The sequence below is a fragment of the Rhinichthys klamathensis genome, unplaced genomic scaffold (assembly GCF_029890125.1).
Source record: "Rhinichthys klamathensis goyatoka isolate OS25496 unplaced genomic scaffold, OSU_Roscu_1.1 h1tg000303l_1, whole genome shotgun sequence".
Taxonomy (NCBI): domain Eukaryota; kingdom Metazoa; phylum Chordata; class Actinopteri; order Cypriniformes; family Leuciscidae; genus Rhinichthys; species Rhinichthys klamathensis.
This window is the reverse complement of record NW_026606822.1, coordinates 2,847,335-2,991,513: the sequence shown is the minus strand read 5'-3', so window position 1 is coordinate 2,991,513 and position 144,179 is coordinate 2,847,335. Positions and strand designations below refer to the sequence as shown.

Sequence of the window (144,179 nt, the reverse complement as noted above, 5' to 3'; positions counted from 1 at the left end):
TCTAAACAAATACATTTCAAAATCTTACAAAGTCAAAATTTTGTTTTTAATTTATTTAGATTGATTAATAAAAACAAACACTACAAAAAATATGTATTTTCCTAAAGTCTTTTCTTACCCAATTTCGTACACATTTATTTTGTTGTCAGGATGTTTAAATATTTTAAACGGACAATGAGACAAAAATACTGTGTATGGAAATGATGATTTTCGCAGAAGTGAACCAATGCGGACTGACCTGGCCGATCACATCTTTGTCTCGATTCATGAAGGACGAGGATGCGTTTTTCACACACACGCTGAGCTCTCGTCTCTGAGCCTCCTCTGCACTCATATCAAATTCAAACCTACAGAACAACATTCCAGATGATGACACACTGGTTCAAGGACTCCTAAAACACACTTCAAACCACTTCACATCTAAGATAGAACATGCAAACACATTTGAGGACATAAAACCAAAACACTTACACAACAGAATGCTTTAAAGATTAACCAGACACACCATACTTAAAGTATTCTAATGTATGGAACTAAAGAATGATCATATTTATACACCATGGTATTTAAATGGTAAAAATCAAGCTATTACCATGGTAAATAGTTTGAAGAACAGATTACAATTCACTTAAATGTCGTTCTCTCTTACTCATGAACGACAAAGACACACACACACACACACACACACACACACACACACACACACACACACACACGTCTCCAAACCTTTCATTGAACTCTGGGTTCAGGCTTTTCTTCTTCACACTCGTCTTTCTTTTCGTGGCCTTGCTTTTATCCGGCAGCAGAATGAGGGAGACGTAGGTGTCTAAACTGTCCTTAGATGATGTAACCAGACCCCTGAAAACACACAAACACAGAGCGTCCTCACTTTACCTCAAACTTTAGACTTACACAGGCAACTTATAACCTTGAAAAAACATTTCTTGGTTGCTCAAACAGGTTAATAATCATGCCAACACTATACACCATACAATATACGCACGAATACAATCCACAAGTAAGCAGACCTGCATGCATGGACGGTCACTGTGAGCTGTTTCTGGAAGGACAGGGAGATTTTGATCTGTCCAGTGGTGGCCGTCTGCTTATTACTCAAAACTGGACCTGAACCCATGGCTACTAAGGCCGCCATTTTTGAATCCAAAATCTGGATAAAACAGAACATGTGGGTTTATATGTTGAGCTAGTGTTGTCTTCATGTATACTCTTATTTCTTAACTCCCTGAGAAGTTTAAACAAAACAAATCTTGTGCTCAAAACATTGACGATAACGTTGTCTAACCTTCAGCTGTGCCCTGAGTAGAACCTGGCTCTGTGGTAAAGCTCCATCCAGATCCAGCCATTGGTCCATCAGTAGATCTGCTTTTGAAAGCAGCTCTCTGATTGGTAGAATCAACGAGCCGGTGGGTTGATCAAAGGCACTTGAGAACTGCATAAAATGACAATAAATGAAAAGTGAGTATGAAATCATCATAATTTATGGCCTGAAACAAAAAGCAAACACAGTTCTAGTTAAAATCACTATCCACTTCGTAATGCAACAACTGATTCAATACATTCTCCTTGTTGCCACGAGGGGCGCTAGAGCTGCATTTACAAAAACCATCTTCTTCTAGACAGATTTCTTTTTCATGTCATGCTGAGCAAGTTAGTTATTTATAGTTAGTGAAACTGTTGATGTATTTTTTAGCATGTTCTTGTTTTTCGTGGAATATTGCAGTATTTAAAATAAATTATTTATCCGTGGACATCATTTTTTAAATTCATGTGCCCTCAAAATCTTGAATCAAAATAACTACCCTCCCTCTTGCAGCAACATGTGACTCACAATGAGATCCACCAATAGCAAACCACAACCATCCAATCAAGCGGTTTCACTCAGATATACATCACAATAGGGAAGACGATCACAACTTCCATTTCATGCCGACTTTAACAAGACAGACATTGAGGAATAATTTTATTGCATGTAATCCTCACAAAATAGTATTAACTCTTTCCGTTATAATTGATGGATTTTTGTGTCATTTAGGACACAATTGCTTCCCCACCATCTATGCAAATTTTCGCCAATCTATGTTTTCACTGATATACGGTAGGGGGCGCTATTACGCATCTTCTGAAAGAGTACTGAATCTCCTCATCAAATCACAGGCGAAAAAGAAGCAGAAACAAGCGATAGCCTATGTAAGCAGATGCTCATGTAAAATAACGCAATCATCAACATTAAACAGCATATAAATCAAAACTGCCTAACATTAATTAATGAAAAGTAAACCCAGAATGAGCTTTAGGACTGTGAAGCTTTGGGGGTGTTGATCTACTCCATCTGCTTTCCAGACATACACGATTTTCTCAGCTTTTGTTCAAAATGTTGCTTTTTTATGAAACTTGAGCACATTCAAGTGTTGATTAAAAAAAGAATGAATGAATTTAGAATAGTTTTTTGTTTGTTTGATCAAAACTGGCGGTGATGACTCGCAACTTAAAAAAAAAAAATGCTGTTGAGGAAAGAGTTAATTGCAATTCTGGCTACAATACCCTCACCTTAATGACAAGTATGTCCTTTTTGGGATCATGAACCAGAAAGTCAAAAGCTTCATTCCAGTGAGGAGAGGTTGAACGATCACACACCTTTATATTAGAGAGGACAGAAACAGGAATTTAAATATATTACAAATATTTAAAAAAAGATTGTCATTATTGATAAAAATCTCCTGCCTTGGTTTTGTACGATGTTCCTCCAAGTACAAGTTCAGCGGCAGCTTTGGGTTCCTTTCCGCTTTTCTTCAACTAGACACCAATATAACCATCATTACTTACCAAGCTTTATTAACAGGTTTTAATTATTATTAACAGAGCTTACGTTACTCTTCCGGTCCAAATGTAATAATTCCATTAAAACAGTTTTATCGAGATTGCTTTAATAAAGACAAATTTATACTGAAAAATATGATTTGTGTGAATGACTCACAGGCAGTTCATGAGCTCTGTCTAAAAGAATAAACAGCATCGCTGCTGACGGCACAGATTTGTTCTGGTAGGACTGAGTGCTTTGCATCTGCATTACCTGATAAAGAAAAAACTCTTTTAGTATTAAGTCATTTTTTGTATAAACAAAGAATTAACAGACTCCATGTGTCTTCATTTAAAACTGACTTGTTCCAATCTATCCCGCTGTGTTGCGGTGGGCAGCCATTCCAGAACCAAATGGACTCGACCGTGTTTTATATCATTCAAAGTAAACCACTGAAAAAGAAAAGCCAACAGGGAAAGATTAATGTGCTTATTGTGTTGTGATCTTATGAATCTGAGCCAAATGGGTTGATTGATACTCACTTCATCATTGTACTGGGACCTGATGATGCCTCCAAGTTTGAGCTTGAACCTGAGCACACATGGAGACAAAAGTAAAGTGTCATTTATGTAGATTATAGTATCGGAAATAATATGTAAAAAAAAAAAAAAGTTAGTTCTTATTACTATAATAGTGTGTGTGTGTATATATATATATATATATACACAGTATATATACATATTTGAAGACTTCAGATACAAAAGCCTCTAAGTCCGTCTAAAGTTTTTGTTTAATATTAACATTTGTATCAGGCTCCTATGTATAGGTTTCTACCCAAGTGCCGGCATTTCTGAATGGGCTGAGGCTGGGATTTAGTGAGTTTGAAGTGAAAGTATTAGATGAACATATACTATGTGCAGAGAGCATTCACTAAATATTATTATCTCACTTTTGACAGAGGTGTCTTTTAGAGGCTTTTGCATCGGAGGTCTTCATATATATATATATATATATATATATATATATATACTGTATGTGTATACAGTACTGGTCCAAAGTTTAAAAACAGTACTATTACTATTTTTGATACTTTTTCCAGGATTCTTTGATGAACAAAAAGTTAAAAAACAGCAACAAAAAACAGCACTTATTTAAAATAGAAATCTTTTGAAACAATATGCACTACCGTTCAAAAGTTTGGGGTCAGTCATTTTTTTCTTTATTTGAAAGAAATGAGTAATTTTTTTTCATTAAGGAATCGGGATGTGGTTACTTCAACCAAAAATGAAAATTCTGTCAGTAATTACTCACCCTCATGTTGTTCAACCCCGTAAGACTTTCGTTCATCTTCAGAACACAAATTAAGATATATTTTTTTATTAAATCTGAGAGCTGGATCACTCCTCCATAGGCTTCTTAAGGGATCGAAACTGGCCGGCCCAAAAATTATGAAAGACATCGTTAAAATAGTCCAAAGCTTCTAGGTTGCACGTCACACGCAGGCTTACTATTGGCCGACGCTGGTCATGTGTTTGATGTGTGACGTACAACCTAGAAGCTTTGCGTAGTTTCACTATGTGAAATATCACAGCCGTACAGAGAAGGATATGATTAGTTGAATAAAGTCGTTATTTTTGTTTGTTGCGCACAAAAAGTATTCTCGTCGCTTGATAAACTTAAGGTTGAGCCACTGTAGTCACTCGGACTATTTTAACGATGTCTTTCATAACTTTTGGGCCGGTCAGTTTCGATCACTTAAGAAGCCTATGGAGGAGTGATCCAGCTCTCAGATTTAATCAAAAATATATCTTAATTTGTGTTCTGAAGATGAACGAAAGTCTTACGGGGTTGAACAACTTGAGGGCGAGTAATTACTGACAGAATTTTCATTTTTGGGTGAACTATCCCTTTAAATTTATAAAACGTGTTTTAAACACACACATATATATTACAGTAATGAGACATGAAGGGAAAATGTGCCTAGTTGTTCAATAAAATTAGTTTAATGATAAAAAAAAAAAAAAATTTACACATAGTAAAAGAGATAATAAATATACTAACCTTCCAAGGAAATCATCAGAGTCAACATCCTTGTCATAGACCTCAAACTTCACATCTAGATTATGATCAGGACTCAGAATCACCTAGTAAATAAAAAAGAGTAACAATTAAGCCCTTTTAATGTTTTTTATTTTATTTACTGATAATAATTTAAAATATATAGAAATATTACAGAGTTGAGCATAACTAGAGAAAAAACATAGTTACTACATAAACATCCAAAACCCATCTATGATATCTTGACATTTTTCAAAACTACATTCTCTTATTCCCACCTCATACATCTCATTCCAGGTGGGATTGAGGTTCTCCTTGATCACATGACTCTTAAAGGTTGTTTCACCGATATGGATCTTGACATACGGGTCACTCTTCCCCTTCACCATCCCACCCATCATGTTGTCCTTTGCAACCAGATCTTGAGCCTCCAGAAGATGGATACGCAGCACCCCCTGTGGGACAGATATTAAACAACAACAACAATGCTAATGTGATTCCAACATCCTTAAACCTAATACTAAAAGCAGAGGGCATGTTGATCCAGGAAACTAAAAGGTCAATAAAATAACAGACTCACCTTGGTGCCAAAGCTGGGGTCATGGCTAGTCTTCTGGGGTCGTACGTCTGTTGAACTAGAGACTTTAGACTCTTCTGCAGAAACACTGGGAGAAACCTTCTTGTGAGACCTGTTTAACATGAACAAACACACACAGACATAAACTAATCTTTGTATGATCATAACCCACTAAAATAGGATTATCAAAACCATAAAAAAAACTCACTGTTCTCCTGGTTTATCCACATGTTGTTGCTCTTCATGGGATGATCCAAATGTTTTTACTGGTTCCATATATCCAGCCACATTAGAAGTGGAATCAGGAAGTTTGCTGAGATCCTGTAAATGAAAAGCAACAAGTGAGCAAATCATTTTTTAAATAAATAAATAAAATAATAGCTGTGGTCACCATTCACTTTCGACAAAACAATGTTTATTGTAAAAAATGTTTATATAAAAATGTAAAATTAATTAAAAATGTATTTTTAAAATAAACATTAAACCGAGATGTATGATAAACACAAATACATGATATATACATAATGTATCTGAAATACATCTGATGGAAATGTTTATTTGACTCATTTTAATATAATATAAAAATAAATCAAATTAAACATTAACATTAAAATACAGTGATTAATAGGGATGCACGATGATATCGGGACAACATCGGTATCGGCCGATAAAAGCTTAAAATGACCATCATCGGCATCGGCCGATATGAATATTTCTGCCGATGAGCCTTGCCGATAGGGTGGCGTGTTTCCTATGCGCACGTGACGACCGTGAACGAAGCATGAGCGCCAGCAACTTAAACTTCCAACTAGGGGTGTGCCGTGCGTCTCACGGTTTTTGATCGTGGACGATTAAAATGTCTCCACTATCTGCTTTTGAAGAAAAATCATAGTATCGTGCATTCTATCAGTTCAATTCTGGCGCCTTCATCTCAACATACTGTACAACGCAACGTACATTCACATCACATCACATGTAAACGCAGAGGTAGAGTTACACTCACGGGACACCGCAATTCACAAAAGTTCATAGTTTGCATGTGCGTCAAAGTCTTGCTAGGTAAACATGTCATTCACGTGCTGATGCGCTGTTCTAACATCCGCTTTTCTGAGCGCGTTACACCCGACGCTCACAGGAACTAAAAGCCTGTCACAGCGCCTGCATACTGGACTAATCTTTCCAGTCTTATTGCGCTGATACTGTCAAATACACACAAGGTTTACATAAACAAAGTTGGTTATGTCTAAAGTGAAAGCAAACAGAAAATCTGCTTGTCAAATGCGTGTATATTAGACGCGTCGCGTTACTCGCGTGCAGTTCTTAAAGAGACAGTAATAATATTCTGCCGCTTGTCTTTAAAGAGATACTGCACCCAGAAATAAAAATTCTGTCTATCTAATGTTGTTTCAAACCTGGATTCATTTCTTTCTTGTGCTTAAATATACTATGGAAGTCACTGGAGTACAGCAACTGTTTGGTTAGCCACATTCTTCCAAATAACTTTTATAATTTCAACAGAAGAAAGAAACTTGAGAGAGTAAATGATGACAATTTAAATTTTTGGGAGAACTATCCCGTTAATGTTAATAAAACAACAAAACACAGAGGAAATCACTCACTGCTCTTGACTGAGAACATTAATAGAAGCTTTAATAAGCTTTTTTTGCACTTAAAAAAAATACAAATATATCGGTATCGGTATCGGCATCGGGCAAAATGAGTTTGAAAATATCGGCATATCGAATATCGGCCAAAATCCTATATGGTGCATCCCTAGTGATTAATAAATATATAAATAAATTAATAAACAAAACATAAAATTAAATCAATCTATTAATTCATCTAAAATAAAATCAAATAAAACACACACAAACTAACCTCAGTTATCTGTGTTTTTGGTGCAGACGGCGTGTGATGCTCATCCATGACATGGGCGGCTGTTTGTTTCTGAGGTTCTTCAGGCCGTGGTGTAGGTACTGGTAGAGTAAAGGCTGCTAGGTTACTGATCCTGTTGGTCATGAGCACAAAATAATCTGGTTTAGCTCTCAAGATAAAATGATGTGATTTAAATGAAATCAGTAATCATGACAAAATAAATCAAACCCTTTAGCTGGCAGCTTCTTCCTCTCAGACTCCTTACTGACTGCAGCTTGTGAATGTTCAGCAGTGACTGGTGCTTTTTCTACATGCTGTTCACCCACTGAATGCTGTTCTTGGACAACAGGCTTTTTACGATGAAGGACACTTGAATCCATTCTCGAGTCCAAAATCTGATAATAAAGTAGAGCAATTAGGCATTTAAAAATGTGTTATGGTCATGATTTGACACACCGATTACAAGAGATTCATGTAAAATAAAAATAAACTTTTTTTGACTGTAGTTTCTAGAAAAAGTAATCATAATAATTCTTTCACCTTAAGTTGTGCTCTCAGCAGAATTTGACTGCCAGGACTGGCTCCATCCAAACTCAACCATTGGTCCACCAGTAGATCTGGTTTTGAAAGCAACTCTCTGATTGGTAGAACCACACAGCCCAAGGGCTGCTCAAAGGCACTTGAAAGCTACAGCAGTGAAATGAGAGAAAAATATGAACAAAGATAAAAAAATCCATTATCAATGTTTAAATTATCCATTTAAATGTAAAATAAATTACATAATAAATGTACATGTATTATACTTTTAATAATAATAATACTTATTATTATTGCTATTATAAATAATACTAATTAGATAATTAAACATTCTACTTAATATAAACAATAGACAATGAATAATATTTAATTTAGATAAAATATCATGTCAAACACCAGGACACGTTGACTACCCCAATATAGACATTTAAACTTTTATTTTTAATTTCCCCATTCAGATTTTTCCAGATATTACTTTTCATTAGGGGTGCACGATTCAGAAAATGTCACGATTCGATACCGATTTTTAGACTCAAGATTCGATTAAAAAGAGATTTTCGATTAAAAAAACAATTCGCAGTATATAAATGTAGTTTACTTTTTTTTTTTTTGATTGATTGCAGTAGACACAATTTAAAAGAAAAGAAACACAACAAATTAAATGTAGTTTGATATTACTTTATACGTCTTCATACAAAAATAAAAAACTTTTGCAACTAAAAAGTGCAAAGTGCCAAGCTTTGCCCAGCTTTCAAATACATTTAATTCAAGTTTAAAATAAAACTTAAATAAAAAGCTTTTACATTTAGCTTTAAAGTGCTGTAGTCAGATCAAACAAATATGCTAAATGTGGTTTAAGTAGTAGCTACCAGGTTGACTGTTGAAATGTGAACTGGACTGGGCACATATTGAACTTCCTAAAATTCCTAAAAATATATACTAATGTCATAGTCATAGAACCCTTGCAAAATTATTTTAAATAGATTAAAAAAGCCACCGTTACTGGTAACATCTTTGGTTAGATTGATTTGTTTAGATCCAGTGAAGTCGTTCATAGGCGTAATTTGCGGGTATCTCCAGTTAACTAGCAGGGCATTCATTTAGTTCGTTATTAAATAAGAGATCTGTTATTTTTTAAATCAAGCTGCGCGCTCGTGTCCGCTGCTATCAGTGTCATGGATACAGTGTTCTCTGTGGCTCGCGCAGTCTTCACTCGGACGCGCTCTTCAATCTATCGCCGTTGTGGAGACTCCGGTGCAATCACAAAATAAAATGCACACAAACGTGTCCCTGACTGTCTGTAACCACTGATGAACATATTCGGTTTTGATGAGAAAAAAAACTATACGAGTGCGGTTTAGAATCCGTAACCTCTTGACACGCTTGGCAAAAGATCTACAGACCATTTAAGAACTGAAACATAATCTGCGGATCGATGCATTTATTTACGGGTTGAGCAGAGAGGCTGCACAGTTTGACTAGCGGTCGGCAAGAACTTGCAATGTATAACTATTTATCAGACCGGCCCTCGCGGCCTCGAAACACTTACCAGACCACAGGGAAAAGTCCCGACTCACCCGATTGCCAATCCGCCCGTGCACGCCATTAAAAAAAATATATATATGAATCGATTTTTGGAATTCTATGAATCGATTCTGAATCGGTAAAGATTGAATCGCGATTCAAATGTGAATCGATTTTTTTTGCACACCCCTACTTTTCATGTAGTGTTTGTGAATGTAAAAGGTCTGCAAAGTTTCAAAAATCAAAGAGTTATTGTCTCCCAAAAGAAAGAACCGATTCTGAAATGAGTCGTCAGTAATTCCAGTCTCACGTCCTGCTCGATCCTACATACAGTAGCAGACTTGTAACAGATGTGAAAAATGCCCGCCTATAGTCTTCATTGGCTGCCAATGAAAGACATCTACTTTTCCCCGCCCTCAAACACTGTAGTTGCACCTGAAGCCTGGAGGAGTTTGGTTCGTGTTGTCGACGTGTCAGGAAGATGGTAAAACCGACGCCATCGCTACTGTTACTATTGCTGAGGAAGATCCAGAGGTGAAATTCAGATATGGCAATGAGTGTTTCGTTTCCGACACGCGCTATACGCGATAGACCAATCACTTACAGACTGTGCCATCTGACCAATCAGAGCAGAGCAGGCTCTCAGAAAGGAGGGGTTTAGAGAGACTGAGGGCCCTATTTTAACGATCTGAAACGCAAGTAACTTTGTGGGCGGATCTCGGGCGGTGTTGCTATTATACCGGCGGGATAAATGACTCTTGCACCCGACGCAAATCTAAAATGGGTTGGTCTGAAGTAGCTGCATTACTCATAGGTGTGGTTTGGCCGTAACATGCAATAAACCAATCAGAGCGTCATCTCACATTCCCTTTAAGAGCAGGCGCGCTTGTTCCATGGCGGATTGCTATTATAATGGCGGATTTGCAGGCGCACACCAGGAGCGGTTCACAGCCGAGGAGACCGACGTTCTCGTCAGGGCCGTAAAAGACAGAGAAGTGACATTGTATGGGGATGGGAGAAACCAACCCAAATTAGCTTCAGTTAAACAGGCATATAATAATTTTGGTAAATGTGTAAGCTATATTATGCCTATTTTTTCACATCTTCATGGACACCACAATGATTTCCCCCATGTGGTAATATTTTTCCTTGTAATTATGTATGGTTTGCAAAAATGTGAACTGCTGTTTGTGTAGATGAGAGAAGCAAAGAGTATGCGCGTTGTGCACACACTACATTATGGCCAAGCATGCGCCCTTAAAATAGCATCTGAATAACGCGCCACTGACTTTAGACTACTTTTTTCCTGGTCTGTGGCAGAATTGTTTTCTGGAACTGCAAAATAGCACTAGGGAATGTTTGTGCCGGAACATGCCTCCTCTTTTCGCTGAACCGCCCCCGGGAGCAAAGTCAGCATATTTATTAGTTGCGCTGGGTGCAAGATAGGGCCCTGAATCCTTTATCGTTTCAGACACTGTGAGAAAAGAGGTGATGCTACAATGCGAGAAAATTAACGTGGTTTTTGATCATGGATGAATGTAAACCTGTAAACCTCCAAAACAAAATTAGGAACCTAATCTACTTCACCTTTATAATAAGAATCTCCTCTCTTGGGTTGTGGACCAGGAAGTTAAAATCTTCACTCCACTGAGGAGACGTGGCGCGGTCACACACCTTTAAAGAGACCAGCAAAGAAGTTGCTTACATTAAGGCCCAGAAATTGACACACAACTTTATCTTTACATAAGGCACAAGTTCCACCTTGGTTTTATGAGAAATGTCACCGAAAATCAGCTCTGCAGCAGCTTTAGGTTCCTTTCCACTCTTCTTCAGCTGCACACATGAACACAAATTAAAGTGATCATAGCAGTTGATCCAATACAGCTGAACTGTATTTGTGTGAAAATGCTTGTAAGTGCATGTGTGTAAGACGTACCGGCAGGTCATGAGCTCTCTCCAAGAGGACGTAGAACAGAGCTGCCGACGGCACGGATTTGTTCTGGAATGAATGTTCTGACTGTAACTGCAGAGCCTGGACATGAAGAAAACAAGTAAACAATTCAAAATGCAGGTTGAGATTGAGACAGAAATTCTAATGCCAAATTAAATCCTAAAAAGTATATTCACATTAAATATACTTCATAATAATACTACACAATAAACAAATATATTTAAAAAAAATGTATTTTATATTAAAATAAACACTTAACTCTGATCTAATTTTTATTGAAAGGTTCGAGCCTCACTTAATTTTAGGAGGCGTTTGAAGTAAATCAATTAAATAAATAACAAAAAGGTTTATAAAAAGGTCTAGAATAGATGCATTTCACATGGATCGAATTACTATTATTGATACTCAAAAACATCATATGAACTAATATAATATATGTCAGCTTTAATAATGACCTTTTGCAGTCGGTCGGGTTGTGTTACTGTGGGCAGCCACTCCAGAATCATATGAACACGGCCATGTTTGACATCACTCAGAGAAAACCACTGACACAGAGAAAGAAAACACAACGGAATTAATATATTGCAATACTTTCTCACCTTACCAGTAAACTTACGACCAAATTGAATCCTCTCTAAATGCAAATATAAGACAATTTGTCTAAACTGTTCAAAATCCAATCCCTAGAGAATGAGAAATGAGGAAAGATGCTAGTGATGATACACTCACTTCATCAGTCAACTGGGACTGAATGATCTCCTGTAAGCTGATCTTCAGCCTGTGGACACATACAGGATCAGTAAAATGACACGGACAAGCATCATGTCAACATGCCAATGCGTGTTTGACTTTCATCCACATTCCAGTGTTATTTTACTATTATTTATATACCATTATAGCATCTATCACAGTAAAGTTACTTTAAAACAATCTGTGTTGTATAAAGCGCTAAAGGTGACTTGACTATTTATAAATAGCTTGAATTTATATATTTCCAATTTTCATTTTAGTTTTCATTTTAATTTAAGTTTTAGCAATTTGTTGTCTGCTTTTGCATTTTTATTTCATTTGTAATATTTCTATTTACAGGGTTCCCACTCTTTTTCAGCGAGCATTTTCCAGGTCTTTTTCAGGACATTTTCAATTTTACTATGACGGGAAAAAAAGACAAGGATCACGTCCTAAAGTAATATATTGCTCTCTAAATCTTCAAAAGGCGTACAGTTTATTGCCATGACTTAACTATAAAATCACTTTTTAATATGAGCTCTAAAATCATACATTATGACTATGGAAGCTAGGACTGTGCGATTTGAGGAAAATATCTAATTGCGATTTTTCAGACAGATATTGCGATTTGATTTGCGATTACATTTTTGTGAAGTCAAGCTTCAGCTCAATATTCTCAATAGTCTGCAGCACACACTCTAAATTAAAGTAGTACAACATGCCTTTAACTGTAGACCCCTCCACTACCGCAGATGCAGAGTGCCTTTCTATTAGTGTTAGTGTCATGCATTTTGTAAAAAATTTTTTATTATTATTTAGTCATAGTGTCCAATGTACTTTTTAGTTTTTATCCGGCGTTTTAGGATCCCAAAACTCCGGATCTGTTTGTATCGAAACGCTGATGATACAAAGTTTTTCGGTATACAGCTAAACTCGTCTTCGTGTGGACGAGCATTTACACATGCACACATCTATTTTGACATCAGAATTTTTTGTCCCAGCCAATGCTGGTTATTCACCATGTCAATCAATAAAATTTTGGATTCAATCCCGCATTTAAATAAGTTAGTCATTCCCAAAACTTTGCAGTGTGTATATACATAGCAGCATGAAAAATAGAACTTTTTTCAAACTGCGAATGGGTTATATGCAGATAGCAAACAAAGAGCGTTCCTTTTTTAATCACTACAGCTGTCAATCACTTCAGCGCTAGCACTGTTGTGAAAAATCCTGTTATACTCAATGAAGCTGGATACAGTGCACAATTAATATCTTATTGACCTTATAATCACATCAGAATTATTAATTATTAGAACACTGTACTTTCTGCAACTAATGGTAATTGTTTTTGGCCAGTGAAAAACTCTATTCTCACCTAAATAAAAAACGAATAACTTAAAAAAAAAAAAAATATTCCAGGACTACAACAAGATTTTCCAGGACATTAGACACTTTCTCTAATTTTCCATGTTTTCCATGACGGGAAAGTTTGTCACTGATCCAGGTTTTCCAGGACGAGTGGGAACCCTGATTTAGCTTTATTTTTTATTTCAGCTTTAGTTTTAGCACTTTTTGTTTTAGTTACATTTAAAAGAAAAATTAAGTTAGTAAACACATTTTAGAACTAATATTTATCTTATATTATATTAATACATTTATTTTTAATATTTTTAGTTTTATTTAACAATTACAACGCTGCCACATACCTCCCCAAAAAGTCGTCTTTGTCCATGTCCTTGTCAAAAACCTCTACAAGGACATCAGAAGTCGTGCTGGAGCCCAGAAACAGCTGGGAAAAGCATTGATCACATGATTTTATATTTAAAACCATTTTAACATCAACTAAAACAGCATCTGAGGACCTAAACCCACCTCATACATCTCATTCCAGGTGGGATTGAGATTCTCCTTGATCACAAGACTCTTAAAGGTCGTGTCCCCGATATGGATCTTGACATACGGGTCGCTCTTCCCCTTCATCATCCCACCCATCATGTTGTCCTTTGCAACCAGATCTTGAGCCTCCAGCAGGTAGAGGCGGAGCACGCCCTAAAAAACATCAAATGTTCTCACTCTGTTGGTGTGTTTGGATTTATAAGCCATATCAACAATGCCATCATCTGTCAGCCTAATATTTCTCACCTCGGTACCAAAGCCGGGGTCAGGGCTGGTGTGTAGGGGTCGAAGGTCATCTGAGCTGGACACTTCCGTGACCTCTGGGAATTCCTCCTCTTCTGGGACTGACACAGAGGAAGTCCTGCTGACAGGAGACGGTGGGACCTCTTCAATACTAGACCTAAACCCCCCCAAACAAACACAGACACGCACGTCAAAGTCAAAGTAAGTTTATTGTATATGTGGTCAAAGAAGTTACATAACATGTAACAATATGAATATGAAACATTATTGCTTTTAAACAAAGTATCAATAAACACACATACTTAACAGTCGAGTATAATCATTAAATACACACTTAAATACAGTTTTCTATAGAACATAACTATTACATTAACCAGCGATGGATTTATAGAGTTAATATTTCATTTTTAAGAGAAATTACGAGTGAAATATCAGGTGTTCTGCAAAACTGTTCATTTGAATTAAATAAAAGATCTTCAGTTTAAGGCACTGTTTATTAAATGTCATCCAGATTGTTAGGGCATATGTTTGAGGGCTCTATGACATGTGAAATTGTCCTCCTCTCACTTTTGCACTAATTCCTCCTCTCGTTTTCTTCTAATGCTGGATGCTTCAGGACGTTTCAGCTCCTCATGCTGGTTATCAGAGCTCTCCGATGCTTTAGGGCAAAGAATCTACAACACAAGGTAACGACATATCACGCCATCTCAGAGTCAGACAGCTGCCTTCTAAAAATCTGCATCCTTGTAAATATCCAATATCCTTGAAATAATGATAGGAAAAGCCTCGCCCCACACGTTGACGGGATTGGTTACTTGTTTGTGACCAGGGCTTGACATTAATACCTGCCAACCTAACAAATGCGGGTGTATTTCAGCAGTGGCGTGTAACGCAGTCACTCCTACTAGCCACTTTGGCGGGTTAAATTTGATATAATATATCCATTTTTCAATTGTAGTCTTTTAAAAAGGCATCAGAAATAATAAACTTAGTGCAATGTAGTGTTGTCAAAAATATAAAATTTTCGCTACATATCGATACTGAAATGCTTCCAATACCAATTTTCCACAGAATAGATACAATACCAGCTGCACTTTCTCGCTCTCTCATCTCTCCGACAGCGAGTGACACACAAACCCGTTTCTCCTCACCCACTCGTTGCATTTGCTCCGGATGAATATTGTTGGTGTAACAGGGCTTGAATTTCGCCGTGGGATTTCACGTGTTGCACATCATTTTACTATAATTTTGTGCTCACACACAAAGTGCCCGAGCATAAAGCCTCAGTACTAAATTGAGTTCTTTTTCGCTGCTTATTGCACTCAAACAGTCAAATACACACAAAATAATGTCAAAATGCCAGTCTTGGTGAGTATTCTCGTAAACAGTCAGTTATGTTTTAAGTGAACGTAAACAGTTGAGAAAGAAAACGCATCTGTAACAGTATAATGGATCCGTGCGTCAGGTCTTAAAGTGATAGCAGCCTAATATACCTGCTGCCAAATTATGAGATAATGTTAAAAATATCTATATGGCTGTTTTTCCCGATGTCAAAATTGTGGCCAGTGAAAATGCTGAGTGGCTAGTGAACAAAAAAGTTAATGTCAAGCCCTGTTTATGACGGTAGGAATTAGGGGGTGTGTTTTTGAGGTTGTCTTTTGTACACTATAGTTTTAAGGAGAAAATACTCAGCAATGGTATTGACTGACTTTGCACATGGTTTGTCTTAAAGCATGCTAAAAACACCACATAGTCATATAAACAACATTAAAAACTTGATTTTCACCACGGGGGTCTCAATATTTAAATAGAAACAAGTTATTTTAAATTGCAATAATATTTCATAGTATTACTGTTTTTAGAGTATTTTGATCAATTAAATGCAGCCTTAATGAAGATGGAATACGCATCCGTGTGTGTTTTACCTTCAGTTGAGCTCTGAGCAGAATCTGACTCTGAGGTGACGCTCCATCCAGATTGAGCCACTGGTCCAACAGCAGATCTGGTTCAGAGAGAAGCTCTTTAATGGGAATCACCACAGATCCCAGAGAGAAATCCCAATTGTGGGATAACTGGTGAGAAAAAGTGAGGATAAAGGGTTAAGGTCAGATGGTAAAGTGTGTTGCAAGTCAAATACTGCATAAAAATGTGCTGAAGTTCTAACCTTCACAACAAGGTCTTCATTAAAAGGGTTTCGAACCAGGAAGTGAAACGCTTCGTCCCATTGGGGAGAGCTGTTGCGGTCACAGACCTACATCACACAGAGTCAAGTCAAGGAAAATGAATTTTAGCCACACATTCTTGACCAAACATTTAAACAGTATCTGTGGTAAAGCAGTTTCTCACCGTGGTTTTATGAGAAGTTCCTCTCAAAATCAGCTCCGCTCCAACTTTAGGTTCCTTCCCACTCTTCTTCAACTAAACACATAGAGAAAAAATAAGACTTAGAGAACCATTTGTAAAGCACTGTGGGTAAATGTTTCAGACATGTTTCATTAAAGTATCAACTTTGTTTCAGATTCTTCTCCTAAAATATTTCTAAAACAAATCAGTTGTTGAAATACAGTACTGTTCATTTTTTGAAGATGTTGTTTTTGAAAGAAGTCTCCTCTACTCACCAGGGCTGCATTTATTTGTTTAAAAATACAGTAAAAACAGTAATATTGTGAATTATCATCAGAATTTAAAATAACTGTTTTCTATTTTAATATATTTTAAAATGTAATTTATTCCGGTGATCAAAGCTGCATTCTCAGCATCATTACTCCAGTCTTCAGTGTCACATGATCCTTCAGAAATCATTCTAATATGATGATTTGCTGCTCAAGAAACATGTCTGCTTATTATTAATGTTGAAAACAGTTGTACTGCTACATATTTTTGTGGAAACTGTACTTTTTTTTTAAGGATTCTTTGATGAATAGAAAATTTAAAAGAACAGCATTTGAAATTTAAATCTTTTTTTAACATTATAAACGTCTTTACTGGCACATTTGATAAATTTAATGCATCCTTGCTGCTGAATAAAAATCTTTTCTCCAGAAAATAGCAGCTAAAAGATCATTTGAATAATGTTCGAGTTGATATTGAGATCTCTGACTTCTGATTGCTCACTTTGTTTCCTGGCAAATCTGAGCACAGTTTGAGATATTGTTGAGGTCTTTTCTGAAACTCTAGAGGGGAACATGCAAGATCACTGGGGTCTTTTTCACAGGAGAAAAATCTGAAAAACAGGAGGATCTCAGTCTCTCCATTAATGTCATTACTGTCTAGGAGAACAAATGAGATATTTAAGAAATGTCACTTGTGTCATACTCACAGGAAGCTCATGTGCGCGCTCCACATACACAAACAGAAGAGCGGCAGTCGGCACTGTCTTATTCATGTATGAGGTCTTTGATTGGTACAGCAACACCTGATTAATAAATCATACAGTTAACCAGTTAGTTTCCTCAATGTATTTTCAACACAGACAGAGATTGATGGAGGATGAGAGATGGTTCTGCCCACCTGCTGGAGTTTCTCTGGTTGTGTTACAGTGGGAAGCCATTCCAGACCGAGATGAACACGGCCACGCTTCACATCACTCAGAGAAAACCACTGCCACACACAGTCACAAGAGGATATATGTATGAGTATCTTTATATAATATATATCTTATTTTATACTTATTACTACTGATGCATATATATAAACTCAACCTCATTAATGTATTGGGAGCTGATTATGTCACTCAGATTCATCTTCAGCCTAAAAGAAAAACAATATGAATATATGCTTAAATAATGCTAAAACTAAATAATGCGTAAGAGTTATACTGGATTACATTGACAGCAACCTTCTTACCTGCCCATAAAGTCATCTTTCATGTCCATGTCCTTATCAAAAACTTCCAATGTCAAATCCTGACCAGGAAGCTGCGTCAAAACCACCTTAAAAATAATAACGGGAAATGGCAAGTTAAAACACTTCATCATACTGCCAATCACTCACAGCTTAAATTAAGAAAAAGTCCTGCTGATAAATATTTCGAAGACTAGCATACTTCACAATTTGCAGTACATACTGTGTACTGTTCTTTAAAAAAAAAAAAAAAAAAAAAAAAAAAAATGTATGGCGTGTGAAACAGCATGCAACAATAAATATGTCAAACATTGTTATAGTATAGTATAGTATATTAGAATGGCAGTTTGTCATTCTGGACATAGCGTCAAGGTTTGATTTATAAATGCATTTGCAAGTATTCCCACCTCATACATCTCATTCCAGGTGGGGTTGAGATTCTCCTTGATCACTTGACTTTTAAAGGTTTCACCTCCAATTTGTATCTTGACATACGGATCGCTCTTTCCCTTCACCATCCCACCCATCATGTTGTCCTTCGCAACCAGATTTTGAGCCTCCACGAGGTGGATCCGCAGCAGCCCCTGCAGGAACGAAGGGAAGATCATTTTACTTTGATTTCAGGGGTTGGTTATGATCGATCGGACCATCAAAGAGTGTATATTCAAGAATAAATCATACGTGTGTGGGTAATAATGTTATAAAATATGAATAGCATAACGACATTAATAGATTAGATCCGCACACCTCAGTAGCGAAGCTGGAATGGGGCGTCGACTTCTGTGGACGCGAGGCAGAGCTCTTCGAAAGAGGGCCACTGGAAAGGAGGGAGGACGTTACTGCAGCTTCATCCAAACAGAGAACCTGCAGGAAATGACATCAACATAAGCTATGTTTCCAACCAAAGTTGTGAATTTAACTTGTGTGCAAAACTGGAATATCGCAAAAAAAAACATTTGCGAATAAAGCAGTTTCCATCTGTGTTCACGGGAGCACCACAACGCATGCGTGGAGCAGACATTGTTGGAGATTAATATTTTGTAAATAAAGTGGAAAATTATGTTGTTGTTTTTGCATGGTAGAGTATATGTATATATGTGTACTAAAGCTTGTGTATTGTGTGTCAGATGAATTTACCCTAAGAACTGTGTTGATGTGGATGCGGCTCTCTGAGCCAGAATTCTCAAGATTAAACCACTGATCTAAAGTCAGATCTGGACTTGAGAGGAGATTGGAAACAGGAATAGACAGACTTCCCAAAACCTGAACACGGTCATTATCCTTCACCTGAAAAAGAGAGTGAGTAAATGTAAAAATGGCTTAAGTAACATGAATGTCAACCAGGAAAAATAATCCTGGAAGTCATCACATCTGAACCCTGTTTACACCTGTATTGAGAGCTTGTGTATGTTCCTAACAGGGCAGATGATGCAAGCATACCTGTACACTTATGTTCTCTTTGCTTGGGTCTCTGATGAAAAAAGTGAACGCGTCCTCCCACTGAGGGTTCACGGTATTCCAGCAAATCTAAGAGGGGAAATAAGTGAGTGAGAAGAGCGGGTCACATGGGAAAGTTTGGTTGGCACAGGTGGTAATTGTGTGTCTTACCCGGCTGTCACGAGTAACATCCTGCACTGAGATTTGAGCAATTGGGTTGGGATCCTTATTACCTTTTTTCATCTAAAAACAGAAGAAACGGATACAAACACACTTAAAAACAAACATAAAATAGCATATGAGTGACAGGTCATTTACCATTTTGTCATTAATATGATTAAGTTTCCAGTTTAAACCAATAAAAAAAATAACTATTTCATTTAAATTAGGTTAGTAAGCGATTCTTTTGTCACATGATCCTTCAGAAATCATTCTTATATGATGATTTGCTGCTCAAGAAACATTTCTAATTATTATCAATGTTGAAAACAGTTTTGCTGCTTAATATGGACAAACATTTACGTAAGGGAATAAAAAACAAAAAAGGTAATTGCGTTTTTTTAATCTCAAAATTTGGAACTTTTTTTGTACTGAGTTTATATGACGCAATTTTGAGTTTATAACTCACAATTAGGGCTGCAACTAACGATTATTTTGATAATTGATTAATCGGGCGATTATTTTTTCGATTAATCGGATAAAAAGATTTAATTAGATTTTTTGTTTATTGTGACTAAATAAAACCCGGTTACACTTTATTTTAAGGTGTCCTTGTTACAGTGTAATTATATATTTAAGTACAGAGTAATATTAAGTAACTACATGTACTTACTATATGAATAGGGTAGGATTAGGTTGAGGGTTAGTTGCATGTAATTATGCATAATTTACTGTTATTACTACAGTAAGGATATGTAACATATGTAACAAGGACACATAAAATAAAATAAAGTGTTACCTAAAACCCTAAATTAGGATATTTATGTGTAAAAGTGTACTTTAAAAAGTGCAAAAGCCACACATTGAGTTTTACAAATATCAATATTTGCATTGTTTTTAATGATAATTGCTGATGGCAAGTTGACAACCATGATTAATGTAAAAAAAAACAACAACATTTATATCCAACATATTGTTTTAACACAATTTTTGTTAAAACAAATTTACAGACATGTTGATCAGATGTGAAGATATAAACTAAAAACATCTAAAAATATATAATTCATTTAATTTTTATTTAAAACGTATTTAATAATTTTTGTAAAAAATAAATATAGAAAGACTGAAAACAAGCGTGTGAACAGAGCCGCAGTAGATCGCGTTTGAAAAACAATTAAAACTTAATAGTAGACAAATGCTATATAAAGAGAACGTAATGGAGGTACGCAGCAAGCTAACAGGCTTGATTAAAAAGATAGGAAAAATGATGCATTAGTGCACAAACATTCGCTGAAACCCACTGAGTACAGTGACTAAAAAACAATATTTTACTGCTGCTGTTATTAACTGCCTTTATATTTAGTGCTTCGCTTTGTAAAGACCATTTTAATTTAATATTTCTGCGGTAGCACTATTTTAATCCATCACTTATGTTGCGAGCGAACTGATTGCGCAACCTGATGCTCGAGACGCAAAATACAGACATCCCAAGTCTCCCGGAAGTTCTGGAAGTCACCCGCATATTGATAGCGGCTCGCAAATTAGTTCAAACTCCCGGGATTTGAACGTGCAAGCAAGAGCGCGCATGCGAGACAGAAGAGACTGTGCTCCAAACCGTGTAGCGCGAGCGCGCGGCAGAGCAACGGAGGGAGAGAGACCTTGCGTGTGTGTGCCTCATGAAGCGCGTGTAAGACAGAGAGCATCCTGATTGGCCTGTTTCAACCAATCACCAGTAAACGCTCCCCGTGACGTAAGCAGACCAACTAATCGATAATGACATTCGTTGACAACGATTTTCATAATCGATTATAATCGATTTTATCGATTAGTTGTTGCAGCCCTACTCACAATTCTGGAATTGCGAGAAAAAACATCACAAGTTTATATACGATATTCAGTCTGAATTGTGAGGGAAAAAAAGTCCGAATTGTGAGATAAAAAGTCGCATTTTTTTTATTCCATGGCGAAAACAAGCTTGCACAGCTTAATGTTTTTGTGGAAACTTTTGTGGATTTTACTTTTATCACAGAGCAAAGCACTATAGACTTAAAGTAAGTGCTTTATTGTAAACACAATTTATGCTTTAGAACCGAGAAAGGAGTTTTATTATCTGTCTAATATCAATTATTATCTGTGGTCAACCATATTTCCCAAAATGTGCATAAAAATAGGTGGATGGAAACATGAAGCTAATGAAGCCAGGACATTCTTTTTAAATCCTCCAGACCGCAGCGCTGTAAGCTTGAGCACTCTGGCATATTCACTTGATGCAAGTGTGTACTTGTTTCAAGAGTTTTAAGTATCAGTGTGTGCCTCTTAAGTGAACTCTTTTTGCATTGCACTTCTAGTAAAATATTCTGGATGCGGGAAACGGTGCGAGTGCTTTCACAGAGTGCTCTCTCAAGACCATGAGCTGAATAAGATATATCTAATGTTTCATTTAATAGTTTCTCTAGAAATGGCTGCAATCCTCCTTTAAGTCTGCTTCAGAGTGGGCGGCAGCCAGTCTGCTGCCGAGCAAAAAAGGGTAACGGCATGTTGTGGGTAACCAGGAGCATTCACACACACACACACACGTTTGTTTGGTTTCTCTACCATGGTGGGACCTTCCATTGACTTCTGTTTTTATACTGAGCTAATGATGTTTTTTTATCCCCTAATCTTAAATTGAACCCAAACAGAAACCTTTTAGCAGTTTTAAATGTTGATTGAGACATTATTTAGTATGTTTATTAACCATTTTCATTGAAGGCATTGTTGGCTCGTCCCCACATTAGGGTGATTTCAGGTTTCACTTCCTTTTTAAAGACAAAGCGGAAAAACCTTTCTCACATACAGTACCGTTCAAAAGTTTGGGGCTAGTACGATTTTTTTGAAAGAAATGTTTGCGTTTATTCAGCAAAGATGCATTAAATTGATCATAATTAAAGTTAAGACATTTACACTGCTGCAAAAGATTTCTATTTCAAATAAATGGTTTTCTTTTGAACTTTCTATTCAGTATAGAATTCTTTACACAAGAGTTTCCACAAAAATATTAAGCAGCACAACTGTTTTCAACATTAGCTGCGTTTACATGGACACTTATAATCGGATTGACGGCTCAATCGGACTAAAAAACCTTCATGTAAACACCTTAATCGATCCGATTGAGCTCGATCCGATTGAAATTTCGATCGGATTGAAAGGGGTGGTTTACTCCTTTTGTAATCCGATCGAGAGAACATGCAAACACTTGATCGGATTGAAAACCGAAACTAAAAGGACTGCGCATGTGCAATGACGTTGAAATAGCGTAATGACGTATGACGCACGGAACGAGCTGTTCTTCCTGTTGAATAAAGTGAATATAAATGAGTGTTCCGTTATTAAAAAATTCTCATTTCACTCAGCGTCTGTGAAGTGGAGCAGGACAACGTCCCAGCAGTGCTTGTTTCAGACTCTCATCCATGGACGACTGGTTTTGGGCGCAGGGTTTTACTGCGTGATCAATATAAGCAGCACGGCAAAACGGTTCATGCTCATCGTCTCCAAATCATGACCAGAGACGGATAAATATATTAAGTCTGCTGTTTAAAACAAATAAAGCACCAAAAAAGAGGAGAATAGTTATGCGCGAACAGCAGCATATTCGTGCAGTGCGCATGTCAAAAAATCAATTCCGATTTGAATCTTGTGACATATAAACGCGCACATCAACCCGATTACTTTATTTATCGTTCATGTAAACACCGTGTCGAATTCATGGATTGATTTCATTCCGATTGAACCATGTAAACGCAGCTACTGATAATAATAGGAAATGTTTCTTGAGCAGCAAATCATCATATTAGTATGATTTCTGAAGGATCATGTGACACTGAAGACTGGAGTAATGATGCTGAGAATTCAGCTTTGATCACAGGAATAAATTACATTTTAAAATATATTCAAATTAGAAAATTGCAATAGTATTCCACAATATTTCTGTTTTCCTGTGTACTTGATTAAATAAATGCAGGGTTGGTAGGCATAACTACTGTGTCTGTGTGTGTGTTTTCTGTGATGGGTAGGTATAGGGGATAGAATATACAGTTTGTACTGTATAAAAATCATTGTCAATGGAATGTGCTCATTAAACATAACATGTGTGTTAGAACAAAGGAGTGCAGCAGGAAGATGACGTGAGAGTATTACTCACAGGAAGTGCCTCAGCCTTGTCCAAATACAATGCCATGATGGCTGCTGAGGGTGGCTTTGCTGTTTTACTCACCACACTTTCATTTCTCTTCAGAACCTGAGAGAAAAAGAGAAAAAAAATGAGGGCAAAGTAGGGCGGAGCGAAGCTACTGTAAAAACTCCTGTTTGCAGTTGCTCTGTTTGACAAGTGTGCAAAGTAAGCTTTCTGTCTCGTTTAAAGATTATTGGGTTTTGTTAAAAGGTGGAGTACATGAACACACTGTTTGCATGTGTGGAAAACATAGCACACCCATTTCCTAGAAACCCCCCTGTGCTGTGTTCTGTGTTTGTACGGTGTTATAAGACCTCTTTCAGTCTTCCTGTGTCGGCTTCTAGTGTCAGCCACTCCAGTCTGAGGTGAACCCGCCCGGTAGGGGTGTCCTTCAAAGTGAACCACTAAGAAGGGGACATTAAAACAGCAAATAATCACCCATGCAAAATTCTACAATAAACCTATGAGACTGACATAATGAAATACATAATAAAAGACACAAATATTCCACAAATAAGCTGGTCATTATTGCAAGATAAACCCTTTCAGAGTGATACAAGACTGAATTGAGGCACAGATCACCTTGTCAGAGGTTTATTTTGCAGCTCAGTGTACAGTGGTATGACATCAGTGTTATTTATCTATTAATATAATATTATAATACATATATGACACGCTGCTGTAAGCAAATAAGACATGCTGCTGCTGTACAATACAGCATACATGTTCTACCCATAGCATATCTATACAGGTGGAGCTGGGGAAGGTGGAGGGTTTCTGAAAGTGCACTGCAAACTGCTACAGAAAATGCTGACCAAGTATTTTAAAGTTGAGCAGCGAGCTCATTGGCTACTGATGTGACAGGAACCAATCAGCTGTGCCCTGAATGATGTGATTGCGAACAGGTTAAGGACCTTTCAGCATGCGCCATCTAGAGTTTCATGACAGAACTTTGTATTTATTTCAGTCATTTACAAGGGCAAAATTTCTTTTTTTCTTAAGTTTTTCGACTAATATTTCTATAATACTGAAAAAGTTTTAGTGAATGACAAGAGATATGTAACTAGAAAGAAAATTAGAAAAATAAGGTTTTGCATCATTAGAATATTTGACTGCAGAATGCCTTGATGAACCAAACAGATTCAAGCATTCAGCCATGTGATCATTTTATTTATAAATAATAATAATTGCAATATACAATGGTTTTAGTGGTCTGTAGCTAATTGTTGCATCGATATAGATTTCGTGTCACTTGTGGTTAAAGTTATGCACACACTTGCAAACCAAATCAAGTTAACCACACACATATGGGATTAATATCCTGCCATGATTCAAAACTGAAAATAAAGTTCTGAAAGGTTGAAACTAAGTGTTCGAAAACTCAAAATCTTACAAAAAAAGTTTTGCAAGATCGAAAAATAAGATTTGCAAAATCTTTTGATAAAAATGATCTGGCGCCGGCCCTGTTGAAAGGCCTTTGGTTGTAGATAGTAAAACATTTCTGCAACATTAATCAAGTTCATTGATAATTGTGCTTGCATGTGTTAATCATTTTGATACTATATTTTGATACAGCACTTTGGCCAACAACTGTTGTTTTTAAATGTGCTCTATAAATAAATATGACTGACTGACTAACTATATTCATCCCATACGCTTTCGTCATTGGGGGAGCAGTCGGTCAATCCCACCTTTCCAGTAAATACGACTTGTGATTGGACTGTACGTCAGCAGACAGCAAAGCATTGGCCAAGAGCAGAAGGCCCTCCCTCCAGGCTTTTTTTTTTAAGTTGCGAGGTTGCGAAGCTTCATTTTCACTCAGTCTGAGTTTCAGAGTTTCAGAGCAGAGCTGTGTGACAACGCTGCCACAAATCACGTGAGTCGCAAGCTCGCAACTGTGTGGGCGTATCTCCGCAAAGTGGGTGTTGTAAACTCAGCTCTGAAAAAATAGTCTGCAATAGGAGTGCACATGTAATGTAACGTAATAAGTTTCGCCCTTTCGAACCTCAGTTTTCAGAGTTTCAAAACTTTTTTTCACCTATTCGCACACCAGTTTTCAGATCACCATTTACAAGGTTTCAAATCTGGAAAACAAACTATACACTGGGAGAACAGTGACAAATTCGAAACTCTGAAAAAATGATTGCACAACACCGTAAAAAAGAGTGTTGCACTTCCGAAGAAGGAAAACTCAAAAACAAAATTATGTTTGCAGAGATTTCATTTTTTTTTACCACTTTGCAAGCCTGCAAAAGTCTGTTTTCAGAGTTTCAAAACTTTTTTTTACACATTCGCACACCAGTTTTCAGATCACCATTTACAAGGTTTCAAACCTGGAAAACAAACTAATACAGTGGGAGAACAATGACAAATTTGAAACTGAAAAATTATTTGCGCAACATCGTAATTTTTTTTTTTCAGTTCTGAAGGAAATCTCAAAAACAACAATGTTTGCAGAGATATTTTTAATTTTTTTTACATTTTGCAAGCTTGCAAATCTTATTTTTCGATCTTGCAAGACTTTTTTTTGTAAGATTTTGAGTTTTCAAACACTTACTTTCAACCTTTCAGAACTTTATTTTCAGTTTTGAATCATGGCAGGATATTAATCCCATACACACACACACACACACACACACACACACAGAGAAAACAGTGTGCTGGAATATTATCTAAATGTTCTCACCTCATCAACTATTTTAAATTTCTTCACAATCCCCAAGTCTAATTTTGTCCTGAACACAAGTGAGATAAAGAGAATCAACACAAGGATGAGAATAGAGATCAGCAAACAATTCATGAGTTTATGGTAATGGTGGCTTATGGTAGGACACTATAACTGATGTTCAGAAGACGAAAATCTGGAACAGATCTATATCAAAGAGGTCATATTATAAGAAAAAGTAAATTTTTAAGAAACTTCTGGAATAAAAGAGTTTAATGCACTATGGAAACACTCTCAAAAAACAAGATATCCTCAATGTAAATTGTTTTAGTGCAAGAAATCTTGACTAACATTATAAGGATTATTCGCTTATAATGTTAAAACATCATATTAAAGATATGACTCCTTTGTAGTGTTGTCACGATACTAGAATTTCTAACTTCGATACGATACCTTGAAAAATATCGATATTCGATACCATTTTCGATACCACGGAGAAAAAACTGCCACAATATTAAGGGGGTATTTTTTTAATTTAAAGCTAAATATAACAAGTCTAGAACATGACAATGAGGTATATTTTACATGAACAAAAATGTCCTGAGTTCTATTTGTTTATATTTTTTAATTGGACCAGAGCTAACATGATGTATTTTTATTACCTACTGTTATCAAAGATTAAAATATACTGTAACAAAAAAGCACTTAACAGTATCAAATTGGAGGATAGAGAGTCAGTAATGATAAGATTAAACATTCAATTTTCAGTTAAAGGCATGTCATTATTGAATTCAGATGCCATTGTCTAGCTGTTTAGTTTAATTAATATCTGTGTAATCAATTTGATGATAATCGCTAATGAAGGAAAATTGCAGAATTAAATAATAATTTTTGAATAAAGTTAAATAGGCACCAGTTAATTTACATTTGACCACAGTTACAATATTTACTTGTCTAAGATTCCAGTCAGATTATGTTAACTTTAAGAATTAAAACGAGACAACACAGACTCTTATCAACAACAATACTAGGCCATCTTGGTTAATGTTTCAGAAAAGTTCAAATGAGAAGAGTTACAGTGTTTCCTTGAGGATTTTTTTAGCAGTGGGGGCAGGTCTGTCCAAACAACAAACACCCCTGATGCTGAGCATATAATGCTAAATAGTAGCCTACCCCTGGAGCCTGTTCCTTAAGTCTGTTTTCACCTATACAACAATTAAAAAAAATGAGTGATGTGAGGGGTTATTGATAGTCAAACAATCTGTTGGGTGCCCGCAGCCCGCTCGCGTGTCCGCGCTATTCTCCGACATGCCCGCTCGCGGTGTGTAGCGCGTGTCCACGCTATTCTCCGACTCCGACATGCCCGCTCGCGGTGTGTTTTTTACGCGTGTCCGCGCTATTCTCCGACATGCCCGCTCGCGGTGTTCTTTATCAATCAACCAAAGCCGGTCGCGGGGGCGCCGCCCTCGCCATCTTTCCATTCACTTCACTTTTGCTATTTAACCAGAGCGAATGAGACGAGTGCGTCACGTGTGGTGTTTGTCAACGCGCCTTTTGAGAGAAGTGAAAGTGACTGCTCGGCTAGTATCGATACTTCGGGAAATTAGTATTGGTACCGTTCAGATATTTCAGTATCGATATTTATCGAAATATCGATATTTTTGACAACACTACTCCTTTGAGAGAAAAAATGAGAAACGGAAAGACGGGAGATGAAATGCAGTGATATGGTACCTGCCCAGGAAATCATCTTGATTAGGATCTTTATCAAACACTTCCACCTCTAGCTCCTGACCAGGCACCTCATGAACGATGACCTGACAGACAGACACACACTCATGCATGAAACACCAAAGACACACCTACATTAACAGCATGGGATATCAATGACAAAAAGCGGCGTAAATGATTAGACATTTAAACACACACAGATACATATGACCTTATCACATTTACATCATATATCAATATTATGATATCAAATGGCTTATACAGTACACCTCTTAAAACTTGAAATCAGTCTTTAAAGAGTTACTTCTTTTGTTGTGGTGTCATTTTAACACCCACCTCATACATTTCACCCCATTTGGGATTGAGTGTATTGTCCAGATGCTGGGATTTGAAGGTTTGCGGCCCGACTCTGAGCAGGGCGTACGGGTCAGACACACCAGACACAATAGTGTCCTTCGCAGCCAGACTGTCAGCCTCTACCAGGTGAATACGCACAACTCCCTTGAAGAAATAAAGAAAGATGCACAGAATTTGAAAGACTGCAGTGCAGGGAACTGTTTCATTACAGCATTACTCCTAAATGAAAATAACTAATTACATGGTACCATTATGTTTTATGGAAAGCGATGCTTCAGAAACATGTATGCTACTTCTGCATTAAAACTATGGAAAAATATTTCAAATTACACTGCAAAAGTGGCACAGAACACAACCTTTCAAAAGTTTGAAATCAGCGAGATTTAGATATTTTTTTCTTTCTTTTTGAAATAAATGAATACTCTTATTCACCAAGGACACATTAAATTTAACAAAGGTGGCAATAAAGACACTTATAATGTCATAAAATAATTATATTTTTAAAAAATGCTGTTCTTTTGAACGTTCTATTAAAAACTCTAATCTATCATGGTTTCCACAAAAATATTAATCAGCAGAACTGTTTTCAACATTGATAATAATAAGAAATTTTTCTTGAGCAGCAAATCAGCATATTAGAATGATTTCTGAAGGATCATGTGACACTGAAAACTGGAGTAATGGTGCTGAAAATTCAGCGTTGCATCACAGGAATAAATTACTAGGGGTGTATCGATTTTCATTAAAAAAATCAAACCGTGATATTCTCCACCCACGGTTCGGCACGCGATTGCTGATTCATCTAAAATATAATGACACATACACATCTACAATATGTGATAAAAACCGAACCGTGAGCAATTTGAACTGTTACATTGAACTGTTAATTTCGTTAATAACGACATTTTTTACCAGACGAAAACGAGACGAGAACTAAATAAAAAACAGTTTTTAATGACAAAAACTATGACGACAATCAATTGACATTTTCGTCAACGAATAAAAACTAGACGAAAATCTTAGGGAGGGACGATTTAAGAAGAGAGCCAGTCAGAACTGATGTCCTGTGTTTGTGTGGTAGATGCTGATCTACCCAGCGGGACACGAGTCGGTACGGTTTTCTGTGCACACACACCCGAAGCGTGTGCCCTGCACATAGACAGCTATACAGCGTGCGAGTACTGAATTGAGCTCTCTTTCACGTCTGAATGGACAAATACACACAACATTATGTCTAGTGTCCGTTTTGGAGAGTATTCATGTAAACAGTCGTCTATGTCTTTACAGAACGTAAACAGTTGTGAGAATATCGGATGTGCATTTGGATCCGCACATTTGGTCTTAAAGTGACAGTGCGTAATAAACCTAATGCCGTCTGTGTCCTTAATATTAATCAAACAATAAAATAAAAAGAGAAAAGCATTCACTGCTCTTTAATAATTTTTATTAAGGATTAATTATATTTAATTTCTACAAATAAATATGTCTGCTTGAAATAATAACGAATGATGTATGCAAGTTGTAATAAAGAATGCATATATCTTTCATTGAAAATAACTTTAGGAGAAGTGGTTTTATTTAATTTTAAGATTTGTTTTATGTCACAGCAGTTAAATCTGTGTCTGTATTGCATGTTCAAACTTTAAAATCATTCACATTAACAGGTTAATAGATGTTTTAACCGGGAGTATATATAATGGGTTTGGAAATTTACCTAAACCCATTAGATTTTAGTTGACTAAATCTTATTGTATTTCTTCGACTAAAACAATTCAGATGACTAAAACTAAATGGAATTTTTGTCAAAAGACTATGACTAAAACTCAATCAAAATTTGCTGTCAAAATTAACACTGTTACACCCCTATGAATTACATTTTAAAATGTATTCATGTATTCAGTTATTTTAAATTTTAATAATATTTCACAATATTTCTGTTTTTACTGTAGTTTTGATCAAATAAATGCAGTTTTGGTGAGATACTTCTTTCATAACATAAAATTTTTGAACTGAGCCCAAACTTTTTAACTGAAGAGTAAATGTCAATTGCAAAAACCAAAGTATCATGTATTTGAGTGATTTGGGCATTGTATGTTGATTGTATGTGTGTGTGTGTGCGTGTGTTACCCTGGGCAGGGGGCTCCTCAACTGTGCCACATGCAGGTCTGCCACCAGAGGAACAGTGAGACGATTGGGCAAAACCAAGAACGAGGCAATCGCGTCCATGATCATAGTGTCTGACATCATACTGAGAAAAGGAACAGGGACAGAAAGTGTGAAATCGATTTTTCAGTGAGTGTACTGAACTGAATAAAATGTTATTGTGTATGTGTAGTGACTGAAACTCACTTGACCCCTGGGATGTCCAGCAGGTTGGTCAAACCGGTCCAGTTAATGGTCAGTTTCTAACAACAAAGAGGAAAAAGGAGAAGATTACATGATTCTATTAAAAGTAATATTCTAATTCAAGCACCAATGAAAGAATAAAGACAGTAAGAATCAGTACACACTTGCAAGAAGACTAATGCAGAACATTTTAAAGTTCAATGGAGCTTCAGAGAACCCAGGAGGGTTTCAACTTCCTCAGTTAATGGATGTTACCAAGAAGTAATAATGTATTTGATCTGAACCTATAGACTTAGATTAAGGCAGGATTAGGCCTTAGTTCAATTAGGACATTTAAGTAGCTTTTATAAACGTGCCTTAGAAAAAGACATCATTGGTGTGCCTCTCGAGACAAAACAATGACACTGACATATTTCAAGATATGTCAGTGCAAGGTGCTTTCAGTTAAAACATGTTCAGTTCAAACATGCATTTTAGTCTGGGACTAGGCTTAAGACTTGTCTGTAAAACTGGGGGATAGTGTAATGTCAAAAATGTTTTAAGCTCCAAAGAATCCTCTAGTCAACCATAGAAGAACCCTTATTTTTCATCTAATAGGTCCTTTATTGGCATCCATGAAGAACCTTTAACATACATGGAATCTTTCCAGTCCACAAAAGGTTCTTTATAGTGGTGAAGTACGTGTTTAGAGACACTCACGGGTCTTTGGATGAAGAACATGGTCACAGCACCCACGATTGGGACGTCACCGATCAATGGCTCCAAAATCACACGCATCATTCCATGAAGCTGAAAGAATGCAAGTGGAATTATCTCTCAAGATTTCATTTCTACAGTGGGACCATGTATCAAATGTACTGTCACAACTAGCAAAACACAATCTCACCTGTATTCCCTTCACACCAGCCTTGCAGAAATACCTCTTCACCTCCACGTTTATCTCGACATCCCCCACGTAACTGAGAAAATATGGCGGAGAGGAAACATTAGGTTGCTTTTAACGCTTTACAAATAAATTTAAGCATTCTGCTGAATTTGTTCCAAACAACTAAAACTTGATGTAAAACTAAACAAAAATGAAGTCTTTAAATAGGATATACACTCATGTTATTCTCTGGATAAACAAATCTGAGTTGGCTGCATTTTGACGGTCTTGTTTTGTCAGCTTGTGAAATACAGACACAATATCGATTACACAAGACTTTTAAATCACTCCCTGAGAGACAATAGACAAATCACTCATGATTGCATGAGAATCTCAAATATATCTCAATCTCAAGTCAGTAAATAGATGTATGCGTCACCTGATGTAAACGTCAAGCAGAATTTGACCTTTTTCATTTTCTGAATGAGCCTTCACTCCAACCACCTTCATCGGCTGTAAAATAAAGAAAAGTTCTGTTGTAGAAGATAAAAATGTGCAGCCAAACCTCTAATATAGGGCAAATCAGTTGTTTCTTTATGCATATATTATTATTCCATAGCACTGTAATATAGTAGTTTTTTAGGGCAGTAGATTTTAGGTTAATATTAAAGTAATTTAACAACATATTTGCTTCATGGTTCTATGATGTCAGCTAATGGTCACATGACAAATTATCTTTTTAGTGCTTTAATTTGATTGTTTAGATTTTTAAATTATTTATTTATTTAAATTTGACATTTTATGATTTCATTATTAGCTTTTCATTATCAGCTCACAAACACCCTGCAGTAATAATTCAATAGCTATTTTTAAACATCAGAAGTCTATAACTGTGTTAATGAGCAAGATTTTCACAGCCTTATGTCCTTTAAATCACATTAACAAAACAATGTCACTCTTGCCTGGACAGGAATGTTTGCCATGAGACATCAGATGTGTTTATTCTAACAGAATGCTTGTTCAGACGTGTTTGAAGGGCAGTGGAGCCTCTTTTAATCTCCTACTGTAGTGGAATGAGATCTGCAGGGATGTTACTGGAATATTATTTATTGTGTAGCAGTGTGTGTATGTGTGTGTGTGTTTCCATGTATGACCTTGCCACCAAAGTCTATCTTGGTGAAGCTGAGAGTCTGTAGATGAGTGCTGGAGCCGCGGATGGATGGAGCAATGGTTTCCGTAAGCAGCTTCTCCAAATACTGACCAATATACGGCCAGGCCTGATGGATAACCTTGAGAAATAGACAGGAAGAGAAAGAGAGTGTCATATTTTTATTTGATATTAAAGTCACCATGAAATCAAAAATGGACTATTCTTGAATATTGTAGTATTTATTATAAATAGTTAATTCGTGCGTGCACACAGGGGTTAAAGTGATAAAAAAAAATTGGGGTGGGGCGGGGGGCAGACGGACTTATCTTCAATGGCACCATTTATTTTCAAGTATTAAAGCTGTATCTTAATGCCATCTTCTTATGAATGAAAGCCAGTATCACTAATATTATAGCTACTGATGTCTCGATGAAAAGGATTTCCCCCCAAATTTTAAACATTAGGCTTCAAAAAATATAAAAAACTTTTAATTTAAGTGAACTTAAAACAATCCTCACTTAAACCCATAATAAATGTAATTTACCTGTACCATACAGAAATTGAATATGAAATTGAAATTATAAATGAAATATAGATTAATCCTCATCAAAGCTACAAGGGTTCTTTAGTCAAGAGCAGTCAGTAATTTTCTGTTCCCTTTGTTCTTTAGGTTAACTTTACTGACAGACAGAATTAATGGCTCCTGTCACTTTAAGGTCTGTCGCTGCTGACAGGATCTCATGCATCTCATTCTCTCACTACTATTTACTTCCATTTAAGATTTTATTTAACTCATTTAAGACTGTTCTTGTGAGGATGCTCGACAAAACTGACATTTTGGCATAAATGTGTGTTATTGTTCGTTCAAGCGCGAAAGAGAACTCGATACTGGCACGCGTCTTTCTGTGCGTCGTGTGTGCGCGCGCACGTGTGTCAGGAGGACATTCACTGACAGCGTGTTCTCTTTTGTCTTGTCGCGCATGAGTTGTTTAAAGCATTTACGTGAATAAGAACATGGTCATAACCCTAGCTAAAGGATGACAGAAAGAACGGATGCTGCGTTAATTGCGTTAAATATTTTAACACGTTAAAGCTGGACAAAAATGAATCGCATGCGAAAATAATAATTTTTTCCTCACGGCCGCACGCCGGAGATCCGGCACGGTGCCGGAATACTTTAAGCCCTGTGCACATCTCTTTTTTTTTTTTTATTCATGTGCCCTCGTAATCTTTAATCAAAACAACTTCCCCTCCCACTTTCATTCACATCTCATCTCTTCTCTGATGACGTGTTTACTGGCGTGAGGGCGGGGCAACCTGTCACTCACATGAGATCCACCAATAGGAAGCCACAACCATCCAATCAATTCCCCATTATCAAAATCAAGCCCCGCTCTACATTTTTTCTTGTTCGAGAATCCGTTTCTCTTTATATACATCACAATTAGGGATGGGACAAATAGTGCGATACGAGAATATATACGCTGGTGCCAAATACTGATATTTTAATTAATAAAATAAGGCGCTCTAAAGAGATTTTCCTGCTCCCAGCGTCGCTACTTCATGTCTCCTCGAGTTGGCGCTCAACACATGAATAAGGAAAACGTGAACGTAAGTTAACTTACACTGCTGTCCGCCATCTCGTTAAAAACCTCTTTTTCTTAGGCTAGTAAATTAATAGATGCCCAGCCACATTTAAGTCCAAAGTCTGGAAAACCTGCACATAACCTTTTCACGGGCATTATACCATTGTATTAACCATAATTCCATGTACAACCCCTAAGCTAATAATGATAACACAACAGCATTTTTGTATTGATACTGTATATGAGTGCATAAAAATAATGTATAAAAAAATGTATGTTGTAGATTGGGGGACTGGAGATCTGACCCAGTTCCTTCTGTTTAATGCCCATGTTTGTTCTCTGCTCTCCTTGACGCTGTTTACACCGTGCCATTTGTGTTTGCCTAGTTGCTATAGTGACTTCTTGTTTGCGGATGTTAAGAGGTGATAACAGAAGCTAAAGCGCCAGATGCCGGGGCATTTTTCAGATTGTTTCATTACATGTGCAAACCACAGATTTTAGAAATAGCAATGTGACTCATGCAGAGACCACATGACCACAGGATACGAAGAGGGGAGAGTCTCCGCTGGAATAACTGCCAGCATAAAATGTCTGCCTCGTGAATCACAGATAAAGCCAGGCCTAAATATTTCTGTTCTAATGATAAGCCGCAGCACTGTTATAATCTACTACTACTGAAACGAAAAGAAGGAAAAATGGTGTCAGGAAGGATATATCTCTATCTGCTCGTCCTTTTTCTGTCTCTCAGTGAGTGAATCTCATGAAGAAAGTTCATTTCATCCCAAAATAAAAAAAATATACAGTATATTTTGAATAAAGAATATTTTAGTACCATTAATACTAAATATTTGTAAAAGAAAGCTAATAACTAATTTTTTTTTTAAGCATTCAATGTATTATGTTGTCTTTTATTATTACTTCATTTTAATTCCCATTTTTTTGTTATGCATATTATGTATACTAACTGTATTTTCTTTTAACAGGTTTCATGTTATATTATAGCATTTTGGTGCTTATTGTGTAACGCATTTGGACTGTTATAAATAAGTTTTGTTTTGTTTGTTTTTTGCTTTAGACGCTTGAGATGCAAAAATACATAAAAGATTTAATTTCCTGGAAAAGCATGTATTGCAACTGATCTAATAATTCAAAGGCAAGGAACATATGTTGGTTGAATTAGTGTTTGGTTGAGAATGGATGTGTAATAATAGTATATAAAGCTTTTGTTCAGCAGGCGTGTGGGTGGTCACATGGCAGCTGTTGTGACATGAGGGAGGGGTCATTCATTTGATGGGTGGATCAGGAACACATGGGATTACAGGCTTGATGTTAATAAACAAATGTAAACCGAAACTGTTTGCTGAATTACCTTGTTTAGCCATTCAACCTTCTCCACATCTGGGAAGTTGACCTGAAATTATAAAGAAAAAACAATAACAGACTTCTAAGGGCAAAGACTGTCTATGCTTATGAGCTGTACAACAAACTTCAGAGGATGTGGTTAAAAAGAAGAAGAAAACAGCACATGATGCAACCACCTCAGTCTATCATGAATGTTTTTTTTTCTCCATTTACATTATTTCCTTCTTAAATAATACATACTATATGCAGTGTAGAATTTGATTTGTCTTGGATAATTTGTCCCCCCATTAATAACATGCATAGCTTATTTTACCACATGAAAGCCATGAGACATGACCAAATATAGTATAAACTCTTTTATGGAAGCATACTGTGCACTTGGGGAGGAGATGACAAAGCAACAATGTATTCAGAATGATTTGGATGATGGGGATTTGGCCAAGTACGCAGTACACCACCGATACAGCGCCACCAACAGGTCTAAAAATGTCCTCTAAATCTGCAGACCACTCCTACTGTTTAGCAGCATTAGAGAATCAGATTCATTCATTTTCGAATCGATTCGTTCAAACAATGAACTGTTTAAAAAATGATTGGTTCCAAAGATAAGTAATCGCGATGCTTTTTTTTTTTAGGTTTATCTGTAAAATACTGCTGTTTTCACTATGTTGTCGATTAGGTTGCGTCAAATATTGTGGTCGTTTATGAATCTTAAATTTAACCCTCCTCAGTTTGACTTCTATGCGAAGAGATTTCAAAAGCCGCACGACTCTGATTGATTCAAATGAACCGATTGGAAAAACAAATCGGAATCGAATCAGACATCGTTTTACGTTACTCTTTTTTTTTTTTTTTTTGTAGCGATCCAAATGTGTTTTACATAAAAACACTGAATTTCTCTCTTAGTATTACTAATGATTTATTCGGACGTTATGCATTAATAACAGTCCCGGAGTGATTATTTTTATTTACCTATCAAAAGACGCACTTTTATGCATTCTTACCCAAGAAGGCAGGTCTCCACGACTTCTAAATGATTTGGAGGATATGTATTCTTGCTCGTCGTTGAGTAACTGTATAGCGGACCTCAGTCTCGCCTCCTTCGCCTCACGAGAATGTTTCCATCCTGCGTAAACCATCATCCCAAACACCACCAAACTAGTGCTCATGCGATAGTAACCAGCCAGGTAAACAGGCAACATGGCAGTGAGACATTTGCCGAAAGTCCATAAGATTGCCTTGGCGTCCAGTAATTTCGTTTTAGGGACGTCCATTTCTCCCGATGAACTATCCCGGGCTGGTTCAGTCTTCTGTTCCGAGTCCGAGTCATTTTTCGGCCCTGAATCAACGTGCGACATTGTAGTCTGTTGGTTTGTAGGCAAATGTTTTCAAAGTCAAGATTCGATTACAAACGCAACGATTTGCAACTCAAATTCAACATGTGCTGTTGATTGAAAATCACGTTGCATTGGCGCATGGACTAGTGAAAATCTGCAGATGAGTCGGATGCCTGATCACTGCAGATCAATAAGTCAGTCAGCCCGAGAAAGAGAAATCGCCCACCTCACAGCTTTTACCCTTCTGGCATGACACTCTTTTTCCTTCTTGCAGTTCGTCTGTCTGAAATCCCTGGCCTGCACCGTTAGAGGCAGATCACGCCCACAGAAAACGACGCAGTTGTAAAAAGGGGCGAAAACTTTTAGTTGGAAGCTGCAGTAGGCAGTTTGTTCTTTGAAAGCTTCACAAGTCTATTGGGTCAATTCTGACTAGCCACAATTTAATTTTAAATTACATGTGTTCGTGTTCGTGTTCGAGTTCGGGGTGGGGGGGGGGGGGGGGTTTACTGGTTTACTGGTGTCACAACTATTTCGACTGGTGACGTCACTCTCCATTTGGAGGTTAAATTTCTTTTCTTTTTTCTCTGATACGTGCATTTCACGACGTTTGAAGGCCCAAAAAAGAATAAGAAACAGCTTTAAAACCATGTTAGAGGGCAGTAGATTGTCAATACCCGTTTTCTCCATCACCCTTTCTTTTTCTCTCAGATCTTGCCCTGTCTCTTCCACTCCTAAAGATGATTTATTAATTTACTTAAGGCTACAAATTGTATTATATTAATTCTCAATATGTACAAATTCATTATTAATCTCGTGCCTAAAATGATGAAAACGGCTTTGTGAATGTGTCTTGTCCCCTCACAATAGCGGTAAACTAATTAACCGTTACACGAGTCACGTTGTAGCCCTATTTTCAGTTAAAATTGGCGAAATTAGACAAAAGCTTATAAGTTAGCCTGATTATTTTTGTCATTCGTTTAACATTTATGACCTAAAAAACGGTCAATTATGAAATGTTTAGTTTAGCTAAGTTACTTACATCTTATCTCGCACTTGAATGAAGCGTCGAGTATGGTCGAGTCGTCGCTCTGCTAAAATTTCGCGCTCTCATCAGCTTATGTGAACATTAAGCCCGCCTACTTTGATTTGATTGGTCATTTCAAATATTCTGACATTGACGAGCAGTGACAGACCAATGAGACTCAGATGAACACACACACAAACACTGTCCTGTTTCTGACGTGCGCTGCTCTGCGCTGCTGCGGATTGAAGTTGAAGAGCGCGATGAAATTACACGACTGAAGTGAACACGAATTTCTGTAGCCTACACAATTACTTATTATTATTTTTCAGTACCCCCCAAATTATTATTTTCACCCCTTTTGGGAGGGTCCAAATCTCATCTAGTATCCTCAGAAATACTGAAATACTCAGACCGGCCCGTCTGGCACCAACAACCATGCCACGCTCAAAATAGCTTAAATCACCTTTCTTTCCCATTCTGACATTCAGTTTGGAGTTCAGGAGATTGTCTTGATTGACCAGGACCACACCCATAAATGCATAGAGGGAATGCATTAAAGGTTCTCTAAGCGATCCTGGGTGATGTCACTTCTTGTTGACGTTCGAACTATTGTCAAACAAAACGGAGGCTAGCTAGACCCTCCCTCCTCCTCATCCGCACACTAGCCCCCCAAACCACACCCCCAAACCCTTCTTGTCGGTCATTGGCTGGAACAGTTTGTTATGTTTCGGGGAGCGGGTCGCCGCAGTTTGTTTTTGTTGCTGTTTGTGGAGCCTGGGCTGTCTACAGAGATCGCGTTTCTTTACAGTGTGTTCAGGGGACAGGCAGCCAGTGGTTAGTGAGGAGATGTTTGCTGTGTGTGACAACAAATGTTTTGGCCTAAAAAACGCGTGACATCGCTTAGAGCACCTTTAACGTCACTTCCCCGCCGGAACACGCCCCCCTCAGCGGGACTGAGTGGCAGAAGAGCTGCTGCGTGACTGGAGTTAATGGGGAAACTGCGTTAACGCGAGTAAAACAAACTATTATCAGTTTAAACTAAAAGTTGGACTCGATATAGTGTTCCTTACAACTTATCAAAGATCCAGTGATCCATGGATATTGACATGCAGCCAGGAATCGTGTTTCCTGACATTTATATGTGCCTGATTTCGACGCCGGGGAAATAAATTAAGAAAATTTGCCTGTAAACGTTTTATATAAATACAATATAGATAGGTCTAAATCCAAGTGATCACTTACATTAATGTTATACTGTATATCATCATATCGTCCAGCCCTAAAACTTGTATAGTTTTTTGTCAGTGTTTATTTAAAAACATCCAATTATGCAGAATATAGTCTGTTCTGTAGCTTTTTGCAGTCTGTAAAAATATACAGTACCTCAGATTTCTGGTCAAATCTAGTTGTACAGTCAATCGCAAAGCTCTTTCCCGTTTTAGATGTGTTTTGTGTGATTTTCACGGCGTTCACGCTGAAAACAAATGCTGCCCCACAGTCTTTTTGCCACTTGTGGGCGTGACCGCATTCACTCCGGCCGACGCTGACGTCATGCGCATACCCTCTATTGAAGCAACTGCCATGTGATTGGTTGATTAGATAATTGCATTAATGAGAAATTGAACAGGTGTTCCTAATAATCCTTTAGGTGAGTGTATGTATTACACAGTAACAGGGACAAATTAAAATAAAGTGTAATAGTAATAATTTGCACACAAGGTATCTAATGACATTTTTACTAGTTATAATTCAGGGTGACTATAGCCATGATGAAATTGTTTTACCAAAAATATATATCCGAATGCAATCAAACAAGAGTTTAACTAGTTGCTTGTGACTGTCTAAAACTAACATAAGATATCTGGAATGCATATCGGACTGGTGATAATTTACTTATCTGCAATGCAATTTTGACAAGTCATAATTCCAGGTGAAAATGTCCATAGTGCCATTTTGACCAGTTCATCAATAAAAAATCCTAACAAAATAAAAAAAATAACAACCTAGGAAATATTTTAATAATTAAACTGAAAATCTGTAATAAATATTGCCAATTGCGGTATATGGCAATTGGCAACATATCCAGAGTACACCACAGTCATGGTGCAACACTATTTTCTACTAGTACGAGTTTTAACTAGTAAAATGTGCTCAAGAATAGTCATAGCTACATTACAGATGTCCTAAATACTAACTGAAACATTTTACTAACAAAACTGACTTGTAAAAAGGCAATAAATGCAAAAAAGTACTTGCCATAGTAGGTGCTCTCATGTCGGGTCGAGGTCTATATTCATGGTCATGTGACTGACATTAGATTTCAGATAATGTTAATCTGAGACCTGCCAAATTAAACATACTTCTGATGCAGCTAACAATACTGTGAACAATGGTTCTTTTTGCATGATAACTCTATAATAAATCCCCCTATACTCTAAATCCGAGAGATCCCAAACCTTATTAATTTGTTAGCTTAAAAACAAACAAACACTGAAGGATGACAGTTCAATTATGAGAACTGATTATGAGCAATATTTCAATGTGACTGTTTGTAGGGTTTTCTAGATATAAAACATAAATTGGTAAAAAAAATCAAATCAATTTTAAAAATAAATAAGAAGGGGAAAAATTATTTATACGATAATATTTACACATACAGCAAAGGGAGTTGCTAAGATCCCATTCAGCCCAGGTCATCTGTCTCTGGTGGTCTTATCATCAGTGGACAGGCCACGAGAGAGCAAACAACTAGGATATACTATACTCTCAACAGAATGAGAAAGCAATCAAACTAATAACAGAAGTCTGGTTTGATAAGAAATATAATTTTTCATTAACATTTCAGAAAGATACTCACTCAAGATGAAAGAAACAAGACCAATATTCTGACAGAAAAATGCAGTTATTTAGTTTCCAACAGAAAGAAATAAAACACTTTTTTTAGCAAGACATGACAAGAATTAATAACGGAGCATAATGTGTCTGATTCATTTTTTTGTGCAGAATCCAAATAATCAGTTCACACAAAAACAATTCACAAAACAAACTATTAAAAAAGGAGTCAAACTAAAACTGACAGCTAACAAGTAAGTTCACAATTCTTCCTTAGTTATTTAGTAGAATAGTTACATCTTTCAAAATGAGTTCATAAATGTCCTGTGAAGTCAATGAGGATTTCAAAAGAGTCTTTCCATGGCAATCATCTGCTAAAGCATGGCAAGCAAAACTGAAATAAGTTCCATAATTTCACAAGAGAATATACAGAAATCTGTATGTTCATTCAGTCAAAACCGACCCTTCACCTGAGAAACTTCCCATGGTTTACTGGTGTCAGCAGAGTTGCTTTGATTTGCAGTTTGTTATTTGTTTCATGTATATATTGCTGAAGTGTGCCCTCATTAATGAGGCATGGTGGTGATCCTCATACTCTGACTGGCGATGGGGTACGTCACCATCGGTGTGGTCGCGTGGCTCATCGTGATGCCCGGCAAAGGTTGTGCCATGGACACGGCCACCGGCGCCACCGAAACAGCAACAGGGGCCATTGAAACAGGAGGGGCCAATCCCTGGGCGATAGTCTGAGCGAGGGCGGCAGAGATGGGGTCGGGGTTCAGATGTGGAGGGGGTGCGGAGGGGGGCGCAGCATTAGAAGGAGGGGCGGTCGGTGCACCGGTCGAGGCCACCAGATCTTGTTGAGTGACGGGACGGGGCTGCAGACCAGCACTGCTCAGAGTGGTGTGTGTCTGGGCAATGCCATGGTTGTAGGAACTCACAGAACCAACAGGGGGCGCCAGACTCTGTTCAGACGGAGCAGGGGTGGAGGACAGCGTCATTACTTTAGCCTGGCTTCGAAACTGAGCGTTCTGCTCCAGAAGCACCTCGTTGGTGGCTATCAGGTTGGATACCTTGAAAACAAATAAAGGAAAGGAAGGAATTTTGAGACATTTGGGATGTGGTTACAGTTGTTTTACATTTTTAAAATAACTGATTCTGTCACCGATCTTAAAGGTAGGGTAGGCAATTACGGACAGGCTAGCAATATCAAGCTAGCTTTGAAAACATGAGATCCCACCCTCCCCTTCAGAGCGTCTCCAAAGCCACGTCTTCTTCGAAACACTTGAACGTGCACAGCAGAGTCTGCAAAGCGTCACGAGATGAGAGACTGTGTTAAACTACCTCATGTCTCAAAGCACATAACATTAAAATAATAATGAACATAAATAACACTGACTTTTATCACCTGACTGCTGCAGTTTATTTCGGCATTAATAGTGTTGACACAGAAACACATAAATGCGAGTCTGAGAACATGAACAGTAGAACGTCTCAGGTTGCCATCTCGTAATTACGGTCACAACATGGAGTGAGCGCAGCATAAACTGGTTGCTTTGGTTCAGGAGGAACTGTAAAAGCTGCTGTTTGTTTGCAGCGCTCTGTGACTGTGTGTCTTCAACTCTGCAGAGCCTCATTGAACGCGCTGATGACATGTCTGTGCAAGCAGGTGTGCGGAGGAATGGAAATACATATGTTGACAGGCAGGACATCCTATCATTGCATTCGGACCGAATGTAATGATTGGATGAATATTCTTTGGTCCTGAGACGAAGTGTTTATACAAAAAATTGCCTACACTACCTTTAACATAAAAAGCACAATTTAGAGATGAAATATCATTCAAAATTAGTTTTATTTGTCATCCATGGAAAAGATAATCTATTGCAGAATTAAAAAGTAACTAAGAAAGTCGAACATGGGTCTGTCAAGCTCAAAAAATGACCAAAGAATTAGGGGTGTATGATATAGCTGTTCCATATCGGTTATCAGTTGATATTAGAGATTTTTAAGCATACTGGTGTCGGCCAATATTAACATTATTAATATTTAACAATGCCATTCTTACATTTAGATTACGTTTATTACCCTCTAACACTCACTTAAAGTTAATCTTTAAAAAACTGTAATCTTTAGTAAATGAGTTAATTAATCCATTTAATAAAATAGTTTAAATGCAGTATTAATTTTTCATACTGCACATTATAATGTTGTGTTGACTAATTTCAATCATTGCATTTAAAATTAGTTTTACATTAGTTTTATATTATTTTTAAATTATTTAGACAAAAGAGTACAGCATTTTAATATTGGTGCATCCCTACTAAAAATCACTTACTGTTAAAAAACTAAAACTATTAAAAAATACTTTTTGTTAATTAAAATTAAGCTGAAATAAAATAAGGGGGTGTTAGATGAAATTAGACAAAAAACTTTAAAAACTTAAAAATTGGAAATATTGCCGTGGCAACTAATTGAAAAAATTTGTTGAAGTACTAACATTACTATAACTGAAATATAAATACATTAAAACAAAATATAAATATAAAAAACTAATAAAATTAACAAATGCCAATAACAAAATTACTAAAACTTAAATTAAAATGAAAACTGAAAAAAATCTTTTTCAAAGTATGAATAAATACTATAATAGTATACAAATAATACTAAAACACGGCAAAAAAGCACAATAAAAAGTCCATACGACTTTTGCGCTACACCTTGCAATACATTTGTGTAAGGAACAGACTAAACTTTTAACTTGAACTTTTTTAACTTTTGCTAAAAGTCTTCTGTAGTAGTTTTCAAAACGTATTATTTGATGTCATGATGTGAAACATCACTGGTTCTTGTGTTGTCTGGTCTTTCACTACAAACCTGGCACAATAAATCGCAGTATTTTAACAGAATGAGATTAGAGAACTAGACAGAGAGGAAGATTTCCAGCGACTAGTACAGTACACAGTTTGCATGGACTATATATCCATAGGACTTTGGTGTCGTTATTCCAGACACTCTGCAGTGTATCTTCCTTTGTATTCCACTGAAGAAAGGAAGAGTACATTCCCTACCTGTTTCTTAAGCTCCTCCACTCTTTTCCTCAGTAGGGCGTTCTCCTCTTCTAGTAAGCGATACTCTATCGGTCGGATTGGCAGGGTGGTCTGAACCCCCAGGTCGTAATGTCCACTGCTGGTCCCATCGGTCAACCGCAGCCCATCCAAACGCCGTCTCTTCAGCTGGAAGGCCGTGTGGTCAACGGGGGCCTCCACCGGCCCGGCTTCAAACATGCCATTTTCAAACAGGGGGTCGTAGACGGAGCAGGGGCCCCTGTCGTAGCGCCGATGACCCACTGTCCCCATCGACATACAGCTGCTCATCGAGCCCCCACCTCCACCTCCAACCGACAGGCCCTGGTCTCTGCATACGCCCATGCTGGGACATCCCATTCCCATGTAGTTTCCCACGCCGCCGCCAACCAGGCCAGACATCCCACCGCAGGCCCCACCGACACCAACCGCACCCCCCCCACCAGCGTTCACCATCCCGCTCACGCCACCGGTGACACTCATCATGCATCCCACACCGACCCTGGGCGAGGCCTCGTATTCGTAGTCCTTCCTGACATGTCGGAACTTGCACTTGTTGCCCCGCTGGCACTCTTCTTTCAGGTAGTCCCTGCAAATGGGCACCTCTCCGCGGCTCAACGGGAGGTCGGTCGGAGACAATCCCAATCCGGCTGCCACCTTCCCCCTGAGCCGAAGTGGAAGCTCTCCGGTTTTCTTATAATAGTCCTCGTCTTCCTTCGAGCCGTGCACGAATCGGCAGTTGGTGCGCACGCACTCTTTGTTCTGATGGTCATGGCAGAAGATGAACTCATTCTTCTGCACACCCAAGTCGGGAACCTCATTGAAGTCTGGATGGCGGAAGCGGCAGCGTTTGCCACGCTTGCACACGTTGCGCAAAAAGTCCCGGCAAACGCCATCCAGTCCCAAACCACCACTGGCTCCGCTGCAGCTGTTGCCGTTTCCTAATGCCCCGCCGCCTCCCATGGCCCCAGGACCCCCGTTACCCCCTGTGCAGCCCGCTGATCCGCCCACCACCGTCACTCTGCCCTCTCCTACACCTCCACCCAAACCTGTCCCGGCTCCTCCCTCGTCCCCAGTGCCCACACCGCTCCCGCTGCCACCCCCGCCGCCACCTGCCAGGTAGGTGCTATCCCGGTCAGGCATGGCGCTCGGCCCAGCGGGAATAGAACGCTGCGCTCATGTGGGTGCCAGAGAGATGAAGGTCATACAAGGGTTCAGAGTTATAGTGCAAGAAAGACAAGAGCTCAGACCGTAGGCAAATGCAGATCACAGCTCCACCTGGGCACCTGGAAATATCATACAGATACAATTAAATATTATTCCAGAATTAACATTATATAATTGAATTTATTCACAATGAATAAACCATTTTTACTTTGATTTTTTTGTGTGAATTTTGAGTAAAAATAAATGTTTGCATTTGGCCATACTTTTCTCTAAATCAGGGGTTCTCGGATGTCGGTTTATGGTCACATGAGATGCAGGTAAAGAAATTCAATATTTTGTCTTTTTAAGCGTTTTATTTTAATTGTTTTTATTTGATTTTTTTTTTATTTGATTTTTTTATGGCTGAATACATTTTTAGCTTTTCACCACGAACCCCAACTCTAGATAAATCGGCATTGGTCATTACAGAAGAAATATATCGGTTGACAATCACTAACAACAAATTTCAGATGCATCATTATGGTGTTTACGAGGCAGTAGTGCATTGCTATTCTTCAAGCATTTTATGTCCATTCAAATTTCTGCTGTTAAATCAGCCTGAATTACATTACATATGGATTGCCACTTTATTGTGTAGACCTCAGCTTTAGGCATGCCATACATACTGGCTTTTGAAACTTTATAGATTTCGACATTAAAGCCATACAGCACCAAAGATAAAGCTTTAATGCTATTATTTTATATATTAAAATTATTGTAATTATACATATTAATGAATTCCCTGCCAGCATTAACAATTCCTCTTGGAAATGCAAATATTGATACAAAATATAATAGATTTATTTAATAACACCATGCTTTGCATTTATATATATATATATATATATATATATATATATATAAAATTATTCATAATTTTAAATAATAAAAATAAACGATTGGTTTTCCCCATAATATCTAGTCTCTATACAACAATTGCAACCATTTGTTTACTAGTGCTGTCATGTCAAATCTTGTGGGGCGCCAAATACTCTGCTCGATGTGTATGTCATGTAGAGTTACATAAGTAGCCAGATATAGTTGACTGCTTCTTTTCCACATTATTTTAAATAAACATGCAATATTTTATATTTAATCCACAGCACGTATAGTAAAACATGCTCTCTGGCACAAAGGCCTGGACAACGCGCATGGACAGAGCGCAACGATAATAACCTAAAACCATTATTACTAGTAAACTCACCCAACTGCAACCAGTCGTATCAGCGAGATTAAAGAAACGGTATCTGTATATTACTAATTACACGCATGATGCATGTACTGGCTGTGAGAAAGATTACATTAGAACACAAGTTGGTCTGTGAACAACAACTTCCGCTTTTCATGTTCGAAGCACTTCCTGTGCGGTAGAACACTGGGAAAATGCACTTCAGATTAAAAGGCTTCAAACCACAAAAGATACTATGGAGATACCATGGTACAGTGGTGATGCTGGAATCAATATGGTGCTGCAATGTATTTCTAAAAATACCGTGGTATTACCATTATGCATGTCCAAACATCATGGTTACATGGGTAAAAGAAAAAAAAAAAAATCATGGGACTTTTTGTATGCACCTAGTAGTATTATTCCACTAACCACATTTATAGACAAGTACAGTTAAAATGCAACAAGGTGCAATATTTCTTAGGAAACAAAGAGCAATGTCTGACAAAACACATGCAGCAAATGTGAATTCTTATTTCTGCTAAATGTGAAAAGTATAAACAAATTTCATGTTTAAGTGCCATTAAACAGTTTTTTTTATGTTCTTAAAAGTAAATGTTAAGAAAACATTAAATTACAACAGTCACCACCCAAACAGCCATCAGTATGTTATAAAATCTGTTGCTTGCAGAAAAATATCAAGAAAAAACTATTCTAGACATAATTATGACAGCATTAACCACCAAGTTGGGGCTAAATTCAGAGTTTAGATTTGGGCTTTTAACCCATATCTTTATGACATAAATAATAGGTAAACATCTGACCTTGTCAATGAGATTAAGACTCTTTAACTCAAATGACATTTTCATTTCGAAATATAACATAGGAGAGACATGTTGACAAGATGCGTTGCAATAAGTCACTACAGCGTGATGGTTGTCAACAGTTTATTTGTATCTTAATGAGAACATCAGACATCAATGTTCATATCCAATAATCTTATAAAGATTCAGTTGCAGAGCAGGAATGCAGGGGCACATCACCTGTAAAGAAAGAAGAAAAGTATAAGTCAAAGTGTTTTTTACATTGAAGGCAAGACACCACAGGTAAATAGGGTAAAAATATCGACTAATCACAGTGCGTTACTGTGTTGTATTACAAGTTTTCTGAAATGCAATATGCACTAATCTGCATAAATTTCCAGTTTCATTTTGTTGACATTAAAAGTTTTTACAGAGCAGATTTTGGATCTCTCAACAGCCTGAAAAACAAGTGCTTTTGGAAATGTTATATAAACCAGACGAATGATATATGAACAAAATCGTCTGTAAAAACCTTCAGAATATAGATAGGAATAAAAGGTGTACAGTATGGAGTATGTAAAGCCGCAGGAGGAAGAAACATTTACACACAATATACGTATTGTAATTGTAACCTAAAGACACAAATGGATATTAAGACACTTAAATATATATTTTGGATGTTTTCTATTCATTAGTCTGAAAAAAATAATAATAATGTTACGGAAGCAAAATAGCAAAAGTTTCAAACTCTCAAAATTGACCAGTGTATGGAAGTAAAATAATGACTAATGTCTTTGAAAATAAATAAATAAAATCGAATAATAATAAAAAAATACATTGCATTAACAGTGCTTTCATTTTAAAGCTTTGTATTTTCAGGGATTGCATTTTGGGGGGCTGAAATTAAACATGGTTGCATATTTTAGATGTGAATATTTCAAGTGAAAACATTTCATACATAATTTCATTATTAAAAATGCAATAATCCATATTCACCACATCAGCTTCGGGGTAGATAACATTGTATCTCCTTTGCAGTGGAGAAAGCTGCTTACAGTTACACAGAAAAGAAAAATGAAGTAACCACATAGTAACCACGTAAACACAGTTTCCGTGTCTTTATCAGGGATAGTACCCTATATATGCAGAAAATCTGATTATCATAACATATACTTACCGCTTGTTTGAACAAATTAATGAACGACTCTCTACCTGTTGCTTTGCTGTTCGTCATCACCCGGATGCACCAACTGCATGCATCAGTACTCTACTGTTATTCCTGCAGTTCCCGCATGTGCAATGTTAAATACTTTGCTAAATTGAACAACTGAATTTATTTAACTAAATTGGTAAAGCAAAATAAATAAACAGACTGGATATTTTGGAAATGAAGTCTGTAAGTTGAATATGGATCATCACATTTTTAATAATGAAATTGTGTAAGAAATGTTTCCATTTAAAATATTTACAGCTTAAATATACACTATTTTTCAATTAGTGCAATTCAATGTGGTTATTTGTTTCAAAGAAAGTCATTATTTTACTTCCAAACCAGAGCATAAAAATGGTATTAATGACATTTAAAAAAAAAAATACAATCAAGGACAAAACTCAGGGCTGTTTAATATTATAATTATTGAAATGGCAGTGCATAGAGTGCAAAATTATGCTTGCAAACAAATCACATGTATATGCACTTGAAAGGCCACTCACATCACATTGCTTTATTCTCCAGAAGGCCTGACACTTTGAAAAACACCAGCTTCTTTCATGGCGTTAAACTCCTTCATGGCATCATACTCTTTGTAGAAGTCAGCATATGCCTGTTTCCTGGGCTCTGTTACTGTGTACTGCAGAAAGGCATAAAACGTACTCAGATTAATAAAAAAAACTGTCCATGGTCCTTGTAAAACAAGCTTCCAACATTATTTAACTCACTTGACTCAAAGGTAAAAGAATGAAAGATAGGGATGAAACCAAATGTCCAAGAATAGAAATTAAAAAAAGAAAAAAATCAAAACCCACATTGATCGAAAACTAATCTTTATGACTAAGGAAGTTACATCATGACAAAGGGTGCTTTAAAAATAATAATAATAATTTAAAGAAGCATTTCTACCTACATATAGATTAAGTACCAATCACAATTTTGAACAAAACTGAAGGCCACAAAGGATATAATCATACAAAACACAATACAACTGACCTTGAAAGCGGCTGCTGCAGCGATGGAAAGAGCAAACGCGATGGGCAAATGAAACCTCAAACGCTTGGCCAGGAGGCCTCTCATCGCTGGCTTTGCAAGTGACATTGTTGGCTTCTGGAAAGAGAAGACAATAAGAGGAATGTCATACACTGATAGTCAATTGACAACCTTGCACTTCCAATAACAGGATAGATCACCCTTTAGTAACGTATCGCTACGTGCTATTCTGATCATCACAAATGGATGTCTTGCTGACTTTCAAGACAGACACAGAATAAGTCACGATAACATTTAACTTTTGCTTATGGGATAGAGACTGAGAAGATAACAATATGTAATAATAACCAGATATACTAGTTTGCATGTTTTATATACAAATGTACTGGTCAGCTCAGGTCAAGGTATTAGCGGTTTAGCTAATAAGCAATTTGCATATTATTTCTCTAGACGTGATAAAACGCATGCAAACGCACTGTCAAGCAATTAACCTTTGTTTTATTTTTAAAATGACACTTGTGATTCATATCATAGTGCCTTCTGAGATTCAGGACTAACAGTTACCGGTCTTGCTAAGACTAGCAAGCAATGACGACCACCGTCAAGATACTCTAAAACGAGACGCGTTTAGCTAAATTAAATAAATAAAAAACCGAATATTTAGTGTTATTAAAAACATAACATGGTGATATTATATTTTATACATAATTCACCATAGAAGTTTTGTTGTAAACGTATAACAAGCTCGATATTTACCGTTTAATTCGCGACCTTCAGCACGCACGTCCGGTGACTCAGACAGGAAGGTGTTTATGGGGGAACTACGGAAACAGGCGAAGGACAAACACATTGTAGCGACCGTATGTATCAGACTGTAATTCTTTTTAACTAGAATTAAAATGAAAATGGAAAATATAAAAATAAAACAGATTTAAAATATTTTATATAATTGGGTTTCAGTGAATAATAATATACCATTGTCTTTTTTATCATAATCTTGTACTTTTATTACTTTTACTCACTTTATTAGAGATTGCCCTTTCAGGTCGTATAATTAAAGTCCCCATGAAATCAGAATTGAAGTTTTTTTGGATTTTAGTATTTACACAGTCTTACTGTTATCCATAAGCTAGTGTGTTCCAAAACAATGACAAAATTTGCATTTAGAAGATATAAGCATTCAAAAATTAGTCTCCCACTTCTGCCAATATGGATCAATAATTTGGTTACGTCACTCTGCACTTCAGCTTCTCATCAGATTTTCTGTCCACTCAAATGCTCTCTAGAATCAAAAGCGTCCCGCCCCCTACATTATACATAGCTGCGGCTGAAATCGTTCACTTGATCACACATTTACTTCTTTCCATATGGTGAATGGCACATAGTGCACTATATAGGGGATAGGGAACGATTCAGACAGTGGAAATATGCTTTCCATTGGGGCGAATGAAGTCTGGTTTCATGTTAGTGTCACGCGAATCGCCACAGCTCCGGTCCAGAGACACGACAGCACAGAGCGGATCATATGACCGAGTCGACACAGACCACAAAACGTATCAGACCCATTTGAATTCTGCACAGAATGCTGTATTTTATAGCGATGGATGAGATTAGAAGGAGAAACGGTTAGAGATTAGGAGGAAACTGCAGCTTTACCGAGCTCAACGGCTCTGGACGAGCTGTGATAAAGGGGAGGAGCTGCTCGATATGAATGAATGAATGAAATCTTTATTTCGAACAATTAATAAAAATAATAATAAAATAAATAAATAAAGACAGCAATACGTATGAAGTATCCATACAAATAATTAAACACAAAAACAATTAAAAATATATATATATATATATATATATATTTTTAGCATAATAATCAACCTGTTCGAAAAGGGATAGGTAGAAGCCCTAGGCTTATCAAGACCTACCCCCAGTAACTACCCAAACCAATTCACAATCAGACAAGATAAATCTAACATAACGTTTTAAATAATAAAAAATAAAAAAAATACCTGCTAAATTAAAGTAATACTTTATCTTAATATTAAGATAATGAAAAAATAAAATAAAAGCATAAAAAAAAAACATGATCAAACTGCATTTCCAACCATAATGAAATATCATTCACCCTCTTCACTTCTGTACTTATCAAAAATAAAACTTGTCCCGCCCTGTCTTCCTGTTTCATTGGAAATTACGTCAACAACACATTGAATAATGCAGCGCGTTTCAAGGCACTTCAGTGGGCCTTTAAAAAGAAGAAGGAAATCTTTAAAGGAAGCAATACGTTTTAAAATAAATGAATGTTTAAGGTTTAAGGAACACCTGGCAACCAACGGCAGGGTGGTTTTATATAGAGGGAAGCTTGGACTTGGTGAGTGTTGCCAAGTCCGTATAATTAAAAGCACATTTTCGCATGTTTTTGTCGGGCTAGGATACGTGCTTTTTTCGACGGATCTGGCAACACTGGATTGGGTTACAATCAACCACCCTGATCTTCAAATAGCAGCACCGGAGCTCGACAGCCGCTTCTTCAGCCCTGAAAACTGAAACTGAAATTCAACACCATCCATTTCTTTAGAGACTCAGCCGGTAAAACGTGGTGTTTGCGCGTGCGGAAGAAGAAGAAGAAGAAGAAGCAGCAGCAGCAGCAGCAGACGCGGATGTTCTAGTGAGTTCTAGAACAAGGACAGACTAACTGTTAGTTGTCTCATCACTAGCTGGTTGTTAAACACAATAACTTGTAACTTTAAACAGGCGGAGTTGATCGATCACCAAAGCCCTTCCGCCTTCCTTTTCCAACATCAGACGGTGATTCTACCGCGGTAACTTTGGTAAGTTTATACTGTAACACATTTACTGACAGTGTAATATTGATTTTTTTCATAATGTTACCTTCCTAACTAAGTTAACAGCAGTTAAGGATCTCACAACTAACTGGTCGTTACAGTGTCATCATGCCTCAGAAGCGGCGCTCGCAGTCGTGGATGGAACTCAAACAAGCCGGTAACCAGTGTTTCAGAGCGGGTCAGTATGGAGAAGCTGTGACCGTCTACAGCCAATCCATCCAGCAGCTGGAGAAGTCTGGTGAGAGAAGTCAAATATCACCATGGTCACCACCAACGTTACAGTATTACCACTTATATAACTTGTTTTGTACATGTACCATGTTAGCACCATTGTATTCTTGCTCTAGCACAGAATGTTCCATTGTATTCTTGTACCTTGCATTAGCATGTAAATACCATTTTCAATGAATTTCAGTACTGAGATTTTCAAAATGGGGTCCGAGACTAGGGGGTCTGTGGAAAAAAAATGACAAAAAAAAAAGATTAAATTAATTTAATACTGCATCTAACCGTACTAGTGAGTAGAAAATAAAAGCATGATAATAACACAATATTATGTAATAGACACCAAATATTTTCCAAATAATATTTTACACAAATTTATAATATTCATTTTCACAGTATAAATTGGGTCGATACAAATTCCAATACAAATATATTACTGCCTTTTTTGTCAAATACATTTTATTGAATCATTGGATTAAATTGAAATAATTACAGATTCCAGATATTCTTGTATGCGTAAAATGAGTAAACAAACGAGTTTAAAGAAAACAACTTTAACCAACTTCCCCTCCCCAGCCTGTTAATACATGATACGATCACATTAATACAACACTTCAGTAATTATACAATGCATTAAGGAATATAATTCCTACGAAGGTAGCAGACGAAAGGTATCCTAGTATAATGAGCACTGGGTCTCGTTCCATATTTCAAATTAAGGACATCTAAAAGCACCGTAAAAAACTCACACCAGAATCCCTGTATTTTAGGCCAGGAAATAAAACCATGAGCTAAATCAGCATCCTCTGATTTGCATTTATCACAAAGAGGTGAGACATTGGGGGAAAATTCGACATCATTTATTTTGCGAGAAGTGTATTCTATGTGTTACCTTTAACTGAATGAGGCTTAATCTAGTATAATCTGACAGATTGTTTATCAATATCCTCCAAAACCACTATGCCATATCTCCTCAGTGATTCCAATTCACATCTCTCACTCTTATTCCTCTCTGATCAAGTCTGTAGAGGGGGAAGTAGCGGCTTGTAATCTTCCATTAATTAAAGATAACTGATTTGTGTTTCCCCTAAACTGTGTGAAACAATAATCAATGATTGAGAGCGGGACCTCGTCTAACGAAACATTGTGTGTGCGTAAATAATTCCTTATTTGTAAGATTCTGAAAAAATATTGCTGCCTTTTAAATTTGAGGAAGATAATATCTGGAGCATCTAAAAAATTACCCCCCCCCCCCCCCCCCATCTGACAAAACATGATGGAATTGATAGTAATGGTACTATCATATGCTAATGTACTTCTAAGAATACAATAGAGATTCATTCATGTTTTTAAGTTAGTAACAATAGGGTTACCATAGCAAGCAAGAAGGTATGAAAGTTGCAGAGCAACTATTTTTAAAAAGATTGCTCAGACTGTTGTCGAAATAAAAGAGCATTTGGTACTAAGGTAAATAAAGCAACCGTTCTGTTCACAGGTCAGAAGGAAAACGAAGATCTGGCCATTTTGTACTCCAACAGGGCCGCCAGTTACCTGAAAGACGGAAACTGCAAGGAATGCATTAAAGACTGCACAGAGTAAGGAGGAGAAGACAAAAATGGTTAAAATGATGATGCTCAGTGTTAATAGTCTTTATATTTACCTTTCAGGTCTCTTAAATTGGTTCCTTTTGGATATAAAGCTCTGCTTCGCCGGGCATCATCTTACGAGGCCTTGGAGAGATACAGACATGCTTATGTGGACTACAAAACTGTTTTACAGATAGACTGGAACATACCAGCTGCTCACGATGGCGTCAACAGGTAATTCCACATGATCCAGAATTATTAGGCAATTAAAGGGATAGTTCACCCATAAATGAAACATTTTTCATCACTTACTCACCCACAAGTTGTTCCAAACCTGTATGAGTTTCTTCCGTTGAACACATAAGAAGATATTTTAAAGAATGTTGGTAATCAAACAGCTGACGATAGCAATTGACTTCCATAGTAGAAAAAAAAATTACTATGGATGTCAATGGCTATCGTCAACTATTTGATTACCAACATTCTTTAAAATATCTTCTTATGTGTTCAACAGAAGAAAGAAGCTCATACAGGTTTGGAACAACATGAGGGCGAGTAAACAATAATTTATGAGAATAAGAATGCAAAAATGTACCATTTAACACATTGCTCCTTCCCTTCAGAATGACCAAGGCTTTGGCGAATATAGACGGACCAGCTTGGCGAGAGAAACTGCCACCGATTCCCAGCGTTCCAATGTCTGTGAAAGAAAGCCGAGCGCAAGCCGCCGGTTCGGCCTCGAGTTTACAACAGAACAGCATGGTTGACAACACGAAAAAAGGTTTGTGCTGTGCTATAATGATCAGACCCATCATACTTTGCTTCAGCATTTAATTTTCAATTGTTTGATTTTAAGCACCAGGACCTGCGGCTGTTAAAAAGGCCAAAGCTCTTAAGGAACAAGGCAATGCATTTGTGTGGAAGGGCGATCACAAGGCAGGTATGGAGAAGTACACAGAGTCGCTCGGTCAGGACCCCACAGAAGTCACAACCTACACAAACAGGTATGAAACGCAACAAACACAGCCCAAGTAATTATGCTGCCAAACATCAGGGTTCACATGGTGATTTGAATGTCTAGGCCTGGAACGTGGTTTGATAATGTGTTTAAATTAATATTGCTTGTAGGGCTCTTTGCTACCTGTCATTAAAGATGTACAAAGAAGCTGTAAGTGACTGTGATGAGGCTCTTCTAATGGATTCTGCCAACATTAAGGCATTTTACCGACGTGCCCAGGCATACAAGGAACTTAAAGTAAGTTCAAATATGACTTGAAAAAAAATATTATGATCTTCGATTGGTGGATTGTTTTATAAATTGTAATGCATTGATTTTTTTCCTCCTAGAACAAGGAGTCTTGTATTAAAGATCTCAACAGTGTGCTCAAAATCGATCCAAACAACATAGCAGCACAGAAACTCCTACAGGAAGCACAGAATATGAAATAACTGTGATTGTAAAGTGGACATGAGGAAACTTTCCCCAAGTGCCTCAAGTTGATTTGCTGCTCAAAGCTGCAACGTTTGCTACAGATTTCTGCTCATCCTTCAGATATGCACGTCATGATGTTATTTAAAAAAAATAGGAAATAGTTTGTGTTCATGTTCATATAGGGACATTTGACTGGGTGTATCTACTGTCATTAATATAGCAGTCAGGTTTCCTTATGAAACTCCAATCTGTTTTTTTTTTTTTGGTCACTTGTTGTGATTGTTAAATTAGTCCATTTAATCAATCACTAATCAAATCTGATGTTGATTTGGCATGCGATTTTAATGTCTTTTTCATTGCACATTGAACTGAATGGCAATTTTTCAAACAAAATTACTTTTTAAACTATTTCCACTTAATACACTCAGTTTTAGGGCTGCATTTTCTACTAAATGTGTTGATGTTTTTCGCTTACCTTTAGTCTTTTACAGAGAAAGTACTCCGACGTTGTATTGAGGGTTATTTACTGTCAAAACCACTTATGTTTATATACATTTGTAAAGACTTGACACCTGTATTTATTGATGTTTCGTATGCCATTTTGCATAAAAACAATGTAAACGGGTCTTTAATTTAAAGAAAGTAATGCATCTGATAATAAAGGACAATGTTCAGTAATATGGTATTTTCTTATCCAGTAAATTGTCAGATGTAATGCTAGGGTCAGTGGTTACTTTTTTGTAGAAATTAGCAATACTAAAAAGACAAAACAGTAAATGCTATGCATGTACACATGTAGTATAACTAATTAAAAGCAATTCAAATACATTACAAACTGTCGATTACCAGACAAAATAATTTTTTCCAGTTTAAAAAAACAAGCATAAATGTGCCTTAAATTCAAGATAACTTTGCAAACAAGTCATTTGAACACTGGTTTTCATAGACCTCAACTGCAAGTGTCACTGCAAATGGTATTTGTTTGTGCGATCACAAACGGAAGCACAAGTCAATCCTTTTCTGTTGTAATCAACAGCTTGCTTAAATTTTTCTTAAATGCTTTAAATATTTTTGAAAATAAAAAGCCTTTTACATCTTTACAGAAAGCAGTGATAAGCCCTTGAAAATATGCTGATTGTTTTTTTTTTTTAAATTAATGTACACCACTGCGGGAAAAAATTACAGCGCAATTTGGAACTGATAAAACTTTTATTTCACTTTAAATTGTCTTTTACACTTTCCTGATTATAACATGTAAGGTGAAACTAGAACTGTTTTAAAAGACATACACAAATCTAGTATTACGTCAATAACCAGGTTGTATTTTTTTTCTTCATTTTGTAATTTTTTTCCCTTAAGCTAGTCTAAATTTTCACAACCACGTGCGCGCTAAGCAATGAAACCGTCACAGAAGCTAACTTTAGGCAGAATACTGGTCAGTAAAAACAAAGCAATTGGAGATACCAGATATACAGACAGGCTCGGCTCCACATTCACTACTGTATTTTTCTTTTTTGTAATCAAGCGTAGAATAACTGCCATTTGTTCAGCTAAGGGGAGAGAAAAAGAGATTTTGTCTTCAGTGCATGAACATTGTCTTCAGCTCGAGACAGATGAGTTCTACACCTACGTGGAATGTCATGGTGATGTGACACTGTGTATTGTGACACTGAATGAGTGGCTACCTCCCTAGTAATGATCAGGGTCCTTCAACTATTTGCCAAATCTGATCTCGTCTTGTGTTTCACTGACTTTGGGCCAAGACTTCAAAGCCTCCACTGGTCTGCGGCACTTTCCTGCACAAAATTCAAGTTAAATCCAGAATTTCTCAGTTTGAACTGCTAAGGTCTTACAGAAACTCATCTCTTAAAAGGAAAGAGGAGTAGTAAAGCTCTAAGTCAGTCTAAGGCCCCAAAACTCCTCCTGAATTACACTGATATCATTTGAAGAAGGAAACATCAAATCAAGCATCACTGTTCGTAAAGAGGGTTGAAAAATAAAGGGTTTTTTGCATGCAAGTTGACAACATTTAGTTTTTAAGACAAATTTATATTTACCTCTATAATGTTTACAATTTTACATCTTTATTAAATGGCGGGGTGGTCAAAATTATGCAAAAGGGAGAAAAAAAAAAAACATACAGAACAAACCAGGAAAATTGTTTACTGATGTCAAACAGCACCTTTATGTTGACTGCCTTCTTGACAGCACATTATAGGAAACTCTCCAGTTTGTTCATAAAAGGTCTGTAATCGTTAAACGTCACATACTGATGGAATGTCTTTAACTTAAAACTGAACAGACATGGAATGGCAAACCTCCGGTCCCTTTTGTCGTCTTTAGCCATGTACGCAAAATAAAATTATGCACATGACAGCAATAATAGTAAAGCATGTTAGTCAGTGTCACAATACAGCCTGTTTTTATCCCTTCTGTATGAGATCGCAACAGAATTGTACTGCTACTCGTACTGAAACCGTTCCGATTTCCATTAAGCACAAGTTATCCAGGAGGAAAAACTAAACATCACAGTGTTTGTTAAATTAATGGACAGTTTAATAACCTTTTGAATAAAACCAGCAGCAATCGCCAGTACACTATTGGGAGAGAAAAGACAGAGAAGGGAAAATGGGTGGAGGACACTAATGCATTATAACCTGCTAGACCAGAGAACATATACCTTTTAAAAATGTTAGGAGGGATTTTAGGAAGGGGAAAAAAGATGGAAACCGTTTCCACTATTCAACCATTTTCCCTCATCTGGGGGGAAATACACGAACAGACATGTTTGAGACAAGTCAGCCTTGGAAAAAACCAAACGTTACCCTGCCGCTCAAGGCTTCAGGGGTACAAACTTGTAGGTCAGGTACAATTCATGCTGCTCGTCATACAGAAAGGTGGATAAAGGTGAGGTGGATTGGATGGAGCAGGGAATTATGGGCTGTATATGTGTAAGATAAAGAGTGTAGGTGGATTTAACAGTGAAGTGCAACGCCTTTAGTTCTCGCCCTCGCCAGCATCCCCCTCATCACCCTGGTTTTCTGATGTCCACAGCTGAAGAAAGAGAAAGAAAAAGTTCAAGGTTTCAAAATTCACTTTTTTACCAATGGCATAATATTAAATATTTCTTATTTATTCATATTAGTGGACTTTTGGACCCCTATTTTCCATGCATTACAAGCACATTTTGTTCCTAATATATTTTGGTTGCCTAATGCTAGATAAATTATATGCATGTTACACACCACATCGTATTCCAGATAAAAAAAAACCTTTATACTAGATAAAACATCCTACGCAAAATTATCGTTAGAAGTCGTGCGAGTCACAAAAGACGTTTAAATGTTACATTAGCACAGCTTAGACCATCATTCTTAATAATTAAGTAATCTATAGAGTCCATATTAATTTTGCATTGTTAATTTGAAGCGAGTGTTAATTTTGGGCCCTGTCTATACCTATAAAACTGGCCAAACTTACAGTGAGGTTGTCCCTTAGTAACTGCATGATCAGGGTGCTGTCTTTGTAAGAGTCCTCGTTCAAGGTGTCCAGCTCAGCAATCGCCTCATCAAAAGCCTAAGGTGAAGGTAAACATGAGGGTCAGGGTCAGTTGTCTTCCAGTACACTGGAAATGCACACTCGAGTATTCAGTATAAACTCATTTAGTTTCACGTTCCGAAACACTTTTTTAAGATACTCACAGAATGTTGCATAAATAAGATGAGATGAAAGAAGGAATATTACATTGCATGTACTCAAAACAAAGTCAAACAAGATAATTGTCTAACCGTCTTTGCCAAACTGCAGGCCTGCTCTGGGGTGTTGAGGATTTCATAGTAAAACACGGAGAAGTTCAGCGCTAGTCCCAGCCTGATGGGGTGTGTTGGCTGCATTTCCTTCTTGCTGATCTCAAATGCATCCTGGTAAGCCTTCTGAGAGTTGTCCACTGTGGCTGTAATTTGATAGAAAACATTAAATCAAATACATGACCACTAGCATCACAGTCTGGGTGTTCCAATGCCGTTTCTTTAGCTAGCATCTAATTATTCATTCTTAGGACTTGACTTTATACTGCAGCATTATCAGTTCCCATCTTTATACGTTACACTATCTTCACCCCTAATGACAGATGAATCACAATTTTGAATTTTAGGCAACATCCTTTTTGCTTTAAGACTAAAATGAGCTCACTTTTCTTTGATTCTCCGGCTGCCACCTCGGACAGGTATCTGTAGTAGTCTCCTTTCATTTTCAGGTAGAAGACTTTGCTCTCTGCCTGGCTAGCGTTGGGAATGAGGTACTTCTCCAGGAGACCCTGAGAGAACAAAGGCCGACATCAAGCTATGAACATTAAAATTACATTAATAAAAAGAAAATCATTAGCCATCAGAAAGAGGAAAATCAACATTCTTAAAGGTAAAGTCAAGTGTACATTTTTGGATCCATCCAAATTGAGGTTTCATATTACAAATACAACTGATTCCTTTTGCTCTGATGATAAACGCCGTGACGTGCCTTGCTGCCTACGTAGGCAGCATTTTAACTGAAAACAAACATATTAAGTGGTTGATTTGAAACATTTGAAATACTGCATTCATTTAAAGCTTTGCACATGAAACAATGACTTGACAACAGTTCTGACACAACAAAGGCAGTAAGAGATACGAGACAGTATTCTAAAAAGCTAAATATACATTGCACACAAATTGTGGCTAAAAAGAGCCATTCTTTAAAAGCATCCATTGCTATAATGCCTTAAAACGCTGCAGCTCACCAAGTATTGAAACGCACCACAACTAATATTACAAAACAGACATATATAATAGTGAAACTTTTTTTTCAGCTGTAATTCTAACAAATTAAATTATGCAAGACTTCAAGAACTGTCAATTCAACTGTCAAATGTTTATGTTTTCTTCCTTGTAACTCTCAGATTCACATGTCTGTCTCTCACCAGCACGTCGTTGCAGATGTCCTGAAGCTCAGTCTCGATCTTCTCACGGTATTCGCGCGCCATCTGCTGTTTCTTCTCATTGCCCTCCGTTTTCTGCTCGATGCTGGAGATCACACGCCAGGACGAGCGGCGGGCGCCCACCACGTTCTTGTAGGCCACGGAGAGCAGGTTGCGCTCTTCGTTGGAAAGCTCAACGCCGCCCTCCGTGACGGCCTTCATGGAAGCAGCCATGTCATCATAGCGCTCGGCCTGCTCAGCGAGTTTAGCCTTCTGCACTAGGTCGCTCTTGTCCATGATGCAACTACAAAAGTAGGGGGGAGGAATGTACAATTAGATGATAAAATGCACGTTGCTGGTGAGTTAAAGGTTTGATTAGTCTAGCGCATTATCCGGCCCCTGGTGCCTGTATGCATATAATACAAATAAGACAAGTTTGGTATCACTTAGAGAGGTTGGCTGACCTCCTTTTGTTGTAAAGGGGTCAACCTTCAAGTTGGTACCTATTTTGACCTGCACCAGATACTATTATTACATTTGGGTCTTACGAATATTTAAGTCATTCTAAAGGCTACCCATAAATGATTATGCAAGAGTACAAATGCAAAGGCACAGTTATGATGTAGCATGTTTCATTGGTTCGTCATTCACTGACTGTCTTTTTATCTAAATGCATTCATTACTGAATTATCGTAAGTTCTATCATCATCGTAAACAATATCAGTAAAATCCCATTTGAGGTTATAACACTTATTGAAAGTATGACAATACAACATCATCATCTGAACAAGGCTAGTTATACAGAGCTTCCTTAAGATTGATTAGATGACTTTGAAAATATGCAGTTTTGTACCTTACAACTGCAGTCACACTAGTCGGGATATTCTAGGATATTCAAATTAAATGACCCATCATACCACTGATCAGCTCTACCAAACTTGGATGTCTTTTTCTAGTAATAAACAGACACTGTTAAGTTGTTTTGATTGATACTGTGAAGCAGCTTTGATACAATCTGTATTGTGAAAAGCGCTATATAAATATATTTGACTTGACTAGTTAAGCAAGCAAAATTACTTCAGATCCCAAAACAATGCAGCATTGAATTGAATTCAAAGAGCATACCAAAATAACAGTTGAAACATAAAACAAACATAACTGATCAAATGTCTTTTCGCTATGACTAAAATTCACCAAACTTGAACTTTGGTATGATGCATCTTTTTTTATGTGTCAAATATAAAAACATCCCGCCCTAAGAAAGCTCATCATTATACATCTTTTAAAGAAGAAGGGAGACAATTTCTTAGAAATACAGAAACACTTTAAATACATGCAGTTTGGGGGTTTTATTGTGCAATATAATGCATGATCATCTTTAAAAAATAATTGTATGCATCATAAACCACGCTAAACCAAAAATAATGGTATTAGTAGTACTTAACCTAAAAGACTAATTTCTTGTCCAGTAATAACAAATACATGTTGACCTCGATTACACGTTTTACCTTGTCTTTGCATTGAGTGTTTTCCATTTGTTCTTTGCACCAAATGACAATTATTCAGGTCATATTTAGCTCATACTGCACTAAGGCCAATATAATCCAATTTGAAAAAAGTAGGTCAAAAACCAGTATTTCTAAAACATTCAGTGGTCTATCCACCTCTGCATATTATACCTGGTCAAAGTATAAATCAAACCCCCTAGATCGCCTGTTCTAACCCCAGGTGTCTCTGACTGCTGCTTAATATAACATTTATCCGTCTACCTTTGTGCAAGGTCACAGAATACGAATCGGAATCGTGATTTTATCAGGTCACAGTGGGAATTCCAACTGTCAGCTATCAATACGTGTGTAAGTGCCAACGCCCTGGGCGTTGATGTCTCCGCCTGAGTCCTGAACCCGAACCGCAGGTAACAGTGTCAGGCGAGTAAACACAACCCGTCCAGTTCCTGGAGACCAACCCACCTGCGTGAGCTTGCTCTTCGGTTGGTTAATATGACCGAGGGGGGCCGGAGTACTAGTTAAAATGCGTAGTTTGCTCAGGTAGTAGATGACATCAGCTAGTGTCGAACTAAATTTATTTACATAGGCCCTCACGACGCGTCCTGACGGCGCGTCCGCCATCCTTTGAGGCGATTGTTCCGCTATTTTATATGATACCAGTCCACTATTGTATCAATAAATTAAGTTGAATGCATTTAAAAATAGTAAAACTACGAATTTGAGCCGTTTCAAGCGCCTAACCTTGCTAATACTGCACTGCAGCATATTCAAGGCTCTCCGCTCGAGCTAACAGCTTTAGCCACCAATGCAACGCCCTCTCTCACACATTCACTTGTGGTTATTTTAATCGCACGCTCTGATTATTCGCGGCAAATTAAATTTGACCGTTGGTAACCGTAATTCACAGGCAAGCGCTTTATTCCTCTAGTGTATATTACCATTGACTGGTTAGCCGGTTAGCTTTCACGACGGCCAGACGCCGAATAGACGCGGGAGCCGCTGGTCATTCCTCCCGTGCAGATGAGGGCTGTTCCGCGCTGATACTTTGATTAAGCGATTATATAATGAAAGTACGGGAACCGCGCGCTTCTAATATAAATCGGACGCAATCGGTAATAAATCGGCAGTAATCGTTATTCATCGCCCGCCTCGGCCTAAGTCCTTGTACCCAGCCCCAAACCACAATAGACACCTTCCGCCATTGACAATGATGAGGGGGGCTTACATGAGCAACAATACAGCAAAATGCATCTCTAATATTCATAATATCACACGAGCGGCCTTAATGGGCAATGTAACTCACAGTTAAATATATTTCGAGTCCTGATTTGTGTCTGTTAACGATGGGAGTATCAAGCTGTCCTCCGTTTCGCTGCTCGGGGTATTCAGGGCAGTACCACTTCCGCCTGCGCTGACACTTCCGCTTCCTCTAAACTCCACCCCTCCCCCCGCCAATATCCATGGTAACCGCTATCCGGGGTTTCCTACACTGTTTTACACGGTCCCTCACGTCACAAGGACCATGGTAACCGAAGTCGTGCGTGACGTAGTTAGTCACCATAGCAACCGTTGCCAGGAGGCGCTCGACAGCTTGCTGAATTCGAAATGGAATCGTCAGAACGTTTGTGTTCACTTGTGAAATTAATAATAACAAAAGAAGATGTTTACTCCACTCAGACTGTCTAATAATAATGCGTATGATTCCTCCTTCCTCCAATGTATATGCATTCTAAAACAAGTACAAGGCCTTTGAGAGACAATCTCTTATTTCTGCTTTCGTTAATAGTATTTATTATGAGTAATGAATATTTATAAGTAGGGCCTACTTTTTATTTGCTTAGCACTTTCCACACATAAAATGCAGCTCAAAGTGATTCATGTCAGAAAGAGTATATAATATAAAAAGCCATTTAATAAAAATAAGAAAACAATAAGTGTTAAATTAATCATTAAAATAAAAAGAAGTGAAAATCAATGTCACAAAATGAATAGATAGGCTAAATAGGCCAACAGAAATTGATTCGATAATATTTAAAAGAGACTTCTTGTACTTTGATGGGGAAAAGTCAAGTGATCATTGTCTCAGAATGGTGAAAGTAGGCCTATTAATTCCTTATTTTACATCATAACTTTTTACAAACACTTCAGTATCAACAATATACATCAACAAATTCTCTAGAATTATTTGGCCATCAAGATTTAGTCTTATGCATCTTTGTTGAAGTACAATGATAACAAAGACATTTTCATCTTATTTAAATAGGCCAAAAAATATAAGACAACCCAGTTAAAGGGATAGTTCACCCAAAAATGTCAGAAGAATGTCAGAACCAAACAGTTTATGGGCCCCATTGACTTCCATAGTATTTTTTCTCCATACTATGGCAGTCAATGGGGACCATCAACTGTGTGGTTACCGACATTCCTCAAAATATCTTCTTTTTTTGGTGAACTATCCCTTTAAACCCCAAATCAAGCCTGCCAGATCTTGTCATACACAGAAGTCACCAGTAGGGCGCAGTGTAGATCTCTCTACAGCAGGTCAGTCTGGTATATGGTTGCTTTTGTTAAACAAAATGTTACATTCTACAAATACATTCTCAGACAGAATAAAGTTTGCCAGTTTAACCCCAAAGTAGGCGCGAATTCGAAATGAGAGCATTTCTAAGATCACAATCTAGAGTTGCTCCAGGAGGAATTTCAATGCAATTACTGCTTAATGGCAAATGCCATTTGTTAGTATCTTGGTCATTTTTAATAGATGTATGATGTCAAGACAGAAGACACATAACCTTTTCATTTGTTAATACTTGCATTCATACATGCTATATCGCATCATGCATAATAATCAAGTCTGATGATCTATGAAAATTATGTTGAATATATTTCTGTATTGTGTTCCTCCTCAGATATAGAGCTTTGATATGTCTATTATGTCATCAAAATAAGCATGCAAAGACCATTTGAATTTAAGCTGCAATCTTGTATTTGACAGATTTTTTTTTATATCATTTATGTATCTTAGAAAAAAAATATTCTCAGAACATTTAGCAGATGTTCCAATTAAGTTATGAAAACATTAAATGTTCTCTCTTCAAAACGTCAATTCTTTATATGTTTTTAAAAAAATTGTTATGTGAACGTTAAGGGAACATTTTGCAAACATTATGGGAACGTTACTTTGGTAGCACTTTATTTTACAGTCCTCATGTTCCCCTAAAAACCTATAACCTTACCTTATTATTAACCTTTCTACAAGTGCACGTACTGTAAAATAATGTGCAACTGTTACTTTTGAATGTGTGGATGTTCTGCAACAATTATTAACATTTAAAAAAACGTTAAACGATTGTCCAACTAAAACATTCCATGATGATGTAATGTTTATGCTAACATTTTGAGAGAATTATTAAAGACCGCACTCTGAGCGAATGTTCTATGAATGTTACTGAAAATAATAATTGGAGTCCCTGTTAGCTGGGATTGTTTTCAAGCACATGACATGACGTAAGACCTGGATTCAAAAGCTTATCAATAATAATGGATCATATAATCAATAATAATAATGATTTTGTGATTATCTGCAGGAAAAAAAAGTTTCTATCAGGCAATCAATTAATCATTCACTTCATTCATTTAGAATTGCAATGATCAAGATGGCCTTTAACCTTTCACACTGATTAAATCACAAGCACGCAAGTAAACCTAATGCATATTTTTTGCAAACAATGTCCTCTTTGTAATTTTATGCATGCATATGAGAAATTACAACACTCTCAGTCATCCGCTCGTAGGCAAACTAGAGCAACCAAATTTGATGCATGAATTACCAGATTTCTTTTCTCCTGTTTGGGAAAAAACAACAACTTATTGTTTAATTAAACAGATACTGCAACAGCGACCAATTGAAAGCTTTTCAGCGATGCTATATCATATATGACTCAGACCCAAAATTAGGGATGGGTTATTTTGGGAAAGCAACCCAGATGAGTGAAAAAGACATGGAATAACTGAACATGGTCATTTTTAAAATAGCTCTTTATTATTATGAACGCTCATTAAAAATTTAAGCTTATCTTTTAAATATCCATCAACAACACATTCTGAAGCCAAATGTCTAAAATTAGTAGATGTATAAATTATAGAAATGAGGGGAAAACCGTTTTTTTTAAAGCCTAATGGAAATATCTTGAAATAAACCTAAAAAAAGAATCCAGCACAACAGAGGCTGCTGTACAGTGACGAGTCTGTGTTGCCTGTAGGGACTAGAGAATAATATCAATAGCTTCGAGTCTCCAGGGAAATCTATACAGACTTGCTTAAGGCATGTTCAAGCAGATTTATTTGTTAAGCAATGGAAGGATGTGTTGATGCTGACTTGGTCACCTATTCATAAATCAAAGACAAAGTACGTATATGCCTCTATGTGTTATAGTTGCTGTTGTTATGAAAGCTCTGCGCAAAAGCTATTCAGGGTTAGGAACACAAACCTGTGTTATATTATATAGTATTATATTTATTAATATTTGAATGAGCTTTTAGTTTGAGTTCAAGCCTAAATGTAAGCCTAAGTTCAAATCTAATATATACACACATGTAGCCTCGCTCCTTTTCCGCATGGCGCTCCTTGTGTACTGTCTTCTGATTTGTATTTCCACAAATTGAAGGTAATATCTTACGGATTTATGAATGAACCTCTCGTTTTAAAATCTTCCCGGTCTACTGACATTTGATATGACATCCGCTTCAAACATTGCAATGCTCATGATAACTTTCGTTAACTCTACAATAAGTAAATCCACTTCACCAGCTAATTAATTACTCTTCAACAGCGATGCCAATATACATGAGCTACCGCAAAAACTAAGTTCAAAGACAAAATTCTAAAGATGGCCGCCCACTAGTTTCTCTGGCAACCATAATAATGCACTAAATCCACTCTGAATACCTTAACATCCACTTAGCAACATCCTGGCACCCATTCACAACACCATAGCATTGTGGCAGTAGCTTTTGCACAGTCAAATAACACTCACATTTTCCTCAGAAGAAGTACAAATGCAGTTATGATTTAGGCCTATTGTGGATGCTACTAGTGGTCTAAGCTGACTTGTCACTTTAGTCTTTTTTCCTCTTGGTTGTATTTAAGCCTCAGACGACACACTGTTTGCCTCTCATGTTGAAGAGCGAACATAATAGTGTTGGACAATAGCAGACATGAATTGTTCAGCTACATAATGGAGAGAGGTGGAGATTCTTTACTATGCATGCCATGGAGAGAGAACAGAACTATACTAGCACATGATATAGCTTTTATGCTAGCATGCCATTTTTAGCTCCTAATCACTCCCTTGTTAGAAATGAACACAAATTACGGACAGCCAAACAATTCAAAGGAAGGAGTGAAGCACAGCAGAATGGTATATATCATCTTTGCATGGAACGTGGATGAGAAACTAGATTTTCGGAAGAAAAGTGAATTGTGCCTGCTAATGCAAAACTCAATCACTGTGGTTGTCAACACGTTGCTATGCAGTTGCTTGAGTGTTCTGATTGGTTGCCAGGGTGTTACTTTCTACATTTGGAATCTGTTTTAGACCATTGCTGATTATTGGCTTACATTTCAGTCAAAGCATATGGCTTTTTTTGGCATGTTACTGATTTTTTTTTTTGGACCATTTCTGTCAAGACAACTCTCGGATTGTTTGGCATGGTAATGGATATGACAATGTTGATATGTTTGGTCTTGGCAAAATAGAGCTGCTGCTGCTGCAGAGCATGCTGTGAGCAAGAAAGACATGCTGCCGCTGTACAATACAGCATACTTGAATTACTCATATAGTAGATCTATACAGGTGGAGCTGGGGAAGGTGGAGGGTTTCTGAAAGCATGCTGCAACTGCTACAGAAAATGCTGACCAATAATTGAAGGTTGAGCAGCGAGCTCATTGGCTGCTGATGTTATTACAGGAACCAATCAGCTGTGCCCTGTAGAGAAAGACGTGATTGAAGGCCTTTTGAGTTAAGGACCTATCAGCCTGCGCCATCTTGTGTTTAATGACAGAACTTTGTATTTCTCATAATCCTTTGCACCTGCAGCTGCAACAAAGGGTGCAACTCATTAGTTACTTTACAAAATAATAAAAAACAGCAAATTAGTTTTTAATTTGATATTTTCCCCCTCAAAATTACAAGTACATTTCACAAAGAAATGACAAGTAACCTCAAATTAAATGGGAAATTTTGATGTAGAAAGAATGAAATAGTATTTTCTTGTAAAATGTACTCCAATAATCTTTGTTTTATTTACAACTTAAACATTTTTTTTGTAATGAATATGTGAATAATGCTTTCACATGCTTGTATTTTTTTATTTGAAGATCAGAGTGTTGTTGCATTAGTTGCACTTCAGGATTTTACAGGGGGAAAAGGTGAGCATGAAATGCTATGGAAGATCCGACTTAAAAACAATTAAAGTTGATCGATAAGTGACAAGGAGTTTTAAAAAACAGGCGTTAGTCTGAAGAACCTCCTTAGCACAAATGAAATCATTAGTTTTCCTTAATTGCATTTCCTCTGGTGTTTCTTTACAGTCTATAAAGTATTTGATTGATTTCAATTAAGTAACGGGCCTGTACTTCAGGTTCAGTCTAGGTCTAGCATGTAGTTACTGCCTCTCTCTGTTTAACATTACGGTCTCGGGATGTGAACCAGTGACACACTTGACACACTTAGCCTGTCCTTCATCCTCCAGGTTTTAATGATTAGCCGAGGATATCAGACATGAAAGACACGGCATCGTCCTCAGAGCCCCAATTTCTATATTAACTGGCAGCAGGCTGCTCCATTTTCAGCAATCTAGGTTGATGTGTACCGGAGGAAACCGATGGCACTCTTAAAACGAGTGCCAAGAACTTGTGGTTGGCAACTGCAGTGAGGAACAGAACAGAGAGTTTCTGCACAAGTCATCACATAATAAGTCACTTGCATTTGTCAGATATAAGAATCAGATTACTTAAAAAAATATAACACACAACGTGACATCAAAATGAACCCTATTTTCTTTATGAATGCATGTTATTGGTCTTATTGTGAAGAATTCATCGGTGCATGTTATTCCGAATAAAATCTAAACAGGAATTTAAGTTTTAGCAACTGAAATCAATAGTCATTTTGTTATGGAGAATTTTTTTTCTTGCATTAGCATTTTCTATTTTGTAGTTTTACTCATCGCATGTCAGCAGTAAATGATGGAGCATTGTAATTTATAAATCTACATTAAACACATAGTGAGGATAGTACAGTATCCCATACAATTTGTTATCAAAACCACAATTTTGATTTTGCAATGCAAAGAAACAAAATGAAATATTCATCAGCCCCAAAGGGCAATATGGAGAATATATTTATACATATCCATCTTTGATCTAAATCGTCAATGCTTATCCCATAAGACACGCCTGCCCCGCAGCCCTCCCAGAGATATATAGTGGTGGGACGACATCTGTAAATTGCTTTCTGACTCAGCATGTCCTGGTAAAATTAATTCACATATATACCAGCAGGTACTGGGCCCTCGGTGGTAAACAGCTGGCTGCGTTATTTGCTTCTCTCTCTAGTCACTGGTAAATAGAGACAGCCTGCATGCATCGGTGTCCTTGGATGTGCTCAAAACCAACCCAGTAGGTGAGCAGGCACCAACAAATGAGGTTATACGGGAACAAGAGAGGGTGGCCTTAGCAGGTGTTTGTGAGACATATAGCATCTGCTGTGAATAACACTTGTACTGCAAGGCATCTTCCTCTAGCCCAATTTCTTCTGACACTGCTGAAACATTTTCAACAGTAACAATACTATTATATATATATATATATATATATATATATATATATATAAAACCAATGGAGCTCTATGATCATAATGTGCTTTGCTTATGCCAAGAGCAGGTGGCGGCTGCATTCCTTTGAGCTCTTTGTAGAGGCGGCAGTGGATGATGATGGCTTTCCTGTTTTCTAGGTCAGTCTGATACATGATTCTGTGGAGATGTGCAGTCTGTGAGTAATATGCATTTTTTGGGTGAATATGTTTGTGTGTGTGCGCAAACCAGTTGTTCCAATTCAGTCATTACTGTAAACGTAGCCGTTTGGTGAAGATATATTTCCTGTAGGTCCAGACCTATCTTTTTTTTTACAGTCTATGGTCCATGCAAATAATCAGTGGACAAATAGCATACAAAGTTCATGTTAATCCAATGTTATGTACTGCTTTCTAGTTTCCTAAACTGAAAAAAAAATCACAAAATGCTGCCTTTGTGTGTGTGTCAGGCCCAAAACATACTGAAGTAGTACACAAATGTAAACCATAGACCTTATTCACAGCAGCGCCATCTTTGAATTTTAACGGGAATGCAAGCAAATTTTTTTTTTTTTTTTTTTTTTTTTTACAAAATAAATGATATTTTCAACTCTAAAGAAAAGACAGAAAATATAATTTAAGTCTTTTAATAAATGTTAAATAGTTATTTTTGTAAATAAATTATAAATCCAATCAAACTTACTAACGTCTCCCCAATCTCAAGTTGTCACTTGATGGATCTGCATTTTGGCGGATAACAGACCAATTGATGTCTCTTTTGAAGCAGATGGTGAGTAATTTATTTTATTTATTTGATTTATAAAAGCCTACTTTAAAATATCGCGTTTATAAAACATTTTCAACGTGTTTATTGTTAAGTTTAACGCAAAACAGACGCAGCTCAGCCCAGCCCAGCCCTTACAATCTGCGTGTGATCTATCCTTTTGCAGTCAATGGATGTATCTCGTATTGCTGCTCTTTGTAGTCATAGTGTGAATATGTAGATTTACTATAGAAAAGTTAAATGTGTTTAAAATAGAGACTGACAAACCCTGACCAAGCTCGGATGTCTCGCTTCTATGCCCTTGATGCAAAACTTTCCGAACCTAAACAACAACTCAACGTACACACTGCATTCTCAGCATTACCTCAAGAGCCGCATTATAGTGCACTGCAAAGTGCAAACTGTCAATTTCTTTTCAGATGAACTTGTTTCGTTACTGAATAACTACTTGAATATTACTAAAAAAAAAAATATATATATATATAAATATATTATATATATATATAGCTTAGCACATCTGGTTAAATGGCATAGACCCCTGAAGGAGTGCACACAGTTTGCATCTATGTTTGTGTACTTGTTTCTGGCCTATAAAAAAGAAAGAAGATAGATCGATGGATCGATCGATAGATAATATATATAATATTTTAAAAATAAATAATATAATTCTAATAAATTCAATTTAGCAACATTTGTGGAACACAAAAGAAGTTTCTAGAGATGTGAAGGGGGAAAGATGGTGCTGATGAGAGTGGTGCTGGAGGAGGACAGTGGCTCTCAAAGACGAACCATTGTCAATTGAGACCAGACTATAACATCTGCACCTCAGACAGTAACAAACGAAACCGCAGTTTCTCCTCCCTACTTTGCTTTTCACTATCACCAACATGAAGAGCGAGACAGAGAGAGAGTGCTCGACCTTTACTGTAGACAGCCAGTGTAAGCGCAAATTACACCGGAATGATTTATGTTAGCTCCTCTCCCAAATCCCACAACATCAGCAAGTGCTCAACATCCAGATGCAGCCGTACCTCTCCCTCTCTCTCTCGCTTCCTTCTACCGTTCCACCAAAGATGTCACAAGGACACATCGGCAGAGACATCCTCATTTCGTTCTGCTCGAGAATTGTGTCTCCTGGGCACCTATTTAATTACTTTGCGCTGTTTGATGACAAGAAACACGCACACACACCAGCTACCTGATTGCAAGGTGATGACCTCTGTAAATGTTGAAGGTAATGGCAGAGAAGGAGGGGAAACAGTTAAAAAACAATGCTCATGTAATTTATCCATCCTCAACCCTTTATTATTTGATTATTATTAGGACAGACACAACTGTTCCCTCTATTTTTGTGGGCGCTGATCTTTGGGACACACTATGAGGGTAGAAACGTGTTCAGCATACTTTTGGAAAGGCTACTCCTTCTCAGTGTTATTTTAGTATGATTTATTATAGTATTTATTTATTAATAGTTAGGCAACATTTCTCATTTTCATTTACGTTCTTTAAGTTAAGTTTTTCCATTTAATAATTTATATTTTTATTTCAGCTTTATTTCAATTACCGAAAAGATTTAACAATAATTGGACTGCAATTTCTGCAGTATATAGGTACTCTATTTCTGTGTTCATTTTTCGACATTTACTACAATGTGAGTATATAATAGAGGAGACTGCGTGGGATGCTGTATCCCACAATGCAATGCACTCAACTTGACCTTCTATTTCCATTGTGGCCAATAATATCTGGTAACGCCAAGTTATTTTTTAGCATATTTTGCACAAGATGACAATAAAAAAAAAACATTTTAGATGCCACTCACAAAATAATCATGACAGAAATGTAGCACAATAATGTTTTAAATGTATATTAAAACATTCTGTTATGCATACTGTTTATAAAAAAAAGGCGGGCGCACTAACAAGGACGCTAAAGACCATAGTAGTCTCTTGCATCAGTCGCTATAGTGCACCTCTTGAGGCCAGGGGAGTGAGGTTTACTTGCCCAGCTCTTACTAGCTTGCCTCCGTTACACATACTATGCAATATGTAGTAAGCAATAGGCAGTTATTTGATTCTGAACATATTACTCTTGCTATTTCTGACATATAAAGATATAGGAGAAATAATGAGAGTAGAATAGTAGTATGCTATTCCAAATTAAGCCATACTATAAAGATTTGAATGGTTGACCAATGCGTTTCAAATGTGCGGTCATGTTGTGCACACTCAATGTGTAAAATATTTTATTACGGTGTAACAAACCTGAAGAGAGCGATAATTCTGTGCCATTAAACCAGATGTTCTCAACTGTTGGGTGGTGACCACCATAACCTGTAACTGGGGGGGAATACATTTCAATTAAAGGTGCTATATGGAACTTTTCTTCTAAAATGAATCCTTTTTTTTATTGCCTGTGTGTGAAGGGGTTGTAATCACACATTACAATGATCCACTTGTCGGGTTTTGCTATTACCTCTGAAGGCTAGTATTCCTATTTCTATGTGAAGTCTCCGGGTCGGATTTTCTGCGAAAGCCATCGGATGTGACGTGCACGCGCGCTCCCGAGCCTCTCTCCTTTTTATATACAGTCTATGCGACGGCACTGCAGCTAACGACATGGAGTCAGATAACACCAAACACTCCTGCCTCCAGCACAACACACACTCCAACACAAACTCCACATAAATATAAAAAACAAAACAAAAATGTTTCTGCTGAAGCTCGTCAGGCCAAACGTGAATCAGATCGACTTAGGACGAAAACACGGATCAACATCGGCAGAGCGTCTGAATTATGGAGAGACCTCCGCTATTTTTATTGTGATAAATTACAAGTTTTCAGATATGCTGAAATAAATAATGGTAAACTGTAATGAAATTACAAGGTAAACTACAACATACATGAGATATGAAATGAATACAAAAGACTGTTCTAGGATAACAAAAAGTAGGTGCTTTAGGATGTAACTTTTATTTTATGTACACTCATCCCACTACTATCATATTGTTTATAATACACATTTCCAGACACGTTCAGTGTAATGTTACTTCCTACGATCTTACTGTTACACTGAAATTGTTCAGTCTAGTTCACTAACCGTTTTCGTTATCACATACATTCACCTATGTTGACATTGCTGATTGTGAAAGATACACGAATAGTTAGTGAAATGCCTTATGCTAGATAACACCACATGTCGGCTAAATGCAGTCAATGTAACGTTATCATGGTACGAGCATGGAGCATTAGTTCAACGTCAAGCTGATAAAAGTAGCCTATTATTGTTTATTGTAACGTTGCAGTGGGAGTTTACATGAGTTTCCGGCATGTTGTGTGATGCTTTCTCCGGTGTGTTGAAAGTCTCAGTGTGGCCGGTACCATGAGTGCTCGCTCTTGTGTTCGAGCACGCGCAAGAGCACGAACGCTCTTGTAAAAATTGGTTGCAATTTGAAACATCACCGATAGAGGCCGCTAAAAAATACATATAGCACCTTTAATTGAAAATAATTCATATTAATATTTATTTATCAATGTGTCAATGGTCATTTACTAATATTATCATGAAATAAAATTTCTTTTGATACTTTCTTGGGTCCAACTTACATTCTGAGTCTTGTTGAACCTAAATTACTGATCCAAAGTTGAAACAGAATGCGAGAGTGAAATCAGCTCGCTTCACAAATGTGTTATCCACAGGATGTGAAAGCTGCTGCTGCTGTCCTGTGGCGCGGTGTGTCTCAGCGAGTGGCGCACTGATTGCACATGTAAACACACAGGTGGTCTGGGCCTATTTTGGAGCAACTCGCATTAGAGCTCGATAAAGACTAATTTTTTCTCAACATTATGACAGAACACACTGTGTCCATTTCTGCACAGATTCACTCATATTACTACATCACACCTGTGCACTTGGACATAATCAGTGGTGCCAACTTAGTGACTTTACAGACCCCATTATCGACTTTTTTCAAAAAAGCGACTAGGGACAAATCTAGTGACTTTTTGGACTGCTTGGTTAACATGCCAGTCACTCCATCGTCTGACAGAAAATATGTAAATGAGAACATTGAACATGAGTGGACATTTGCCAATATATTATATTTAGCAAGTTTTTGAGCAGGCTTTGGCTACTTTACATTGGAAATAGTTGGCGACACTGGACGTAATATACATGCTAAACCTTAAAGTGCCCTTATTATGCTTTTTCAGATATTGCCTTTAATGTAGAGTGTAATATACAGTAGATGTTTGTGAATGTAAAAATGTTTGCACAGTTTTAAAGATCAAAGTGCACAACAAATAAAGTCTCCTAAAAGAAAGAATCAAATCAGAACTGACTAACGAGTCGTCAGCGATTCCAGTCTTACTTCCTGTTAACAATGTAATAAATTAGCATAATTCTAGCCTATTGTCTTAAAGGGGTCATATAATGCCATTTTTGTACAAGCTAATATGATTCTTTAGGGTCTAAATTAAAAGTTTGTAATATACTTTAATTAAAAATTCTCATTAGTATTGTAAGAAAATTAGTATTGTTTTTACCTGGTAAAAAACAGCTCTGTTTTCAGCACGCCGTTTCAGTGTATATGACTTTAAATGATCATGAGCTTTGCTCACCCCGCCTCTCTGTTCTGTGCATACCCCAGAGCCGGCTCTGGCGTACACCGTTTGTAACACAATAACACAATAACCATCCATAACACGTTGTTCAGTATAAACGTGGGATTATGCATTATATTGAGAACGTCATACATATAGAAAACATGCCATAATGTACCCTGAGTGTAAACCTTAGACGCATTCATTGTGAAGCGTGCAGCTAGCGATTTACAATGATTAATATAAATATTAATATAAAGTTTAATAAAACGTTACACTCACTTCAGTTGTTCTAGAGGTTCAGCAGGAACACGAATATCTGGTACCGATCTTTTTTCAGGAGCATCTTCTTAGCAAAACCAGCTTTATACCTCCTCGTTTATAAAGCAGTCTGGTGTGAAATGATTCGCGCAAACATGAGAGCATTGACGTTGCTTGTGGGGAATATTCCCTTCGAAAACAAACTCAGCCACTGCGTCTTCGGCGGTTCGGATTTAGGAACATTAAAATGACTGCTGTGTTCGTTATTACACCCAAGAACAGAACACCACAATCGCTTAGACGCCATTCTGCTCATAGACAGTGCTCCAGCATATCAACAATGACCGCGCCGGTCCGTGCAGACTATGATTGACAGCTCGCTCACGAGCGAGGGCGGGTCTGTGTTGAAACGCGGCTGTCATTCAACAATCGTGGGAGGGGCTTCCGACCGTGTGACGTCACACGGTCGAACGGCTTGATTTGAGGCAGGGGAAAACATATAAGGAGATTAAAACAAAACCACTGGATGGATTTTTATCATTATATGATGGTTGTGTACAGACACTGCCAACACACATTTCAGTACAATCAACTTGTAAAAGTGCATGTACCATTATATGACCCCTTTAATTGGCTGCCCGTGAATGACATCTACTTTGCCCCGCCCTCAAACACTATTTGTAGCTGAGACTGGAAGAGTTTGGTTCATGTTGTCGACACGTCGAGAAGAAGCTGTTTTCAGCGCTGCAAATCCACTTTGCCTCCACTTCAAAAAGATGAGGACTCGTACTGGAATTGATACGGAAAAAATGAAGCCATCGTTACTGTTTGTATCACTGTGTATTATGTGCTAAGGAAGCCTAGCCTCCAACACTCGCAGTAAGCGGTAGACCACCAATCACAACAGACTGGGCCATCTGACCAATCAGAGAAGAGTAGGCTCTTGGTAAGGAGGGGTTTAGAACGAAACCGTTTTCGGGCTCTTTGAGAAATGTGATGTGCAATGTATAATATGAGAAAATTAAAGTGTTTTTTATTTATTGATTTTTTTACCTTCGATGCATGTAAATCTATTAGGAGACCTCCAAACCAAAATTAGGAACCTTTAAAATAGCATAATAGGGGCAACTTTAACTTCTGTCATCATTTATTCACCCCCATGTCGTTCTAAACCTGTATGACTTTCTTTTTTTGTGTGGATACAAAGTCTTTTTGTCCATACGATGAAAGTCAGTGAGGTTCAGTGTTGTTTGCATATTCTGGGTTCACAATAAGCTGATGTTTCATAGTTATCAGTGTTTTGTTGCACATATATAAACTCACTCATTGACTAACCTCCAGACTGTTGTATAACCCAGTCTGAGTTCAGTGTAGGATGTGTTTAAATAGGTCGACTCGAAGGGGACTCTCTCGTGTGGCAACCAATAGTGTCCTAAAAGTGGGACCGTTTTTAGAGCATGAGCTGCTACAATTTTACATAGAGTAAATCAGTGTGTGGCTCTGCAGCTCCTTTTATGAGATGCCCGTCATTCAGACTATCAGCAGCCTAGGAAACAACGCAAATAACAGACACCAGGAGTAAACGGGTGAGATTACATCTGTGCATGTTGCTCAACTCACACAGCCATCAACATAACAAGATTAGAGGATTATCATAAAAAAATCATGGTAAAGCCAACAGGATTCTGAATTAAGCAGTGTTTCAGTAACTGAAATGATGCGGGTCTAAACAAAAAAGCTGTTGCATAATAAACATCTGGAAAAATAAGGAATAGAAGCAAAGGATTTGATGGACTAAGAAATAGAGATGTGGTTTTAAAATTAAAAAGAACTATAAAGAACAACCTTTTTTCAACTTTTAAATTTGTTCTATATGAAGTCACAAACTTTTCAACATTATTTATAGAATTTATTTCATGAATTATATAAAAAAAAAAAAAAAAAAAAAAAAGAACTGTCCATCATTCGTCATTTCCAGGGTTATTTTTTACATTTATATATTATTATTATTATATATAATCAGCTTTAACAAAAAAACAAAAAAAACAAACATGGTCATTTTCAGGACAAGCAAAATATTTGTCAATAATAAAGTTAGAAATTAGAATACATACGTTACCAAGAAGTCAGCATGTATCAACGGTTTTAGTAAAAAGCTGGAGATGAAACAAGAAAAATAAAATCTCTGACAGCCTAAGAGGGTTTTTATCTGTTGAGACATCGGGACGCTGACAACACAAAGAGGATGTTTATTTTAATGGCAGCCCATTTACTAATGGATGCTGTCAAAATGCATTATATATTTGGTTTGATTATATTTTAAAGGTCCCCTGACATAAAATTTTCACTTTCTGAGGTTTTTTAACATTAATATTAGTTCCCCTAGCCTGTATTTGGTCCCCTCGTGTCTAGAATTTTCAATCGGTGTAAACCCATATGTAAACCGAGCTTTGGCTATTTTTCTCTTCTCTGCAGCTCAGACGCGCTGATCTTGAATCTCCTCGTTATGACGTCATAACGAGGAAAGGTTACCTCCCCTTTCTTTGCTTTGCCCGCCCGGAGAATTTGGCTTGCCCATGAGAAAACGAGCTAGGTACAGGAAGTACGAACGCACCGGCGCGATTTTAGTTTTTCCTAGAGAAATAGCTTTGAGATTTGAGTTTTTCCTCGAGAGATATCATGGCTTGCAAACGAGCGAAGCATGGCAGTTGATCAGTGTTCGGATGTACAAATGAACACAAAAGTATTTTTTAGTTCCTTCATCCGAGCCTCTGAAGAAACAGTGGGCTAATTTGATTTTCTCTGGAAATGCGCCGACACAACTTCCCAAAGTTTTGTATATGGTCCAAACACCGACGACTGTTTCCTCAACTCGATGAACGTCTGAAAATAAATCGATCGAGCTACCAAGCAACAATTTCTGATGTGTAGCCTAATTGTTCAAGTTCAGACAGGTAAGTTAATCTTTCTCTCAAAATCATTCAATACTGTTTATGCATCAGTAAGTCAAGCCAGTGACTAAAATAGCAACTTCACATCGTTTCTTTTAGTAGGATGAAAATAATCTTATTTAAATTCTGAACAAATTATACAGAAAGCGATCAAAGAACAATCTTTTTCCACACAGCCCGAGTTTATCTGGACAACTCGTTATGAAATCAATGACACACGTTACACTGCACAACGAAGCTCTTACTGTATTTTCATCATCGTGTTTGCATTGGTGAAAGCATTAGAGAGAGCAGAAACTGCGTTGCAATAATAAGATTTTCATTCTCGCGATCAACAGACTGTCATCTGCTCAATGCTCATCACGGCAACATTTTATGTGATGGGAATAGATCTAAATACTTAAAAAACTTCTCACAATTCGTTAATCTCGATAGCTGTAATAGTAAAAACGTATAATCGCTGTAGTAAAAGTATTCAAGAGAGTTTCACATGTAATATGTAGCTATTTCATATGCAAGCATGTCAGCCAATCACAGCAGTGGCCGGCTACACTGAATCCCACAGCAGACACGCCCCTTCAAACAGAGCATTCAAATTAGAGGCTAAAATCAGGCTAGGAAAATTGCCTTTTATTTCTAAATTATGACTATTTTTGATCTAAAAACATACTAACATTATAAGGGCAACCCAGGAAACATTATAAAATAATAAAATAACCCCATGTCAGGGGACCTTTAAGGATATCAGAAAAACACGTTTTCTTGACTATTGTATTAAATTGATAGTTCACTTCAAAATGAAAATTCTGTCATCATTTACTCATTTGCAACAGTTAACTGGACCCATTGACTTCCATAGTAGGAAACAAATAATAATAAGGAAGTCAATGGGTCCAGTTAACTGTTGCAAATGAGTAAATGTTGACAGAATTTTCATTTTGAATCCCTTTAAGAGTTTCCCTCTATCCCTTTAAAAAGCTGTACTTGATGCGAGCTGCGGTAGTATGTCCAGTAGGCAGACTGGCTAAGAATAGCTTTCAATTTGGGATAATTCATTAACCATGAATTGGTTCAGTTTGGCACCTTGGATGAGATGATCTGTGACATTACACCTCCTGCTGTGTGCATATACATTAAACACCTGAAATTAGCTCTAAATGTACAGCTCTAAATGTCACACAGTCTGAGACGGACTATCGAGGTTGGTCTCTTCACTTCCTGTAGAGCACCCGTCTGTTTCATGTTTACGGGCATCAGTCAGCCATGGTCATGATTGTGGGTTCATGTCTATCAAATCAACAGCTACAGATTACCAAAGTCTTTTTTTAGACACGACTAATGCAAGTTTGGCACAAAAATATTTGGATAAAATCAATATAAGCTTTAGTAGTTATAATATAGATAATACAGTGATAAAAAAAAAAAAAATCCTTTTGGGTGACCTATCCCTTTAAGATGCCAAAAGCAGGCTCACCAGGGAATTACATAAATCTGTGGAATTAATCCCAGTTCTTACCTCAGTTGGTTTGCGTGCATGTGTAAATCAGACATTTTGTGGCGACCCACGTGGCATTACAACAAATATTTGTCATAAACTGAAGTTAAATGCCAAAACGAAAGGGGAAGTCAGCATATTAGGAAAACAAGAGAGACGGTGAGATAGACAGAGAAAGAGAGATAAATGTGCGGCACTATGTTGATATTAAAAGCTGTTAGAGGGATTGGCCCTTGGACACAGCGCTTTGTAAATCCGATAAGTGGATTTTGCTATACTGTGATAGACTGAGTGTTTTTTTTTTTTTGCTTGGTTGGTAAAATGATGTGATCAAGCAAAGCTTCAATACGACATGCCCCAAAAAAGAACCAGACAATCACTTGGGTTTGTGTGTGTGTGGCACTTTTCACAGCAAGGGCCTCTTTTTTTTTTAATCAAATAACCATATATTTACTGTAATTACCTTTATCGAAGTACTATTAAGTAATTAAAATTTGAAAAGCTTTGGCAAACCATGGGCCCCCGCTCTGGACTGAGATGCTGGTGACTGACAATGAGTCTGCAAAATGAAAAGTGTTATGGCCCACATCCTCTTGACCTGGATGTCAGTTGAGCTCCACTTTTACAAGTTGCCTTCAGAGTAAGACAGTATGTTAATAAAAAATGCAGACAATTGGACCAGAAAATATAGGCCATCCACACTGCGGCGCTCCACAGGAAAGAAATACCACAAATGAAATCTTTAATATCTCAGTTGTTTCTCCTAAGCAGCAAATAGAGGTTTTTACCAATGGCCTGATTTTTCACCTGAGAAAAAGACCCCATTAATCTCCACTTTTAAAAATAAAGGTTCTTTATTGGCATTAATGGTTCCATGAAGGACCTTTGACATCTATGGAACCTTTCTATTCCACTAAAGGTTCTTTAGAGTGGAAAAAGTTTTAGATTTTTAATATGTTCTTCACAAAGAAAAAAAACTGTTCACTGATAGGTTCTTTTGGGGAACCCACAATGGTTCTTCAATGGTATCACTGCAAAAGCCCCCTTTGAACCTTTATTTTTAAAAGTGTAGAGTTTCGAAGAGATATCTCAACAATGTGCTCAGATTCACCAAGATACTTAACTAGTATGCATTTGAGATAAATAAGGTAAGAGTTTCTTTAAAATATACATTTTGACAGGATAGTGGAGGATGTGTTTGTACAGGAGGCCAGTGTGGTAAAAAATAAATAAAGATGCTGTTGTCACCTGCTGTTATGTCTCTAATCCCATATGTTGTGTGCTCTCCTAGCAGGAAAAGCCATTGCTTCCACAGGCAGGCATCAACTGAACAAAATGAATACAGAAAAATATAATACCCTATTGTGATCATGACATCATATATCGGCTCTAAAACAATATGACTGACCAGAAAGAAACATTGCAAAAATCACCTATAGAGGCTGCAGCTTTAGTCACAAAAATCTAATTAAGTCAAAATGGACCCTATTTGCTTTATTTGTTGATAAATTATATGATAAACATTCCAACCGTCCACAGCGTTGCACAAAATGTGGTCAGACAAGGTCAAAGTTTAATATCATTTATTAAATACTCATAGAATCAGTCTCACTTCTCCACTAGAAACCACAGTTTGGCCAGAAGTGGTAGTGTTTAAACGAACGCCCCTTCCTAAAAGTAAAAGAAAACAAAGAAATAAAATTAACTCCAACAACTTTTAAAAACACAAGCTAAATGAAACAGTTTAAATAACAGGAAGCACTGACTTTGCCTGGAGCAACTTTGCTGACAAGAGCCAGAAGAGGGATGGCACACCTCTGTACTGCAATGGATGAAGACCTGAGACGAGAACCAAAGCTGGCATTAGGAACCAAGACACAGTTGAAAACTGACACACTGGGTACTGTACCGTTTCCTGCAGAGGAGCCAGTGATGCTGGATCTACAAATGCGAACATCTTCACAACAAAGCGCTTGTAATGGGTTGGGAACTGAAGACCAGATGATCCAGCCACTGGAACCAATGTGGTCAGGTAACGATCATCCTGGTAAGGGCATCTGAAAGGCAAAGAGGCAGTCAGAAACACCTTACAGCACACTAGATGGATAAAGACTGGCCTTACTCACCCATCAACCAGAAGGTCCCACTGGGGTAGACTGAGTGGACTAGGGGTTGATGTCGCCCAGCAATGTCCCAGCATCAAGACAATGTTGGGGTCGGTCCTCTCCAAAATGTGCACCTCAACATACACAGGTTCCCGCAAGACTTTTGTGACCGGATAATCAGCATCACTGTAGTAGGACGTGTACGCCTCGTCCCCTGAGGAAGAATACAGTGTTTAACTTGAAACTGCTGCAAACTGGAGTTTTAGAAAGGCTTTAGGCATATACTTGGGACAAACACTTACCTTCTGCACAGCCTTTGGTGACACATTGACCATTTGCCAGTCTAAGCTCCACTCTGAGGGGTCCAGGAGCAGCTACTGGTGGAGGTGGAGGAACAGTGTTGACCTCCACAACCAGAGCTTCCACAGAAGTACCAGAGTACCTACACTGGAAGAGAAGCCTGGACAACAAACAGTGAGCTTGTAGCATTTGTCCAGGATTAACATTTATGATAAAGCATGCATCACTTACTCAAAATGGCTGTCCCTTGTGATGGAACCAAGTGGTCCCATACCCACTTCATACGAGGAGGTCATTCTGTTTTCATACACCACATATCCACTGTCCTCCTGCAAATAGTAACCGTTGGCATCCAGTCCATTCCAAGCCATGCAGAACAAAACCACAAGCAGCTACTCACCATCATGCTTGTGCCACATGCAGTGACAGGGAACTGATATATAGCAAAGAAAGGTGTGGATCCCACAGGACTGCAAGCTGGATCATTTCCACCCAGGAGACGGACTGAATCCAGGCTCAATCGAGGCAGCGTAACGTCTCTGGCCACCACTACCACAAACTGACCATCTCTTATACACTGGACAGTCACTGAAACAAGGTACAAGAGCAGGTTATTGCTGAAGATCAGTTTAACATGAACACCTTTACATTGACTCAACACTCTTACCTGCCTTCCCATAGTAACACTGCTGTCCGTTAAAGCAGCAGTTGATAGCTGCACACTCAGCACCACTGATACCAGGTGGTCCACATTGGATCTGCTCATAATCAGCTACAGTACATTTGTCAAGGGGCTCTGCCTGTGCCACTGGCTGCTTAGGCTGAAACTGCTGAGGAAACTGTTGACTAGCTTGCTGTTGAACTGACTGGGGAAACTGTTGACTAGCTTGCTGTTGAACTGGCTGGGGAAACTGTTGACTAGCTTGCTGTTGAACTAACTGTTGAAACTGCGGAGAAAACTGTTGACTAGCTTGCTGTTGAACTGGTTGTTGAAACCGCTGGTCTGTTTGCTGGAACATCAGAGTTTGAGGATTCTGGGGAAGATTACTCCACTTTGGAACAGCATGACAGAAAGCACCGAACCAAACACAAAGTGCCAGAGACTGAACAGCATACCAACTTCCTGCCATTGTTCAACAGCTAGTCACACTGTTGAGATGCTGCCCTTTCGTCTTTTTGTACTCTACAGATTTTGGCAAATTAATGATAATCCCTCCCTCTTCGTTAACAGTCATGATTCTCCAGACTTGTATGAGTGGGAGTTTATGCAACTGGGTTGGTTAAACCATTGGTCCATTGGTTCATAAGAATAAAGTTATTCCTTGTTCTTTTCCACCCTTATTAATATTTATGTAAAATTACACATAACCCTCTAAAAATATCCTTTAGACTGTATCCTTTAAAAAAGGACTGTATCCTTTAAAAAAAAAAACGTAAAATTGATGTAAAAACAAAATACAAGCAATTACCTGTAAATGTAATCGTGGACCTTTAAATTACAGCAAATATCTGTAAAATAACAGGCATTCACTGTATAATGACAAAATGGCAAAATTCTGTAAAAAAAAAAATACAGACCGTTACCTGTAAATTAAAAAAAAAAAATACAGTGTGGGTCAATTTTTGGGGGGGTTGATGAACTTGTACAGATCTTTAATAATGTCTATCATATAATAGAGCAAGAGGGTTTCTGGGCATCACAGAAACACATTACAATGGTAATTCTCTTTTGGAATTTCACACCATGATAATGGTTTCTGCAGAAGGGGCTTTGAACAGAAGGGGTGTCGACTGTTGCAAGTACATGTTGTTTGTTTCTTGGAAGGAGAGAACAATCCTGCCCTAATTTGACTCTCTCTCTCTCTTCCTCCCGTATGTTGTCTCCTTCTAACACAAACTTGTGTTCACTTTAACTCCCAGCATCTGTCAGGTTTCATTGATGTCTCGCACTTAATATGTCATCACCGTGAGACGGCCCCTTTCCCCTGGGTCCTGCTGGTAGGAGGAACAACATGGTAAAAGGTCAGTGAAGCACTGAACAAAAACCAACTCAACCATTGGCTACGATACGAGACAACTCTTAACACACACACACACACACACACACACACACACACACACACACACACACACACACACACACACACACACACACACGTAATGGTTTTTAAACGGTCTATTCTATCCCCTTACACTAACCCTACCCATCACAGAATTTATTTTGAATTTCAATGAATTTTAAGCCATTTGGTTTAAACCATGTTTATGTTCTAATACCCATGTCATTATACACATTTGTGTTCTCATAAACCATATATACAAGAACACACACACAGCAAACTTCAGGGATGTGATTCTTCCGGATTAATCCGAAATTCCGGTTATTTCGGCCTAAAATCATGACCCACATGAATCATGCAGATCAGTAATAAAACAAATAATTTGAAGTAATGCATGTTTGTGCAATTTTGTTACACTGTTTCAGGCCTCTTGTGGGTTCAGGTTCAAGTTCATGGACCAAAACCTTTCTCTGCAATGATTTGTATAAGTTTGAGTGGAGTTTTATTTACTGAATGAGATTGATCGGTATTGGAAGCACAGTTGTTTTATTTACAGAATAGCACTTATCGCCCTACATTTTCCCAAAGATGTTAAGGCGTCCTGTTTTGTATACTAGAAATAAATTATAGCTGTTAAATATATTTCACAGTTCCTGGTAGTTCATGCAGTAAATGGCTGATTCAGGTGTTTAAAAAAACAAAAAGTGCTTCACACTGGGTCTTAAAAAAATTCCTGCTTTTTTCACTCGCACAATCACATCCCTGAAACTTGCATTATTCATAATATCTCACACAATAAATTACTTTATTAGTCTGTGGTTCAGTGATGGTATCAGATGGAGGTTCCTTGATGCTCCAAGGCAATGTTATTTTAGCATGATTTATTATTAATATTATAATATTTAGAATTAGCTTTTATTTAATTTTATTTTAAAATTTTGGTAATTTTGTTATGTGGTTTTGTCACTTTTGATTAGCTTTAAGTTATTTTGATTGAAATTTTAGTAATTTTAGTATTACAACTTATTTATTTTTTAGTTAGCTGTCAAAACAACATTTAATTTTTTTATCTAATTTTTATATTTTAGTATATTTATATTTTATTTTATTTCAGCTTTATCACTGCTCCAAGGTACTTCCAAGATTACTATGGTACATGTTCAAAGCTAATGGGCAGTATCATGTTACTTTTTGGTACTTTGTTTTGTGTAGTGACCAAATAATTACCTTTATAAAACCTTACTGTGACAGTAACATGGTACAGTGTGATAATACTGTGGTACTTGAAATACAACATCTACCCAAAACACCTTAGCAACATCTCCTTAAAACTTCCTTACAACTACATATAGCAGTGTGCTAACAGACACTCAGAAAACCTTAGCAACCACCCAGAACAATCCAGCAACCACAAAGCAACTACAAATTTGTCTTAAAATTTTAAAATATAGTACATAAATGAGGGTTATCATACAATCTGATGAACGTTGGCAACCCTGCTGAGGCTAAACCATACATAAATCTATTCAAAAACTGACAGGAAGCACTTTGAGAGAGGCAGAGATTGTCAGCATCGGTTATGAGGCGTTCATAAATATGAGTGATGCTTCTGCGTTTATTATTTGCAGTAGAGTTGTGATTGTTCATTGAGGTGGCACAGGTGACATTTTCAGCACGCACACACACACACACTTAGCCTCTCTTGCCAGACACACAGAAGAAAAAATGCGACTTTAACAGAAGATGACTGTTCTCAGCTAGCAGTGTCATCCTTTTATTCCGCTTCTTAAAGGTACAATTCAATACAGCTGAAGCCCACGGGTGCTGTCAATGGCTATGTTTAAATTGCCAATCATCAGAGGTTATTCTCTAACAAATGTGGTGGTTTTACTGTCATTCTGTTGCTATTTACTTCAATCTACAACATACAATGATTGAGTCAAATGCAACAGGCCTGTTCATGGATGCTGTTTCTACCATTCCTCAGTTTTTAAAAACAAATGAAAGGTAGCCTACATATAAAACAGGTAAACCTTGTCTATATTTCACATAGAGCATAATGAAGATATTTCACTGGAATTTGGCCTTTATTTCATTATGGTTTTTTTTCTTTTCTTTATGTATATGCATGTCAATTGTGTATTCAGCTAATAACTGTTGTTTTAGAACTGTCATTTTTAATGTAAAACCACAATAGAGGCAACTAGGTATTATAAAACCATGTAAATAGAGGGGTAGCAAGCATAATATTAACAAAAATATAAAAAAAATATTATTAATGAAAATAAACCACCATTACCATAACACCATTAAGGTTCTTTATTGCACTTACAAAGCATGATTCTTTATGCAACCTTATAAAAGGGTTCTGCTATTGTTACAAGCTGAAGAACCCTAATCTGGTTCTGTTTAGAACCATTTTTCTTATGTCTATTCACATCAAACATACTAGGAAAGGATGTTAATATAAATGAACTAAGTTCAAACCTAGAAAATAAGTCCCACTAAAGTAGGTGGTTTAGAAAAATATACAGCTCAAATAACCAGTTATTTTTGTTATTTTATTATTTATATAAAATGATAGTATTTATTAATAGTTTGAATTAGCCTGGCTTTTATATTAAAATTATGTGCTTTTGTCAATTTTATTAGTTTCTGTTTTTTCTATTTAGCTTAGATTTATTTTTATTTAAATGTTAGTTTTAGTAATGTTAGTACTTCAACTTATTTTATTTCAAATAATTTTTCTTACTTAATTGAAATTAAGCTGAAATAAACTAAAATGAATAGTTTTAGTTGACAACTAAAACTAGTTAGCAAATAACATTGTGTGTGTGTAAGAATTAAGTGCAAAACAAAAATAAAAAAATTACAAACTGGTGGATGAGTACAAATTTTGTATTAACCTAATTTATTATTTAAATGTATTATTGTCAATAAAACATGAGTTATTCAGTAAAAATAATTAAGTAAAACTCTTTTATCTGTGAAATCCTTCAAATCTTTTTTTTTGGGGGGGGGGGGGGGGGATTAGAGTACTTATTTTGACATTCATATTCAAAACATTACTGATTTAATACATCTTAGTAAATAGCCAACTGTTGCATATTTTTTTTGTGAATGCGTGTGATTTACTCTTGCAAAAACATATGGCAATCAAACCATGTCTGAAATCTATACCAGCTTTCACTTCACCGTGTTAGCAAGCCGGTCGATGTCTGTGAACGGATGAAAGATATTCACAGTTATTGTGCCTGTAGACTGTGGCCACGCCCATATCCAGACATCTGGCCTGTGATTGGCTAGTATCCTGAATCCCAGCAACAGCTCTTGGGTGCCTCCTCCCCCTTTTTGTCTCCACAAAGAGCTCAGCGCTGAATGAAGTGAATCAGCCTCAGACTGCTAGAATAGTAAGAACCTTTTCTCCCCGTCTGTCTCTCTCTCTCTCTCTCTCTCCGTCTGTCTCTTCAATCCCATCTCTCCTCTCTCTCTCTTTCTCTCTCTTTCTCTCCATTTGTCCTCCTCTCTCTCACACACACGGCATTATATGCTATCCATCCATCCATCCATCTATCCAGTGCATAGCCCAGTGAGGGATCAGCTAGACAGAAAAGCAACAGATCATGTTCTCTGAAGCAGATCCAGGACAGCTCTGAGACATCAGCTTCTGAGATGAGACTCCATCCGTCCTAATTCTCTGTCCTGAAGACCTGGACAGAGACAAAACAAAACAAGGACTTTGCAGACACCAAAAGAAGTCTGGACATTATATCTTCACAGGATTCTTGAACCCATACCAGGTCCACAGGGACGTACGAGGGTGCTTTGGGGTTTGTTTTTCTCTCTTGTTCGTGGCTGGCGAAGGGGCCGGTGAAAGTTAGCCAAGACGCCGCGTGCCGTGCTCCGCGTGAAGAATGCCCAGGCACGCCTGCCCAAGCCTGCGGACACGGCGCCGGCACCCACGCCGGGCCTTTACATGGAGCGCTCACAGAGTCGCATCAGCCTGTCCGCGTCCTTTGAGGCTCTGGCCATCTACTTCCCCTGCATGAACTCCTTCGATGAGGACGATGGCGGTGAGTGGATGTATATGTGTGTCCGAGGATGTGGGTTTGCTTTTTCCAAACTGTGACACCTGGAAGTTAGGGTTAGGGACGAGATTTTGAGGTTATCGGGTTGGCTACTGGTTAAGAAAATGTGGCTTTGTGGTTCAAGATCTGAGCTGGAAGCGAAATGAGGTTATGGGTTCGAACCCCACAAGACTTTTATGAGGGATAGTTCCAGCCCGATCTCTTGAGAAAATGTACCTTTTTTACAAGGTGCCGACTTCATATATGAATTTGATTCATATGGAAACATACAAGTTTTAGAAAAATTTAAGCATGAAGGTCCACCCCTAAACATAACCGTCAGTGCGGGCGTAGGCAGGTCGTTAAAAACATATGAATGAAATTGTATGAATTATCCACCAATTCGCCAAAATGTACAATAGTTAGAAATTGCCATGAGCTTGTGTTTGATGGTTCATTCAGAAATGCAAAATCTTTCATCATTTCAAACCTGTATGAATTATAAGCTATATTTAAAGAGTGTTTCAGCTGTTTTTCTCTATACAATCAAAGGTCCATTTGGGTCCAAAACAACATGGGACCCTAATGACTTTCATTCTATGGACAGAAAAAAAAAAAAAAAACAGATACATTTTGAAAATATCTTCTTTTGTGTTCAACAGAACAAATGAGATCATACGGGTTTGAAATGACATGAGGGTGAGTAAATGATAGTTAAACTATATATCTTTAAGCAACACACCACATACTCCAGATAGTACACTTTGGATAAAAGTGTCTTAAATCACAAGTTGGGTGTCTTCACCCCATATATCCTAGAAAATAATGGTTATTCTGTGGTTTTGTGACTCATTTGGGTCATTAGTGCAGCATTTAATTTTGTACAAAATGACGCTCAGTTTCTTTGCCAGTCTTGGGTTGTTTGCAAGCCCCCAAACTCTTGAAAAATGTGGCCACATGCGTGGATTGGGTGTATGGCCGTGTCAACTTGCTCATTTTGCATATGCAGTAAAGAAAACGGTGTGGTTGCTTACTTGAGTGGCGTTTGAAATCCATTTCTTAAATCTGAAATGGTATAAAAAAAAAATACTTATGATGAATACATGCATGTGCACACACAAAACGCTTCAGCCGGCATTCTAATCAGACAGAGGTTTTTATTAATGAAGGCATTTAATCACAGCGTTGACACTCAAATGCTAATATAGCTGTGATCTTCTCTAGGCATTTCAAAGAACGTCTGATTGGAGGTTAATGTCTGTCTCAAATCCATCACCAGACATCATGGCGTTAATTTAGCGCTCATTAGAAATATTCCGACTGCTCGGTGTGCTACTTGCTGAGTGTTTTAGGTTTGCAATTTTGCATAATTTCCCAAGTGCTTTTAGTCTAGGCATGCTATAAATCTCTCTCGCTGGCCCTGTGTGCTCTCCTCCTTTCTTGATCACCCTCATTTCCTTGTTTGCTGTCCACTCACCCAAAAAACCTTTTACAAAGCCGCCGTCTATCCGAGACATCCACACACCCACCCATGCTCACTATCTCTCTCTACCCTCGCCCTGATTACAGATTACTCTGCAGGGGAGAGACTAGTATTGACATGAAAAGATTGTGCCTAGTTGACGATCTTCTTCGTTCAACATGTGCGCATCAAACTCAAACAAACACACAAACGCTACAAAAACAGTGCACACTTATAGCACTAGTAACATGCACTCATATGTATCTTCAATTTTCACTTTACTCTAAGGGTGTGTTTGTTCACACTTGGGATGTTTGGTTGGATTAAAACGAACCCTGGTGCGATTGCTCTGTTAGTGCGGTTCATTTGAATAAGCGTGAGCGCTGCCATCTGAACCCTGTTGTGCAATAAAAAAAGCGGACCGAGAACACTGAAAAGATGAGTCTCACTCCGCTTACAAACAAACGAATGTAAAAATGTAATAATAAAATATGAATGCAATACGGACCAAAGACATGTAAACGAACCAAAAACAGGACTTGAAGATGTCACCCTAAAAAGGACAGAATGCTCAGGTTTGCCTGTTTTTTTTCTCTCTCGTCATAGTCATGATGTTGCCCATCACAGTTCAGTACAGACATCAGAACCGCGTCTCCTCACAGCAGATCTGTGTTTGTGTGTTTTGACTCCTTTACACATTTTATAAGCTCTTCACAAGTTCTCAGCTAGTCTAAATACCATCATATGCAGACACACACATACAACGAGCGCATTTAGCCAGAACACAGCATTGTTTTTGATGTTCTGTAAGTTCCGTCGCGAAATATACTACGTAATAAAAGCAGACCAATCAGGTTGTGAACATATCCCTGTGCCTTTAGGTTCGGTATCTTTAGGTTAGGTGTTCAAATGCTAATGTGAACACTGATCGGTCCAGAACTGAATATTTTAGTTTTTTTGGTTTGGACCAACGAAACAAAGCGAACCGAACTACAAGAGTGGACACACCCTAAAATATTAGTCTATAAAATATTGTGATAATCGAGATCAATTTAAATTGAATTATACGCTGTACTGTACATTCGTACGACCTCTGCTGTCTTGCATTTGAATTATTAGCGTATTCTTTTGGTGCCTGTCATTTAACTCACTGCATCTCCTTTTTATGCTGATACATACTTGCATAAATCAACTTAATCAATGCAAATCGCACTAATGAATATGCTAATTACTGGAACACAAACGACACATCGCAAGTGCTTTAGTTTAACACCTATTGCTGAATGTCAGATGACTGTTAATGCAGTGGTGATTTGTAACAAATAAGACTGGTTTTCTTTGATTTTTGATATTTGAAACACTAGTTGGGTCTATTTGCCATCAGTTAATGATGTCTTTGTCAGTCCATGTCAGAGAACTGCTGAAAGATCCTTTGGTTGTGTTGTTTTCACATCTCAAGTTCTGCAACTGATCAGATACTTTAGAAATTCAAGGGTGATATTGCAATACATAAACATGAGGCTTTCTCAAAAGGCTCACACTGAAACATATGTATAAAACCGAAGCTATCAGAGAGGCGACTGCAATTGCAGTCTGCAGGCTAATAGATCTTTTAAATAATGAGCCATTAATGACGACAATTCACTCTTTGTTCTCATCTTTGTTCTATTATTATGCACCCAAACTAACACATGTCCTAACCAGGCACAACACAAGATAGACTAAAGCAATAAGAGTAATTTACAATGGTTTATACTACGGGGCTGTTGAATGCTTGAATCTGATTGGTTGACAAACGTTCTAAGGTGTGCAAATATTTTCAGGGAAACGCACGGCTAAAGTATAGTTCCTTGACCGCATTACAGTACATATCACTTCGCCAAATGATTTCAGTTATTTTAAGGTCCTACAGACTACAACAAGCAAATAAATATAGTTAACAATAGGATAAAAACTGCCACAATTTTTTTTTTTTTTTTTTTTTATGTACGGAAAGCACACTCTCTTTCTCCCATTCTCCCACTCAAGCATTTCCACCTCGGGTGTGTATTATTTTTCAAATAATTCAACGGCCCCTCATTAATTATTCCTTACTTTGAACGCGGCTCAACCAATCAGAATAAAGGACCGGAACTATCCGTTTTATAAAGCTTTTTTATTTTATTTTGCAATGTAGTATTTGCCTGTTCTTAGTAAAATTGAAAATGTGACTGAATTCTTTTTATTATTTCTATTTATTATATTTTATTGTACGTTTTTTATTAAAACCCTTTAGGCTTTTTTGGTATTTGTATTGTTGAATTTTGTGGTATTCTATCTGTTCAATGCTAATAAAAAATAGACCACTATAAAATGTAATTCAAAAAAGGCACATAGGTGGCATTGAACAGGCGAGTCATTAAGTGACAAATACCCTACAGTTATATGTGGATTTCACGTTGTTGCCAAGGGGGTAATCCATCGACCGGAAGTTGAAGCCGGCCGGGTGCCGCCATCTTGTAGCAGAACTTCACTTGCGTTAGCATTTCCATCGACTCCCATTCATTTTGGCGTCACTTTGACAGTGAATAACTTTACATCTGAGGCATTTAAAGACTCCATTTGTCCATTATTTATTTCTAAAGAAACACGACAATGTATAAAAGGCTCCATACTTTGTATCTTACGTTATGGCCCCGTAGAAGCCGTTTTTGTAAAAATAGGCTAACGATTGCGTCTTAACACGCGACTCTCTGGCGCACACTAGAGAAAATTACCGTATAGACAGGAGGAGAAGCTCGCAGGCAATCGGGGGGACGTGGAGGCATAAAGTCAAGGGAGAAGCCCATAGAGAGTTGTAAAGTTGCTCCTGCTGCGAGCTCATGGACAGCTAATACTCACGATCTCCGGCTCTGCAAGATTCGGAAGGAAATGATTCAGATTCCTCTTGGCACAGCTACTAGAAGATTTACGTCTGTCAGACAGGTTGCTCACGTCATCAAGCTTAGTTTGAGTCGGTTTGAGTCTGCGCGTCAGGAACGGAAGTGCTCAAAAATCGCTAAAAATGGGCTTCAACTGTCTCAACTGAGTTCCAATGAGATGGCTCTGTCCACTTCTTATACTGTCTATGGTTGTTGCTTTGAAGCATTTTTGCTTTCAGTGAGGGTAAAAAAAAAAAACTTGCTGGAAACTTTTGTTGCATCCCATCTGGTCAGGAAATGGCATCAAACTGCACATATCTTGAAGAAATCATCTAGAAAAACCTGCATAGAAAAAAAGAAGCAGCTAAAAAGACACATTTGGGGGATTTTTCAAGGGAAAATACAAATATAAGTTCTGTGTGATCACAGACATAATTGAACTACGACTTATTTTGCATATAATATTTTTGATATGGGTTATCCTACAGTTTCATGGACTTCAAAGCATTTTCACGTTCAGTATGGGTAAAAAAAACTTGCTGGAATCGTTTTGCATTAAACTGCACGTATCTTGAAGAAATGATCTAGAATAACCTCTCTAAGCAAAAGAAAAAAAAAACATGTAGCATTTTTAAAATAAAGGCTAAAAAGACATTTTTTTTTTATTTTTTCATGGTAAAATACAAATGTGCTGTGTGATCATGGAAATAATTGAGAAATGACTTAATCTGGTACTTTTATTTTGCATATAATATTTTTGATAAGTGTCCTTTCAAACTTAAACCGCTCAAAGTAAAAGTTTCAATGTTCCGTCTGCCCTCACCCATACTTTTTTCTTCATTCTGTGTTCAGATTTAATCTAACAGCCACACAAGGGGGATCAACACCTATATAACACACTCGCTCTCCAGCCATGTCGACAAGAAGGGCCCGAAGCCTTTGCGAGACACATCAGACCCAACGTTGCCTCCCACCGCTTGTCGTGGCGCATTCAGACTTCATCTTTCATATCCTGTTTGCTGTTAACGCTGTTTGATGCAATGTGTACCAAAAATCCCAAAGCACAACATGTCTCGCTCCCCCCTCCACCAGCACAGGAACAAATCTCAACCGAGGAAAAGCGAAACGCTCTGAAGTCTCGAGGCTTATTAACCCTCCTACACTGACAGGTCTTGCATTGATGCTGCTGCTCAAAATAACTCACAAACAAACACACACACGCCATCAGTGAGATGTCATATGGCGGCAGGCGCACATTCTGTGTTGCATAAGAGCGTAGTGAATCAAGGACAGAGGAAAAGATAGAAGGAGGTCAGGATGATTGATACTCGTAGCATCCGTCTCCAATGTGCAGGTGTGTCCGCGCTTATGAGATTTAATGGTGACATTGATTATCAGCATGTATTTGCTTTTTTTAAACCAGGTGAAGGATGATGGGTGAAGATATTTATATTTTAAAACCCGGGTCACACTTGTGCGTCAGAGAAACAAGCGCACATCATTTTGTGTTTGAACTTCTATCATTGCGGTAGCTCTGTATATTTATATGGCATCGCTGTCGAAGAGTAATTAGCCGGCGAAGTGGATTTACTTATTGTAGAGTTAATGAAAGATATCATGAGCATTGTAAAGTTTGAGGCGGATGTCATAACAAATGTCAGTAGACCGGGAAGATTTTAAAGCGAGCGGTTCATTCATAAATCAGTAAGATCTTGCCTTCATGCTGAGGGAATACAAACAGGTTTCATAAACTGCTAAGACTTTTCTTACAAGTGAGTCATCAAAAAAAAAAAAAAAAAAAAAAATTAAGACACTAAATAACTTTTTAAAGTCAGTTACATAAAAACGTAGATTGGTCTAATTTGATACTGAAAAGTAAGAGTGATTACCACTAACTAACTTAGTTGTTCATACTAATTCTTGACAGTCTTAACATAATTAATGGGCTACATAACTGTAGCTACACTGAATGTTTTCATCTATGAAAATCCAATAAAAACATTTACCGTACCCGAATATAAGACGAGGTTTTTGTCCTAAAAATAGGCTGAAAAATGGGGGGTCGTCTTATATTCAGGGTCATCTTATATTCGAGTGGAGGAATCGATTGATAGCCTTTTTCGCCGCGCGTCGCCTACATTTGAAATAACGAACTTGAGCGCGCAAAAGACGCGATATGTGAACAGGGGGGGGCGGGTCTCTGCTCGCTTGTCTCCGTCCGCTCTGGCATCCTCTGTGAACGGCGCTTTTTCTTGCGCGGCTCGAGCAGAGGGAGAGAGAGAGAGCGGGAGCCGGATCGTCGTCGAAAACGGCCAGACGATCCCGCAGGGTGGTTAAATCCATCCCGTCGCACTCAGGGCAGCCACAGCCAATCAGGAAGCGCATATGTGCCGGTCTCCGCCGACGAGCGGACCTCTACACGAGGCACAGGTGATGCGAGGCATTTGGAACAACGCCTCGGAAATTTGCTCTTAAAATTATTTTCTGTTGAAAACCAGATCACAAAAAATCTATTTCTCCCCAAAAATAAGGGGGGAGGTTAAGTGAACTGCAGCCAGCAACTTATTGCTCGTGCTCGTACTCGTGCACACAAGAGACTGAACGTGATTCCAGATCCACAACAACGTTATTTTTCGTTCTTCCCTTAGAAGTAAAAAGAAGTTGGAAATACCTTTCCAGGGATATAACGAGAATCCCTACACCGCCCATGATGCTGAGAGCGACGTTTAGATGAATATGTGAATATGTGCTGCACGCTTTCCACTCAATAACAAACTAAACCAACAACAAAAATGACAGCGATGAGAAAACACCATAAGAAAGCATCTGATCGTAGCGATGAGGCAGACTGATCTCATGAAATGGCGTATGTATGACACGCCAATTCGTATTTCCATTTTTGGCGTGCTATCAACACGCATAATCGCTTTTCAGCGTGTTTGTCAACGCCGTTGACTTAACGTTATATTACTGTATATATAAATATATGACCTACCCCAACCCCGTCCCTAACCCTACCCGTCACTGGGGTTAATACCATTTATGAGTCTTCCCCTACCATCCTAGGAAAAAAAATATCGCTCCCCAGATGTAGATCTACATTTTGCTTCGTTTCGCTCGGACATTTAACGGCGTGTACATACACGCGGAATCGCTCGGACATTTAGCGGCGTAGACATACACGCAAAAGATGACGGTTCGTTTCGGCGTGAACACACACGCGGATAGCTCAAAATGCGTATAGATAACACGCCACTTGACTTAAAAGTGGCGTGTATGTTTACGCAAAGTCATGATGCCATGTTGGATGAGGAGATGTTTGTACCAGCTAGCTCTGCAATTGCATGTCGACAGATGAGAGAGGCCTAATTAAAATGACACTCTTAATGATAGTTTGATTATAAAGTATATTTGAGACTATAGATCTGGCTATGTGAGACGTGTCATGGAAAATGGAAAAGAAAGAGGCTCTCGGGAGCGAGCGTAATCATGGCATCCTTTGGATTTCCCAGGGGTGTGTCTCAATCAGTTCCCTAGGTCGTGAATCAGTACACAAATTCAGGCACTGGAAAGGACAGTAAGGACCTAACACCTAATCCCAATCCTAATCCTAACTCTACCATAACTACAGTGCTTACTAGGGTAGGTCACTTAATGGCACTACACCGGCAAAAATGTCCCGAGTCCTTCTCATAAAAATCAGTCTACAGGCTTTCAAGTCAGGAAAGGTCTCATCTTTGAAGTTTCGTTACAAGCTGTTCACACATTGGCAATAAAAAAGCGATTAATACATGAGATTTCGTATATATAGCCCCTTTAAAATAATTGTTTTCTGTTATATTTTAAAATGTTACTAAAGTTGGATTTTCAGCATCCAGTCTTCATTGCAATGTGTTACCAAATCTAAATATTATAACAGAAAAAAATAATAATAATAATAAACAGTTAAACAAAACATAAAATGGATGTTTACTTGAGGAGTAACTTACACAAATTTTGGTGTATTATACATTTTTAGGCTCCAAACATGTACTACTACAAATTACACAGCTTATTAAAGGTAGGGTAGGCAATTACGGACAGGCTAGCAATATCAAGCTAGCTTTGAAAACATGAGATCCCACCCTCCCTTCAGAGCGTCTCCAAAGCCACGTCTCCTTCGAAACACTTGAACGTGCACAGCAGAGTCTGCAAAGCGGCACGAGATGAGAGACGGTGTTAAATTACCTCATGTCTCAAAGCACATAACATTAAAATAATAATGAACATAAATAACACTGACTTTTATCACCTGACTGCTGCAGTTTATTTCGGCATTAATAGTGTTGACACAGAAACACACAAATGCGAGTCTGAGAACATGAACAGTAGAACGTCTCAGGTTGCCATCTCGTAATTACGGTCACAACATGGAGTGAGCGCAGCATAAACTGGTTGCTTTGGTTCAGGAGGAACTGTAAAAGCTGCTGTTTGTTTGCGGCGCTCTGTGACTGTGTGTCTTCAACTCTGCAGAGCCTCATTGAACGCGCTGATGACATGTCTGTGCAAGCAGGTGTGCGGAGGAATGGAAATACATATGTTGACAGGCAGGACATCCTATCATTGCATTCGGACCGAATGTAATGATTGGACGAACATTCTTTGGTCCTGAGACGTCCACAGAAGATGTACATGTTTTAATATTTAGACCACTTCTATTATTGATTGCTATCAGGATGTGAAGAGATCAGTATAACAAAAAGTGTTTATAAAATAAAATCCCTACCCTGTATACCTTTAAGAAGAGGTGTGTGATATTAGTAGCGTTCCAGCTTATTTTCTGGCAAATAGACTTGCATTGAAGGAGCCATATCTAGAAACCAGAATATTTCTGGAAGCACAGAGACTTGTGCTTGGGTTGTTTGACTTGAGCCAGTGAGCAACACTCTAGCAACCTAGCAAGGCACCAAAAAACATCTTAGCATCGAGGTTTGCGTGATAAAGAACCACTCAATTTCTTACCAGTTCAATTTCTTACTTTTGAACAGCCTTTTATTTATTTATTTTTTATGCAAAAATATCTTCAGACTCCATCGGGGCTCATTCAAGCGGGTCTGGTTAAAGACAATCTGAAGTGGCATCACTTTATCAAATGTTATGCTCTTTTGAAAATGTCACGAAACAATTTTTTATGATAGATATTGGTCTGTTTCCAATGCACAAGTTCAATTATTTAGAAAATGTCAGTGTGATAAGTGTGCAGTAGTGGATTCACATCAGTCCATATGAGCTGGTGTGTGTCTGTGTAGTGGACTTAAATCAATGGCTGCTGAAGTAATGTTCGATTCCCAGCAATCATGCACAGGTGAGAAAGCAATCTGATGTTTTTTTCCCAAGTGGAAAAGAGAAAAAAGTCAGCCAGGGTGAGAAATCTCTCACATAATGCCAACGTGAAGACAACAGTCTGTCCAATCAGATAATCAAATTCCCTGTTTCACACTGATGCCTATTCTGACTCATAATATAATCATCATTCATTGTTCCTGTTAAAAGCATCTCATATATACGAAATATTCTTTGTTCTAATTCTAACGCATACATACAAATCATAAATATATCAAATGAAATGCTTTCAGTATAATCAGATGCCTTATCTATTTTTAAAAGGTTTTAATAAGGTCACTACTGTAGCATTTTATCACAATGTGTTTAAAAGTTAAATTACTTTGATTACAAGCATACAAGGTGCTATATAAAATAATTTAATGCTGACATTCCTATAAGATCAAGTTTCAATAATCAGGCGACATTTTAAGATCGTACACAAAAAATATTTTAAAAAGAAATATAATAATTTAGTGAGGCTTTATCTCAGGGTTATTATAGTGAAAACTGAAACTAAAACCACAAAAAAAACAAAAACAATGTCACTTGACATTAATTAAACTTTAACTGAAAAAATATAAAATTAACATATTTGCAATGGCAATGTTTCTCATTTTCATTTAGTTTAACCATGTGGTAAAAAAAACAAACTAAAACTGAAATAAAAACTATATAGACATTTTAAAAAACAAAAACTATACATTACAAAAACACAACAAATTTCCTAAAACTTAAACTAAAATGAAAAAGAAAGCAGAAAATATAATCACTACACACAAAAAATAAATAAACAAGTCCAAATGCACTTGCACTTCATTCTCTAAATGAAAAATAAATGATGGATTTTGCTTTGCATGTAAATTGATTTGATTTTAAGGATGTTAAATGTATTAGATTTCTTCTCACACAAGCCTAGCACTGATTGATCTCTCTTTCGACCTCTGATGGTGTGGCGTACAGGTGCATTTGCTCTGCACCCGTTGTGTTGGCATATGCAGTCGGAAAACACAGCGATACACTGACGCGCGGGAGCAACAACAGATGGTTGTGCACGAATGCTCAGATTTACCTGCTGTCGTGTCCTTTACTACAGTCTTGGAGTAAGAATCAGGTTACAGACTTGTATTTTGATCATCAATAATCATTGTGAGTGAATCTCACAAAAACAGGTCCAGGCCTCAAAAAAGAAAAAGGAAAAAAAGAACATTAAAGCCTATTAAGACATATTCTTGATATTATGACTATTATTCTGAATAGTAAGTCTAATTATTTTATGCTTAATATTCTTTATGCAAACTATAACATAATATAATGCAAATATAATATTTTACAAATATCACTTTTTTTAAGCTTGGGGTGAAATAATGATTACGAAATAATGAAAGGTACAGAGCAGGATTATTATCGTTAACTAAAACTATTAAAAACATTTCTGTTAACTGAAATAAAATAAAACTTAAACTAAATGAAAATTTGAAATGCTTCCTTAAAATGTTAACTGGAAATAAGTAAAAACTAAAACTGAAATAAAAATAAATTAAACCTAAATAGCAATATTTAAACAACAACAAAAAACTAATAAAATGACAAAAACACCTAACATAATGACATTAAACTAAAATTAACAGTAAAATAAAAATATAAAAATAAAATCTATTCCAAAATATGAATGAAACTACAATAATAATAATAATAATAATAAAAACAATGCAACGGATGCTAACAAAAAGGCCAAAAATAAAATAAAGAAATGAATACTCTTTTTTGGATTGTGACATTATTATAATTATAATATAATTTTTGACATTATAACTATTAGGAAATCCTATTAGAATTTAATTACTGTGATACAAACTTTTTAGGCTTCATTTTTTAAATGCAAAATATAACTTGCTATATAAATAATATATGATTTAAAACATAACTTATATTTTATCTTTTTTTTCCATCATCCTAGATCAATGGATACAAAATAAAAATAATTACATTACGCACTAGCAGGAAGTGCATCCTTCATAATCAATTCATTTAGAATTAGAGTCAATATAATACCATAATGACTATTATATCTGCATAATGATGGAATAATGAAATAACAGGTGTGCACCCAATGTTACAAATGAAGATCATAATTGAAAATCCTAACCAAACATGCATTTGTTTTTAATACACCGCTTGGCAGAAGCGTTCAGAGAGCACATCAGTTTAAGAGGCTGTTGACTTGTGTAGTAAATCACAGCTTTGTAGCGTTAAGTCTCTGTAGAACGAAACTGTTTGAAGCTTCACACAATGTCGACACTCACTTGCTCAGTTATTGCCGCCTACACGTTATTATGACTGAAGTATCTGAAACAGCATCCGGTGGCCTACATTCTGAATGAACGTGCTGTTCTGAAAGTCAATTAAGTCTTGAGCTGTGACTTAGTGGTAGTGGTGCTCAGGCAGGCAATATGAGTTTGAGTCCGGCTTTTGTGTGTCAACCTGAATCGATTCTGAACTGACTGAAACGAGTCGTCAGCGATTCCAGTATAAATTGTATTAATATAGATTAATATAAAATACTCAAATTATAAAACACAAGACAAATGTTTTAATATAATGTCCGCCGTGAACAGACTCGTGTGTCTGCAGTTACTGTAGCTCCAGTATGAAAAATCAAACTCATAAAATCCCAGAAATATCTCAGGTATATTAATATAACTCTCATATATTTGCTTCTGATAAATGACCTTCTGAGGTCATTTTCCCCCCTTGCATCCATTTATAGGTCGGATCACTGTCTCCTGACTCCTGAAGCTCACTTCTCTTTTATGGAAAACGTCAGAGCTGAATTATGCCAGTATATGAGTAAATATTTGGCATAATTTTTGGCTGAGACGGACGCATCTGTGTATGATCCGACCCTCCCTCTGAGATTAAACAGATGGGCTCTCATACCAGCACATGCTTAATACTTGTGTATTTGGGGCTTTTAAAAGGATTTTAACACATTCATAAATGGAGCATTAAAAAAAAAATGACGAAAAAGGGAGCCTTTTATTCATTTTAATTTTATTGAAATTTTTGCATTCTGATCTCAATGTTTTGCCCCATTTTCCATAATGCATAGATTTCCCATAATGCATCTGGAAGTTTATTTTTTTTATTACAATTATTCTCAATTCTGGTTCTGTAATACAGTGAAATATTTTTGTTGACTGGGAATTGAACATAAAAACTCAAAATGAGAACCTTATAGGGTAAAAATATGTCCTGGAAATAAAATAAATAAAATATAAATGTAAAAAAAGAGGAAATAATATGAAATGCCTTTGCATTTGCAAGACATAATTGACAGGTTTTGTGAGAATCAGCCACTTCCATTAACAAGTAGTTGTATAAAAAAAAAACAGTGCTTTGGACTGAAAAGCTTTGAAAGAGCTTTGAAAGAAAGAAAGAAAGAAAGAAAGAAAGAAAGAAAGAAAGAAAGAAAGAAAGAAAGGAAGGTCTGGATATCCCTCTACAACAGTAGTAGTGTTAGATTTTGCATCTGATTAGAAAGCACAGAGGTTATAGCCTCCAACCAGGCATCCATCAACATCACTGTAGATCAATAGGCCTCTGCTACTGATTTATCAAAGAGTTAATAGGTAATTAAGGCAGGCTGAGGTAACGAGAGGTAATGGCATGATCGATAGCATGGACAAACTAGAAACCTGACATGCTCATTTAGATGACAGTCAATGACTGCTTTAATGATCTTCAGCAAGCTATGTTGAAATCAAACGGAAGAGCATCCTATTCCTGTTCATCTGAATCTGGGAAGTGTGCAGTCCATTAGTGACGCATCAACACAATGTGCTCTTAAAGAGACTATTAAAATTATGTCGTTATTTTTTTTTTTTGCTGTGCAACAAAAGGAAACTTTCTTGATGCTCTTTTCCAGCTCCAAAACACCATAAAAGTATATATTGCACACAAGTGATGAGAACTATACTTTTGTGGTGCTTTTGTGTCCTTTTTGGAGCTTGAAAGCACTTGTTGGAAAATAATTTCTCATGCAAAAAAAAAAACTAAGAAAAAAAAAAAGGTTTAGAATGACATGAAGGTGAGTAAATGACAAATGACCTATTCCTTTAATTAAGCAAACAATGCAACTATTTTTATTTTAATTCACATATCACTGCTTTAGCAGTAGGTCTTTACTGAAGATGTAGTCTTAAGTCTGATAATAGGTTTTCTATAAGCCTCTTTGTTCTTTTAATCAAATTATAAATCAAAACACTCTGTCAATTGACAAGTGTGGGTCATAAACCACAAGCAAGATGAGATAGCAACTAAAGGGCTTGTTAGAAAAGCCTCTTATGTCTTTCTTTTTTGCAGTAAATTCATGAATGCCACTTTGATTAATGGGTGTTGGCCATATGATGAAATGAGATACTTTATCTGTTGTTGTCGGTGAGATCATACTTGTAATTGCAAGCGTTGGTGAGAGATGTCCAGGGATCAGAAACATCACACCTAAATACAAGATATAATTAATGTCCAAATTGAGTGTTTTAGAGCCAATTCATTTTTGCTCACACTGTGAAAAATCACCAAACAACACCCTGGGAATCCACTTGGAACTCAACAAACAAATCCTTAGCAACCACCTAGCAACCAGCCAGAACTCCCTAGCAACCACTTAGAACTCCCTAAACACCAGCATACAAATCCCTGAACATTCTAGAAACCACTGAACAACTGCCCTGAATCAACTCCCAAGCAGCCACATAGAAGCATGTTAAAACCATCCTAGCAACACCCTAGCAACACCCTGAAGGCCACACTGAAGACCCTAGGATTGTGTTGGCAATTGTGTGTACAATGCACATTTAAAAATGAAGTTTTTGCCCACGAAATTTCACTTTTTTGTGGAAAGATTAAATCATTGTTTCAAGCATGTTCACTAAATAAACACTGCAAGAGAGAAAGAGAGAGTGAGAAATCCATTGAAGCACACTGCTCTTGTCTCCCATAGCAACCCTGGCATTTCTAGTGCGTTTCCTGATACACGATGTTCTGTTTTGGAAGGTTACGATGACATGCTAGTTAGCATGTGCCGACCGCACCAGAAACGCAGGAAGAGACAAAAGAGGACTGTATTTTTAGGAACCGCCTAACTAGGTCATGTGCTTCACGGCCAGGAAAGAGCTGTGAAAATGGCTGGATTCCCATCACTATAGAGTGAGCGTGTCCATGCAGAGAGAACACGTTTCAATGGATTACGTGTTTTCAGTGATGACTACATATAGTATATTTATATCTTAATTTCTAGTACATTATAACTGACATTTATAATGTTACAAAACATTTATATTTCAAATATATGCTGTTCTTTTGAACTTTCTAGTCATCAAAGAATCCTGAAAAAAGTATCACGTTTTGTTTCCTCAAAAATAGTAAGCTGCACAACTGTTTTCAACATTGGTAATAATCTTTTTATTTATTTTTTATTTTTATTTTTTACTTGAACAGATACTCAGCATATTAGAATGATTTTTACTTTTTGATGATTTTTACAATATTACTTTTTACGTTTTTTGATCAAATAATAAACTTCTTTCAAAAACATTAAAAAAAATAGTGTACTCATAGTGTACTCACCTTGAATGTATTAACAGTAGTGTGAGTGTGTATGTATTTATGTATAAAATAAAATTTGGACATCAAAAATCCCTCTTTTGAGGGATTCAACCTCATTTAATATTAATACAGGTCACAGTGATTTTGCCAGGACAGACATGTTCCAGGTTCAACATATTCTGTTGATCCTGGAACAACATTTCTGTCTGAAAATGTAGTCTTAAACCTACCCATATATTTTCCCTAAAATCAATGGGAAATGATAGGTAAATAGCACTGATGTAGAAGCATCTAACCCTGGTTGTAAGCCTAAACTTGACATAAACTGTAAGCTTGTTCCTCAAATCTGATTGGTTGATTGGAATGTTGTTTCAGGATCAACAAAGATGTTGTACTTGGTGAAATCAGGTTCACCATCTATACCACTAAATAGGTTAGTCTGCGGAAGTAAAATGGGTCATGTTTTATGTTGATGTATATGGGGAATAGGGAATAGGGAAAAAAACCCCATTATGAAATGACATCCAGCTTTGAAATTACTCTGAAAATCATTCTCTCAATGGAAATATATTCATGAGGTCATGGGCTAGTAAAGCGATCAGTCTGCGGCTGATCCCCTTCACCTTTACTAGGAAAAGTTCAGGCTTTGTGAATCTGTTCTCTAAGCCATCTGAGTTCAATAAGGCACCACTAGACACTTGAATTATACAAGAAGATTATATTTTCTAAAGGATTTATTTTTAATACAACCAGTGCTCTACCTGGCAGCAATGTTATCACAACATTTCATTCGCTATGATATGAAGAGGATTTGAAATAACTTGCTTTTTCCAGTGCCTTAATGCTCAGACAGAAATACAAGAATATCAGAGATATTTCACTATCATTTTTTGTGCTTGCTAAGAAAAAAAAACATAACCATACATATTAGAGCATTTTACACACGACCTCATTCCTAAATGACAACGAATCGAAACCTTTCCCAAACAGTCTTTTCGGCCACACGGTATTGTTATTTCTTTGTTACAAATATTCATATTATCACAGACGTACTGGGATAAAAGTTTATAGTTCGGATATAAACACTGATTTCTACGGAAGCGTAGAAATCAGTGTTACTCAAAATAGAGTAAATCACCTTTTGTAAGAAACTTGACGTTCAAATAAAGACTGTTTTAAAGCAACACCAAGGAAATTTTCCTCAGCGGTCGCCCTACAGGTTGGAAGCAGAATTGTCCATTACCGCTGTCGTAAATAATTTAGCCTTCCGCAGCCTACTGTAGCACGCGCACGCTCGCTGTTTATCCAGCACCGGCTTTGGAATCAACAATGGCAGACATCCCAACCTGCAAGAAGTCATTTCAGGGAGGTATATCTTGGTGACTGGATTGTTGACGGGGGGGGGGGGGGCGGGTTGACTAGCTTTCGTGAGGCACACTCGCAAGATCTCTCGCTCTCTTCCTCTCTGCCGTGCTCGCGCTAATAGCGTATGTTATGCGCGCAGTATGTTCTGTCTGGCATGCGCGCTCTAGATTCCGGCAGATTTGAACTAATTTGCGGGCATCAGGGAGACGCTATAGACTTGGGATGTCTGCAATGGCCATAGACAATTTGAGGAAGTGGTGGGGGAAGTGACGTATGCCGTAAAGCAGTCGAATTTTGTAGTTCTTTTTGTGCTCGGGTTACTACCCGAAACCCGAAGTTACATAGTGCGAGTAAAAGCGATACAGACCACGTCAGGCTATGGCAGACGTGTCATTTAACCTATTGTAAGTCGATGTACCATCACATTATGAAGGTTGAAAAGTTCCATAGTGTTGCTTTAATTACATCATTACACCAGTAGGTGGCGACAAGTGACCGCTAAATTATGTATTTGTCATTGAATCATTCATTCAAGGGTTCACCAATAAATCCAGTAATGAAACAAGTGAAGTCTTTATGAGTTTATTATTGTCTACTCTGAATCGTAGGAGAATTAGATTTTAAACAAACAAACTTTGATTCTCAAATTATCCAGAAATAATGAAGCTCTAATACTATTTAAAACTGTTTGTCCTACATGAATGATACCTTAAATCATGTAGCTTGATGAAGAGATTTACAGAGAGGTGTAATGAAATTCACAATTTTTACCTACTGGAACAGACATAAAAATCCCACAAACTTACATTTAAGGAGGGACTACAAATCAATGAGACTTCAGCCAGTAGGCAACAAGCTAAAAATATAAAGAAAAACATCTTATGAATTAAACGTTGGTTTGGTGAACTTACCTTTCTTTGCTTGTTTCAGACCCAGAGGGCCGCAGGTTAAAGAGCATTCAGAGGAGCACAGAGACAGGGCTGGCTGTAGAGATGCCCAGTCGGACGGTCCGGCAGGCGAGCCACGAGTCCATCGAGGACAGCATGAACAGCTACGGCTCAGAGGGAAAGTGAGTATCAGAAATCAATGTACCTTTATAGTCCCTTCAGTAAGGCCCGACACACAACCAACAGCACATAAATACAAACTCTTAAAATAAAAAGTTCTAAATAGAAACTTAAAGGCATGCGTTTCATATGTAGAACCTTTTAGGGATTTTAGTTTTTATTCATTTTTAACTTTTCATTTAATGTTATTAATTAAGCAGCTCGTAAACATACTTTATCACTAGAAAAAATTATGCAATGATTTTTAGACATTTCTCCTTATATAGAACCTTTTGAAAATCGAGTCAAGAACCCTAAGGTTTTCGCTGCAATGCCATAGAGGAACCATTTTTGGATCCCTAAAGAACCTTTCAGTGAATAGTTCTTAAAATAAAATAAAAAAATTGTGTGAAGAACATTTTTAATAACCTAAATAAAAACCTAAAAAAAAATAACCTTTTTCCCACTTTGTGCAATGGAAAGGTTTATCAGGAAAGGAAATCAGTTTACTAAATAATGTAAACTTAACTGACTGATTCCTTTCCACTTTAAAGGTTCTTCATGGAACCATCAATGCCAATAAAGAGCCTTCATTTTTAGGAGTGTACTTAGTGTGGCGAAACAGGCTTTCATCCACAACAAACCAGAAATGTGTTCATTTCAACTCTTATTATACTTGATATTAGCATTATCATTAATATCGTAAAAAATAACCATATCACAATGACTCACTTTTAAACTACAACAATTAATTCTGAGGGTAAAAAACACTCACAAAGAAGATGCTTCCTCTCAAACTGAACAAATATAGAATCTGTTATTTTGCAACCGCATTCAGTTTGTTATCGGTTTGATTGGCTGATACATTTGATGGGATAAAAATTAGGAAGGACTGTTGTGTAAAATTGAGTAAAGAAAAACCACAAATCTACCTCTGTACACAGCCTATATTCAGCTACAGAAAAAAAATCTTTCTTTTTCTTTTTATCCAGCTAAAAAAAAAAAAAACATGAGATACTATATAATAAGTTTCTGTTCAAATCAAAATCAGAATCATTACATGTACCCTCTGGACTTACCTAAATGCCCCTAGTTATATCACTGTTATGCAGGAATCACAAGTCTCACGTTCCCATTTTATTGATTTGGGATACACTGCATGTGTTATTGCATTACATTCCTCTAGAAACAGGGATGCTCATCCAATAACGCAAGAAAAGCATTAAAAGTGTCTTTACTGTCAGGAGATTGTGCTTATATCTGCTATATCAAGCAATAAATAAAATGTGTTTGAGGTATTCCCATAAGTTACATAACCAACCATATAAACCCCTTTCTCAGTAATAAACCTTTTCTCTGCTGGCTCCATTTCTGAATGAAATCCAGAATTGTGTGTAGACGTACTGTAAACTCATTTCAGATCTGGACACCGTCTGGTGTGTCACATCAAAGCCACAGGTTTGGGGTTTTGCGCGATGTAGTCTTATTTTAGCTCTGTGGAGGACAATAGCTGTTTAACTTCAGTTCCAATGTGCCAGAAAGTTTGGATACATAAATGGAGAAGATATTAGCCAGTTTGGGCTAGTTCAGACAAATATGCTTTGCTGCCTAGATGAGCTTCAGTTTTATCATTTTATTTCATCAACTAGTACTGCACGGTAAAGACATTTTTCAAAGGTCTAAATAAATCAAAGATTATTAGAGTATGGTTTACAAGGAAATATATTTCATTCTTTCAAAATTTCACATTTAATTCTGTGCATTACTTGCCAATTCTTTGTAATTATCTGTGAAATTTACGAGCAAATTTTGAGTGAAAATTGTTTTTACACAAAAAATGTTTTCAGTGTAGGGTAGACACCAGGGCCAAAAAAGTAAGACATGTATGATTGTCATTGCATAAGATAACAAAAAAAATATTTAAGAAAGTGTCATTTATTTTACTTTTCAAACAAAACATGATGATTAAGCAATAGATATTTGGTTCAAAATGAAGACTAAAAAAGTATTTGGACACTTTGTTGTTGTCAAATGCTAAAGTAGATGACATGATGTTTCAGGCAAAACAATAAAAAAAAAGACCCACTCATTTATGACAAAAACTTCTGAAATGTGCTTGTGTAGTTCACTTTAAAACAGTATGTTCAGTTACATAAAAATAGCAATATGTTGTGCTCAACCGACGGTCGATTTTACATAAATTTCCCCTCAAACTCCATGTCCAATACCCAGAGATATATTAGAAATTCACAAACAGACCAAAACTCCCCACAAACCTTACGTAATGCAGAATACGAACACTCTTCCTGTGCAACTCCATCATGGGAGTCAAATCCAGCCCTATTCAGCTGGATTACACAGTTTATGGAGCATGGGGATTACGGTTTTGGCTGCCACTGCTGAGGGTATTTGACCATATTACATTGCATCTTATGGTTCTCATGAATACATAATGGAGTAAAACATATTTGAAATAAACACCCGCTGTCAGTCTGAGGTCTGACAAACAACAGTGATAGAAAATCATAGCGCAAGGTCGATTTGATTCCATGGTATTTTTTGTAATACTTCTGTGGAAGTTTCTGTAATATTTATTCAGTATCTAGTGTCTATTTTATGCTGTTTCCATTAGATATTATTTGTAACTGGCCTTTTAGGCTAGATAAAGTTGGGCTTTTTGCCCTTAAACACTTTAAATGTTATCAAACATGATATAAAAAGTTATAAAACATTATGAAGAGTACATTTATTAAAACATTGAACATATTACAATTTAACAGAGCATGAATAAATGAATAAATCAGAGTTGGGGGTCTAAGTAGGCCTCCTGGTTCTGGAAAATAGAAAGGACAACATTGATGCACTGCAGCCAGTCATGCATTTACTATTATTGTATTATTTATTGTAGTGTGACGTATTAATTGATGTGGAAGTGAAATTGAAATTGTATTACAAAAAAAAATATATAGTATTCTATAATCTGGCTGCAGCTGTTATACAGATGTAGAAGCATAGTTTCTTGTGCTTTTGTGTTATTAAAACAAAAATAGTATGAATCTAAATTAAAGACTGATGCACTTTCTCAGTACATTTACAAAGATCAGAATATCTTGCCTGAACTCCCACTTTTATCAGTAAAGTCATCTTTTGGGGAGCAGGAAGTTTGAAAGAGGTCACATGAGTGACATTTATGTAATGGATCTGTCAAAATGCCCTAGAAAGCAGAAAGTGCTCTAATTATAACTCCAAAAGCAGAACTGCTCATGGTGCATGGACCAAAAATATGATCATATTAGATGTCCTGAATAAAATCATATTTGGTATACTGCATTTTGTCAGAAACTATCAGTGTGAATGCACAGGTGTTTTAACAAAGTTAAACCCATTGGAGGAGAGAGTGTGAGCCAATCAGCAGAAGGGGGCGTGTCCACCCATGATGGAGGAGGAGAGAGTGTGAGCCAATCAGCAGTAGGGGGCGTGTCCACCAATGATGGAGGAGGAGAGAGTGTGAGCCAATCAGCAGTAGGGGGCGTGTCCACCCATTGGAGGAGGAGAGAGTGTGCGCCAATCAGCAGTAGGGGGGCGTGTCCACCCATGATGGAGGAGAGAGTGTGAGCCAATCAGCAGTAGGGGAGCGTGTCCACCCATGATGGAGGAGAGGGTGTGAGCCAATCAGCAGTAGGGGGGCGTGTCCACCCATGATGTGGGAGGAGAGAGAGTGAGAAAGAGGGAGGTTTGAAGAACGACTGTAGAAAGAGAGATGCTGAGAGACATTACAAAAGAGAAAATTTCAGAGGAATATCACTGGAAATAGAATGCTATGATCAGGCAAGAGCTTTAGGAATGACGTTAATAGTAGAAAAGCTTTCCAGTGCTGGAGAGACCCAAGCGAGAAGGCCTGAAAACAGATGCCGAGGTTGAGTTATTTCTGCTTTGAGTAATATTGGTTTGGCTATGTTTCACAGAACCAAGATATACTGTTGTGTAGTGTTGACAACCAACCAACTTATGGTAATGGTAACAACCAACTCTTGCTTACACACTCTTATGTTCATTTTTTGTTCTTCTTTGTCGTTCGTTTGTCGTCTTGCCTTTATTTTTCACTAAGCATTCATTTGCTTGGCTTCAGCTATGATAAAGGGACATCCACTCTTGCATTGCACGTTTATGCATTTTGGGGGAGGAGCAATGAAGGGAGGGGTGTGTTTGTTTGGGTGCATTTCAAATATCAACATTGTTTCTCAGAAATCGCTTACTGGACTTTTAAGTGTCCAAATTCTTTTTGTGGCCACTGTACAATTAACAAAGACTGTGATGTCGAGTTCTACATTCTATAAATTCTCAAAAAGCAGGTAAAAAGAACCAGCTAAACTGAGAGAAATAACTGTAATTGAACAGAAGATCATCTCCATTCTCCTCCACATTCAAAAGATAAGCTGACACCTCTGCGCTCTATTTTAGATGCATAAACATTCCCTACATACTTTTCACCTTCTTCTAGTCAACACTAACTCTTGTACATACTCCTGCATGCAAGAATGGAGCATCTGTTTAAAAAGTTTGCATGCAATGAGTCCCAGAAGAACAGCGCGGAGACAGTGATATATAAAGCAATTGAAAGCAGTGCGCTGAGACGCCATGATTAACACATAACACAGACAAATGTTTATTCGAGTGACATCAAGAATGCGGCGTGTAATATGTGGAGCGGTGATAGGTGTACAGTGCCGCTGCTAGCCATTTTGGTGCCCTAAGCATAATTCCTTTATGATGCCCCCCCCCCACCCCCCCCCCCCCCCCCCTCTCCCTCCCTCCCTCCCTCCCTCCTAAAAAAAACATTTTCATTTAGGATTTTCATTTAGGGGGGCTAAGCCCCCAATGAGGGTATGATTTATAAAAAAAATTAAAAGCTAAAAAGTAACACTTTAGATTAGGGTCTAATGCTTACTATTAACTAGTTTCATTACCATGCAATGGCATGGTTTTATAATCACTGGGATCCCGAATTTGAGGCAGGTTAGTTAGGGGTGTTCGGGGGAAATTTTTGGATTTTTCTGAACTACAGATGTGCATTTTAAGATGTTGTGAAGGCAAAAAAAAAAAAAAAAAAATTCGATAACAACAGCTTTAAAACCATGTCAGTGGGCAGCTGATTATTTTTCTCTCCTCATCAGCATCACACTCTTTTTCTCTTTGTTTATATCTTGCCCTGTCTCTTCCTCTCCTAAAATTGGCTTTTTTAATTTACTAAAGGTTACAATTTGTATTTTATTCTCAATATGTACACATTCATTATAAATCCTGTGCCTAACATGATGAAAACGGCTTTGTTCATGTTTCTTGTCCCCTCACAATGACAGTAGCCTAAACTATTACACTAGGCTACATGTAGGCCTATTTTCAGTTCAAAATGGCGAAATTAGACAAAACTATATTAGTTTGCCTAATTATTTTTTGTCATTCGTTTAACATTTATGACCTAAAAAAAACTGTCAAATAAAGTTAAGTTTAGCTACTTACATCTTATCTCGCACTTGACCGTACACTGAAGCGTCGAGTTGCACTGTTAAAATTCGCGCTCAGCGTCTGTGAACATAAAGCCCGCCTACTTTGATTTGATTGGTCATCTCAAATATTCTGACATTGACGAGCGGTGACAGACCAATGAGGCTCAGATGAACACACATGAACACACACACCCTGTCCTGTGTTTCTGACGTGCTCTCTGTCTCTGCTCGGCGCCGCTGCGGAATGAAGAGGAAGAACGCGCTGAATCTGATTATAACAAGAAGTTTGATGATTGGTTTTTCATTAGGCTATTTTTGGTGCCCCCTCAGCACTTGGTGCCCTACGCACAGCGCGTGATGCGCGTGGTGGGAGCGGCGGCGCTGTAGGTGTATTTGTCACTCTCCGAAGTGTTTGTAGTAATGTATGTGTGTTTACTGATGGCTGCTGCTGACGCCAGTGCACACAGGGACCAGTGAGTAATAATGACTCTCCTTTTTGCAAGATAGAATGATGAAATGTCACATGAGAGAGAGGAGAGGGGGAAAGGAATAGTTTGTCCAAAAATGAACATTCTGTCATCATTTACTCACCATCATGCTATCCCAAACCTGTATGAATGTCTTTCTTCTGTGAAACACAAAAGATGTTTTGAAGAACCGTCATTCAGCCTATTCCACAAATTTCTTTAAATGTATTTTTTGTTTTTTTATCAGTTCACTTGCCTGTCATCTTTCTGCCATTTCCAGTACAAGCTGAATGGAAAAGTCAAAGCTTATGTCAAGATTGTTTAAATAAGCAATAAAATATGACAACAATGGCATCATATATTTGCTTCTTTAGCTTTTTTGTTTTTGAGGCTATATGATGCACATAAATACCTTTGGTTTGTTATCATATGGCTTCAACACTGCATAAATACTAGTTTTTTTTTTACATTTATTAATTTTTGTCTTGTCCAGAAAATACACTACCGTTCAAAAGTTTGGGTTTGCTAAGACAGTATAATATTTTTAAAAGAAGTCTCAATGCTGCATTTATTAGATCAAAAATACAGTAAAAACAGTAATACTGTGAAATATTAAATTTGAAATAATGTACTTTTTCAGGGTTCTTTGATAAATAGAGTTCAAACATTATTACAGATTTTTCTGTCAATTTAAGACGTCCTTACGGAATAAAAGTAAAGTCAATTTCTTAAAAATAAAATCTTACTGACCCCAAAACTTTTGAATGACAGTGTAAATCAACCAATATTTCAAACAAGCTAAATTGACTTGAGACAAAACATTGCATAAAATCTTAAGGCTTGTTTAAGTGTACACTATTTATAGTTAAAAAGTGTTGCTTCTCAAGTAACATTATTTGTTCATATTTTAATTGGAAAATTAGACGAATACATACTTATTTTGAATTTAATATGAAATATTATTATAGTGAAAATAAGTTGTTTGAAATACTTGTTCTATGAATCTCCAATGATTGGTGTGGTTATATGAAGATTCTTCAAAAATTCTCAGAGTGTGTTCAAACAGGGTTCCGGTACGACATCAGGGGGAGTAAATGATGACTATTCCTTAAAGAACAGAGAGACAAGCGGATAGAAACACCAGACGAGAGACTAAATGATGAAGAAGATATTGACATGGGACAAAGAGACAGGATAGAGTGAAAAATGAGCAAGAGAACGAAGAGCGGATGAAAATGGCGTCTCTTGGGATGCCCAGTCTGAGTATTAGGCATCAGGATTGTCTGGACCCTCCCAAAAGCATTTTAAAAATAGACCTGTGCGGAGATGGCAAGCAAAAGAGACAGAGCGCCGGAGAGAATCGAGGTCAAACCGCAGAAAGAAAATTAATTATGAATCCGTCCACATTAGTGTGGAGGATTATTGAGAACAAACACAGAGAAATGGGAATGGAGAAAGAAAGGAGAGACGGGTTTGAAAGGAGGCTTGAAGGAGAATGTGATATAAGACCACCAAGGATAGCTTTTAAAAATGCATATCAATTTCTTTTTTTTAATTGACATAAATACAGATGAAATGTGTGTAATTTCTTGCAGAACTACAAAAATAATGACTATTTTCAAACAGGTTTCCCTCGCGCCATTGGTTGAGCCAATGTTGCTGTGTCGGACAGTTTAAGTTACAACAACAGCCACATCAAATTTGCCCTATTTCAACTTCTATGTGGCATTACATCTTCACATAGAATGTAAAACACCTGATGTCGGCAGATGTACAGAGCAGGGTGGTTACGTTGGGCTCAAATAAGCACCCCTTTCTCCTCTTTGGCCCAAGTGACCTTTTTTTCTTGCAGAAGGAAAACACTTTTTTCACCACCATCTGTTTCAAAATGGATCTCTTGTTACAAAAATTTGACCTAATTAATCTCATCCAAGCACAAGCGGCTACCTTCTGTTTGCTGAAAGAACATGAAAAAGCTACGATAAGCAAATACGAGCTTCTTCACTTGTGTAGATAGCTGAAATTAAGTCCATTTTAACTGAGGAGTAAAAAAGAAAATAAGAGGCTTGGCAAAGGAGAAACATTATAAATGAGACAAGCACCTGCTTGCCAAGCACATGGCCATTTCTTTGACAGTATATGAATAATTAATAATATTATTAATATCATATATACTGTCAAAGTATATATACTTAACTTTGTGTGTATATATATATACTTGTAACTTTTACAACACCATTTTATCATATATATAAAAATATATATGTAGTATGATAGTATAGAATAATATCTACAAAGTATATACAGACTTTAACTTGTATATTTAAGACTAGTTTATTCAATCATAAAATACATCAAGTACACATTAGTCTTGTACTGTACCTTTGCATTTTTGCTTTAAATTGTATACAGTTTATTCATATTGGAGCTTGTTGGTTTTTTTAAGGCTTAGAATTATTTATGGAAGACTTTTTGGGGGGTAAAAGTAATCAGAAAAACATTTCCGGAAACCAAGGCTGATGAAAAAGTGTCCAGTCACTGCCGTGCTATTAGATGAAGGCCAGGCCTCCTATTTCAAGGGGTCACGAGGGTGAATATGACATGGAGCATCGGGCTCATCTCCTAAACACACATATACTGTTAGTAATGAATGTTTTTGGCCACATACATCTCAAATAGGAGCAGGAAAGCAGTGTGATTATATGTGTCTGTGTTGGCTTTGCTCCAGTGGAGCACTCTCACTATCAAAGCAGAGCTTCACTGTCCGGCTTAAAGGCTGTCTATCTTCATTACATAAAAGAGAGGTGCCTCCCGTCCACCGATCCCGTCCCATCACAGAGCCATGCCATTATCAGTCCAGATATCACAGAATAAAGCAAAACTCTTCATGTCTGTCATACATGTTCAGCTAATGTGAAAATTTCATTAGCGTCTTCAAAGCCATCACAAGCAACACAGATAAATTTGATCAATTCTGAAAGCCAGATATCTTTGACTTTAAAGAGAGTGCAAGCTGAATATAAAATGAGCAAATTGCACTGAAAAATGTCTGCACTGAACTTCTTAACATTATTTTAATACGGCAGTATATACATTCACCTAAAGGATTATTAGGAACACCTGTTCAATTTCTCATTAATGCAATTATCTAATCAACCAATCCCATGGCAGTTGCTTCAATGCATTTAGGGGTGTGGTCCTGGTCAAGACAATATCCTGAACTCCAAACTGAATGTCAGAATGGGAAAGAAAGGTGATTTAAGCAATTTTGAGCAAGACATGGTTGTTAGTGCCAGACGGGCCGGTCTGAGTATTTCACAATCTGCTCAGTTACTGGGATTTTCACGCACAACCATTTCTAGGGTTTACAAAGAATGGTGTGAAAAGGGAAAAACATCCAGTATGCGGCAGTCCTGTGGGCGAAAATGCCTTGTTGATGCTAGAGGTCAGAGGAGAATGGGCCGACTGATTCAAGCTGATAGAAGAGCGACTTTGACTGAAATAATCACTCGTTACAACCGAGGTATGCAGCAAAGCATTTGTGAAGCCACAACACGCACAACCTTGAGGCGGATGGGCTACAACAGCAGAAGACCCCACTGGGTACCACTCATCTCCACTACAAATAGGAAAAAGAGGCTACAATTTGCAAGAGCTCACCAAAATTGGACAGTTGAAGACTGGAAAAATGTTGCCTGGTCTGATGCGTCTCGATTTCTGTTGAGACATTCAGATGGTAGAGTCAGAATTTGGCGTAAACAGAATGAGAACATGGATCCATCATGCCTTGTTACCACTGTGCAGGCTGGTGGTGGTGGTGTAATGGTGTGGGGGATGTTTTCTTGGCACACTTTAGGCCCCTTAGTGCCAATTGGGCATCGTTTAAATGCCACGGCCTACCTGAGCATTGTTTCTGACCATGTCCATCCCTTTATGGCCACCATGTACCCATCCTCTGATGGCTACTTCCAGCAGGATAATGCACCATGTCACAAAGCTCGAATCATTTCAAATTGGTTTCTTGAACATGACAATGAGTTCACTGTACTAAAATGGCCCCCACAGTCACTAGATCTCAACCCAATAGAGCATCTTTGGGATGTGGTGGAACGGGAGCTTCGTGCCCTGGATGTGCATCCCACAAATCTCCATCAACTGCAAGATGCTATCCTATCAATATGGGCCAACATTTCTAAAGAATGCTTTCAGCACCTTGTTGAATCAATGCCAAGTATAATTAAGGCAGTTTTGAAGGCGAAAGGGGGTCAAACACAGTATTAGTATGGTGTTCCTAATAATCCTTTAGGTGAGTGTATATTCTATCCAGAAAAATATGTGGCCGACAAAACACATCACTCATTAAACGGTATACATAAACCGGTAACGCTTTAGATTACAGCCCGGAAAGTACTGGGTAATTAAAGCGATTTTACAGCGTAATCTTCGGTAATTATAGTGTACCTATAACGTACTTACAATATAAGTATAAGGGAACAATATTTTAAGTTTGGGGAATAAAGGGGTAACATATACAAATATTTATACTGTATACTGTAAGTATTATAGAACTAAGGGGTACCTATTCTACTTTTATGATACAACAAACTTACATTTGGGAGCAATTTAGCGAGAACATACCTTTTTGAAATAATGGTGAACCAGTACATACTGTATAGGCTTTTTAGAAATTACTGGGCACATATTTATGCATTTATAAAGTAATCTTTTTAACAAAAGTGCACTGAAAATGAAACTATTGGAACTTTTGCTTAAATATTGGGGAAAGATACTCTTTTTTCATGTAGTGGTGCTTGTTACCCTCTTGTTTCATGTAGTTACAGGGTAAGTGTGACATTGCGGGCTGTAAATTAAAGTGGTGCTTGTTACCCTCTTGTTCAATGTAGTTACAGGGTAAGTAAAGTAAAAATGCATACACAATCTTATATCACTGACTCGGAAACCTTTATTTATTATACAAGCACCACTTACCCTGTAACCACATGAAACCAGATATATTTCCCAGTATATTAAAAAAATTGCAATAGTCTTAGCTTTTCTTGCATTGAAACATGTTAGCCCAAACATCTGCACTTTTGCTATCAAAAAAATATATATGTTATTATAATATATATATATATATATATTTTTTTTTTATAAATGCATAGATATGTACCCTATCATATTTAAAAAGCCTATACAGTATGTTTTGGCTTGGTACACAATTATTACAAAAAGGTACGCAGTGTATGTTCTCGCTAAATTGCTCCCAAATGTAAGATTGTTGTATCATAATAGTAGAATAAGTACCCCTTAGTTCTATAATACTTACAGTATAAATATTTGTTTATCTCTCCTGGTTGTTACCCCTTTATTCCCCAAACTTTACATATTGTTCCCTTATACTTACATGTAAGTACTTTATAGGTACACTATAATCACAGAAAGTTACACTGTAAATTCCTCTTCATTACACAGTACTTTCCGGGCTGTAATCTAAAGCGTTACCCATAAACCTTTAAATAAAATGAGTACAAATGTTTACAGTAACACTGCCCTGTTTTCTTCCCTTTAGTCTGAACTACAGTGGAATGTGTTTGGCATCAGATGCTCAGTTTAGTGACTTTCTGGATGGGATGGGACCGGCTCAGTTTGTGGGGAGACAGACACTAGCTACAACTTCATTGGGTGAGTGCATTTATACACCAGACAATAGATGCTACCCCACTTCTTAATGTACTACAGGTACATCGAAAATGTGCCCTTTTCCTCAATGCAAAAATCGACAAATGTTTGGTAATTGTCAGAGCTTCTTGTCAAAAGGCTGTTTGTTAAACAAAATATTCAATTAAATACTTGGAAATTAGGATGCATAAAAATAAACATGCTTTTCCATCTTGATGCTTCTAAGAAATGATAATGAAAAAAACAATTCAATAAACCTCTGACAAAAAAAGTTTATTAAAAAAGCTCAATCTGAAATTGAAACAGAATGTAATATCGATCGAGCAGGATGTAATTACAAGTCAAGAAATGGTCAATGAAAGCTAACCAATGCTTATTTCGTTCTCACATGTGATGTAAAATTATAGAAATCAATTATGATTACCGATTTTGTTGGGAGTAGTGTAAATAATAAGAAAACGTGTTCTTTGGGTGTGTGCTGAGCATCTGTTACTACATAGCAGCCATTTAGCAACCAAAATGCTGTATCGACCAATCAGCATCCAAGACTGGAACTATCAGTTTATAATCAATAAATAAGATTGCAAGAGATTTTTTTTGTAATTGTCAGTAAAATATTTAAATAGCTAAGATCAACACAATGCTATTGAAAAAGGAAGAAATCAAGTCAGTTTACCTGTATTCCCCCACATATCACTTGACACTGTTTAATGTGTGTATTGATGTTTTGCAGGAGATGTAGAGATCGGACTGATGGAGAGGAACGGGCAGCTGGAGGTGGAGATCATTCAGGCTCGAGGACTCATCATGAAGCCTGGATCTAAGGGCCCTCCAGGTGATTCTTCATCAGACAGAGCCTGACGTACTGAGCGATGAGTCTGATAAAACCAATAGAGTCGTTTAGCCAGAGGACAAAACTGACTGGAAATCTTTATAAATTGGTTCTCAAATACACAAGTTTCTCTAAGATCCAAACTGTGATTGTTCTATTCTTATTTGAGCATTCATTATCCAGAAGTGTGTGTGTGTGTGTTGAAAAAAAGAAGGGAAATTGAAAAGAGTCTAAATTGGTGGCTCGGGTATTCAAAGTGATTTGCAGTGTCTTCCAGATTTCAAGGATGCAGTCTGAACTATTATATCTTTTGTTTCCTCCCTCCTTTTCAGCGGCCTACATCAAAGTGTATCTTCTGGAAAATGGCATCTGCGTTGCCAAAAAGAAGACAAAGTCTGTTCGGAAATCACTAGATCCCCTTTACAATCAAGTCCTTGTTTTTTCAGAGAGCCCGCAGGGAAAGGTTGTACAGGTAAACAAGATTTCTACCTTTTCAGAAGAATGAATTAAGGTTGCTTGTGCAAAACCGACCGCAATAATACTATGCTTCGTCATAGGGTTTTTTAGAAAAGTAATATTTAGGGTTAGGGGATGTTCAAATCTCAAACTCTTAGTATGAGCAATAGAAGTAGTGTTACTTACCTTATAGAACTGCAAAATGAAACCAGCAAACTAACCCTAGAACACTGGAATTTCTTAATGCATTGAACATTAGGGTGTCAAGCACCATTTAAATGACAAAGCAAGCAGCAATTATAGCCTCTAATTTACAGCAAAGTTTACCCACGTCTTTTCCAATTTGGTGTAATTTCTTTCTCTGTAGGTGACGTCATCAGTGAATGTTTTTTCTTTGCCAGTTCTCTTCCCAGTGATGGAGAGAATGTATAAGAAATGATCAATGTAGGGAATGCTTTATTTTTAGCAGTGGAGAAGGAGTAGGGGGAATTATACATTTTTCCAAGGACAACATTTATGAAAGCCTGTGTCACAGCTAACACTTAAGGCTAGAACAGACTGCAGGATGTGCAGGAACATCGTGTGGAGGGAAAAACAACATGTTTATTCACTGATGTATGGCGTCCTCTCTGTTATTATGCAATGAATCTAAGGGAACTTTCAGATTGATGTAGGCCATGCACTTGCTTCCCTTTTTTGAGATTATTCTTGAAAAATGTTCACACATTCATTATCATATTTGGGAATTCAGTTATTCAGTTTTGTGCTATTGAAGATGAATGACTTACAAAACCTATTAAAAACATTATATTACACCACAAAAATCTAAAGAAAGAACTAAGAAATCCTGTTTTGCTTAAAGAAAATGTAGCCTACTTTAAGGAACTTTTGCGATTATTAAATTATTTTCACGACAATGAAGCAATTTTTATAAAAAAAAAAAATCTTAATGCTCCTAAAACATGCTTTATTTTCTTTATGCGAAATATAATTACTTTTAATTTCGGGGTGACCTGGACATCTATCAACAAATCTTGATGCATTTAAAATCGAGAATTTTTAATTTATTAGGATTATATACATTTCAAGTTTATGAATTACAAAGATTATATACATTTCAAATTGCGAGATTTACCCAGATTAATGGAACTAACAAAGAAAAATCATTGTGAATTATGATTAATTAAAAATCGAGAATTATGAAATTATCGATTATATTTAAATGTTAAATTAACAATATTATAGTCAAAAGTACTGTTGATTGTTCCATATGATAAATAATACTTCCATCTCTCATGAACAGGTCATTGTTTGGGGGAACTACGGCCGGATGGATCGTAAATGCTTCATGGGTGTGGCACGCATCCTATTGGAGGAGCTGGATTTGACAAACATGGTGATTGGCTGGTACAAGCTTTTCCCCACCTCTTCTATGGTGGATCCCACAATGGCGCCGCTGATCCGACACTCCTCACAGCTCTCTCTGGAGAGCACCGTGGGCCCGTGCTGTGAACGCTCCTAAGACCAACAACTCCACTAGATTTATTTTTCTCTGGAAGGGCTCTCACAGCCCCTGCCCTAAAAGTGCTGGTTGTGCATGACTGCGGCACTGGAACCCTCTGGAATGTTCTAGAATTCCTTCAGAACTAATAGCCTTTCTGGAATATTCCAGAATCCACCACAGAGGAAATGCTCTATTTCAGCCTCTGAGAAAAAGACTTCAGGACGGTCAAAGAATGCAGAGCAAACGTCTGGGCTTTATTTTAGCTTTCAACACATTAGCTTGTGATGGTCCGTACGTCTTTCAGAGGAAATGTCCTCAATTTTGAATTGATTTCCAGAAAACAGGCCAATGTTTGTGGGTGCTGCAATGGATTGATTCCTATTAGATGAAACGGATGGGTTTGTGCAATATGACATCCAATAGAAAGAAGAATGTACCGGTAAAAAAAGTGCGGGTTTGCATTCATTATCTTGCGTAATTAACAATACAGGAATAGATACATGTCTTAAAAAGATCCAATACGTGTAGTTTGAAAAGAGTCGTTTTTGCTTCATGATTTGGTTTGCACACGGATCTTTTTCTGTTCGTGTCTCTTCTGTCTCGTCTTTCTCATTACTGAACAGTGCCAATGTTGCCAGCGAGTGGCTTTATTTGTGGTTATCTGTGTCTATATTCAGTGACTAGATGCTTTGTGAATCAATGATCTAGGCAGACACAAATTTAAAAAGACAGATGCTAATTGTCCACAATATTTTCCCGAGGTAACAGTGACATATTCCAGTTGAGGAATATTCGATGTCACTGTACATTTTTCCACACTAGGCCTAATAGTATGGGTGCAAGACACTTAAGTAACATAGGATTATAGAGTGCTTATTGAATAAATGTCAGTAAATTATATACTTACAGTTATAACTGCAGTAGCGACCAAGAGGTTTTTAATGGCTGATATCTACAGAGCAGGGTGATAGAAAGCAGACATGATATGCACATACTGTATATAATACAATTGTATAATAACAAATGGCAAATATTTGGAAAAAAAAAATGTACAACAAAACTGACACTATGCGGAATGACCAATTCTGTAAATCGGCCAATCGGACAAAAAAATTGCCAAATTTCAGTCAAATTAATCGGTCTGGGACGCGTTTCCCGTACAACGACAGAACTAGCTAGTCAAGACTCTTTCCCGAAACCGTATTGTCGCAAATTTGCCATTTAAATGATGTCACGCACGTGGTGGAGTAATAACATCTTTTAATGAATCCGTTGGAGATCAAATTAATGCTAGATGTTTTGCTATGAATTAAAGACATGGCATCTGAGGACTAATTCTACGGAAGCGTATTGCATTCACTTGAGGAAAAAAAATCTACTCTGTTTTTCTGAATTAACGAGTTAATTATCTCAGAATTACGAGATATTTTTTCATGAAAAAAAAGTTTTTGCTCTGTTTTTCTGAATTAACGAGTTAATATCTCAGAATTATGAGATACATTTTTCTTGAAAAACATTTTTTTCACTCTGTTTTTATGAATGAATGAGTTACTCATCATTTTGAGATAATTAAGTCATTAATTCAGAAAAACAGAGCAAAAACTTTTTTCCTTGAAAAATGATCTCGTAATTCTGAGATAATTAACTTGTTAATTCAGAAAAACAGAGTAGATTTTTTTTTCCTCAAGTGAATGCAATACGCTTCCGTATAATTCTCATCTTTCTCAGTTATTTTGCTTTACGTCCAGATTCAATCATAGGCTCGTTCTTACGTACTAGGGCATGTACGCACATGCACACTCTCCAAAAACGGTGCTTTAAAACTCTCGACAAACTAAAAGACGTAAATGACATTTGTATGTATTCTAAATAAAAGATACAGATTGTACTGAATGTCAGCATACTCTGCTTCTAACCACAGATCGAGAGCTGTCGCTCCAACCACACAATCTCGCGATGCTGTTTGCGAATGTTCGTGGGAACGATGGTTTCGGGAAACACCGACTCGTTGAACTATGCTGATAACAACGAAACTTGCAACCATAGTTGGCTAACGATGCTTTCGGGAAACTCACCCCTGGCCGATCGACGTTTAACAGTCTATCACAAATTATAAAAAGATAATTTCTTTTTGCACTTTATAATCTTAAATGTCTTTCTTACAAGCAATCGCTAGTTCGCTATAAGCCATTTTCTTCTTTAGCCTATATTATTTGTGACTTCAGGATGCAGAATCTTTAGTAGCAATGATAAGGTTGTAGCCTTAGATAGTAGCATACGCATGAAAGGCATCTTAGTTTGCCACGATCTAATGAGATTTTGCATGGAATTGGATTATAGAGCGTTTTCGCTGGCAGTCGAGCAAACATGTAGCAGCGAATGATCAAACAAATACTGTTACACTGCACTATTATCAAATAATACTGATACAATTTCTTTTCATATGTCCTGAAATGATGAAAAGCAAAACATTTATAGGCCTACATGCTAGCACAGAAAACTAAAGGGAAGAAAACAGCATTCTGCATAGAGAAGAATTTTTATGTCCAGCATAAATAGGACTTTTTGTGAAGAACATACACAATTTACCACGAGACAAAAGGATTTTTTAAAAAGATTTATTCCTCTCTGAGAATCTCGGGAGTGATTATTTCAATTACCGCTGAAAAACATACCTCAAACACCCTCAACATAATCATGTTGTTAAGGCCATATACAAGCACTGCCACATTCTTTTTGAAGAATTAAATGTTCATTGTCTTAAAAAGCAATAACTAAATCAATTTTTGCTCACTTTGTTTGTTACAGGGAGTAAAGCCAGATTTTCTCTGCATTACATTAGAAACTTCTGCATCCATGTAGCAATATAGAAAATGCTCAATTTTAGACGAAGCGCTGAATGTCTGAGATCCTCAAGAATTTAGTGCCAAAAAATGTGTATTTCAAAGATGTCTTGATGATGGGCTAAAAGAAATGAATATTTTGGAAAAAATAAAAACGCTTAAAAATTGAGCAATGTAGTGATTAGCACTATAACATGGTACACTATGTAACTTTTGGGCCTTTACTGGTTAAAAAAACAAAACTGCATGCTTTTTGTGGAAGAACATTGTTTTGGTTGTGCTTCGGCTCTGCATGACTGTGCGGATGAATATGGTTATCCTACTGTTCATAGGACGGTCACTACTAGGTGTAAAAGAGATATAACCAGTTTAGATGGAAAGTATCTCAAGCTGACTAGCTGAAGACTGTGGCTTTACCCATTAATTATTTACGCTACTTCCTTAAAAAATAAAATTCCAGCACAGCGCTACAACAACCATAATGAAATTTTCACAATAGATAACTACAATGAACTCTGTTAGAGAGCTACATATGACAATTTATCTGTTCACTAAAATACCTTACTCACATGTTGAGTAATAAACATGCCATCTCCGCGTCGCTTTTACAACATTTCAGATCCCTCAGTTCTCGCCATCTCCACAAGCCAAGTCAGTGTTGATTCTGGTTTTATCATGAGCTCTGTCGCGTTTTATCACGCGCTCTGCCGCGTTTTATCACGCGCTCTGCCACGTTTTATCACGCGCTCGGTCGCGTTCTCCTTTCGCCAGCAGACTCTCCTCTGTTCGGCGTTTGTTTAAAACGGGTGATTCCCTGGAGGTTCGAGATTTAGCTGCTCCATGTAAACCTTCTTCTTCTGTTGTTTAAATGGCGGTTGGCAAATCTCAACCTTTCTCGCTTGTTTGGACAACTAACCTATGCCACTCACACCAGACACGCATCAAAGTAGGCGAAGCAAGTTTTCTTACGGATATGACGAGACACACACGGGTGAGTGACATATGTAGCCTACGCGATTTCCATCGAAAACCTTCCCGCTAGATCTAAAATATTAATAGGCTAACTATAGTGAATCAGGGTAATACAAAAACATGTTCTTTTGAAAGACGCATGATGTATTGATTCATTATGATATAAATTTTGTTGATTTTTAACAACAAAAAGTTACATAGTGTACTTTTAATATAAACCATACATACCATATATATTGATATGCATCCATTTAATATAGCAAAAAACGACATGTTTCATTTTATTGTCTGTTTATTGTAAATAGACACCTTGGATTTAGTGGGCAAAACAGTTAATCAAAGGATGTCAATATTGACAGTTTAGTTTTCTAGGCTGTAATACCTTGGAAACACACTTCTCCTGTTTCTATCAGCATGATGGTCTTGCTGATACTGTAAACTGGATTGGAAATATTTACATAATAGCTTTTAAACTGCAAATACACTCCAGATGTTTAAAAGAATGTGATTTATAGAGTATACAAATTAATTATCTCCATTTTACATGTTGAATTAATAGGAATACTTTTTGTAAAGCCTTAACTTGTAAACCAGAGGTCTTAACACAATTCAATTGTACGGAGGAGAAACGAGCATGCAAGAATGTCATTCTGTTTTTATGTGTATTGCAACTCTAATTTTCTGTCTTTCTTTTTGTAATTCATTTTATTTGAATCTGGTAAATAGTCACGGCCTTTCGTCATCGCATTTTTCACCACATATTTTTGTTACTAATTAACGATATACCATATCAAATATACTTGAAGTTGATGTGGCAAAATAATCGACATATTCCTAAATTGGATGCTGTGATATTTTTCTTTGTGGAGATACTTGTTTATTCCTTATTATTATTTATTATATGTAAAATAATGAATTTGAATTCGTAATAATGTCACTGTTAATTAATGCACAATTTAGTGTATTGTTACTCTGTTGCAAATGGTTATAAAGAATAAATAGCTCACTCTGATTTACAAAACATGCGTGCGTCTGATGACTGAGCTCCCTGAAGCACTGTGGTTTAGAGAAGACTTATTTTGAAAACATCTGATAACCTTTGACAACTGACAGATAAAGATGAGCTTATTGAGCACGTCAGAGAGAATCAGATATTTCTGACTGCTCGAGTGTTATAGTTACCCAGTCTGTCTGTTTCACTCAAGTCTTTATCAGGAGACGAAATGGCTTTTTAAGAGTTAGATCAAGGAAAATTAGATCAAGCATTCTTGATTTGGGAATTGAGCTGGATGTTGGTATTTAGAGGATACGGCTGTTTCATTATTCTCTCTCTCTCTCTCTCTCTCTCTCTCTCTCTCTCTCTCTCTCTCTCTCTCTCTCTCTCTCTCTCTCTCTCTCTCTCTCTCTCTGTGTGTGTGTTTAGACACTATTTGTCACTAACAAAGGGACAAATGAATAATCTCGTCCCTGTTTGATGTAATTACAAAGGGTTCATTTATACACATCCCACACACACACGTCCCCACAAGGACAGGATTTTCAATTATTGCCATCATTGTGGAGCATTTTGTCCCCATAACTTGGGGAATATCTGAAACACACACACACACGCACACACTCTATTGCATGTCCTCATTAGATTTAGCTAACTGAAATTACAAAAGACTAACTTAAATCTCAACCCTAGACCGAAAATATTTTTTTCACATTTTTATAATAAAAATAATATTCATTATTGTTGTTAATATTATATAATTATAATAAACATTATAAATCCTATATATTAATCCAATATATTAATAAAAAAAAAAATATATATATATATATATTAATCTTGTTTATTAATACATTATTTTTAATTAATATAGCATATTAATATATTTAAATTATATATATATATATATATATTTAGGGGATATTGCTGTTTCATTATTTAGTGTGTGTGTGTGTTTGTCACTAACAAAGGGACAGATGAATAATCTATAAATATTACAACTTATTTGAAGCATGAAGTAAACACAAAAATATGTACAAATATTTAAGCCAATTCAAATAATGAAAAAATAGACATCCTCTCATAAGGTCAATGTTTTTCTGTGGTTTTATTTCATCCTTAACTGACAGAATAATAATTCCACATCAAATACATTTTTTTCTATACTGCATAATCAAATATTTATAACAAATCCTTCTGTAAGAAGACAATCATGCTTTCATTTTGAAAGAGGTTATTAATATAGGTGACAAACAGTGGACAATAAAACAACAGTTGTGTTTGAAAATAGACGAATGAACAAAATATTCAGATGGGAATTAATAATTGTGCAAAAACTTAAAAGAAACCTTAACTCTGCTCTCACCGGGCCAACATGATTTGTCTGAAACATGAGATTATTTCCAAAACACGTCTGGATGTCAAGGCTGGTGTGCTGAGCATTCAGAGGATGTCATATGTGTGAGGAGACAGAAGAACCGCCCATTCTCTTGTGTAAAACCTTCACCGTCTCACCTCTAAAACTAAACCCTGACGCCTCATGCACCAAAAGATCTCGGAGAGTTCATCAGATTTCTGGAACGTTCTCAAGGCTCTGCAATTTCACCCTGCTTAATAAAATTATTAATAGTGTAAGAGAGACTAATTTGAAACTAGATAGCTTCTTAAGTAGTTCAACTACACTCAAGCTATCCTTTTGAAAGTAGTTTTTATCTGGTGCAAACAAAAAAAATTGCATCAAAACAATCTTTGTTTGAATTTGCGCAGCTTTTGCAATGCGTAAAAAAAACGGCAATGTACATTTTGGCATGCTACAGCATTACTTGTTTTTAGTGGAAAAGCTACAGTATTTTGAAAAGAATTGAGCTGGGGAAAAAATCAGTTACTATTAGTTAGTTACTCCCCAACTTTCCAGAACATTAAACCAGTAACGTGATTATAACATCATCATCCTGGCCCTTCCAGAGCATCTCGCCCTCAAAGTCCACCATCTTGTGTTTGCGACAGCGCAACAAAATTCCCACGACTTTATCAGAGATTTTAACGTATCGGTCAAACAGGCGGCCGAAGGAGATGCAGCGAAGTCCCTCCTCATCGCTTTGGCCCATGTCGCGAATGATAAAGCACATCTCATCCATCTCCCGATAGATGTGTTTCTGGGCTCGATCGGCACGCTGGGCTGTCTTGGATCCCTCTTTGGGCCGGCCGTATCCTGTGTCGCCCTTGTGGAGTCGAATAGCCATGGCATGCTCAAAGTCAAACTCTTCGCTGAAAGGGTTGAGCTTCTGACCCTCAATGTGTTCTTTAGCGAACTGCTGCCACCGGCTCTTCAGGTCATTCATCGTGGTTATTTTAATCTGAAAGGGCCAGAAATGGCAATGTTATTTAGAAACGCATAGTCAATGGTATGTTTTAAAGAATTATATACAAAAAAGAGAGGTGCTGCAAAATAAAATGGATGAGTTTGGATAATAAATGTCAATACTGAAAATGAAATGATAAAAAAAAGATGCAAATCTTTAATAATCTTTACTAATTTGCCTTGGATTTTTACGGCGTCCCTAAAAGGACATAGTTATGGAAATAAATATGAGATGGAAGGGAAAAATATGTCAATGCGTTTGCATTCTCTCACAAATGTTTTGCGTTCCCCGAGAAATGTTGTGTTCGCTCGCAAAACTTTTCATTTCACAAAGTTTCTCATGGGAACGAAAATGTTTTGTGAGCGAACGCAGAGATTATTTCAAGTTATTAATTTAAAGCAGAATTCCAAGGACAAACTTTTTTCATTATATTAATGTGCACAATAAGATCAGTAATGTTTCTGTGAGACGGAGCGGAACACGGACGAGCAAAGTATACTTGGGGTTTCAGGTGAGCGCCTAAACGGTAACATACACAAACATATGCCAAAATGTCCGTCTTGGCGAATATTTACATAAAGACAGTCAGTTATGTATTCTTAAGTGAATAAACATTTGACAAATAAATCGGTTGTGTGCCATTATATTACATCAATGCATTCAGTCTAACAGCCTGATGCAAAAACCTGCTGCTGTCTGTGTCAATAATGTTAAACAAAAGACAATTTCACTTGACTGAATACCTTTAGTAGTAATAATAATTATCAATGTATAATTAATTCATACAGTGAAGACTATGCAGTTGTAACCCCTCCACCCGGGTCCCACTCGACCCGCTCCGAGCGGGCCTCAAACCCAGGTCTCCGGCATGAGAGTCAGGCGCTCTAACAAGGAGGCTAAAGACTGCAGCCTCTAGCATCTGTCATCGCTAGAGAGCCTTTTGAGATCAGAGGAGTGAGGTTTACTCGCACAGCAACTACTAGCTGGCCTCCGTTACACTCACCCCCCTAAACCTCACTCCCATCCGGGTCACGGCACCAATGTAACCCCTCCACTCGGGTCCTTCTCACCCCCCTCTGAGCGGGTCTCCGGCGTGAGAGTCAGGCGCTCTAACAAGGAGGCTAAAGACTGCAGCCTCTATCATCTGTCGCATCTGGGGCGGCAGTGGCTCAGTGGTTCATGTAGGTTGTCTACAAACCAGAAGGTTGGTGGTTCAATCCCCGGTTCCACCTGACCAAGTGTCGAGGTGTCCATGAGCAAGACACCTAACCCCAGCTGCTCCCGACGAGCTGGATGGCGCCTTGCATGGCAGACACCGCCGTCGGTGAGTGAATGAGTGAGTGAATGGGTGAATGTGAGGCAAAATGTAAAGCGCTTTGGTGGCCATTGGGTCTATGAAAGCGCTATATAAATGCAGTCCATTTAGAGAGCCTTTTTAGATCAGAGGAGTGAGGTTTACTCGCACAGCAACTACTAGCTGGCCTCCGTTACACAGTGTTTTAAAGATTATCTCAGGGTTTAATGACTATTTTGACAACTGATTGTTTAATACAGAAAAGAATAGAAAAGTCTATATATTGTTCCAGTCTGGATATTCTCAACATATTAAAATTGGAAAGATTGCGATTCATATCGTGATTGTTTGTCATAAGAACGTGAAATGAAATTTTGGGAAGATCGGCCACCCCTAGTACATGCTGATTTCTTGTTGACTGTAAAACGCATCTGTTGACAATAATATATTATTCAGGTCTTGTGTGAGGTGTAGACACCTGGCTTGTCACCAGACAGTCACATAACACTACTGTGTGACATGCCTGAGCATTACTGCTAAATATTTGCCATGATATCTCCAAGGGCCACTTATTTCACAAGGGCGCCATTTGACCCGGTGCAAATGCGTCTTGTGAAACGCGAGATGGTGAATCAAATACCAGGGTGACACAGCTGTGATGGATCTCACTCATCAAGTTGAGGGAGAGCATGCTGCTTTTTGAAGGTCAGATGTAAATGATCCATCACTGTTTTTATTTACATATATTCCATTGCAGCAAAACATATCTGAGTTTATGATGGAACATTGTGCTGCTATGACGGTGTATATAGTCTGTGACTATTATTTACAGGCTGAATCTATAATGCCGAGTTAACTTGAATTGTTTTGATTAATGTCCCTGTTTGTTTCTTCAATTAATTATCATCAGCTATATCTTATTTAGTTCCTGATTATCCCCTGCATATAGTCTCTGTTCAGTTTAGTCATTGTCGATTATTGTTTGTGTTTATGTTTGTGTTTCCATTGTATTTCTGATTAAAGATTATTCTAGTTCATTCTCTTCGTCGTGCGATTTTTACAGCCACTGTTACACGTAGATATGTAAAATATCAATGTGAATCAAAAGTTATTTGCACTAAAGCTAAAATTGTGGGCGGGGTTATAGTGGTTATTTGCTTCTAACTGCCAAAACATACGCCATAATCATAGCTTGATTCACACAGATAAACCTACCTTGTGTCTGGTGACATGTTTCTTTGGTTCATTCTCATTCTGATCACTGGTGTCGCTCAGAGACGCTTCCTCCCCAAGACCACTGTCCTCTGCATCTAAACTGCTACTTCGGGATCCCACTGTCTTTTCCTCTTTCTGTCCGAGTGCCTTCGCAAAGGTTCCAGCTTTCCAACCACAGTATCGTCTCCTGGTGGGAGATTCGTTGCCAAGGAAGTTTTTGGTGTCCTCTGAGGTCAGCTGATTGGTGTTGATCTTGTCTTTGATGATGCTCACTTGGTCTTTTCCGTATTCGTTACATTTTGGTGTGATGGCTTTAGTCACGGATACAGTCTTGATCTGGTCATCCGCACAGTCTTCGCTGTTCACCGACACCACACGAGGAGTGACCAAGAGTTTCATCTCACTCTTCTCCTTCTGCTTTTCTTTCTCGTCCTCGATGATAGTGTCAGGCATCCAGCCGCTTGGGATCGTGTCTTGCTGGTCGGTGTGTTTATTCGCCCAGCTTTGCCAGCTTTTGGCAAGGCTGTTCACCGCCGAAGCCACCTTGATCTTTCTGACGGCTCTGCTTAAAGGCTGGTTTGGTTGAACGGCAGCCGTACTCATGGTTCTTCTTCTTGTGTTTACTGGTTTGGTAAGCTGTCGAGGTTGAAATCTCCGGGTTTATAATCCTTTTGGGCTCTACTGGTGGTCACCAGTCTTTTATATGAATGGGAAGAGGAAGTGTCCTCTGAGGTGGGTGGTGTGACATGCACACGGTGATCACCGTGACCCTAAACAGGCTAATGGAATTTCCCCAGAGGAATAACAGGTGGCCACGTTATGACCAACCAAAAACACTTCTGTCCAACTGTGCAACCATGCAAAAATCACTGACATCCCACCTGACAGTGTCTCTTGTTTTAGATGCACCCATGACCTCATCAAACACTAAAACTGCTCAAAGACACATAAAGATCCTGATGAAACGGCTACAAATGCATGCTCTTCTCCACTGCCATGGCATATTTTTGTACAACGTGCCAGCACTCAGTGTGATGATCTATTTTTGCAGACCGGGTGTTGAATTGTGCATGTGCGCGCTTCTGTTGATTGATACACAGGCCTGTTCTTAAACCGCAAGCCAAGCTATTTAAAGCAGGAGTCGTGCTGAGGGAAAACTTAGGATGAGCCTTGGATTTGCACATCCTCTGTTTCATTTATGCTGCTTCTCTGATAAAATGGTGATTAGGAGTATAAATCTGCTAGACATTTTCATAAGGTTAACCATTAAACAACTAGATTACTGCTGAACTACAGAAATAATGTGTAACGCAGTGGTTCATAACTGGTGTGCTCCAACTCAAAAAATGGGCAGCAGATCTGTTCTGATTAGGTCACGAAGAGCTCATTTTACATAATAACACGCAACTGGCCATATAATCATAGTTATGGTAAAATAGACAGGTTTTCCAATTGTTAAAACGGGTGGAGAAACACTTCCCATATAAAATGCATTTAATCAAACTTCATATTTTGCAGCAAATTCAACTGTTACTTGGTAAAAGTTATACAGATTGCTTGATCGTCAAATGAACAAAACGCAAGATTAAAAAAAAGATTGCTTGATCGTCAAATGAACAAAACTATGCAAGATTAAAAAAAAGACCCAGACTACATTAAATACATAGGTTCATCTGCAGGAAGGGTAAACAATGTTTGTAATCATTTTTATTTGAGAGATATTTAGAAAACAAAATTAAAAATGTTCAGTCTGGGTCATGTAGTGTTAATCATTTTGCATATACTGTTAGGCCCATGTGACGCGAAACCAGAAGAGAAAACCACTGAAATTGGTATCGCTGAGGGTTTGAATGAGTTTTTAAAAATTCCTAAGACAAAAGTTTGACCCAGACCCAGACCACACTGTTTTATACAACATGCTAATGTAAAAGCTGGTGAACTTCACAGTCAGGGGAAATAATGTGTAAACTGGTAGTTCTCAACTGGTGTGCTGCAAAGTTAACATTTTAAAGGATAAATATTCTAAAATCGATATTCCAGAGACAAAATAATAATTTGACATAGTTCATCGTAATACATTTCAATGTCTGAGTGTAAAGACATTTTTGTTTAGGGGTGAATTCAGCTTGAATATAGGAGACTTTTTCCCAGTCACTTCGATGGCAGAAAGTGTCCCATCAACCTTAATTCGCCCTACTTCTGCAGGATAATTTTGGTACTTTGTCACTATTTGTAAAATAAACAGCATAGTAAATTAAACAGATTTATTAACGTTTAAATATAAATGTCCATATTCATCGATATTCGAGAAACATTCACAAAGCACAGGTTTCTTATTTTGCATAGTTCATAATATTAATTGATTTCAATGACTGATTTGGAAGAAATGTTTCTGTACTTTAGTAAGATCATTTTTTCATTTGTAAAATGTAATGTAAAATCTTGGTTGTGAAGCAAAACCAGTTGAGAACCAGTTTAAGACTCATTTTGCACTGCCTGTTAACGTGAAAGCTGCTGAACTGCACACTGTAGACTAGTTGTGTTGTGCTACAGTAATAAAATGCAACAAGCCATTCAATCATGCATACTGTAGTTAGGATAGTACAATAAATTGGCTTAATAACAACAAAGTTTAAATAATGTCTCTAATATCGATATTCAAGAGATATTTACAAACCGAAATTGACATTTTCTTTTCTTATTCAGCCTGGGTCATTATAACTTTGCACAGCTCATGCATGGTAATAATAAAATGCATGGTCCCATAACTCAAAGTGATTCTAAACCTTAATTGCTCATGGATTATAAGAAATCTGTGTGCGATAAATTTCCTCCACATAAATGTCTTTGCCTGTTTTTAGCTCCCACACAAGATTCCTGAGTCTTGGGGACAAAAATAAAACAACTGTCATTTTGGGTGTTGTTCTCGTCTCTTCCTGCTTCCCCTGGCTTTTGGTGACTCACATACGGAGGAGGAGTGTACCGAGGAAAGAAACCGTCACTTATATCACCGCTAACACCACCAGCTGGATGCACTTACTGCCTCACAATGCAGCTCAACATACTCACATTAATGCTTATTAAAAGCTTCACTGACTCCTCAATGTAGCATCTCGTAATGTATCTATAAAATCAAGACATTCACAACCTCAGACAATTCATATTTAACTCACTCGGAGATGTAAATGGCTTTCCTTGGGAAGAAAATAACAAAGGAGATATATTGATATCTCAGTAATAGCTTTAATATTGCAACTGTTAATCTCAACAATAAGATTATATGAAGAACAAATGGAGACTTTTGTCTGTCTACTGTTTCAGAAGAGATTTCAACATCAAATCCAAAATATGTAAACCTCAATATGAACTCAAACATTTCTTATTGGGTTCTTTCAAGACCAAATGATCTGCAATCATCCTGAAATTTCGGAAATGTATTCGTTATTTAAAGAAAATCCCACAACTCACACATCTCATTTGTACCCTGCATTTACATATTGAAATGATACATAACTGAGAACTCTATTAAGACTCTGTTGTCCTAGACGTAAACAATTCACAGTGACTTAAATGATAAAGCTATTAGCATCGAAAAACACATTACAATAAATGGGCTTTATAATAAATACAACGAGCTGACATTCAACTCAATAACCTGAATGCATGTCTAATCTCACTTGGGCATTAGCACAAAGATTGAACTGCGTATAAAATCATTTCTTCTTTAACGCAGTCATCTCATTAACAGACCATGAGGAATGGGCTAATCAACACTGTGCTACACAATGACGCTAGCCCTGCACAGTAGTCAGTCTTTTCATTGACAGCACTACATGTCAGGGCAACTAGCTTTAGCTCACGCAGCAGTAGTGGTTTGACAGCTTGGGTATCGTTAGAAACCAGCTTGGATGAGACAATTAGTGTCCTCACACTCCTTGTAAACAAGCCAACCCTGCATTTTAGCACAGAGTTAGCACACAGCTGTATCGCTAATTGTCTCTGCTTATGCTAACCAGCAAAAACATGGTTGATTTTTGTAATATTTCATTCTAAATAATGCTTTGAATGTATAGGAAAGCCAAGTTTATTATTAGCCAAGGTTATTAATGTTCACACATTGTGGTTAGCCAATGCTAGCAAAAAAGTACCATGGTGTTATCACATGTTTTGGGACATGGTCTCATCATAAGAAATCCCTCAGGATAAATTTATGACTGCAGAACTTTATTTATTTTTTGGCCGATTTATTTATGACTGGACTCTATTAATAATGGGTTACCGGACCGGGTAGAAATAATATTAGAATGACATAAGCTATGGTTGAAGTCACTTTGTATTTCTGTCTTTGTTCTATTAACAGACAACCTGACCTACAAAATGTACCCTTGAACTATATATTCAATCACCACAATATGTTTACTCTGCTTTGTCAGCAGCTTTGGTATGACAAGCTTGTAGTGCTGTCACTAATATAGCGGCATTACTTTCTTTTACGCCAATTCTAATTTTATTTTTTTGGTATGACATAGATGAACTGAATATATCACAAGTCAGATTAATTCTAGTTTCACAAAAAAAAAAAAAGCATCACAGAGTACCATGGAATTACCAAGATTTTATGGGACATAGTACAACGTTAAAAAAATATTTTTATCATGATAATATCATGCTATTCTTTGAAGAACCATATAAATTTATGATAATATTTTAAACAAATTATTAAACACTCACTTTTATAACCACAAGATTGTCCAGAAATTATCATGGTTGTACTATTGGTACATGTCCCAAAAAAAAATATATATATATATATTTTGCAGGGCATGGTGTTTTGGATTTGTCAAATGGTAGGCTAATACTTTGGTATGAAATCATTTTATTTATCTTTATTTATCTTCACTTTTTAAGTTAAGTCAGCTGATCACTTTTTACAGTGTAATATTATAATGCAACTGTATGAACTACGTCACAGTCCAAAGTTGACATTATCATCTGATACGATTACTGTACCATGGAACATTTTGTAAGACTTGACGCTTGGAACTGCAGTTATTTTCATGAAAGAGCTTCAGCATTATCAGAGCGCTCTTGAAGCCGATGCCATTTTACCACATGGGCCACCTAATTTAGCCATCCAATGAGTCTGAATTAACAAACCAGAAGTACAAAGCTTACATAAGAGACTGTCACCAGGTACTGCAAAAGGTGTTAAACGACACCCAGACGTCCTCTCTCTCTCTATGTTAATAAGGGCTGGTGTGGTTTGTGAGTCATATCTGATTATGACTCAGATCAGATACTCAAACTGTCCTCAGACACTCTCAGCACGCAGTAGCACCTGCTCAAGATGCCCATGCTCGAAAATAAACCCTGTCTCTCCACTTTTCCTTCTCACCTCCCCATCTTCCCCCCTCTCTTTTTGAATCTTGATTCCCTTTTCTGTCAACTGCTTTCCTGCTTTTCTTTCTCCCGTTCTTACTCATATCAATAGATGCAATCAGTTCTGCTTCGGGAGCGTGTCGCGACCCCCGACCGCATGCACACAGAAGTCACTGATTGTGCTTTGTTGAACACGTCTGATGAGATCTGACAGATTAACACGCGTGCGATTTTTCTTTTACAAACAGATTTCGCCTTTCACAACCATTTCTTCATGTGCAAAACTAAACAAATTATCTTCTGTAAAATCTGCAGCCTGTCACAATGTTCAATGATCAAACGCAATCTACTGGAAAGAGCTACAAGTAATACAAAAGCATCTAATGTCATGCTGCATTTTGAACATTGTCATTTTAATTTTCTTGAAATTATCTGCCACAACACATCCAGTTTAACTGCACAGACATCTGAAGGTACCTCTATCGCCCCCTCGAGGACGGAGGTTCGTTACATCACACTTTTAACGCGTTGGACAAGTTTTTGCATAAAGTATATTTTCTAGGCATAAAATAACTGTTTCTCCTTCTCCTGCTATTGTTAATTCAAAACTGCAAATGCAAAACAATGTTCAAACCTGTATATGCAAGCATATAGCCTACCAGTTTGTACAATGAGGTCTGTAATACTAGGAGAAAGATATATGTTGGCCTTTTTAAAATGTCAATTTCAGTACCTCCTCGGCTGCTGCATACATCCTTCACAATCCACGATCTGCACGCTCTCATCTTTAATGGACAGTGCTGATTGGTTTATGGCACCATATGAACAAAAACAGTCCTACCAGTGACTATCCTGAGCTGTGAAATGAAAGCAGAAAAGGAAAAATGTCAATATAAATATACATTTAAATATAAGTTCATTGCACACAGTTAAGAAGCCTTTCAAAGTAAGAGTAAATCATTTTATAATATAACAATACATTATTTGCAATTATGTGACACACACACACACACACACACACTCAAATATAATAAAAACAAAACAAATACAAGTAATAGTCCTGCTACTACACATTTAACATGGTTTAAACAATCTCTTTTGCATTACAGTAATGCCTATGGAATATTTTCACAATGCATAAAAATAATAATTGTCCTAAAATGTATTAATATATATGAATAACTTTATTTTCTTTGCATGTTCATCTTGACAGACATGAGATTCACCTGCATGTGAGATCACAGGGTCGGGGTTTGTGTTAGACACAGTGGGAGTCTGTCACGTCATAATTTGAATGATTTATCGATTTGCCTGTAATAGCCCCTGCGTATATTTACTTTATAACCTCTTGGACAGCAGATCGGAAACATGTAATGAAAGGTGAGGGGGACAAATGCTAAATTTAAAAACAGAGTCATGTCCTAGTATTACCAAAGATGTACAAACACTAATAGAAAAATACAGCACAGCATAAAATATAATAAAACAATATGTCCATAACATATGTTGAGTTCATCAGTTTATATGTGTGCTCTACTTTGCTATTTACGATTACATTATCAAACAGTAGATGCCAATGTTATTAACATTACCAAGTACACTGTGTTTTAAATAAACAGTCAGCCATTATGTTGATCCATGTAAAAACAGACAAACATGCATGTAGCCTACACACGTTTCTTTGCCCCACTGTTGACAAAGGCAAATATAGTGCATCTCTGTAATGTACACATCATTCTGTCACTATCATGCGGTTTTGATGCTTTGGTGTCACATGAACATCAGCGCTATTTCAATATACCATCCATTTATTCACTCTTACACGTCATATATATTCATTAGCAAACAATCCAGATTTTCCAATTCAGTTCTGAAGAAATAAAGAAATGTAGATATTGGCAAAAATATATTCAAAAATAGTGAGATATTCAACATTTTCATTATGACATTCGCCTAATACGGTTCATGTATAATTCAACCCTAATGAATCAGTTTGTCAGTGGTGAAGTGCTAATAAGTTATTGATGATAGAGTGACATCACATTTCTAAATACACTCTGATGCTTCAATAACATCCATTTAGAAGAAACTTCACTTATAAAATAGTATACTACTACTGGACATGTACCATGATAATATATATATATACATATATATTGTGTGTATATATATCCATCCAAACAAATAATATAAAAAAAACATGGTAAAACCATGGTACTTCAAAGAAAATTAGACATATTATCATGTCTAAATAACATAGAAAGATTGTTTTTTTCAAGCCAGTAATTTGAAACATTCCTGTGTAATTTGAAACAAGTCTGACATGATACTGCAAGCAAGATAAAAATATATAAATATATGTACAACAAGTGAAATACTAGAATGAACGTCCTTACATAAGTAGACAGTAAAGACTTCATTATCCAGCTCTAGAATTATGCATCAGCAAGTGTGTAAGAATGCATGAAAACAGACTGACATCAAAGCAGCAGTGATACATTAAACCACACAAAAATAGATTCAAACTGCAGCATAGTCTCAGTATCCTCAGGCCCCCTGAGCTAGGATGTTTACGATCAATCTAGAATAGCTGAAGCCGAGTGCACGCACAAACCCCCTGCTTTAAGAATGATGGGACGGGACAGCTGCATTACCAACCACTGTTTTGGAAAAGTGTTTAACATGCCAACATTGCAGGCAATTTTCCATGTTAATGGCACATGAGACATCAGTGACGGGGGGAATTCTGCTTACGTTCATTTAGTTGCTATCGGACTAAATTAAGGTTAAAGGGTTAGTTCACCCAAAAATTGAATTATGCAATCATTCACTCACCCTCATGTCGTTCCAAACCCGTAAGACTTTCGTTCATCTTCGAAACACAAAAGAAGATATTTTTAATGAAAACTGAGATATGTCTGTCCCTCCGTTGACAGCTACACAACTACCACTTTAGGCTTTTATTCACATATAAACATTCATCAACTCACACATCAGTTGTGGTAAACGGAAGCTCAAGCATGTTCGCTTGATGTGCAATAACCAATGAGGTTCATTCTTGTGTTACGCAGCACGTTTGAGCTTCAGCAAGAACCAATGAGGTTGTGTTACGCAGCAAGTTTGAGCTTCAGCAAGAACCAATGAGGTTCATTCTTGTGTTACGCAGCACGTTTGAGCTTCAGCAAGAACCAATGAGGTTCATTCTTGTGTTACGCAGCAGGTTTGAGCATCAGCAAGAACCAATGAGGTTCATTCTCGTGTTACGCAGCAGGTTTGAGCTTCAGCAAGAACCAATGAGGTTCATTCTTGTGTTACGCATCAAGTTTGAGCTTCAGCAAGAACCAATGAGGTTCATTCTCGTGTTACGCATCAAGTTTGAGCTTCAGCAAGAACCAATGAGGTTCATTCTCGCGCGTCAAGCAGGTTCGGTTGAGCTTCTGTTTATGTCCACTGATCAATGTTTAAATGTGAATAAAAGGCTATTTCAGAAAATGTGGACTAAACCGCTCAATTCATATGTATTAGTTTTACGATCTCTTTATAAACTTTTTGAAGCGCCACAGTGGTAGTTGCGTAGCTGTCAATGGAGGAAAAGAAAGCTCTCAGATTTAATTAAAAAGATCTCGATTTGTGTTCTGAAGATGAACGAAAGTCCTACGGGTTTGAAATGACATGAAGGTGAGTATAATAATTACAGAATATTAATTTTGGGGGGAAGAAATGTTCCTTTAAAGAAATGTTCCCCAGACAGTCAATACAAGTTAAGCTCTACTGACAGCAGGAAATACTTTTGACAAACAAGCAAGAATCATATTTACAGTAATGCACTTACAATGGAAGCCTATACATGTTAAAATAGACAATATTTTGAGTTTAATAAGGAAAATTCAAACATACATGTGTTTGACAAGACTATGAGATAATTAAAATTGTTTGTGCAAGGTTACATGCAATATTTCAACCACATTATTAACATGTAAACTCAAATAAAACAATTTTGCATGGAATAATTAATATAAGCATTTTAACAAGTACATATTTGAGTTGCACAAACCCATCATAAAGCTTTGCCCCACACACTCTTAAAAATAACAGTTCTTTATTGGCATTGACGGTTCCATGAAGATCCATTAACATCCATGGAACCTTTCCATTCCACTAAAGGTTCTTTATAGTGGAAAATATTCTTCAGATTATTTAGATGTTCTTCACACTAAGAAAAAAAAATTATTTTAAGGATTGTTTACTTAAATGTTATTTGGGGAACCAAACATGGTTCTTTTTTCTGCTGAAGCCAATTTTCGAACCTTTCTTTTTTTAAGAGTAGATGTGGATTGTAAGTGCTTTACTGTACATTTTCAGATGTTATTGTACACTTTGATCAAGCTTTATCATAACCTGATTATTTGCACAATAGCAAGACAATTTGACTTATTTCATTTAACTTGAATTAGGATGTCAACTTCAAAATGATCAAGCTGATATCTGTAACTTTATCAGACAGCATATACAGTATTAGAGTGAGAAAAAACTAACATCACATAACTCATGAAGTCAAACCACTTATACTCACTAATATTTGCACTGCACTGTTGTTTTCCCTCCAAAATGACGTCACTTCCTGTAGATGATGTCATTAGGAAATAGCTTTTGTAATTTAAAGCGATATTACAAAAGAGACTATCAAGTTGGAAAGTGATATAATTTGAATGATTAGCAATTAAAACAATATTCACAGTAAAACATGTTTTGCTTTAAACAGTTTGCATAAAGACAGAAGCAAATGAAGAAACTTCTGTTATATTGTAGGCTAAATGGTTGATTATGATTTTACTTTTCGAACTTATGTTGCTGTTTGAGCATAAACAACATCTGCAAAGTTACGACGCTCAAAGTTTAAAGCAAAGGGAGATATTTTCTTTTAAAAATCGCTTTTTAAGGACTACAACAAACGGCTGGTAAGGACTACACGGCATTCCTCCCGGGTTAGTGACATCACTAACCCTAAAATTAGCATAAACCCCACACCCGGAACACGATTTATAGATTATCAAGACAGAATATGCTATTGACTAAAAGATAACTACACATAAGCTGCATAAATTCATCAACTAACCATTCAGAAATGAGTCTCTCCATCTCTCCTTCTTGAGTCTCTCCATCATTCTGACCTCGATTTGAACATAAAAGGCTAAAAGTTTTTGAAATTTCCAGTGAATGTCTGTGTGAGGTAAAAGGACACAAGCTGTTGAAGCTCCGCCCCCTGTGCTGGGAGCAGGAGCTCATTTGCATTTAAAGGAACAGACACAAAAACGGTGCGTTTTTGCTCACCCTCAAAAAGCGACAATTTTAACATGCTATAAAAACATCTGTGGGGTATTTTGAGCTAAAACTTCAAATACACACTCTGGGGACATCAGAGACTTCTTTTACATCTTGTGAAAAGGGCATTTTGCCACCCCTTTAAAAATTGGCAGCTTTTCGCATTAGAAAATTACATCAACTCAAACCAGGACAAAAAAAGCACAATTATTTAAAACTCACATCTATGTTCACTTAATTGTTAGACATGATTTCCATCTTTAATAGTTGTGTGCTAATGCATATTTTATGCAATTTCTTAAGATGAATACAAATGAAAACATACTGCACAACACCAGTGACACTGTTAATCTTTGGTCATTTAACCATACTAATAAACCACTGTCACCATCTGCCCCCTACTGGTGAAGTCTGACCTTCTGATTTCTCAAGAACATAATTATGGCACTTCACAATGATGATCTCTTGTCTCTTGGTATCTTGTTAAATATATGGATTATAAAGATAAATATTAGTCAAACAGAAATCAACTGCAACACGCTTCATGCAATTGCCTAAGAGAATTTTCATCATAACCTAGATTTCCCTCTAGCTTCTCCAGAGGAACAAGAGCTGGAGGGGCAGAGCAAAAAAAGAAAAGAGAGAGAGACAGAATCGAGGTCGGAGGAGGAAGGGAGGGAGAAAAGGAACAAGAAAGAATGAATGATATAAAAGAGCCAAATTCAGTTGTCATGCAGTACTGCTCTGACCTGAATGTGCAGCCTACAGTCTTCATCCAGACCTGAAAACTGTTGATAGTAAACTGGTATAGATATACAGTAGATACATATTTCATAAACATTTAGAATGATCATTGATAGAGGTCATGCTGTAGACCTGAGGCATAAGGTGTGCTAAATTGATATCATAGAGTTGATGTGACTGGGCTGGTCAGCAGATGGAGCTAGAGAATAACTGCATGAAAACAATAACCATTTTTTTCTGCTGAATGGTGTTGGCAAGGTTGACTAGTCTAACATTTCCTATCTTTGTTTTAGTTTATTTTTGAATAGAACAGAATTTCTATAGGCTTCTGTTTGCACGCAAATGAGATTCACAGGTCATTTTTGTGGCACGTATAGCCTATCTATTAAGACTTGTCTCAAGCATCTTACACTTCTTGTTCTTGTGCACAGGTGACCAAACATCTTAAATGCGCATTATTGGCTTTTTTGCCCCATGACATCATCATCACAACACAGCACCATAGAATGCACATGAACAGATCGTATAGTTATAGTGTTGAAGTGCTCGACACGGGTCTTGGTCTTGAGACCGGTATTGAGACCGTTTTTTGAAAGTCTTGGTCTTGTCTCGATCTTGGTCTTGTCTTCTCAACACACACACTGATCTTGGTCTGGACTTGACCTCAACACTAGTGCAAGAGTGCATGGGCTCAAGAATCTCATTCTACTTGTCGTGTTGTATAAAAGCAGTAAAATCCTGTAAATAATTGTAAAAAAAATTGGTAAAAAATATATAGGCTAATTGTCCTTGTTAGCGTGGCTCAGTTTGTCCCGCTGGCAGATGTTGTAACTGCACCATGTTTCCATAAAACATCTTTCTTCATTGCCAATTAGAATTATCCTTGTATTATGAAAAAACTTATATCCAAGCATCATATAATTAGCCAATATTTCATAGATGATCTACCAGCACCCAATTATTTTTGGAGGATCTTAAAAATGTGACAGGGACTCGTTTATTTTTCCCTGTCTGTTTCCCTTCATGAATCTTCTTGCAAGAATAGTGAGAGTTTGACATTTGACACGTCCTTGTCATGCCATTATAACGCAATCAGCACCTCTATGCAGTTCGATTATTAATTAAAGATCAATCAATATAATTTATAAATATCATGTATGAACTATTAGATCATGTAATACAGTACATATGACCAAAGAATGCACCAAACATCTATATAAGAAGCAGTTTATTGCTCATGTAGACCTCTTAAAACAAAATGAAACAAAAAAAATGAATATCTGACATGACAAATTGACATTTTTACAAAGCGAATGAAGAATGATCAAGGGGGAATGTCTTCCATATGCTCCTGCTGTTCTTGGCAGAAAAACTGAATTTTAGTTAAATAAAAACACAAAGCCTGAACCACAAAAAGACAGGAAATCCTTTGGCGTCTTCAACTTCTTGTGCAGGATAGTAAAATAAACCCGACCTGTTGAAAAGCTGTTATCCAGTTTGACTCCAGAACTGATCTGAAGGGTTCATTATCAAACAGTATTGATATGTGATGAAAGGTTCATGGTCAGAAGGTAAAAATGCATGTTGAAAGGTTTATGCTCAGAATGTGTTCATGTATATACCACAGCAGCAATTGATAGCATAGTTCATATTGTACAGTTGTAGGAACAGTCAACTCCAATCAGCGTATCTGTTGTTTAACCCTTGTACTGTGCTCCTTAAAGTGCATCCTCCTAAAAAAACATGATATATTTTTGAAATGGAAACAACAGGTCACACAGAACATCAGTAAACAAAATATAGTATCTTTCTCTTACATACAAAACAAATCACAAATCACACAGGTACAACAATTATAAGGCCAGAAACACGCTTATTGCAAGCACACAAATGCAACACATTGATTTTGCATTGCTGTAACAAACTTCTGTACTCAAGAGGGCAATAGAGTTACCTTCAGTAGCTAAAAACATGACAAATACAAATCACTTGCAAAGCAAGGTTTTCTTTAAACTGTTGCTCTGCCAAGCAAGGCCGTTTACGCTAAAGTGGCCCTTACAACAATGCTTAGCATATTAAATTGTGTTCTGACACATTTCAGAATGCAACGACACAGCCAGATCGTGTGCAGCCAGAAGCGCTTGTGTTCACATACCTGTGTAGAGTATGTTTCGGGCCTAATGAGCACAAAAAAAGAAAAATGCAAAATATAATAAAATATCGGTAACGCTTTAGATTACAGCCCGGAAAGTACTGCGTAA

The 144,179-nt window shown here is 37.2% G+C and overlaps 8 protein-coding genes across 9 annotated transcripts in view; 2 read left to right on the top strand and 6 right to left on the bottom strand.

The window, feature by feature from the left end:
* esyt1b (extended synaptotagmin-like protein 1b) overlaps positions 1-37,551 on the bottom strand; it is a 38,943-nt gene extending 1,392 nt beyond the window's left edge. The window contains exons 1-50 of one of the 2 annotated variants that reach the window (XM_056270412.1): positions 36,924-37,551; positions 35,927-35,968; positions 32,976-33,110; positions 32,261-32,334; positions 31,843-31,915; positions 31,656-31,745; positions 30,960-31,015; positions 30,738-30,858; positions 28,590-28,754; positions 28,257-28,339; positions 26,544-26,592; positions 24,172-24,261; positions 23,828-23,923; positions 19,660-19,731; positions 19,492-19,578; positions 19,189-19,338; positions 18,799-18,915; positions 18,459-18,635; positions 18,055-18,140; positions 17,910-17,958; positions 17,719-17,808; positions 17,528-17,623; positions 16,555-16,626; positions 16,373-16,459; positions 16,134-16,280; positions 14,776-14,882; positions 14,212-14,365; positions 13,942-14,118; positions 13,776-13,858; positions 12,070-12,118; positions 11,796-11,885; positions 11,326-11,421; positions 11,151-11,222; positions 10,977-11,063; positions 7,869-8,015; positions 7,557-7,723; positions 7,332-7,461; positions 5,662-5,774; positions 5,457-5,565; positions 5,155-5,331; positions 4,880-4,962; positions 3,361-3,409; positions 3,181-3,270; positions 2,996-3,091; positions 2,743-2,814; positions 2,569-2,655; positions 1,304-1,450; positions 1,029-1,168; positions 727-858; positions 239-347 (exon numbers count right to left, since the gene is read on the bottom strand). In XM_056270412.1, coding sequence (XP_056126387.1) covers positions 239-347; positions 727-858; positions 1,029-1,168; positions 1,304-1,450; positions 2,569-2,655; positions 2,743-2,814; positions 2,996-3,091; positions 3,181-3,270; positions 3,361-3,409; positions 4,880-4,962; positions 5,155-5,331; positions 5,457-5,565; positions 5,662-5,774; positions 7,332-7,461; positions 7,557-7,723; positions 7,869-8,015; positions 10,977-11,063; positions 11,151-11,222; positions 11,326-11,421; positions 11,796-11,885; positions 12,070-12,118; positions 13,776-13,858; positions 13,942-14,118; positions 14,212-14,365; positions 14,776-14,882; positions 16,134-16,280; positions 16,373-16,459; positions 16,555-16,626; positions 17,528-17,623; positions 17,719-17,808; positions 17,910-17,958; positions 18,055-18,140; positions 18,459-18,635; positions 18,799-18,915; positions 19,189-19,338; positions 19,492-19,578; positions 19,660-19,731; positions 23,828-23,923; positions 24,172-24,261; positions 26,544-26,592; positions 28,257-28,339; positions 28,590-28,754; positions 30,738-30,858; positions 30,960-31,015; positions 31,656-31,745; positions 31,843-31,915; positions 32,261-32,334; positions 32,976-33,110; positions 35,927-35,968; positions 36,924-37,277 — 5,421 coding nt within the window. In that variant the 5' untranslated portion in view covers positions 37,278-37,551. The remainder of the gene's footprint in view (positions 1-238; positions 348-726; positions 859-1,028; positions 1,169-1,303; positions 1,451-2,568; positions 2,656-2,742; positions 2,815-2,995; positions 3,092-3,180; positions 3,271-3,360; positions 3,410-4,879; positions 4,963-5,154; positions 5,332-5,456; positions 5,566-5,661; positions 5,775-7,331; positions 7,462-7,556; positions 7,724-7,868; positions 8,016-10,976; positions 11,064-11,150; positions 11,223-11,325; positions 11,422-11,795; positions 11,886-12,069; positions 12,119-13,775; positions 13,859-13,941; positions 14,119-14,211; positions 14,366-14,775; positions 14,883-16,133; positions 16,281-16,372; positions 16,460-16,554; positions 16,627-17,527; positions 17,624-17,718; positions 17,809-17,909; positions 17,959-18,054; positions 18,141-18,458; positions 18,636-18,798; positions 18,916-19,188; positions 19,339-19,491; positions 19,579-19,659; positions 19,732-23,827; positions 23,924-24,171; positions 24,262-26,543; positions 26,593-28,256; positions 28,340-28,589; positions 28,755-30,737; positions 30,859-30,959; positions 31,016-31,655; positions 31,746-31,842; positions 31,916-32,260; positions 32,335-32,975; positions 33,111-35,926; positions 35,969-36,923) is intronic. The other variant, XM_056270413.1, reaches the window with a different exon arrangement.
* A 3,992-nt stretch (positions 37,552-41,543) lies between these two features.
* zc3h10 (zinc finger CCCH-type containing 10) lies at positions 41,544-46,762 on the bottom strand. Its single transcript, XM_056270416.1, has 3 exons — positions 46,609-46,762; positions 44,184-45,484; positions 41,544-42,185 (listed from the first exon to the last, which is right to left on the bottom strand). Exons 2-3 carry the CDS (start codon positions 45,339-45,341, stop codon positions 41,679-41,681), a joined length of 1,665 nt encoding a protein of 554 aa, XP_056126391.1. The 5' UTR covers positions 45,342-45,484; positions 46,609-46,762; the 3' UTR covers positions 41,544-41,678.
* A 743-nt stretch (positions 46,763-47,505) lies between these two features.
* On the bottom strand, positions 47,506-50,453 carry LOC130104032 (cytochrome c oxidase subunit 6C-1). Its single transcript, XM_056270420.1, has 4 exons — positions 50,335-50,453; positions 49,582-49,695; positions 49,089-49,225; positions 47,506-47,615 (listed from the first exon to the last, which is right to left on the bottom strand). The coding sequence occupies exons 2-3, from the start codon at positions 49,684-49,686 to the stop codon at positions 49,100-49,102; spliced, it is 231 nt and encodes a 76-aa protein (XP_056126395.1). The 5' UTR covers positions 49,687-49,695; positions 50,335-50,453; the 3' UTR covers positions 47,506-47,615; positions 49,089-49,099.
* Positions 50,454-52,215: 1,762 nt separating this feature from the next.
* On the top strand, positions 52,216-55,926 carry tomm34 (translocase of outer mitochondrial membrane 34). The gene is made up of 9 exons (XM_056270417.1): positions 52,216-52,243; positions 52,330-52,406; positions 52,523-52,659; positions 54,142-54,241; positions 54,314-54,466; positions 54,856-55,013; positions 55,089-55,236; positions 55,361-55,487; positions 55,580-55,926. Exons 3-9 carry the CDS (start codon positions 52,530-52,532, stop codon positions 55,679-55,681), a joined length of 918 nt encoding a protein of 305 aa, XP_056126392.1. The 5' UTR covers positions 52,216-52,243; positions 52,330-52,406; positions 52,523-52,529; the 3' UTR covers positions 55,682-55,926.
* A 1,242-nt stretch (positions 55,927-57,168) lies between these two features.
* On the bottom strand, positions 57,169-63,584 carry ywhaba (tyrosine 3-monooxygenase/tryptophan 5-monooxygenase activation protein, beta polypeptide a). The gene is made up of 6 exons (XM_056270401.1): positions 63,427-63,584; positions 60,619-60,919; positions 59,856-59,979; positions 59,453-59,616; positions 59,145-59,240; positions 57,169-58,718 (listed from the first exon to the last, which is right to left on the bottom strand). Exons 2-6 carry the CDS (start codon positions 60,910-60,912, stop codon positions 58,662-58,664), a joined length of 735 nt encoding a protein of 244 aa, XP_056126376.1. The 5' UTR covers positions 60,913-60,919; positions 63,427-63,584; the 3' UTR covers positions 57,169-58,661.
* Positions 63,585-81,645: 18,061 nt separating this feature from the next.
* On the bottom strand, positions 81,646-83,603 carry LOC130104039 (zona pellucida sperm-binding protein 4-like). The gene is made up of 8 exons (XM_056270425.1): positions 83,141-83,603; positions 82,874-83,061; positions 82,705-82,802; positions 82,476-82,633; positions 82,195-82,387; positions 81,978-82,125; positions 81,835-81,907; positions 81,646-81,739 (listed from the first exon to the last, which is right to left on the bottom strand). The coding sequence occupies exons 1-8, from the start codon at positions 83,601-83,603 to the stop codon at positions 81,663-81,665; spliced, it is 1,398 nt and encodes a 465-aa protein (XP_056126400.1). The 3' UTR covers positions 81,646-81,662.
* A 4,906-nt stretch (positions 83,604-88,509) lies between these two features.
* Positions 88,510-121,031, top strand: rims4 (regulating synaptic membrane exocytosis 4). The gene is made up of 6 exons (XM_056270511.1): positions 88,510-88,606; positions 106,229-106,367; positions 117,891-118,003; positions 118,734-118,835; positions 119,165-119,304; positions 120,592-121,031. The coding sequence occupies exons 1-6, from the start codon at positions 88,510-88,512 to the stop codon at positions 120,808-120,810; spliced, it is 810 nt and encodes a 269-aa protein (XP_056126486.1). The 3' UTR covers positions 120,811-121,031.
* A 6,484-nt stretch (positions 121,032-127,515) lies between these two features.
* Positions 127,516-131,154, bottom strand: abraa (actin binding Rho activating protein a). The gene is made up of 2 exons (XM_056270559.1): positions 130,474-131,154; positions 127,516-127,958 (listed from the first exon to the last, which is right to left on the bottom strand). Exons 1-2 carry the CDS (start codon positions 131,074-131,076, stop codon positions 127,521-127,523), a joined length of 1,041 nt encoding a protein of 346 aa, XP_056126534.1. The 5' UTR covers positions 131,077-131,154; the 3' UTR covers positions 127,516-127,520.
* Positions 131,155-144,179: the final 13,025 nt, after the last annotated feature.

Excerpts from the sequence above, each read along its gene's own strand:
- zc3h10 (XM_056270416.1), bottom strand. The coding sequence starts at position 45,341 with ATGCCTGACCGGGATAGCACCTACCTGGCAGGTGGCGGCGGGGGTGGC. Across the intron at positions 42,186-44,183 it reads TGGAGGAGCTTAAGAAACAG|GTATCCAACCTGATAGCCAC; the intron begins GTAGGGAATGTA and ends TTTGTTTTCAAG.
- LOC130104032 (XM_056270420.1), bottom strand. The coding sequence starts at position 49,686 with ATGTCACTTGCAAAGCCAGCGATGAGAGGCCTCCTGGCCAAGCGTTTG. Across the intron at positions 49,226-49,581 it reads CTGCAGCAGCCGCTTTCAAG|TACACAGTAACAGAGCCCAG; the intron begins GTCAGTTGTATT and ends GCCTTTCTGCAG.
- tomm34 (XM_056270417.1), top strand. The coding sequence starts at position 52,530 with ATGCCTCAGAAGCGGCGCTCGCAGTCGTGGATGGAACTCAAACAAGCC. Across the intron at positions 52,660-54,141 it reads CCAGCAGCTGGAGAAGTCTG|GTCAGAAGGAAAACGAAGAT; the intron begins GTGAGAGAAGTC and ends TTCTGTTCACAG. Across the intron at positions 55,014-55,088 it reads GGTTGACAACACGAAAAAAG|CACCAGGACCTGCGGCTGTT; the intron begins GTTTGTGCTGTG and ends TTTGATTTTAAG.
- ywhaba (XM_056270401.1), bottom strand. The coding sequence starts at position 60,912 with ATGGACAAGAGCGACCTAGTGCAGAAGGCTAAACTCGCTGAGCAGGCC. Across the intron at positions 59,980-60,618 it reads ACATCTGCAACGACGTGCTG|GGTCTCCTGGAGAAGTACCT; the intron begins GTGAGAGACAGA and ends TTGTTCTCTCAG. Across the intron at positions 58,719-59,144 it reads TACTAAGGGACAACCTCACT|CTGTGGACATCAGAAAACCA; the intron begins GTAAGTTTGGCC and ends CTCTTTCTTCAG.
- LOC130104039 (XM_056270425.1), bottom strand. The coding sequence starts at position 83,603 with ATGGCAGGAAGTTGGTATGCTGTTCAGTCTCTGGCACTTTGTGTTTGG. Across the intron at positions 82,803-82,873 it reads CATGTGGCACAAGCATGATG|GAGGACAGTGGATATGTGGT; the intron begins GTGAGTAGCTGC and ends TACTATTTGCAG. Across the intron at positions 82,388-82,475 it reads CACCAAAGGCTGTGCAGAAG|GGGACGAGGCGTACACGTCC; the intron begins GTAAGTGTTTGT and ends ATTCTTCCTCAG.
- rims4 (XM_056270511.1), top strand. The coding sequence starts at position 88,510 with ATGGAGCGCTCACAGAGTCGCATCAGCCTGTCCGCGTCCTTTGAGGCT. Across the intron at positions 106,368-117,890 it reads AGCTACGGCTCAGAGGGAAA|TCTGAACTACAGTGGAATGT; the intron begins GTGAGTATCAGA and ends TCTTCCCTTTAG. Across the intron at positions 118,004-118,733 it reads ACTAGCTACAACTTCATTGG|GAGATGTAGAGATCGGACTG; the intron begins GTGAGTGCATTT and ends GATGTTTTGCAG.
- abraa (XM_056270559.1), bottom strand. The coding sequence starts at position 131,076 with ATGAGTACGGCTGCCGTTCAACCAAACCAGCCTTTAAGCAGAGCCGTC. Across the intron at positions 127,959-130,473 it reads AACATGTCACCAGACACAAG|ATTAAAATAACCACGATGAA; the intron begins GTAGGTTTATCT and ends TGGCCCTTTCAG.